Here is a 144,179-nt window from a genome sequence, read left to right on the forward strand (position 1 = left end):
TGCAATGCCAAACATTCACATATATAGCAATGTTTTGATATTGTGATTAATAGTGTCAAAGGTTGCAGGTTCAAAACTTGTTGTTAACTCATCTCATGACCGTTAGCAAGTTACTTTATCTTATCACTTTCAAATATACAACTATCCACTTCTTTAAAAACTAAAGCAAGCAAAAGATTTAGTTTCTACAGTAAGGTACTGATCCCAGAAGCTAAGGACCAATAGCTCCTTTACACCTGCTGAAAGTTCCTGTTTCTCTGTGAGAAAACAGAAACAGTCCTGAAAATAAATATCAGGCAACAAGAAAGTAAAAAAAAGACTCTTAACCCACTAACCATGACAAAACCTGAATGCTAAAAAACTAAATAAATTAACATTTATGAAGGACTTAGAATTGAATTTTACATCAGACTTGTATTAAGATCAGCTCTAAAACACAATAACCGAACTCTTTAAATTATTACATACATATTAATTTCAAAATGACAATGAATACCAAAATGTCCATAATAGATTTTTTATTAGGCTTACTATTATCAGGTAATTGACTAATAAACAAAGAAGGCAAGCAGATCCCCTACCACCCTTTGTACTGAATTTATAATAACCACAAGCAAAAATGATTAATTCATAGTAATGTGAATTCCCGTGGAGAAAAATTCTACTGTATCTAAATTGTAATGTTATTTACTTTGAAGTTACTCACTTATTTAAGTCTGAAGATTTTAGAATTAGGTTGGGCCAGGAAACTGACTGTCAGATATGATTTGCTCTTTTTTGACGTAAGTTTCGCATACATTGCTAGAGCGTGAAGCAATGTCACTCACAAAAATAAAAAAATCAATGCCCAAGCTGCAGCTTACTGAAGAAATATGCCCAAGTCTCATATAGTAGGTTACAGATACAATTCTAATATAACCCATATCCTTTGCAGTGTAACAGATAGTTTGTTTTGGAGGGGACAACCCTCCGAGCATTCGCCTACATCCCATACTGATAAGCATGTTATCTGAACCTGAACTGTGCTGAGCACGAGCGACAACGTAATACACGTTTGTACCCACGGTCCACATCATAGCTTTTACAAGGTACACTACTGCACATTCTCTCTGTTATGAATGCTTTCAAAAACTTACAAAACTGTGTTCTTTGCTCAAAGTATACATCTTACTCTAGCAAGTTTCATATTTGCTACGTGGCTTTCCTCTTCAGCCTTCACCTGCCAAACAACCGGTCAGATCGACAGAAATTCAATGATTTCTGAAAGTAATGATTTGGGAAAGGGGGAATCAAAACTCCTTATTGGTTAACTACCGACCTGAGTTTCAGTCTCAGCGGGCCATTCTGTGTTTATGAGTAAATCATAGAGGATATTCTCCTCTTCAAGTTCTGTACTGTTATTCCCTGCCATTTCTCCAGCACAAGCTATACAAACTAAACTACGGCAAGTAAAAAGGCTCAATTTACTCCTAGAGAACAAAATCCGCAGAGCGTTTGGGAGACCGGGGCGTTGCCATATGACAAATGAATGGAGGACGTGATCAAAGCTGCGGGAGCCTAATACAGTCGGCTCATGAAGACTCATCGTTTATCGTTAGCTCTCACAATGATTGCATTTTACTTACATGTCAAATATCAGCAAGAATTTATCCAAAGCAGTCAAAAAGGAAAATTATATATTATAGCTAGATATACAGGTGTAGATATAGCTATTTACTTTGAAAAGGTCTTAGACAACTTTAGACCCCTTTGTTTTAGAAGTTTATTTTTCAGTCATCTGCGTTAGTGCGTTGGTAAGATCAAATTTAAAATATACAAACGCTGATTGTGTAAAACATGACGTTTTACAAAGTTTTTTAATTTAAAAAACAAAATAATATAATAAGCAACAGACCACTCTTCAGATTAAAATAATAATAATAAATTAAAAAAAAAACTTATACTGTATATATACCACAGCAGGATTAGGCAGGTATGATATTTTAACCTTCATAGCCTCAATTCTTACTGCATGGCAAGAGTAAGTCTAGTTATGAGACACAAAGTAGATGCCCTGATACCCCCCAAGCAGAAATTTCAGAATGGAGTTTCAGGCTCTTCTGAATAAGCACAATAAAATATTATGGATTAGAAAGGTTGTGGTTGGCCATGGAAACTTTACAAGAGATACATCTAATCTGCACTTTTTAACTTGGACTGTGCTTTTATTGCTTTTTAATTAATATTGTTTTTATCAGTATGCTGCCGCTGGTGTATGTGAATTTCCCCTTGGGGATTAATAAAGCATCTATCTATCTATCTATCTATCTATCTATCTATCTATCTATCTATCTATCTATCTATCTAATTTATAGATCACAACTTTAAATGTTGCCATATACTGTAGATGGATATATGGATTCGCATATGTTTTTATTTTTAGACTTGAGATGAACTGGTTCCCAATCCAAGGCTGTGCATCCAATATAGGCTGTTGTTTCTTGTACATCGGAAAGATGTATCAAACAGAGCTGAGTAGCTGGCATGAAATAATATAACAATCTCAATCTTCCATCCATCCATTTTCTAACCCGCTGAATCCAAATACAGGGTCACGGGGGTCTGCTGGAGCCAATCCCAGCCAGCACAGGGCACAAGGCAGGAACCAATCCTGGGCAGGGTGCCAACCCACCGCAGGACACACACAAACACACCCACACACCAAGCACACGATAGGGCCAAGTTAGAATCGCCAATCCACCTAACCTGCATGTCTTTGGAGTGTGGGAGGAAACCGGAGCGCCCGGAGGAAACCCACGCAGACACGGGAGAACATGCAAACTCCACGCAGGGAGGACCCGGGAAACGAACCCGGGTCTCCTAACTGCGAGGCAGCAGCGCTACCACTGCGCCACTGTGCTGCCAATCTCAATCTTGCATAATCCAATTCTGGTTTGCCTTGGCCAGACTCTATACTTGTAGGTACAATGCACTAAACAGAGCTGGGCTGAGAGACAGTCCATTGCAGGGCTCACTCATAACCAGTATGCACCCATAACAAAATGGAGCAAATTTAGAACTCACCATTTAAAGGAAGGGTTCATTCTACTGATCTGTATAAGCAGGTATCCCCTTCATCCACCAACACTTCACATACCACCCTCCTTAGTGATAAATGAAATAGAGCACAGCCCTTAAATGTTCATGTAGAGATCATCTGAAGAAGTGTAAGTTTCTCATTTCTAAGTGAGTTCATACTCATCAATAAGTGACAATTTTCTGAAAGAATTATGTAGAATGAATGGCAGGTGTTACTTTTAAATATGATATAAAGAAAGGTACTGGACTCCTGCAAGCACACTGTAGTACTTTGCAGTTCTCACCAGTGTTGGCCTAATGGATTCTTGGACTTTGTATTGCTCTTTAAGTTAGTTTGCTGTTCACAAAAGACTTGCTGTTACTGCACTAATTGAAATTCATGTGAATGTGGGAGGCTTGCTGCCTTTATACTCTGCCATGCAGCTGGCTATAAAACAGCTCCTTTGAATGATGGGATGCCACGTCCTATGTTGGTGACTCTTCCCAGGGCTGACACATCTTATCAGTGCCATTACAATTTGTTTGATTAAGATGGATTCCATGACCCAACATGTCTAATAATGCATCTAATAGGAAGACAGTGAGGATCTCAGTTTGCCCTTTTACTGGACATTTTAGGAAAATGAGAAACAAACTACACAGGCTTAAATAGTCTGCTGGGAAAAAAATGTTTTCATAGGCTATTTGGTAGAACGAAATGTGCTCTAATATGGACATGAATGATAAAATGACCAAAAGATCATTTCTAGTGATAAATGGAGTAAACAATAGCTGACAGATAATATGATCTTTTCAATTCCATCTTGTTATTATATGCAACACTGGTGTTCAGAATGTGCACCAGGCAATGCCCTTTCATCCGTCATCCAACCCGCTATAGCCGCTGTCACGGGGATGTGCTGGAGCCAATCCCAGCCAACACAGGGCGCAAGGCAGGAAACAAACCCCGGGCAGGGCGCCTGCCCACCGCATACCAGGCAATGTGCAAAATGAAATAAAAATCTTCTTATTTCCTCAGACTAAACCTAGTCATCTGAGCTACAATAATTTATAAATATAGCTCATATCTTAATACTGACAATAATAACATTTAATCCTTTGCGGAGGCAATGGGCTTAACTGAGGAACCAGATATTTAGAAGTAAAGCTCCACTAACTGGACGGTGGAAATTTAGAGTTGCACAAAACGTACGCCAAGTGTTTCCGGTCTGTTAATTGTGCAGGCGGTGCTGAGAAGAACAACTGGGATAGAAATGGCAGCATTTTCTGGTATGGTGGAAACTATTTAACGCATTCTTATATGCAGTTGTTCAAAATTATTTCTATTTATACATATGGAGATTTCAATAAACGGCAGGGTATAGATCGCACAGATATATCTTAAGCATGACTGTGCACATGTCACGGCGCATCATTCACAGACGGTAGATAGATCCTTCAAATGTTTTATTGTTTTGATACCCAACCCCAATTATTTGAAGTTTTGGTTTCCTATTAGAAGAACATACACTACTTTTTTCTGTCAGTGCACAGAGCTGTGCTTAACTGTTTCGTTTTTCTTTGCTCATGGGAAAGTTAATATAGACGATGCTTTTAATAGCTTTCTTAGCGATTAAATGACGTTTGGCGATAGATCCTCTTAAAAGTGTATTTTGGTGTAAGCTTTATGCCCCTTTTTGTTCCTGGGTCTTCCGAGTTGCCTAAGCGAAATCAAGTTGTCATTTTGTCGGGGTCATTTTCTGTTTTGCAAGTACTCCTAGCAGTCTGGATCACCGTGTATTCAGAATGAAACGAAAAAGTGTACGTGGTTTTTAGTTCGCCCATTTACATCCACAAGTCAAATCCAGAGAAACCGAGTGTTATCCTTCATATTCGGTATCGAGCTGATCGAAAATGCATAGAGGGATTATAACTCTGTATTTAAAGACAAACTACTAGGGAAAATGCTTTGGCGATTACAGCCTGCTTCAGAATGTTGTCTTTTATGATTGTTAAACAATTTAACAACATAGCTGCATAAACTACAGTAATGACTTATTTTGTAAACCTACACGGTTTACGGGAGAATCTTTCCTAAAAACAAGCTTTTGAGATTGAGTTTTGCTGGAGAAACATAATAAAAACAAATGGAATGAGCGTTTATTTAATTGTAAATGTGAGTTTCTTTATAACATGTTGCAATCCTTATCTTCAGTTTGATTTGCAACGGTTAAACATACTATATGTAATCAAAAAGAAATCAAGCACATCACTGATCTTTTCTTTTTTAAATGTATACTCAATTTCGATTACCTAATTATATACTGTAAAATATGAATAGTGTTTCCTAGTTATACTTATTTCCTAGTTATGTTGTTATTATTCCTAGTTCATAGTTATGTCTATTTTTAGTTTGCAGCTTCAATAAATCATTATTGTTTTTATTTCCTTTTAGAGTATGTTGTAGTTTTCTTTAATACATTTGAACTTTTTCAGAATCTTCAATTTAGTTATTTGCCTTTTTTTCTCTCTCCCCCCAGAGATGGGTGTAATGCCTGAGATTGCTCAGGCTGTTGAAGAGATGGACTGGCTGTAAGTAACTAATATGTATTTTAATGGTTTTTCATATTGATTTTAGAGAGGTTGTTTCCCCTTTTTTCAACAAAATTTGAGAACTTCATTGCTTTTTGTTGCAAGAACAATCAAAGAATCTGAATGAAGAAGCAAGTGATTTGAGCATTTATAACTTGATTATTGACTCATTAACTTTTACTTTCTTTTTAACATCAACTTTTGCCTAGTGGATTCAAAAATGAGTAAATTGGCAGACAAATGAAGTAACAATCATAGTCTGTTGATCTTTGAATGAATGAGTACTTGGAGGTATGAAGTTGTGGGGGAAACTGTGTAGTTATTGTCATATTATAAAGTAATCACTTTGAAAATTTTGAATTTCAGTCTAACTTTAATTTGAGGTGAACAACAACAACATTTATTTATATAGCACATTTTCATACAAATAATGTAGCTCAAAGTGCTTTACATGATGAAGAAAGAGAAAAAAGACAAAGTAAGAATTAAAATGAGACAACATTAATTAACATAGAATAAGAGTAAGGTCCAATGGTCAGGGAGGACGGAAAAAAAAAAAAAAACTCCAGACGGCTTGAGAAAAAAAATAAAATCTTAAGGTTTCCAGACCATGAGACCGCCCAGCTCCCTCTGGGCATTCTACCTAACATAAGTTAAACAGTCCTTTTTGTATTTAGGGTTCTTATGGAAGGACCTGATGATGATGGTCATGTAGACTTTTGGCTTTTAATCCATCAATGTAGGAACATCATGGTGCTTTAATTAGGTGGTGGTGGCGCAGAATGCCTCCACAGAAAACTGGGAAAGAGACAGAAGAGAGAGTAGAGGTTAGTACAGATTTTAGAGCCACCATGAATAGTTATGATAATTAATTGAAAATACAGAATATCAGGATTAAATTAAAATTAAGTTATGAGAAGGCCATGTTAAAGTAATGTGTTTTCAGCAGTTTTTTTAAAGTCCTCCACTGTATTAGCCTGGCGAATTCCTATTGGTAGGCTATTCCAGATTTTAGGCGCATAACTGCAGAAGGCTGCCTCACCACTTCTTTTAAGTTTAGCTCTCGGAATTCTAAGCAGACACTCATTTGAGGATCTAAGGTTACAATTTGGAATATAAGGTGCCAGACATTCCGATATATAAGATGGAGCGAGATTATTTAAGGCTTTGTAAACCATACGCAGTATTTTAAAGTGAATTCTGAATGACACAGGTAACCAGTGTAGTGACATCAAAACTGGAGAAATGCGCTCGGATTTTCTTTTTCTAGTTCGGATTCTAGCAGCTGCATTCTGCACCTATTGCAAACGATTTATGTCTTTTTGGGGTAGTCCTGAGAGGAGTGCATTACAGTAATCTAGTTGACTGAAAACAAAAGCATGAACTAATTTCTCAGCATCTTTCAATGATATAAGAGGTCTAACTTTTGCTATGTTTCTTAAGTGAAAAAATGCTGTCCTAGTGATCTGATTAATATGCGATTTAAAATTCAGGTTACAGTTAACGGTTACCCCTAAATTCTTTACCTCCGTCTTGACTTCTAATCCTAATGCATCAAGTTTATTTCTAACTAGCAAAATACCCGCGCTTCGCAGCAGAGAAGGAGTGTGTTAAAAAAGTTATGAAAAAGAAAAGGAAACATTTTAAAAATAACGTAACATGATTGTCAATGTAATTGTTTTGTGACTGTTATGAGTGTTGCTGTCATCAAGGATTTGATTATCATTATTTCTTTTAATCAGGTTCGTATTTGGAGGATGTGTTGCGTTCAAGTTATATGCCGTGTTTGTCAGCCGTTGTAAAGATGACAGGTTTCATTCATCAGTGTTTACTACCCAAATCGGTACTCCATGAATCTAAGATGTTTAACAGGCATTCCCGGTATTAAGTTGTGGATTTGCCTGCGAATATTTAGCGGCAGCATTTCTATGAACTTAATTTAAACTTAAGCTTTACACCTTGCTTTCCTATTGATATGTCTGCAAAGGCTTGTTCAGATTCAGAGGGTTGTTCCTTTCTTACTGCATCAATAAACTGCTCGTCTTCCTCTTTATCTGAGACATCACACACTGCATGCACAGGTTTACCTTTCCTAGTCCTTCCAAATTTAGCGAAGTGGTTCAATTTACCACATTTTTTACGCTGTCTTCCTTTAGCTGGACATTGACTTTTTCCACTGTGTGCTTTGTTTCCGCAGTACCTGCACTTATGAATATGCTTGTATGCGTCACACGTTTCATATTCTTTTGCTGCCTTCTCAATTGTGTAATGCGTTTTTTGTTCAGCGCTCTTTGGAGGTCTTGCTTTTGTGTGCGAACTGCGTTCACAGTCAGTTCACGTGAGCCGCTCGGAGTACATGCATTGAAGGTTCTCAGCTGTGGTTGTGCTATCTCGTGCAATCTTGCGATGTCCACGGCTTTATTTAATGTTAGCTCAGACCCAGCACTTAAAAATTTCTCTCGCACTTTCACTGAGTTTGTGCCAAACACTATTCTACCCCTGACCCTCTCATCTTCGTTTGCATAAGCACAGTTCTTCACCATCAATTTTAACTCCGTTATGAAGTGATCAAAAGTCTCGTTTATACCCTGCTTCTTCTCATTAAACTTGTATCTCGCGAATATCTTGTGCGATCTTACGATGTCCACTGCTTAAAAGTTTCACTCGCACTTTTGCTGAGTTTGTGCCAAACACTATTTTATCTATACTATATACTATATACTATTCTGTAGAGGCAGCGTGTCTATGAACTTAATTTAAACTTAAGCTTTACACCTTGCTTTGTTTCCGCAGTAGCTGCACTTATGAATATGCTTGTATGCGTCACTCGCTTCATATTCTTTTGCTGCCTTCTCAATTGTGTAATGCTGACGGACGGCATATGGGCAGGCACTCAATTACGTGGGAGGCATGATGGTGAGGGACGCAACTCTGCCTTGCACGGCAACCGAGCTGCAAGCTATGGCCATATATATGTATGTAAGTAGGTTCCAGTTATGACCGTTATGCGTAGAATTTTGAAATGAAACCTGCCTAACTTTTGTAAGTAAGCTGTAAGGAATGAGCCTGCCAAATTTCAGCCTTCTACCTACATGGGAAGTTGGAGAATTAGTGATGAGTCTGTCAGTCAGTGAGGGCTTTGCCTTTTATTAGTATAGATAACCTCATTATAACCATTATTGCCTATCACTAAAATTTCTGTTTTCTCTTCATTTAGCTTGATAAAATTACTATTTATCCATTTAGAAACACAAGTAAGACATAGTGTTAGTGAAACAACAGAGTCGGGGTCATCAGGGGCTATTGGTAAATACAGCTGCGTGTCATCAGCATAGCTATGGTAGCTCACGTTATGCCCCGGGATAATCTGACCTAACGGAAGCATCTAGATCGAAAAGAGCAGCGGACCCAGGATAGAGCCTTGTGGAACACCATATAGAATATCATGTGTCTTTGAGTTGTAATTACCACAACTAACAAAGAATTTTCTATCTGCCAGGTAGGATTCAGACCAATTTAAGACACTACCAGAGAGGCCCACCCATTGACTAATGCGATTTCTAAGAATGTTGTGATCAATGGTGTCAAATGCGGAACTCAGATCTAAGAGGATGACAACTTGATAAATAGCCTCTGTCTGCATTTACCAGCAAGTCATTTACTACTTTGAGTGCAGTTTCTGTACTGTGATTTGTTCTAAAACCCGACTGAAACTTATCAAGAATAGCATGTTTATTGAGGTGGTCATTTAGCTGCATAATGACCGTTCTCTAGAATGTTACTTAAGAAAAGCAGGTTAGAAACGGGTCTAAAATTTCCAAAAGCAGAGGGGTCAAGATGATTCTTCTTGAGTAGGGGTTTAACTACAGCAGTTTTAAGACAGTCTGGGAAGACCCCCGTATCTAATGACGAGTTTACTATGTCAAGAATGCTATCAATTAGGACGCCCGATACTTCTTTGAAAAAACTTGGAGGGTCTCAGTTGAGAAATTATTCTATGTAAATCAGGTAAATCTATCCTGGTGAAAGATTTTAATTTGTTTATACTGGAGTACTGGGGCTTAGGAGGATCCGCAGTGTTTGGGAGATATACTATATTATTTCTAATATCATTTATTTTTTGATTGAAAAATCCAGTGAAACCTGTGAGGCTATTGCTGTAAATATTTTGGAGGCATTCCTTTGCGTTACCTGGGTTGAGCAGACGGTCAATCGTAGAGAATAAGATTCTGGGATTACTAGCATTGTTATTTGTAATCTTGGAGAAATAGCAGTGCCTCTCAAGATGGACTGTGCTATTGTATTCTGTTATTTTAACTTTCAATATCTCATAGTGGATAGTTAATTTAGTTTTCCTTCATTTACGCTCAGCTCTACGGCATGTTCTCTTTAAATCAGACACTCTTTCGGTCTTCCATGGTATAACAATGCTAAAAGATTTTTTTAACTGTCTTTTCAGATGCAACTATGTCAACAGTAGCTCTCACCTTAGTATTACATTTTTCCACCTTAATATTTACTATTTACATTATCCTCACTATTGTAGTTAGCACTATAAATGAACTAATTGCTTAGATTGTTTGTAAGTTTTAAAGCTGCTGATGAATCAAAGAAGCGGTTTTTAACAATATGCTTCTCATGAATGTTTTCTATCAATATTTCTATATTAAATAGTAAAAGAAAATGGTTTTATAGACCAATATCAATGATCTGCTTTACATCAACTTTTAGTCCTTTGGTAGTTACTAAGTCTAATGTATGACCTGCTTTATGTGTAGGCTGATTAATGAGCTGTCTCAAGTCAAAAAGAGTCCAGGAGGTTCATGAATTCTTTTACTTTTGGGTCACACTGATTATCGATATGAAAGTTAAAGTCGCGGACTATAAGGAGTGTGTCATAGTTCGTAATTATAATTAACACATTTAGTATGAGAATTCCTCAAAGAAAGACACATTAAATTTTGGAGGTCTATACATGGATAATACTCGAAAGTGAGAATCGCTATAAATAACAACGGCAAGATACTCAAAGGACTTGAATTTATCAAAACTGACATCTTTACACTTTAACCGGCTTGAGTAAATGTTTGCTTAACCGCCACCCTTCTTTCCCTGGTGATCCACCGAGTAAAACTATAATTCGGAGGTGCAGATTCGATTAAAACAGATGCGTCATCAGAGCTAAGCCATGTTTCACTTAGTGCGATAAAATCAATTTTTCTATCACTAATAAGGTCGTTGATAAAAAAAAATCTTGTTGGTTAATGCTCTAACATTTAATAGTGCCATGTTTAATGTTTCGGAGGAGCAGAGCTGAATTCTATGTGCGTTATGGATATTTGAAATAGAAACAGTTATTTTTATTAGCGCCACTCTGTGTGTTTTTTTATTTAATCTATAATCTGTTTTTATAGATTTAATTCATTGTTCATCTAAAGGTGTAATTGTAATTAAATTTTTAGTGTTTATGCCGTACTGCCTAGATTTTTTACGTGCATTGAGATTAGTTATTAGAGTAATAATGTAGTGCAGTTTTGCGGAAGACTTTGTTAAAGAATTGTCATGTCCTAGTAAAGCATTAAGGAAGGGGTTAAGAGTAGAAATAGACAGTCAACAGAGACGAATTACCTTAGCGATGTTTTCGGAGAGGACCCGGGCGCCGAATCTATTTGGATGCAGACCATCCCGCTTGAAGAAACGTGGCCTCTCCCAGAAGATTTCCCAGTTGTCAATGAACGCGATGTTTTGATTCTCGCAGAAGCCTTTCAGCCAGTTGTTTAATGCCAGCAGACGACTGTAGTATTCGTTTGATCTTCTAACGAGAGGCATTGGACCCAAGATGAAGATCCTTGCCGACGGGGTCCTCTCCTTCATGTCTTTGATTAGTGCTGCGAAGTCAGCTTTGAGAATCTCTGACTGTCTGTGCCTCACTTCGTGAACACTGTATATGTAAGGCTAAACTTACTATAGGAGTAACATCAATATTTAATACTTTTTTCCAGCATTTACATAGGAGATGTCATCTGGTTGTATTTGTCATATTTCTTTTATAGCATTCACCATGGTAAAAGAAGAGCACTGTACACAGAGAGCATAAAATAATGATTACATTACATAATGCACATCACATAGAAAAATGTTAGTTTAATCCAAATGTAGAGAACTTGAACAAACATTAAAAATAATCACTTTCTGGAGTCTCTGCACAATATTTTTAATGTCTTGTTTTATAAACTCAGTTTGGGTAAGCAATATATATATTTTTTTCCTTTTAAGCCTCCCAACAGACATTCAAGCAGAGTCAATACCATTAATTCTTGGAGGAGGTGATGTACTTATGGTGAGTGAAATCAATTCTTCTAATTTCAAAATCTGTGAAAATATTACATACAAAATTTACAATATGTTATTTTTTTCAGGCTGCCGAGACTGGGAGCGGAAAAACTGGTGTAAGTTAATTTTCTTTATTATTTTTGTTTAAATATACAGAGTAGCACTATACGTTGTTAAAGTTTTAAATTTATTTTGACACATTTGTTTTGGTAATCCACAGCCATATAAATATTAGATTTACGTTTAAAAAGAATTTTAAAAGAGATTTGTTATGAATGGGCCAAGACATTTTTTTTATAGTATTTGTAACTGATAAAGGTTAAATATTTTCCTGCTTACATTTTACAGTTACATGTGTGTTTTAATTTTAATGTTTTTGTATGTATAACAGTACAATTAATTTTTTTACATTTAAAATACAGTTTTAGTAAATCAATTTAGGGAAATGCTCAGTGGAAATCTTACACTATTTTCCTGTGGTTATATCTGTTATATTTGAAAAATATGTTTAAAATAACTGATTGATTATGAAGATAAAATGACTGTGTAAAACTGAAATATAGTATACATTTCTGGTCTCTTTCTCTCTCTCTAACATTCTCTGCTCCTGACACGCACTTTGAAGAGGAAGATATGTTTGCATTCTTTTAATTGTGAGACGGAACTGTCATCTCGGTCTTGTCATGGAGCACAGTTTAAACATTTGACTAAAGGGTGTTATTTCATGTCTAGAGGACTCAAATAATGTTAGAAAATGTATTTAGAAGGTCATAAACAGGTTTTCTATGCTCTAACTGCGAAAATATTCAATTTATAAATAAAGAATCCTACTTCGCGGAAATTCATTTATCGCGGCAGAGTCTGGAACGGATTAACCGCGATAAACGAGGGTTGACTGTATGTATCTATCTATCTATCTATATAAAATTCTTTTTGCGTTTGAAACGGAAATTACGTATGACCACAGAACATATTATAATACAGGAACTAATCACTTCGTTTGTGGACGCCATTATTATATCATCTTTATGAATTGTTATTTGTGTGAGAGTTACTTTACTGATATTGAAAAGAAGTAAACACAAACACGCCGATCTATCCCATAGAAGTGCACTCCGCGTTGCCCTCTCCCAGCCCTCCTCTCTGGACTGAGCCGTCGGGCTCCAGGCACGTTCTGACAGAGAAGTTTTATTTATTCGTCCACGTGACTTATCGCGGAAACTGCCACATTATAACTTTTTTTTAAATTGGCAGTACTTCATAATAGAAGAGATGAGGAAAACAGCTTTGTGTCTTTCTACTTTTTAACTGTGCCGAGCTGTAAACAATGTGAAGACAACACCGCCTTCAGCGGCAAGGGGTCGTGAGAACAAAGTGGACGCTCAGAGGCGCGGAATGTCGGGCTGCTCTGCCGGGTCGAGAGCTTCGCAGTTTCAGGCAACGTCCTCTCTTCTCGCACTGTTTGTGACACTTCAAGTGCCCCGTTGGCTCCTGGGAGAGTGGAAATCATTGTGAATGAGTGTGATCGGCATCATCGGAGCAAAATTCTCTTTGTAAATTGCGTTTACTGTCCGTTAAGGTGAGTCTCTAAAACCCTGCAACATTCAAGGTTGCTTTTGTGATGAATTCTATTAAGAAGATGGAGGGTTTACATCTAAGAAGATCTCTTCATGTTAAGTTTTGGACTTGGGAATTGTTTGGACCTTCTGCCCGTTAAGCACGGAAGGGCAGCGTCCACATTTCTCAGAATAATTTTTCTCTTAAATCACAGGCACATTTTCAGGAAGAAATTTGCAGGATCGCATGGAAAATGTAATTTCTATACCACAGCGGTCGTATAGCACCTTTCACAAGGGATCTGCTACCGAGAGATGATCCAAATACATTTAAGCTACTGTTAGTGCTACTCATCTGTTGTGTTATAGCGCCTTTAAAATGTTTTTTACCCGAAAACACTCCAGTACTGCTCAATGTATCTTTACTTCTTACATGTTAATGTTTTACTGTTTAATAATTTATATACATTTTATTTTTTCCCTTGCACTCAGTGAGCGAAGCCATTGGGTAATCAGCTAGTATATATAACTGATTTAATTGGCGCAATTTACTGAACTTTTATTACAATAAGGACACCTAGCAAGAATGAAGCTGGTTGTGTTAACTGTAAGAAGTGACATTCTAGTAGTCCGCATAGTGCAGAGGAGAGACGCTACAATCTATATTCCCTCTAACGCACAGCACTTTTGAACTGCCAAGCAGGTGTTCATTGAGGGCAAAGCACTTTGACTGTGTTTCATTTCCTAGCAGAGCCCATTGCTTTACAGGGGACTCCAATCTCCCAAACCCTCTGGTCATTGATCATGTGTCGTTTCTTGAAGTTTGATGCATTTATGGAGGCTACCCCAACCCCTGGATCATCATTCGTATGTCTTAGCTTCACGGGGACATATTTACAAATTGATTGAATTTTCTGAAGGTAAATTGTATAGAAATGTGCGCATGCCAGGTTTCATGTATCTGATTTTTTGAAGTTTGCATTTTCACATATTTTGAAGCTCGAATCCAAGCAAAGTTTTATAAAGGAAACCAGTGAAAATTTCCACATATGATGTCATGTTGGTGCTCAAAAAGATTCCGATTTTTGGAGAATTTTGGAATTTCGTATCAAATCTGCAATTACATTATTACTTTTATTTCTGAATATAGTTCATTGTTTTGTTCTTTAATGAACAAAAATATGATGTCTGTTTATTTGAGGAAGTAAAAAAAAAAAAAAAAGTTCCAGCTTTCAAAGCAGTAATTCCTGACCTGCCTTGCATGTCATACCATGTGTATACTTTTTATCTTGTCAGATGCCATAACAACTTATAACATCTAATTAATCAAATTAATTTGATTTACAGTTTAGATCTTTTGACGCTGGCTTTTTTATTCTTCCAAAACCCCAGTACTCCACTCTTGAGACTTCATTCTACTTTAAAAAAAAAAACTCCAGTTATTGTAAAATATATCAAAACTCTTTTTTTCTTAACTCAAATTGTGTCGTTACTGGTATCTGAGGCATGTAGTGTGTAAGCCTCAGTTTATTTTGTAATCTTTGCTGACCTCTAGAGGATAAAACCAAATAATTCACTTTTTTGTAGATACTTGGAAACAATTTCAGCCTTGTAACCCAGTGGTTCCCAACCTTTTGTTGCCCATGCCCCACCTAGGCCTCTCTAAAATCATGATGTCCCACACTGTAACATATACCTTATTCTTGTTATTAACTATTCAAAAAGTGAACTCTTGCTCACGTGGAGGAAGCCCATAATGTCATTAATTTGGTCTAAACAAGCTTCCAAAGAATATTGAAATAAAAGAGGCAAAGGATATACTTAATATGAAGTAATATGAAAATACAGCAAATACAGTTTTGAAAGCACATAAGTGACATTCATAAATATAAATTAACTTTAATGAAAACTTTTTCTGTAATATTTTTATCATTTTACATTTTTGTATTTTGTGCATAGTCTTTGAAAGTAAAGTTATTGTCAATGAAGGTTAGACTGTAAACAAACCATAAACTGCAAGAATTCCAGTGTTATTCCAGCATTATCTTGTTAGCATTTGTCATAAGAATTACAAAAAATGAAATCCCATCTTGTCATGGGAATATTTGCAGTTCCAGTTGACCAGAAAGTAACAGACCTTTCCATTTGTCTTATTGGTAAAATATTCTCTATATCCTTGTGATGACAGTTCCTCAAGATGGTTCAAGGTAAGTGAATAGGTGCTGAAAGCATTTACAATCAACCACAGTGAATGGTAACATGTCTTGTTCTATCATTGTACATATTCTCTGTGCAATTTTTCTCTTTTTGTAGATGTGCATCTTTTGTATTTCAGCACATAACAACATAGCGTACACCAAACTTTACCACACTTTAGCTTAAAATACTCCCAAACTGAGAGATGATTTTTGTGCCTTATTTTTTGACATAGGTGTCTTTGCTATGTTTGATGTAAAAGAATCAGATGTGGAGCTTAAACTGTTCCATCCTGTGTTTGTTTAAATCAACAACATGTCTCAAAGTAAGCATCAGACGTTGTAATGCAGCAGACAGTTCAGTTTATGTTTTGTTAACCTAACACTACCCCTGACACAAACTTTGGCAGTTGCTGCATTGTGAACAGAGCTTATGGGATAATGTCTCGCCATGGTAAAGCTTCAGTTTCACTATCCATGTTAGACTCTGATGATCAATTCACATGATCACCATCACTCAATTTGAACAATGCTTCAGTTTCAGTTCGTTCCAAAACTATTTTTGCTGCTTTTCATTTCCCCACTCATGAATATTGATGAGTTACCATAAAGTGGCAGAAAGCATAGAAATATTTTATTTTGCGCTGTGATATTATATCGTCCACTAGATGCCATCATAATACTGTCTTTCCAGTTGTTCATGTTCAAAACTTTAAAGCATATCATTACATGTCACCACAAGCATGACTTGGGTTTAACCGTAAATGAATAGAATTACAGGCCAAAATCATGGTCAGGGTTAATGCCAAGGAGGTTAAATATATTGATCCATCATCTGTTAGTTTTTCTACCATTGTTTTAATTTAGCTGGCTACTGTAGCTTTCTTCTATTTGTAAATATCCTGTCAGCTAAATTTACAACACCGTACTTGTGCTTAAAACTGGTATAGTGCAGTATTTATATTTAGTGCATCCACTCTCTTTGTTGTACTGTTCAAATTTTATAGTTGGCGCTGTTTTGTAATCTTGTTAATCTTGATGCACATTGTTTAGCATTGATTGATTGACGTGTTTTTCTCCAGGTACTCCAGTTTTCTTTTCATATCTTAAAAATATGCATGTAAGGTGAATATGTGACTTCAAATTGGCATAGTTGAGGTCTATGCATTAATGTACCCTGTGATGGTTTCCAACCCATCCAACATGTGTACTAGTTAAGAATCAAGTACCCTGTCTCCCGCAGTCCTGAACTTTAAGTGGGCTTGGTTATGGGTGGATGGATGATAGATGTCATTTGCTTTATATTTTGCACTTAATTTGTGAAACCATAATTATAAAGTCATTGTTCAACCCACTATTTCCTAACACCGGGTCACGGGGGGTCTGCTGGAGCCAATCCCAGCCAGCACAAGGCAGGAACAAACCCTGGGCAGGACGGCAGCCCACAGCAGGGCACACACACACCCACACACTAAGCACACACTATGGACAATTTAGGATTGCCAATGTACCTAACCTGCATGTCTTTGGACTATGGGAGGAAAATGGAGCACCTGGAGGAAAACCACGCAGACAAGGGAAGAACATGCAAACTCCACGCAGGGAGGACCCGGGAAGCGATCCCAGGTCTCCTTACTGAGCGGCACCAGCGCTACCACTGTGCCACTATGCCACCCCTAATTAGAAAGTGAAGAAAACATATTATGTAAAGCAAATTGATCATTTCAGTTTTTACTGCTTGTAATCTGGTGATATATTTTTAGTTGCATATTTTCTTTTTAGGCTTTCAGCATTCCTGTTATTCAGATTGTCTATGAAACACTTAAAGATCATCAGGAGGGGAAGAAAGGCAAGGCAACTGTAACAACTGGAGGAGCAGGTAATATAATTTGATTCTGCACTGATATCTATAATTAGCAACCTTTGCATTTTTTCTTCTCTCTTAAACAAAAAGTATTGTGTTTCCCTTGTTATAGGCTTATTGAATTTTTTTTTCTCTCTCTCTATATCTATATCTATATATATATATATATATATATATATATATATATATATATATATATATATATATATATATATATATATATATATATATATATATGGTCATCAGTTGTATATTTCCACTAAATGGCAGTGTTTTTCACATACACTAATCCATTGATTTTTTTTTTTTTGTTGTTTATGTATTTTTGCACCTTTTGACTTTGGAAAGTTGAAAACCAGAAACAATTCTGTTTAGTTATCAACACTTTTGTGATTCTGTGTAACATTTGGCTGTGCTTTGACTTATGTAAGAAGCAACCAGAATATTGAAAACAAATATATACATCCAAGTCTGCTTATTAAGAGTCTTAGTCTAGTGTTTGATGTACAGTATAGATAGTTTTTTAAATATTACAATTCTTAGGTTTAGTGCCATATTTTACTTGTAATATTATGTACACACTTTTTGCAGCACCATTTTTATATTAAATTTGTATAAAAAACAGTTTAAGTAAACAACTATAAGAATTAGTATATCCGATGTGTAAATAATTTATGTGAGAAACAGCACTTATTGACATTAATAGTTATGAGTGTTTTAAATCTATTTTGCCTTTTGTCAGTTTTGACCATTATTTTGCTTCATCCTCAGTATTCAACAAATGGCAGATGAACCCTTATGATAGAGGTTCTGCATTTGGTAAGTTTTCCCTTAAATAATTTTATATTGCTATTGGTATTAATAACTCAAATGATAACTTTTATAAGAAGTATGACTGTTTTTCCACCCAATTCAAATTACATTTTGATTTAACTTGCAAAAAATAGCATATTCACTTTGATTTTTTTGTTCTAAATTCACACAAACTTACACATTCTGTTTAAATTAATGGTTCACTGTTAAAAAACATTTTATGGAAAAATATCAGACAATCTAAGCCTGTTATATGCATTTTTAAAAATGTCTTCATGTTTTTATTTCATACTAGCAAAATACTATCTATATCTAAATCTATCTCTCTCTCTCTCTCTCTCTCTCTCTCTCTATATATATATATATATATATATATATATATATATATATATATATATATATATATATATATATATATATATATGGGGTGCGAGAAGCTGTTGCTGGGGGTGCCAGAATCCATCGAGGAAGAAAAATTAAAAACATTATTTGTACAAAATGTTAATTTATCTATCCATTCCTAAATAATTAAATGGGCAGGCTATTTCGTATCAGTGCAATACGCTGCTTGTTAAAACGGATGACTCCTGCTCTTACGTGCACTTAGTGCTGCGTGGGTATTATGAACTATCGTATCTGTTCAAGTTCTATTTAAATTTTAAATATAAGTAATTTTTATTTAGTCGACAGAAATATGTTTAGTAGGAATGTAAGTTAAATTTAGTCATCATTGCATAAATTTTTCTTCACCATAGAAATTTAAAGACTAAATTCAACTTCCATTCCTACCAAAGATATTTCTGGCGACTAAATAGAACCTACTTATATCCAAATTCGATCTATTGAGCTGTCGCCTGCCTGCCTGAATAAGTCACCCTCTCTTCACTCTTACTTTTTTACCTTTCATTTAATCATGGCTAGTCGCGGAAAAATTATAAAATGGAAGGGGGATTACACTGAGTATGGCTTTACCAAAACAATTATTGATGGCGAATAAAGTATCCATTATTCATAAAGCTTCAATTGGTGATCTGTTTTTCTGCGTTAACCTCATATTTTTCATACTTCTTCTCAAACCAAGGGGGTGGGAGGGTAAAATGAATCGGGAAGCGCTGATCAATGTAATCGGTGTACCAGGAAATCATGCATTGTGTGAAGTTCCCCTTTGCTTGGAATGCAAAATGTGATTAAATGCGTTATTTTTGAACGTGTTATGGAGCACATGCATCGAAGCTTCTCAGCTGTGCTTGTGCTAAGAAAAGGAAACATTTTAAAAATAACGTAACATGATTGTCAATGGAACCTTTTGTAAGTAGTGCCTGGAGGATTCAGAGTGTGGAGAAATTCTAGAGACAGCGTGTGTATTAACTTGTGGATTTTTCTGTGAGTATTTGGTGGCAGCGTCACAAAATTGCTTCCGCAAGACCGCGTTAGGTGCGGAGCTCAGCTCAGAGCGAAATGAGGTGAATGGGAGGGGAGATGATGACGTGACCCCCCCCTTAACTGTCAATCCCCCCACAAACACAGTCTCTCGGAATTTGCATAAGCACAGCCCCTCACCAGCAATTTTAACTTCGTTACAAAGTGAGCAAAACTCTCGTTTATATCCTGCGTCCTCTCATTAAACTTTTATCCTGCATTAGCCGTGGGCATGACAAACGCCTGCGGCAGCCTGTATGAACTTAATTTAATCTTTAGGTTTACACCGTGCTTTGTTTCCGAAGTAGCTGCAGTCATGAATATGGTTGTATGTGTCACTGGCTCGCTTCTTATTGTTTTGATGCCTTCTCAATTGTATAATGCATGTTTTCTTCAGCGCTTTTTGGAGCTCTTCCTTGTTTTCTACGTACTGCGTTGACAGTCAGTTCACGTGATTACGTGGGAGGCGTGATGATGTCACATGAAACTTCGCCCCCATGGCCATCGACCTCAACTCCATTACAGTATATGGAGAAAAATAGCTTCCAGTTATGACCATTAAGCATAGAATTTCGAAATGAAACCAACTTTTGTAAGTAAGCAGTAAGGAATGAGCCTGCCAAATTTCAGCCTTCCACCTACACGGGAAGTTGGAGAATTAGTGATGTGTCAGTGAGTCAGGGCTTTGCCTTTTATTAGTATAGATAGTGGCATATAGTTTTTTATACATATTTCTTTATTTTTCCTTTTGTTATTTTTGTAGCTATTGGAGCAGATGGTCTGTGTTGTCAGAGCAGGGAGGTAAAGGAGTGGCATGGATGCAGATCAACAAAAGGGGTGTCAAAAGGTTGGTGTGGCAACATTGTCTGTAAATTTGTTTCTGTTTTGTAGTAATGTAATATCTATTGAAAATAATAATTCACATGTTGACAGGAAAGTACTACTATGAAGTCTCTTGTCATGATCAAGGATTATGCAGAGTTGGTTGGTCAACTGCGCAAGCTGCTTTAGATTTGGGTAAGTTACAGAACCTTTCTATTGAATGTTTCCTTAATCAAAATTATTATACCCATAGCTGTGGATTCTGAGTTGGAAGCAATTTTTGGGTTACTGAAGTCAGAATTGGTAAAAAGTACAGACTCTGACTAAATGTAAATTGTAATATAATGTGTTAAAATTTCCAGTTTAACATATGTTAATTTCATTAAACTTTTTTCTTCTAGCCTTTTGATAAAAATACAGCCTCTTTTTTTATTTTAAAGTTTTGTCTTATATTTGTTACTTAATCTTTATATCTTCTTTTAATAAATTGATATAAAAAAGCCACAAAAGCATCACTGCAGCCTTTAAACCCAAACATAAAAACAAAGTAGCCTGATGATTCACATTGGCAGTGATGAAATGCCTTGTATTTTGAATGTTATGTGCTTTCAATCAACATAGGAACTAAATCAGTATTTAACAAATAGAGGATTTGGAGTCGAAAGGTGTTGCGTACTGACTCCATAGCCCTGCATATACAGTGGAACCTCGGTTCATGAACGTTTCTGAACACGTATAAATCGGGTTACGACCAAAAAGTTCGCCAAACTTTTGCATCTGTTCACGACCATACAATCGATTGACGAACAAGCAAGTTTCCCTTCCGGTTCATACAAACCGATGATTTCTGCACGTGTTCAGTGTCTCCCTGTGCTGTACATTGTTCTCTGTGCATCACGCAGAGGGACTCTCCCTCAAAACTGTAACCTCCTCTCAACCCAGCTTCCTCCTATGGTATAGCGTGTCCACAGCTCCTGTCAAAAATGCCAGTTTTAATAAATAATCACTGCACTCGCGGCTTAGTGAGGGGGTGTGGTGGTGTGTGGCCGAAGCAGTTCCTGAGGAGTTCGTGATGTGGGTATTTCTCACCTAAGTGCACAGGTGAGAAACGGTCCACATCCATAATTGTTCCCAGGAGCTGCTGGTTGCCATGACAACCATGTCTCTTCGTAAATAGAAGCGAGAGTCGGCTGAAGGGAAGAAAAAGAGAACAGGAAAAAACTGGAGGTTGCCTGCTACATCCTCAGAATCATATAAAATAGTTGAATTCCTTCTTTAAGTAGACCTGTTACAAGTGAGTATCGGGGAGGGGGAAACTGATAATTTAAACATTGTGTTTTTATGCACTTCAATGAAAGTTTTGTGAATGGTTTTAACTATTTATTTGTCATATTTATCACAGAGTTCTGATTTTTTTGTGATGAATGCCTACAATATATCATATTTTTATTTCTTGTTTTGAGTTCCTTGATAAAGTATTATGCAGGATTGCATGCAAGCTGGTATGCAATGGGTCAATCAAACTTTCTTTTATATAGTGTCTTAGATATATAGTGCCATAGATAAAACTCCCTTGAAGGTGCTTTGAAAATCAAACAAGAATATAATAAAAGTTAAAAAATAAAGGTAAAACTAGCAGACAAAATAAAAAGTAATCAAACTTGGAACCGTCTGTGTAAGTAAATAAATCGATTAGACATATGACAGTACAACAGAATTGGATATAAGATTCTAATTATATAACTAGCCATGTGCGCCCAACTACGTTGCGCGTGTTAAAGTTGTCTGTGAAGGGCTCCCTGTTTAAACGCGGCTGCCAGTTGTGAACTGGGCCCTTTGTCGCACAGCATTATGGGAAACAAAATTACAAAAGAAAACCCTTAGATATTGATTCGATAGGAACGGCCTACTCGGAATCGCTGTCCAAATCGTAATTCTGTGTTGGTGTAGGAGCATTTCTGCTTCTGTCCATTCACAGTCCGTCTCGTTTTCACGACGCTGTCATTTCCTCTCACGATCTCTTCTCAACCTTTCTCCAATCTCACAGGTTGCTTTGTGGCAATCCAGAGAGTAAGGCAATATCCACGGAGCAATGGTTATAAAAGGAAGACACATAGATATCCAGGCTCTTTAAAGCATAAATAGGGATCACTTCACTGACATGTGAGTAAGCCACGGTACAATGTGAGACGCGCAGCACTCGCCGGCTACAACGTAACAATAATAATTTCCGGAACGTGCTGTTACATTGTCATTCATTTTACCCACTGTCTTTCTTTCATTCATATGTTATGTAGGCATGTACCTTTTATCTTCGGCAATCTCATTCTCTAACCAGGCCTCAGGAGCTAACCAGCGTAACACTGTCCACCACCTGTTTCGTTATTCCGGCACATTGTTGACATCCGTGAGTAACAACAACATACTAAACTAGAAGGTGGTCTGCGCATGCGTGGAATTCGCGGACAAACAAAGATCAAGATCTAAATGAAGATCTCTTTAGTTAATTTAAAGCACAACAATTTGTTTAGTTTGAATGTCTGTGTTTTGAGGTGTAACTGGAGTACTACAGTCTTCAGTAGTATAAGCCTGGAGGAGATTATTAATGCAATGCCTATGTTTTAGCTGTCTCTGTACTGCCATCTAGTGCTTCTTCTTCTAATTAATTCACAGACAAACAAAGATCAAGATCCAAATGAAGATTATATATAGAGATTTATGTGTTTATAATGTATATATTTATTTGCAAGGTGCTTATTTTGAGGACACAAAATAAATTACTGATTTTTTTTTTTAACTGCAATGCAGATAAAATTAGAACTGGTACAAATTTAACATATTTAAAGTTTGTTGTGGAAGAACTGGAATTGACAGATACGGTGCCTCTGCTAGACAAGAGGGCATTACTGTTGATTTTGATGGTACATATAAATTTATCCATCATACAAATTGTGTAAATTATTTATTTGCAGCATTCATTTTTATTTTCCTAAATAAATGCGTTGAAGAAATTTACATACGCCAGGTTGTATTTTAACCAAATATAAAACTAAGGAGTGCACTACTGTTTAGGGGTATGCTTTTCAAGACATGTTTTTGTACTGAAAAATTATATCTTATTAACAGAAATACTTTTCATAAAGACAATTTCCAAAAAGTCCTAGACTGTAAATTATAAAAGTTAATGTTTAATATTTTGGTGACATCCCAGGTAAGCCAATTTATTAGCCGCAATTTAAAGTTGTTATTGGTTTGTTTGTTAAATAGCTGGAAAAAGTTAATTATTATGAACGATATTAATGTGTAAAATACAGAAAAGAATTTGTACCTTTAGTACAATAACTATCTTTTTTTTTTTTCTTTAGGTACTGATAAGTTTGGATTTGGATTTGGTGGAACTGGAAAGAAATCCCATAATAAACAGTTTGATAGCTATGGGGAGGTAGGTTTTTTTATGAAGATGAATTACCAACTTATCCAATATATTACATGTAAATTATGCAATGGATACATGTTCAAACTTAGGATAGCTCAAACATAATGCTTTAAAAAGCTATTGAATTTGTGCAGGTTCAACAGTGACTTAAGTTTAATATACAACTTTGATATCATTCTTTAATTTGAAGAAGCACAATATAACTGCACTTAGTCTTAGTCTTGGTCCATTGCTAGTCTGCACAACAAGGGGCACATTGAAACAGTGTTAAGCCCAAAATTTGGTCTTAGTATGTATTTATGATACAAACACCAGGTCAACACATGATGATCTTAAGCGTTCATTTCATTAACATAAATGTAGCAATTTCTGAAATACTGAGACACATTATTTAAACCAGCAGAAGGAATAATGCCAACTCCCTAGCATTTGCCTCATAAAATGTATCTTTGTAGGTGCTTCGGCAATTTTCTACTCTTGGCTGCAATGTATGTGTGTAATACAAAGGCATGTATGGCATTTTTGATACTGTGAATGTCAGAGTTACTAAAGTACATGTCAACACTCTCATTAAGGACTTTCTTCTGTCTACCCCAAGTAGACTTGATTTACATATACAGCAAAATAATTCTTTTTAAATCAACACAAAAGGTGTTCAATATATACTGGAAGTTATCTGTCCAATGTACATATACTAGACATTTATACTGTAAATTAACACTATGAAAGAGATCAATGTTGCACACTAATAAAGTATATTGTATTCAACACATTTTATAATGTGGGAATAACAATGTACAAAAACTTTCTAAAACCTAAATTTTTTTCAGCATTTTGGGTTGTTAATGCCTCTCCTGAGAGCACAATTACTTAACCAGCACATCTCTCGGAATACAGTTAAGGGAAGAAGGTACAAACCCCACAAAGGCAAATGGGATTTGAAGCCAGAGCACTGGATTTTTGAACTGGCAGCGCCAACCAACATTAAACTACTTACTGTGACAATAATATTGTTTTAATCTTACTGTTGCATTTTTAAGAGTACAAATAATTTTTCCTAGTAGTCCCATAAACTATCTGTTGAAATCTCATTAAGACAAATTAATGCACTGAAAAAAATGTTATAATTTAGTACTTTTATGTTATTTTTTTAATCTAAAATCACCAAAACAAATAAACAATTTACCAGGTGACTCTTGCATGAGAATTTCTCAGTTTAATTTTAACATACTATAATTAAACAAGACTATAATTATTATTATCATTTAATATATTTAAAATGTTTTAAATTATCTCAGTAGAAGTCAAAGAATTAAACTACTTTCATTACACATTTCATTTTGGCACTTATTTTAAAGTACAGATAGAGTTTCAGTGGTTTTGAAAGTTATGTTTTTAATCATTACTCATTCTGAAACATTTGGATATAATTGTTACGGGTTGAGTGATGGATGGATGGATGGATGTTACAAAAGTAAAAGCCTTTAGTTTTCACATATTTTGACCATAAAATATAGTTGGGTCAGGTTATATTACTTTTTCCTGGGAGTCACAATATTTGTACAGTTTGTTTATTTAATTACATTGTAGTTTTATCTTAAATGCAGCCTTCAGTCTAGCTTGCTTGAAGGTTTGTAGTTAGTATTATAAAAAACAGTAATCAACACCATGTAAAGCCTGAAGATTGTGTGGTACCATTTTATTTGTTCCTTTCAGTAATCCAAGTCAATACATGGACTTGAACATTTTAGTTGTGCAAAATGTTTGCTGATTACTTTAAACATTTTTTTTTACGTACAGGAGTTTACAATGCATGACACTATAGGATGCTTCCTGGATTCGGACAAAGGACATGTCAAATTTTCCAAAAACGGTATTCTTTTCAGTCTTGAAAAAAGAAATGTTTGATATATAAATACATAAAATTGCCTTTTACTAAGAAGCTATAAAAATGGGTCTACTTCATTTGTCTTACTTTTTGCTTTTTTATAAAAGGTTTCCTTTATAAATTTTAGGGAAGGACCTTGGTCTTGCATTTGAGATTCCACAGCACCTTAAGAATCAGGCATTCTTTGCTGCTTGTGTTTTAAAGGTAAATTAAAGAAAGCATTACATTTTTATAATTAAGCTCTTCCAAACTAAATAACTATTTTGTGCAGTGTATAATCACTGTTTTCTTGCTTAAGTAGTATGCTGTTTTGTTTGAAGGTTTATTAAAAAAAAAAAAAAAATTCAAACATTGAAGTGGGTGGCACTGTGGTAACACTGCTGCTCGGCAGCAAGGAGACCAGGGATTGACCCTGGGTGTTCCCTGCTTAGAGCTGGCATGTTCTCCTTGTGTCTGCATGTGTTTCCTCCGGTTGGTTCATTTTTCTCCCAGAGTCCAAAGAAATACAGCTAAGATGAACTGGTGTTGTTAAACTGGCCCTAGTGTGTGGATGTGTGTGCATGTTTCCCTGTTACGGACTGCTTCCCTGTCTAGGTGTTGTTCCTGCCTTGTGCCTGATGATTGCTAGGATAGATGCTAGCTTTCCTGTGACCTTTCCCTGGACAAGTCTGTTAAAAAATGAATGGATGGATGATTGGAATAACCTTGAAAAGACATTTTGAGTCGTTTTTTTCAGTCAAGGGAAGTGGTCTTTCAAACTAGAAAAATAACCTGATAAACATGCTTTGCTTTTCAGAGTTACAGTTTCATAATATTGAGGGGTGTGGATGGTTCACCAATACTAATGCAAATAGAAACCAAATATTGGCCCCATATTATGTGAGCCCTAATTTCTTTATTGTGCTTTATTGAGCTCTTAGTATTGGCTAGTTTTTTTATAGTATTAATTTTAGAAAGTACTGAATCTTTTACTTGATGATTGAGTAGCTGTGTTTTCTTTGTTACGCTTCAGGGACACTTTAGCAGTATAAAATTAAATCATTTTTTTTTCTCCAAGAATTTTTCTAAACAACTGACAGATAAATAACTAGAATTTTTTTTTTTATTGTTGGTCAGTTGAAACAATAGAATGAAATACAATTATTGAATGAGTTTGTTTGTCATCTGCACATGAGCTTTGTGTGATACAGAAAATTGTTTATATTTACTTTAGGCTTTTATTTATTGTTCTTTTTAATAATATACTATTAACATCTTGTTTATCAACTTAAGTTCTTTTTTTCTTTGTATTATGTTTGTATTACTTAGTTATTTCAGGCTCTTAATTTTTCATTGATCTTCTTTTGTAGTGGTGAGATCTTGATTGTGAGCATGACAAATTATCTCTTTAATTGTGTTTGTGTATATTTTGTTTAGCTTTCCTTTTATTGTAGATATGTTTTCTGAATTTTCACAACTCAAATGTTGTTTTTTTCCCTTAATGTAGAATGCAGAGCTGAAGTTTAACTTTGGTGGTGAGGACTTTAAACACCCCCCCAAAGATGGATATGTTGCGCTTGACAAGGCAGCTGATGCTCATGTGGTTAAATCAAAGCAAACTGGTATGTAGTTTACTAGCAGTGAAAAAGGAACTATGTCTTCATTTTAACGTAAAATTTGATTGATTATGTGAATTATGTGAAGACTCTAGTTCCAGGTAACACATTAAGTCTAACATATTATAAAGCACACTTCAGTTTACAAGATCAGTCTGCTAAACTATTACAGACTGCAGTAGGGCTAAATTAAAATCCAAACTTCATTTAACAGAACACACTGAAAAGTGTACTGAAATTAAGGTAGTAACTCTTTTGAACCACACAAATAAACTATAAGAAATTTAGCAGATCAATGCAAGTTTCTGACAATTGTTCAGTCATTGTATATTATGTATAGAAAAGGAAATGTGAAAGAGCAGCAGACTATTAAAACAGAATGTACAATCACTCACCCAATGTTCATTTTTCTAATCCACTTATTCAGAGCAGCTGGAGCCAATCCCAGCAATCATTGTGAGCAAGTCAGAAACAGTACCTGGGCAGGGTGCCAGTCCTTCGAGAGTGAACAAACATATCAGGGACCAATTTAGCAATGCCAATTCACCTAACCATGTTACATGTTGTTTGACTGGGAGAAACCTGGAGCTCCCAGAAGAAATCCAAGTGGACATGCAAACTTCGCAAAGCAAGCACTTGGAGCATGGACCCTAAACTTCTTTTGTGAGGGCTCAGTGCCACCATTTGTAGAATCATTAAAATATACTGTGCATAATTTTGGAAATGTTTTTTTAAAAAGCACACAATGAGTCTACAGCAATATGGTTTTGAATTTCTTGTAGTCTGTGGATATGTTGTGAAGGAAGTATTGTTGAAGAGAAAATTACAGTAATCCAGATATGATAGAGGATTGAAAAGGGTGTTAGTGTGGAGAGTTAATGTTACAATTTGGTGTTGAAACACATATGGTCTTAATGTACTTAATTCATGTAAAGTCTTTTATTATACAGATTACCAGTTTCTCAATTTTTGGCCAAAAAGTCTGCTTTTCTAACCAGGCATGATTTTTTTTTTAGTTTGCCAGAAGAAACCATTAACATTTCTATGTGCCTGTTTATATGCATATATAAATCTGATAATTAGCATTGACTAAAGCACATAGCAAAGCATTCAGTGAGGCATTTATGCATATTTTTCTTTCCAGGGTAGACTAGGCAGGTGAAGTTTTGTGGATGTCTGCCTCTTTCCAATTGTATTTAATCATATTAATTCTCCTGGATAATGTAAGCTGGAGAGAGAATCATCTTTTATGATATTTTCAGACTTCATTGAGCAATTGTCTTTTTGTGTCATAAGACTAATTTGACAGAGTGGCATTTTTTTAAGCTTGGGATTTCTCAACCCCCTCCATTGAATAAAATGTAACCACATTGAAGTGACAGGCAGACCTTCTGATGAAAAAAATGGGCTATCAAGTTTAAAAGCTCACAGAAGGGCTGGCAAAGTCTGTGTTCTAGATGTGGAAAAGAGTAGACATATTTATTATAACGTTGCCTGGTAATATTTTATTGCAGATATAACCAGGATTGTGTTTACAAATACTTAGATAGGCTTGCATATCCTGTGTGTCCCTTCTGCAAAAAATGTGTATCCTGTGGGTTAAATTCAAGAAAATATGATATTTACATATTTTTATATCTATGTGTTAAGATCCTTAAAACTTAAACTTCAAGCTTATATGACTTTAGATTAATTATGCAATTAAGAGGAGAAGTTTAAATATTTTATTTGATAAAATTGCTTGCATTTGTTTTTTCTCACTTCAGGCAGTGCACAAGTATCTCAGGCAAAAAATCTTCCTAATGCCCCCAAGGCACTTATTATTGAGCCATCTAGGGAATTGGCTGAACAAACCTTAAATAATGTCAAGCAGTTCAAGAAATATGTTGATAATCCTAAAATTAGGTGAGTATCCTTTAATCCAGATCATGTTGAAAATGAGTTAAAACTAGAAAGTAATTGAAAAAGTTTATTTTGAATACATACTATAGTTGTGTGTGCAGGGTAGAACAGTGGATTTCTCTGTGTCTCAATAGTAATTGTTCTGAGTCCAGAGCAGGCGTGGTGGGAAAGGTTGTTGACAAATTCTCCCCTCCAGGTGTATTGTTGGTTTTTCTTTGGGTACTTCAGTTACCTCCTTCATTCTAAAGTCATTTTTTAAATAAAATTTTTACTTTAACTACATTGGTATCGGATGTATGAGTGTTGGTGACCAGGGTGACACAATGGTTACTGCTTTCGACTTACAAATCTAACATCTTGGTTTTGAATCCCAAGAAAGTATTGTGTACATTCAGTTTGCACATTCTTCCCATGTCTGAATTGGAATTTCTTTGGATACCGTATGCTTTTCACCGCCAAGTACCAAACATGTACAGGCTACTTTATGTCAGTACTGTAAATTGGGCCAGTGTTAGTAAGAGTGTATGAGTCATTGTGCCCTGCAGTTGTCTGGTTCCTTGTCAAGGGTTATTTGATGCCTTGTGCCCAGTGCTGGCAAGTGAGCTCCATCACCTTGTCACACTGTATTAAGTGGGATTTGAGAATTTTGAGTTCTGAATGAGAGTGTGTATGAATATGTGCATCCTGTGATGAACTTGCTGACAGTGCAGGGTTGGATTCTAGCTTTTACCTTTTGGCCCCAAGATGCACTGGGAACTCTGCAGCTCTTGATATGTTTAAGCAGGTTGATAATGGTGTTCTAGTAGATGGTCCTCACTGTCCCTTTCCTGTGTACATTTTGATCCACTTGTATTGACAGTCTTGCAGTATCATTTAATATAATTTAGCATACAGCTGCTGCTTTGGGGCTATGTCATTGTCACTGCTCCCGAAAAGGCCAGGACATTTTTTGCACAGCCATCCACTGTGTGGTTAAAGTATGAACTGGTGAGACTTCCTTCACGTATCTACATATGCATTTTTCATTCACATTGTGAATATGGAGTAAAGACACATAAGATTTTAACACATGAAGCATGTGAAATGAAAGTTCCTAATCTTATTAGTACTGAAATTAATACCACAGGGCTAAATAACTGTTAAAGAAAATTAAATATATAAAGATTTTTAGAAATTGATACCCAAATATCAGAATCATATAATCAAGCTTTAATTACTATTTTCCCATAATAGGCCTGACATCTATAATTGTGCTGTAAAATATATGAATGTAGGAATATCTCCAGATCCAAACAGATATTGGGCTGAATTTCTTAAAATTGCAATATCAAACATCACTTTTAATGATGTTCATATTTCAAGGGACCTTGCAAAATCTTTGCAGGAGGCATCTGTATTTTTTGCTTTTGTTGAGTACATTTCATTCGGCGTTCTCTTAAGTTGAAAGAGACATGATATATATATATATTGACAAAGAATTTGTATGTCTGCATAAAACTGAATTTCATTATACAATGTCAAATTTAAGTTTATCTAGCAAAATGTATCTGGTTTGTACATTTGTACATATGCTGTCTTTATTTTTTTCTTTCAGCTGTCTTGCTTGGAATTTAGAAATTATTCATTATGTTTAATTCTGTTTTTGTGTTCTTTCAAGGGAGCTTTTGATTATTGGAGGTGTTGCTGCTAAAGAACAGCTTGCAGTTCTTGAAAGTGGGGTAGGTATTCTGTGGAATAAAATTTTTAATTTTAAGTTCTTCACTTTTTGTAAATAACAATTGAATGTTGAACAATAATTACACTGCTAGTCAGAAGTTTTAAAACACACCCATTTTTTTATTTTAATAGAAAGTCCAGTGAATAATGGTACAAAGATAAGCTGTAAACTGCCAGAGGTATGGGGAAAAAAAAATCTTTAGATTGCCCAGAACTGAAAAGTATTATAATTTTCAGAGTTAAACAAAAAGACCACTTTCAGGGAACAAGTAATGGGGTAACAACTTGCAGCTTTTTATGCAAAAATGGAAGTTACTTAGGTGTGAAAGTTAATGCAAACAGTTCCTACAGGTGTCCCAGTTTTTGTTGATCACGTACAACCCCTCTATCTAGATAAAAGCAGTGCTGGAACAAACTTGGTTGCTAGAGTCTCTTAAGCATTATTTGGAAATTATTGCTCTGCAGGAAGAAGTCTATTGCTAGCATAAAGGTAAGAATAAGGCAATTAACAAAGGAAGACAGACAGACCATTATAATCCTTAAAAATATAGATTCCTTTAGGGAAATTGCATAGAAAGCCAAGGTGGCAGTAATTAGTTTCATACACCATCAAAAGGAACTTGGAAACTCTGACAGGAATAGCTCTGGCTGACCCAAAGCCACAGCAGAATCAGCAGACAAGTTTCTGAGAGTCAACAGCTGATCGGTACCTCATAAGACAGTAGCTTCAAGGGCAGCCTAACATTGGCCAAAATAAGCAAGTTTCACTTTCTGTTGTGAAGGGAAGACTTTGAACTGCAGGGTTTAAAAGGTCAAGTGGCAATAAGAAAGCCATTGAATCATACAAACTATTACACTCCAAATTTAGCGTCCTATCAACACATTTTTTTCCACTATTTTGAAATCAGAAACTTACCTAAATGAAATTTGCCCAGTTTTCCTCACTGTCCACCTACTGTATTTCTATTCCAGAAGAAATATTAATCAGTCTTAAAGACTCGGACAGCATTTCTGTAATATATAAAAAAAAAATTCCCTTCCTTTCAAAGATCCCAGAGAACAGTGGGAAAAGGATTTCTTACTCAACATTTCAGAAAAGGAGTTGAAGGCAGCCATGCACAGAATTCACTCTAGCCCCATATACACAAAGCAGCAGGTTATTCAATTTAAAATCTTATATCAATCACCTCTGTCATGCTTAAAATTGTCCAAAATGTCTCCAGGGCAAGATGCAACCTTCACAAATTGCAATCAAGCTCCAGCCTCACTGGGCTACATGTTTTGGGTGTGCACCAAATTAACATCATTCTGGACCAAAATGTTTAAATTCCCATCAGGCAGCCTTGGTGTCACAATCCCTACTAATCCACTAACACAGTGATTCCCCAACCTTTTTGACACCAAGGACAGCTTTACTAGAAGCAAAGTTTTAGGGGTGGGTTCGTAGGGCAAATTTATACACAATTTACATTACATTTCTATTATTATTAAGTTATAATATCGTAATAGAAATTATACAGCTTACCATAATGCAGAATCAGTGGGAGCCCTGAACTTGTTTTCCTGCAACCAGAAGATCCCATCTGGGGATGATGGAAAACAGTGACACACAAAATGTGTTTCCTATGTTCAGTCTACTCCGTAATCTCGTTTTGGTTGCTGTCACTGCAGAAAATGCTGCCTCACAGAGATAGGATGTTGGAAATGGAAGCAGCTTCAATAGTTTCTTTTATGTTAATTTTAATCTCCTCCTGCCTACAAGTTATGCTGACGAGAATTTTTCTCAGTATTTCCTTGCAATAATACACTTTCAGGGTGTGAATGATGCCCAAACCCAATGGCTGAAGCACTGCTGTGCAATTGGGCGGGAGGAATTCAACGCGAACATTATCTGAATGTTGAAGTATGTTGTGGGCAGCACAGTTATCAATCAGAAGCCGAATATATCCTCTTCTTCATATTGTGAGGTTTCTGAACTATTTTGGAATCCCCCCCCACCCAACAGGAACGTCACACTGAAGTGCATCCCGAAGTGCAATTGCAGCATCTGTGTAAGATTGTTTGTCCATTGCCGGGGCAGGGAAACAGCAGGCTCACAGCGTGTTGTTCCGTTGACAGAGGTCCCAAGAGAATTTAAAAACCACACATTTTCTTGAATGAGTGCCGCATTTATAGGAATGTTTCTTGAAGGAGCATCACTGAACCACATAAAAATGGCTTTTTCGCCATCTTCAAATGCAGCAGTTTGCATACGTTTGCAACCCGAGGTTTTTCTTCTTTTTTGCATATAACAAAGACATATGCATTGGATTTGTCGTTCGAACAGATTGCACATCACAAACATTAACACTGTTATTGTTTTTTCGTGTCTGCCATTTCTATAGGAGGGTGACAATGAGTTAAATTCTGATGGATGTTTTTCAAATGTTGACAAGCAATAAGCAAAAGGTATCACTGAAAACCAGCGAAAACAAAAACAGCAAAAAAACAGTACGAAGAAAGAACATTTTTTTTACAATATTTCTGTTTGGGGAATATTGTGCAAAAGTGCACAACTGAGCTGCGACCACAGAACTAACTGCTCTGTGGATGATTCATTCAAGCATTTCTAGGTCACTTTGTTGTAATGAAAGTATCTGCTGCTGAATGTACTTCATAGTAACGAGATTTCTATAGACTCGTTTCATATGGAGAAACTGTCAGAAACATAAAAATACTTTGTTGTAATATTCTCTCACCTCGGTCTCTCTCTCTTCTCTGTGCTGCTGCAAAGCCCCGCCCACTTAGTGTTCTGAATGGTGTCCTCAGTGAAGTGGGCAGCCTTCTGTAATGGGCTATGGACCGGGGGTTGGGGACCCCTGCACTAACACCTGTGTTTGGTGTACTTCCAAATGGGCTTAAAGTGGAGAAGGACAAACCAAAATGATAGCCTTTACTACACCATTGGCACTTATCTTAAAATGTAAAAAAATTATGCTTTAGAATATACCAATTTCTTTTTTTTTTAATTTATACAGTTTAATACCTGAGTGTACTCTGATGTTGAAGTGTGGAAATTGAGTTTTTCAAGTGAGAATATAAACATGATTATAATTATGATGTACAGTAGACCCCCCATAAAGTCTCGGTTCAGGGTTCGAGGACTCAGTCATTCACGGATTTTTCCTTAGAACTGTTAATTGTTAGCGCAAAGTGCAGATATCCTCCACAATTTTTATTTTATGTTTTTTTTCGTGGCAATACTGCGCGTAGAGAGAACAGGACGCAACCGCTGAGGGAAACTCGTTTTTGGATGGTGAAAGTAGCCAATCAGAGAGCGTTATTCATTTATCCTTGCTGCTGATTGATTGCTGCCTGTGACGCGACTCCAGCTGAGTGTCCTCATGTTTTGCATTTTATTATTGTATTCATTTTGTCATTCTTAAACGCACAAGATGTCTCCAAATCGCCCTGGATCTTCTAAGGCTTCTAGCACTGAGCCTAAGCACCAGAAGAAGTTTAAAACACTCCAGGAGAAGGTGGAACTACTGGATTTGCTCCGGGAACTAAAAAGTTATGTTGCAGTAACACGCCACTATGGCATTAATGAAAGCACCACACGCTACATAAAGAAGAACGAAGCGGTGATCTGGAGTACCGTATCTGTAAGTTTCTGTGATAGTGCCAAAAAGGTAACGACCATAAGGAATAAAAATATCATCAGGATAGAATCTGCCTTGGGATTGTGGATCACTGACTGCAGGAAGAAGAAAACGACCCCTTGGAAAGTAACATCATTCCTTGAGAAAGCACAGAAATTGTACCTGCAGTTCGCAACAGGATACAATGTAGCAACTTCCCATCACAGTGTTCATGAATCCTTTAAAGAAAAGCCAGCACAAAACCCCACCAGAAGAAGACCCGTCCAAAAATATGACTAATCCTGAAGCGCCTGAAGAAGAGGCGCCACCCGAGGAGTTTTAAATCCTCTGCATTGTACTGCACAGCTACTTCATCATCATCAATATCATTCATCATTGGGGAATACCAGTACATTTTGCTCTATTTTAATTAAATGAAATTATTATGTATTTAATCAGCTTATAACAAAGAAAATGACAGCCGCATACCAAAGAAAATGCGCTTGCATGAATTATAGTACGTGTAGTGGTAACATTAGTATTTTACATTCTATTACTGCGGGAGACATAGCAGTACAGTACTGTACAGTAGACGGGTTTACCTTTACATTCTGTTTTTAGGTAATGTATTAAGCTGAGTTTGAAACGAAATTAAAGTGCTTTGGGGAAATACTGTATTTAGGGTTTAAACTATAAAAATAGGCATTTAAAAGGCACTTTTTTAACCACATCCAAAAGTCACGGTTTTTCATAATTCACGGGTGCTCTAGAAACGGAATCCCCACAGATTTTGGGGGTGTACTGTATTCAGTTCCACTATTATAATAGTTGTTCAGCTCACTTTATATCTTCTTCAAAAATGCCAGTGTTCAGGTTAAGAGTGATGCAGTAGAAGTATCTGTTGACTAAAATATATAAATATAAAAACAGGCAGATCATTTGTTTCAGAAATTATCTTCGTAATCAATGATTAACTCATTTTTCAATTTTGACCCTTTTTTATATTTTTGATTATATTACCTTTTTCTTTCCATCTGAAATTTACATTGTCACTAACAAATTAGATATTATGTAGATAAAATGCAAAAATACCAAAGTTTTTATATATATATATATATATATATATATATATATATATATATATATATATATATATATATATATAATATCCATCCATCCATTATCCAACCCGCTGTATCCTAACTACAGGGTCATGGGGGTCTGTTGGAGCCAATCCCAGCCAACACAGGGCGCAAGGCAGAAAACAAACGCTGGGCAGGGCGCCAGCCCACCGCAATATAAATATCAATACAATAAAACTGAATAAACTATTGTATTTGCACTATTAACTATGTAATGTTTTTACTTTGCATGTTCATCTTTTTATATGTTAGGTGGATATTGTAGTTGGAACTCCTGGCCGAATTGATGACCTCATATCCACAGGAAAAATAAGTCTTTCTCAAGTTCGGTTCCTGGTACTGGATGAAGCTGTATGTGCTTTTTTTATTCATTTTATTAATATTTTGTTAACCTGGCATTTATATGTTTAGATGTTAAAAAATTTTTAGTTTATTATAGACTGATATAAGGCCACATACCTCCTTGAATCTAAATCTGTGCATGTTTCTTGTTTTAGTGTAATTTTTCTTTCCTTTAAAATTGTCAGACTGTGTTTTTCATATCTTTAAAATGTGGCTTTTTTCTTTTAGGATGGTCTTTTAACAGCAGGATACACAGATTTCATCACACGAGTTCATAACCAAATACCACAAATAACATCTGATGGAAAGAGACTTCAGGTACATAAACAAGTTATGGAGCTGCATTTGGAACAATATATAAATCACTTTCTAATGTTAACCATATATATTATGCTGTTATTTTTTAAGAGGTTAACAGACATCCATTAACTGAATATGCTTGTTTTATTTGGGTCATTGTTTTCTTGAGTACAAGTTACAGTATTTGTACAAAACAGAAAAGATTTTCTTATTGAAATGCCAGAAGTTAATCTTTATATAAAAAATTATTGGGCATCATTATTAATGATGTGATATACAGCTAGTTGTTGATTTACAAAACGGTCGGTTCCGATGGAACAAAGTTGATCTGGACGTAAGACAGGCTGGTACAGTATATATATATATATATATATATATTCAAGCCTGACTGTATGTTTTGCACTCATGCAGTGTGCATGTAACAAATGTATTCTGACCTTTACATCTGTATAACAGTATAATTTTGATTTCCTTATTAATGCCTTTCAACAGGTGATTGTATGTTCTGCAACTCTGCATTCATTTGATGTAAAGAAGCTCTCAGAAAAGATCATGCATTTCCCCACCTGGGTTGATCTGAAAGGAGAAGACTCAGTACCAGAGACCGTTCATCATGTTGTGGTTCCAGTAAATCCTAAAACAGATCGGCTTTGGGAAAGACTGGGAAAGAACCATATTCGGGTATGTGTTTTTTTTATCATCTTTTAAAGCATTTTTCAGTAGTTTTCTCTAAAGTTTAAAGTTCCATGCTCTAGGTTTCTTTACCAGCTTGTCAAACTTAGCATGTTTTTCAGAACTAATGCAGTTTCAAGAAAGTAGGCTGGGTAACTCTAAGTTTTAAATGTATCATTCATGTTTTTGCCTTAATCATCCTTAAAATCTATTTACTGAATAGTTTTGATGAACACCTAACTTGCGTGCAACAAATGCCATTTATAGGCACATCTATACATTCTTGTCTCTTTGTCTTTTTAGACTGATGAAGTTCATGCTAAAGATCACACAAGACCTGGTGCCAATACTCCAGGTATGCACTAATTTGTTTACTTGTTCCTCCTTTTTATCGGTCATGCAGAAATGATACATATATTGCCGTTTAATTCAGATAATAAGATACTGATGTCATTATAAGGCAAGTTTAATTTTATTGGAACTGATGAATTTTTTACTCACTTTAACACATTGACAATTACTGAGGCACACTTAAACATGTAAGACTCTCTCATTGTTTGTATGAATGATCACATAAAAATATAAGAAATAAATCTTACATATTTTTGGTTTGCCACAATATGTTTTTAATAGTTAAGATTATAGTTGTGTTAAGATTAGTTAAAGTCACAGTCTTTAAAAAGTTGTGAAAGAAAATTACATGATACAACTTTTCCAACGATTTTGAGTCATAGGTTTCATTTAAATAATCTTAACAAAGTTGCAGAAAGTGGTTGATGGTTGCAATATGCACCAGTGAACCATCAGCTGAGTAGTGTGATCCCTCGGAGTCTGCCATAGCAGTCTTTGACTTCATACAACTTAATCAAAATGGTTAGATTATAATCATATCAAGTCACTAGTTGTGTGGTGGACTCTTGAGTCTTCAAGAGTTAACAGCTAAAGAATTCTCAGCTGGAGGTACAGAAATAGTTGCAAAAAAGTAGAAAAGCACATGCTTTGGGTCATGTAAACAGATGAGAGGCCTGTTGGACTTTTGAGCCAGCACAACTTTCACTTAGTTCAATAAAAGAAAAAAAGATGGGGCGATATACCAGCTGAACACAACATACCCTGCAGGTACTTGTTCAATCACTAGGCTAACTAGTGAAGTTTATTTGATTGCCTGCCAAAATCAAGAGATCCTGTGATACTTTAGTCCTAAGGAGACTCAAGGCCATGATGAAAAGTCATGGTGGATCAGAGGCAACAAGAGAAAGCAACTGCAATAAGTAAATTTGACATGCTTTCTGATTTGTTTGTTCTATGTGTTTTGCATTTTTGTTATTTCTAAACGGGATATCACTAGAGTGCTAAAAGATCACAATTGGAAGAAAATTCGGGATTGGAGGTTATTTCTTGTATATTTACATTTTGTAAGTTATAGTATAGTCTGTCTGTTTTTCTTGTTTCTTTCATGGTGATGCACTAATGTTCTTCCTATATCCATGTAGATTTTCTTTGGGTTTTCCCATATCTCAAAGATGTGCAGTTTATTCTAGTTAGTGACACTAAATTGTTACATCCTGGGTGCAGGTGATTGTGCTTATAAATATGCCCGATGATGGCTTGATGACCTGTCCATAGTTACCATTGAATTGCTATGACCCTGTAGTGAAAAGTATAAGTTACTGCCTTTTCACTTTTTGTCATCTTTAACCTTTTTTCACCTTCAGAAATGTTTTCCGAAGCTATTAAAATCTTGAAAGGAGAATATACTGTGAGAGCAATTAAAGAACATAAGATGGATCAGGCAATTATCTTCTGTAGAACAAAAATTGATTGTGATAATATGGAGCAGTATTTTATTCAACAAGGAGGAGGTAACTTTTATTTTAAAATGTTTTTGCTTATTAATACAGAATGGTACATTAAATTTATTATAAAGCTAATTTCTGTTTAGTTGTTTGTGATTCTTTTTTGAAAGACAGTTAACAAAAAAACATTTTATTTACTATAGTTCTAATAAAATAATGTGAAATATTTATGCAAAGTTATTTTTAACTTTTTTATAGACTGCTTTCAGAAAAAAAATAATCATAGTCCTCTAATTTGGATTTGCGTTTTAGTATCTAGTTATTTATTATTGACTCCCACAACACTTTGCAGAGATACACAACTCATACAGTGAAAATTACTTGTCCTGCAATTGCAGTGAACATCACGTATCACTCTACCAATAAAAAACAAAATTATATTAAGACTATTAAAAATATTGTGGGATGATGCTACATACAGTATGTTATACAATTTAGTTGAATGTATTAAAGTTATGAGTAACTACAGCTAGCTGCACTTTTCTCTTTTCTATGTCATGACTGTTACCCATATGGGAGCAAATCATGAAGTTGCACAACAAAAGTTGTTGCTGTAATATTCCCGTGAGAAAGCAAAGAATTTTTCTGGGATGATATAGACAACAAATCTTTATACAGGTATATTTTTGCTAAATGGTATCTGAAAGTACATTCCTGTACACACAAAAATGTACTTTTTTAATTTCCTAATCAACCTGGTACGTAACTTTTAATGTCACAACTTTGCTTTCTTATTTTTTCATTTATATTTTTTGTTGTTTAAGGTACTACCAAAACGCTGTAAATCATACTTAATGCATGCATGCCGTGTCATTTGTACTAGTGACTTATGAATCTTTGCTTAATTCATTAATACTGCAAAAAATCTAATTTTTTTTTTTTTTGATATTTAAATTTAACCAGTAGATTGACTAATGCTTGTTTTAATTCGTCTTTGAAGGACCCGATAAAAAAGGGCACCAATTTTCCTGTGTCTGTTTGCATGGAGACAGAAAACCAAATGAAAGAAAATACAATTTGGAACGTTTCAAGGTACCATTTTATTTCTTTCTTGGAGGCATTGTAGTTCAAGATGTCTCTATGATCTTATTATTTTTTAATACAGGAATTTCTTACCTCCAAACTTGTATTTTTTTCTTTCATTTTTTAAGTAACTCAGAAAGTTCTGAAGAGTATGACTTCCCCTTTATTTCAATGTGCACTGTTAGTGTTTGTTTTTTCCATTCTAGGTTAGGGTCTTCAGAATATCTACTTGTGTTCTTTTGTGACATTCTCTGTTTAAAAATGTATTCCTGTAATAAAATGGTTGTGTGCATTGTATTTTTGTTAAGACAAGCACTTTGCATTTTTTTAATTAAAAAAATAAATAAATAAAACCACAACAATTAGTTTGTCAGCTAGTACAGCTTAGTAAAAAGCCATGGAGTATACTAATAATTGTCAAAAAAGGCCAACAGAATACAGGCAGTCCCCGGGCTACTTACGAGATAGGGGACAGTAGGTTTGTACTTAAGTTGAATTTGTATGTAAGTCGAAACAGGTACATTATTTTAATAAATGCTATTGTTGACCGACTGTAACCAAGTGCTCTGCCAATTAATGATGGAGTTCCACCTCTTAATGACCTTTTTATTATTTCTACTTAATTTTCAATGGTGATAGTTTTTCTCTTCTTTACTATATCACCAGCACTTGCATCAGATTTGTGTTTCAGAGACATTCTTGAAGGGTGAAGACAAAAGGTTAAGATGAGCTCTTCTGCACAGCACTGCACACGTTATCACAGCAGGAAGGCACCAGATGTAAACACGTCTGATGTATAGGGTGATCCAGATCTAATCATGCAATTTTAATTACGCTATAACTTATTCAGTTAATCATACGAAAAATCCTGGACCATCGAGAACTGACGACATGAAGAATCATCTTCGCACTGAACTGGAGTCATCCCTGCATAAATCAAAGTCATCCAGACGATCTGGATCTGCATAATTAGATCTGGACCACCCTGTACTGACAAGAGACAACTTCCTGCTATGTGCGTAACAGTACAAGCAGTCTTGCTATTGAGAATGGATGGGGGCAGCGAGGGGCGGTTCATCACCAGCCCACCTCACAGTCACCTCCACTACAGTATGCTGCCTGCAGTGTCCACGGCCCCACTGCCCCCATTCAACACACAGCCATCCGAGTCACACTACAATGCTACCCCCCGCCGCGCCATTCACCCTCAATGGCCTCTGTTCAGCCACAACCAAGTCACCGCTTGCAGCATTACCAGCTGCCCACCGAGAATGAACGAGTAGTCATATGTGGTGGGCAGGCAGTGAAACCGCATACCGCTGGGAGCCGCTACACTGCGTGAGTAGCGAAATTTCCCCCCTCCAGGCTCAATCCAGCCATCGCTTGCAGCGTCCCCAGGTGGAAGATGACAGAGTGGCAGTTACTGAGACGCATGAGTCGCAGCTGCGGCCCCATTCATATGTTTTAGTTCGGATGTCCATAACCTGGGGACTACCTGTAATGGTTTAGTATAGTAGCTGAAACAGAAGGTAAAAAAAAGTTATGTTTAAGCTGTAAAATGTGCTGGCAAGGCTGCATCTGGCACACTACGCCCAAGTTTGATCTCCATTGTTACATGACGGATGTAATAGTGCTGGAGAAAGTCTACAGGAGTTTTTGGAATTAATTATAATACCATCGTACTCAGGAATGATTGCAAGAGCTGAATCTATTAATTCTAATAAATGAAGATTAGGAAGTATAATGGTAGAATGATTAAAATAGAAACTTTTAAATTATGACAAACATAAATAAAGTTGATGCTGTTACTTTCCCTTTAGAGTAGTTGAATGTAGCATGTTTCAACTTAGAATTGAGAAACTATGTATGTTAGATTGGAGTTTATCACATTTTTTTCCTCAACATTTATTTTTCCTTTCTATTCACTGCATCTTATTCAATTTTTATTAGAAACAGGAAGTACGATTTTTGATATGCACTGATGTTGCTGCCAGAGGTATCGATATCCATGGTGTTCCTTATGGTAAGTTAAAATCAATAAAATCAAAAGATTGGTCAAAGGCACTGAATAGTGTCTGAAAATCAAGGTATCTAATGGGTTTAAAAATATGTTACATACAAACAGCAGGGTTTTTCAATTACTGCTGAATTTACAAATTCCAAACTAAATCTAAGAATTCTAAAAAGCTAAGACACGTAAATATATACTAAAACATTCAGATACATTTCAGATTCACAGTGCTAATACCACACAATTGCAAAGAGGTGATATTTAGTTGAAAAAAGAATGCATATTAAGAAACAATTTTATAAACCTTTAAAACAAATGGTTACACTTCCAACACATACATTGTTGTTTACACAGAGAGGATATCCAGTTGGCAAGGTGTTGACAGGGCCAGGAAAAGATTACCATCATGGTGGGACAAGGACAACTTCAGATATACAGGGAGATCATTCAATATCCTTTCTTTCTGCTGAAGGAGGAAAACTTGATTTTAGACATAACGGATCTTACTGTAAATTATTTGTGTTTTTGCCTTTTGCATACCTGTTCTTTTCCAGCATAAAGGCACAATTAAAGTACCAGCCACTTCAGATTGACAGCATCACATCGTCCTCACTGACCCCTAAACACAGAGTAGTGTGCTGAGACCCTTTCTGTACTTCTTGTTCACCACTGACTGCGTTACCAGCTGTTCCAGCTCCATAATGAAATTTGCAGATGACACCATCCTTACAGGCCTGATCACCAGCAATGATGAGACCTCTTATAGAGAAAAGGTGTCATTGCTGATTCAAGGGAACCAGGGCAATAATCTTGCCCTTAATGCCAGCAAAATCAAGGAGCTAGTCATTAACTTCAGAAAGCAAAAGGCAGACCACAATTCAATCTACATTTGAGAGGATGCAGTTGAGAGGAAGAATAGCGTTAAATATCTTGGAGTGACTACTACTGATAAACTGAAGTGAGTAAAACACAATTTGGCTCTTGTCAAAAAGGCTCACCAGCTCCTTTACTATTTCAGAAATCTTAGGACAGCTCTCATTTCTCCATCTGTTCTTACAAACTTCTACTGGTGCACAGTGGAATCTTATCCTCGCTGGATGCATCACATTGTGGTATGATACATGCTCAGCTCAGGATCGCTAGGATTGCAGAGGGTGGTGAATGCAGCACAGAATATTAGTACTGAGCTGCCTTCTGTTCATGACATATGCAGTAGTTGCTGCCTTAGAAAGGAAAACAATATGATTGAAGACCTCAGCCATTCTACGCAAATGCTTTTCTCACTCTACGGTATGGAACTGTTGACAGTCGAACCAGATGATTCAGGGGTAGTTTCTACCCACATATCTTTAATCTTGCTGAACAGTCAGTCATAAGAGCAAATATTGTTGCATAATTGTGTGTGCATGTATGTATATATGCATGTGGGTGGGTATATATATGTACATTGCAGACTTAGTATACTTTATTATTTTTATTGTGTATATGTCAACTGTCTGAGGATATATTGTAAACATAAAAATAAGCTTATTTCGAATTATCTTGTTAATTAACTAGTTTGCTGCAATACAAAATTTATCTCGCACTTCTTTAAAACAAAATGCACTTTATTTTTCTGGAGTATGCATCATTCTACTAGTGTTCTGGTATGTGCTGCATTCATTTGTAGGGGGACACATTTTTGTACTTTATCATTAACACAATCAATCATGCACTGTTCATTTTAAATAAACTAAGTTTATTTTTAATACCTCAGAATTGCTTTTTGAATACTTTAACTTTGCTACTTATTTTTCACTTGTGCAGTAATATGATTGCATATTCACATAAAGAAGACAGAGGCTTAACTTCCTTAGCATTAGACTCGTGCAGTAAAAGTAGTGCTACAAGCGTTAGTCCAGAGTGTCACTCCGGCAACAATACAGATGCATCTCGCATAAGATCCAAGGTTTATTTGAGCTGTAAAAGTGCCAAAAGCGTTAGTTCCGAGCATTACTCGTGCAGCGGTATAGGCATGTCTTGCGTAAGCATCAGCCCTGAGCATTACACGGGCAATGATGTAGATGCGTCTTCCCCTAGCCTCATAATGGCGCCTCATCACCTTCAGGCAGTGAAATTGAAATGGTCAGTGAAACCAAAAGTGATTCTGGGGTTCCTAAAGAGACTCTCATGTCACTCACACATGTGTAGCGTGCTGTTCATAGTATTATTATTATTTGTGTCATTATTATACTTTCTGCACTTCTGACTTTGTTCTTTTAGTGTTTTGCACATGTTATAGTAGAAAGATGAAATTTAATCAAAATGTAGTTTTTCAAGCCAAAAAATGTAATGCTTTTTGCATGTTTTTTTTTTTTTTTGACAAAAAATGTATTGCTAAAGAGATTGTGTATAAAATAATGATATAAAGCTTTTCAAGAATACCTCCTTAACATTATAGATGTACTGTACTAAGACAAAGATAAGTGACAATATAAGTTGTCTAATGCTTAAAATGTAAATGCTATGTATTGGGGGATCAAAAGATGACATGACGCAGCAGTTATGTCTTCTGCCTTGCAGATTCACTATTCAGTATATTCGCACTTTCCTAAACAAGTGATTATCAGGCTAACTGGCAGTTCTAAATGGATCCTGTGGTCGTTCTCATGTGCATGTATGGGCCATTTTTTTAAAGAGCAGTTAGTGATCCCTTTCTGAAACAGCACATTGAACATATTGTTGTCACCTCTGATCCTTAGCAGGTACAATACTTAGGCATTTTAATTTTTATGTAAATGATGTGTTTACTGTATAGTAGTCATCTAGTGATGTTACGGTGTGGGTGATGGGTAAGGTGAGTAATTGCCATTATTACCTGTATTATTGTAATAAATATGGTAATCAATTTGTTTTTTTTTTTCTCCCCTTGGGTAGTTATCAATGTCACCCTTCCAGATGAGAAGCAGAACTATGTACATCGTATTGGAAGAGTAGGCAGAGCTGAAAGGTGAATGTCTTTGAGAAGTAACTGGTTATGTTGTATGGTTTTTTTAAACTTCAATTAAATATTTTCTGCTTTCTTTATTTACTCAACATGTAACGACTTTAGTCTCATTATGTACAGCCAATTTAATGGTAAAGTTTCCATAGTGGTTCTTTGTTGTTAGCATAGAATGTACAGTACAACCTGTGTTGGAACACTTGCAGAATTTTCACATTTTGTTTTTTTTTTTTTTTATGTTTCATTTTGTTGAAATACAAAGTACCATCCAGACCTTGCATAAAATAGACTAAGTCAGCGACTGAAATAGTGAGGGAAACCGGTAAAAATTCCACAATTGCTTTAAAATAGCTACTGATTTCAAGCAATTAAATACAATAAAAATTATTTCCTTAATAATATCAGGAGAACAACATAGTACTTTTCTGAAAAGAAAAAAACAACAAATATCTTCTGGTTTTGTCTTCAGTTTGCTAGGCTTCACTTAAATTAATAAGCAGTAAGAAAGGTTGCTGTAGAGGAGTTTAAAATGAATTTTAGCAAAAATCCACAATGAGTGCTTGCATGCTTCACAAAGTATCCAGACATATGGTACCATTACATTACATTATTTTTGACAGAATTAGTACTAAAGTGCTAAAATGTATTCAGTAAAATGTACCACCACATTAGAAGTCAAAAGTATTGATGTAGGTAGTTTATTTTCTTTATTCAATTTGCATTGTTTTAAAATGGTTTTACATTTTTTTTTCAACCTGTTTAGTATTCAGAGTGTTATAAAATAGTTTAGTTTATTATTTGATTCCTCATAGAAACTAATTTAGATTACCATGTTAATTATAAATACATGCTTCTGCTAGCATTTTTGCATATAAAAATAGATTTATGCTGTAGCTTCTGTGAAGTCTTTGATGACTTGGATACTAAATGGGAACATCAGGTTTGAAGAATAAATAAATCAAAAGTGGAAAGGCTTTTGACTGACCACCCTGTCAGTGGCTGTTTCTGGCCTTGCTTCTTCCTGGTACTACCAGGAGTGGCTGTAATCCCTTCTGACCATAAACTGGAAAAGCACGTTTGAGTGTGTTATGATAACATGATGAATTTTTTAAATGTGTTATTTTGGCAAACTTTATTCCTCTTTGATGTTTCAGAAAGAGAATATATACTGTGTTGAAGTGTTCAGGCTAAATCTGAAAAACAAAGAGTTGGGCAAATTTTATAATAAGTTTTTATTGTTCATGCATGTAATCTAAATGAAAGCTAACATATCAAGTAATGTATTACTTTATGGTATAATGTAAGTTCAGAACTTCAGAATTGTGTATAAACAAATATATATTTGTCCATAGGATGGGCCTTGCAATTTCCTTAGTCGCATCTGAAAAGGAAAAGGTATGCCTTTTTATTTATTTTTATATCTCACTTTCTTAGAGTATATATGTGAAATCTACATCAGGCTTAGTTAAATAAAATGAAAGATCTGGGGCTTCAATTATAACACGATTGTATGAAAACTTTTGATCTTAAATTACATGGGTTTAATCTTTTTAAAAAATCTGAGTACAAATGGATTTATAAAACTTGAAGTTGACCTAAAAATGTTTTAAGTACACAAACTGAAAAAGATGCATACAAACTTTTCTTAGTTCACATGCACAGGTAGACTGTAGGTGGGTCATTTTTATTTCCAGATCGGAGCCTTATTCATGACAACAACAGCATTTATTTATATAGCAGATTTTCATACAAATAATGTAGATCAAAGTGCTTTACATGATGAAGAAAGAGAAAAAACAGACAAAATAAGAATTAAAATAAGAGAACACTAATTAACATAGAATAAAAGTAAGGTCCGATGGTCAGGGAGGACAAAAAAAACTCCAGATGGCTGGAGAAAAAATAAAATCTGCAGGGATTCCAGGCCATGAGTCTGCCCAGCCCCCTCTAGGCATTCTACGTAACATAAATTATCACAATCAGTCCTCATGGTATTCAGGGTTCACATGGAAGAACTTGATGATGATGGTCACGTGGACTTCTGGCCTTTAATCCATCAGTGTAGGGACATCACGGTGCTTTGATTAGGAATAAAAGCAACAATAAAAAATAATTCATTAGTTTTAGCTAACATAAAGTCTGAAAATATTTACACCTAAAGAAAAAACAGAACAGGAATGAGTGATAATTATTAATAATCAATATCTTGAGATGGACCAGCAGTAGGACAATGCAGAAAGATTATCAAGAAGAAAGACTGTTTAATTAGTATTAACACTGAGCGATTCTTGGGCTCAGAATTCTATGTTAAGTACAGTTATAGCTTGAGGTAGACCAGCAGTAGAACAATATAGGGTGGTCCAGATCTAATTATGCAATTTTCATTACGCTATAACTTATTAAGTTTATTACAGTGGAACCTCGGGTCACGAACATCTCTGAACACGTACAAATCTGGTTACGACCAAACTGTTCACAACCACACACTCGGGTGACGAACAAGCCAGTTTCCCTTCCGGTTTGTACGTGCCGATGATTTCTGCACGTATTCAGTCTCTCCCTGTGCATTCCCTGTACAGAAAGAGCGAGAGAGAGAGAGAGCGCAAGAAGGCAGTTAAAGAAGGCAGTAAGGCCGAGAAGGCAGTTAAAGAATGCACCGGGCTTGTTTTTAAAGACACTGCTTCGAGCATTGTTTTAATCTCGTATTTAATGAAGACTTTTTTCTATTGGATTTTAACCTCCACTTCCCTTCTCTTTTTATGGGATCATTTATTTATTGAAGGATTCTGAAAGCATTGCACTTTAATTTGGACTTTGTTTTTGATTGTTCTTTTGTTGATTTTAATAAAAGCACTTGGCACTTTTTGCACCCTCCGATTGCTCCATTGTAGTGCCTCACTGTCGTGCTCATCGGTAACGTTGCCGATGGTGATGGGTTTAGGGGCTCCCGGAAGCGAGATGGGAGCATGCAGCGAACACGCATCTTCACAGACTTTACCTCAAAACTGTAATCTCTTCTCCACCCAGTCACTCCTCACTTCCTTCATGCCAGAACTTGACTCATGCAAGGTTAGTTTTCTTGGTTGTTTATGGTTAGTTTTTGTATAAATTACGGATTATTCAAATGTTCATTTTTTTTCCCTGTGCTTAAAACTCATTAAAAAAGTGTTTACAAAGAGCGGTTTGTAAGGCTATAGCGTGAACTCTTGCAATGTTAGTTTTCTCTGTTCAAGGTTTTCAGAGAAAAACGGAGAACAGAAATGAGTGATAATTAATAATAATCAATATCTTGATATGGACCAACAGTAGGACAATGCAGAAAGATTATCAGGAAGAAAGGCTGTTTAATTAGCATTAACATTGAGCGATTCTTGGGCTCAGAATTCTACGTTAAATACAGTTATTTTCGAATCCTGCTCAAGATAATCTGTTTTTGTGAGATTTGGCGTGAAAAAGCAAAATAACTCTTGGGGCAGTATTATGTTGCCATCTTGTGGATGAAACAACATCATACTTTAAAAAAAAAAAAAAAAAATGAAGTTTTTAAAACGTCACTTTCTACCACTTTATGGCAACTCATCAGTATTCATGAGTGGGGTTGGAGCCTTAAACAAAAAACCCTGTGGCATTTAAGCAAAAGCTGTAAAGTCAGTTTTAGAAAAAACTGAGAATAAATCATTAGTTGTATCAAGTGATAATGATGAGAATGTTAATTGGTCATCAGACGTTGGCACAGAGAGTAAAACTAATACATATACAACAGAACAGCTATGATATGCCAGGTGAATTCCATTACCTGCAGGTTCACCATGTTGCCAGTAACTTCATGGCAAAAAGTCAAAATGACTGCAGTCATGTAGAAAGACAAGAAAGATGTTAGCCCCCCAAGCACTGTTCACAATGCAGCAACTGTCAGTGTTTGTGTAAGGGGATATGTGGAGCTCACTGAGCCTTATATTGTGGTAGCCCACAATATCGCAAGGTGCACATCAATCATGCATATCAGGCACTGACATTCTTACCTTTCATGTGCAAATAACAGAAAAAATACTATAAGAAAGTGCACAAAGAAGGATGCTTCTACTGTTCCAAGCGCAACATCAAACTGTGCTTTGGTGACTTTCAAAAAATGAAAACATGAAAGATGTGTATCAGTGTAGTAGAAGACACTAGACGTACCTTTCCTACTGTACAGTGGAACCTTGGGTCACTGCCTTAATTCATTCCAAAACCAGATTTGGTCGTGACCCGAAGTAATTTCCCCCATTGGATTTTATGTAAATACAATTAATCCGTTCCGGACCGTACAAACTGTATGTGAATATATTTTTTTTAAAGATTTTTAAGCACAAAAATAATTAATTATACCATAGAATGCACAGTGTAATAGTAAACTAAATGTAAAAACATTGAACAACACTGAGAAAATGTTGAACAGAGAACATTGCAAGAGTTCACACTACAGCCTTACGAACCGCACACTGTAAACACTTTTTTTTTTTAATGAATTTTAAGCACAGGGAAAAATATGAACATTTGAAAAATCCTTAGTTTATACAAAAACTAACCATAAACAACCAAGAACACTAACCTTGCATGAGTCGAGTTCTGGCATGAAGGAAGTGAGTAGGAAACTGGGTGAAAAAGAGATTACAGTTTTGAGGTAAAGTCCCTCTGTGCAGTGCATGTTTCACCGAGAATAATGACTGTACAGGGAGAGACTGAACACATGCGTAAATCACTGGTGCGTACAAACTGGAAGAGAAACGAAATAGAGCACAAAGAGTTCACAGCGAATGCACAGGGAGAGACTGAACACGTGCGGAAATCATCGGCACGTACGAACCAGAAGGGAAACTGGCTTGTTCGTCACCTGAGTGCGTGGTCGTGAACAGATGCAAAAGTTTGCCGAACTTTTTGGTCGTAACCTGATTTGTACGTGTTCAGAGACGTTCGTAACCTGAGGTTCCACTGTATTTATGTTGACATTTTAGCATTTACACGTTTCTGCTACACATAACAGCATTTTTTTAATTTGGAAAAAAATGTAATGTTTTATTTTTGTAGGGGTAAACAATGCAAAGAAGGTTACTTTAATTTACAGAGAACCATACACAATACTAAAATGTGTTGCAATGGTTTTGCTATGGACTGTACTCAGTGTTTGTGTTTAATTATTTCAAATATTTCATTAAAAGGTGACATTGCATATCAGAATACATTTTCAAAGTTCTTTTTTTTTTTAAAAAAGAGTTTTTTGCTTAGGAGCTATCTTTATGGACATCTTGCAGGAGCTGTGTTTCTCCCTTGAGAGCTCTGCTACACACCATAACATTATTCTTGTGGAGTTGCAAGTTCTTGCTGTTTCAGGGTTTCTTATGACAGGGATGTTTCATAGAGAACTTGGCAACAGGTTGGGAGAATCTCAGGATACTCTTATTTGAAGTTTGCCTGCTTTCCAGAGTTTGGCCATCTGCCTTATTAATTGCCATTGTCACAGTATGCCAAGTAATATATTTTGATTTTTACAAATGGGAAGAATTTAGGAAAGTGTCTTAATCTGTAGGGATGTTTAATAAATTGAGCATTCAGGCTTATGATTATTCCGTATGTCTTTATAATTGATTTCCCTACACTAGAATTATACCATACTAGTGCAGTGTATATTATTGTGAATTCTTTTACTTTTAGGTAAACTAATACAGTGGTATTGCACTGAAAATGATCATATTTTGTTTAGGTATGGTACCATGTATGTCCAAATCGAGGAAGAGGGTGTTACAACACTAGACTGAAGGACGAAGGAGGGTGTACCATATGGTACAATGAAAATCAGGTAAAAATAATAACAAACTAAAAGGTATGCAGTTTGCTGCGTATTTGTTTTAAGTTGCATTTTAAGATTTGTTTGTGTTTATATTTTAGCTGTTAGCTGAAATCGAAGATCATTTAAATTGCACTGTTTCTCAAGTTGAAACTGATATAAAGGTGCCTTTGGATGAATTTGATGGAAAAGTGACATATGGCCAGAGGAGGGCAACTGGAGGTTTGTTTGGTTTGTTGTTCTTCAGACATTTATAAGATCATTGAAAGCCCCCTCACAAAGTGAATTGTACAAGTGTTTTGTTTTTTTCTTCCCAGAATTCCAAAAGTCAGAATTACCAAAAATTTTAGGATTATAAGATTTTAGCTTTTATTGATTGAGTTCTCCAACAAAATATATTTAAAATGGTGAATTATGTTTTTCTTTAGGTCACAGTGTGTAAAGTGCAGTATATATTTTTACTTTGTAGCTTAAAGATTTAGATGTTTTTTAAATTCTACATTTCTTTTTTGCTCTGAAATTCACAGAAGCTTAATACAAGAAGGCTATTTACTTCTGTCAGCCACAAGATGGCACAGGATGTCCACAGTATTTGTGTTCCAGTTATCCTGTGTAGAGGGCTGTTTGTGTGTTTAGAAATGAATGTCAGCTTGACTGCTTTGTACAAAAAAATTAGTTATATTTTAGTCCAAGGACTACATTCCTTGTCAAATCAAAGTAAACTGGATAAATATTTTGACATGATTAGTTATAGTAATAAGTGTTTGATCTCCAAAGATCATGCAAGACAATTTCTCCTTGGGGATTAATAAAGTGCACCAAATACCAAAAACAGAATACTTTAACAATATAAACTTTAAAAAATTTGGGATTGTAGAGTAAATTAGATTTCTGTTTGACTTAACCTGCTAATTTTGGTGTGTGGGAGGAAAACCTGTCTAGGAAAAATTCCATTATGAATTGGAAAGAGCTTGCACAGACAGTGATCTGGAGGAAAACAAAGATGTGGATCTGTGAGACAGCAGTGTTATCCAATGTAATACAATGCTGCTCTGTTACAATATATCAGGGAGCTAATAAGTGAGTATATTTGAAATAAATTGGTAATATGTTTCTCCAGCAACGAAAAGTTTTAAAGGTTTTGTGACAAATACTTAGTTCTTGCTGCATTCACTGAGATCAGTTTAGTGTTGTTTTGAATAAATTTGGTGCTATATTTTTAAATTTGTATTTGCCTCTGTGTACAGTTTATAGGATATAAAACCAAGCATACGTTCATCCACTGTTTTTTTTTTTTTCCATTTACCCACTTGTAAACAGATGAACACGAGTGCTGCTCTATACTAGAGAATCATTTAAGGAGACCAAGAGACCTCTATTGTGTCTCCTGAAAAAGTTGTAGTTAATAAATAGATTCTTCTATTGAAAGGAGCTTGCAGCTAATAATAGTAATATCTAGTTAACAGTAGATGTGAAACCTCTATATGTATAACAAGAAAATGTACTTTGTTAATATAATAGAAGAGCTTATCCTAATTTGACCCAAAAAATGTAAAAATGAAGTCAGTGCCTGCTTGATGTTTGCATTCATGAAAAATTGATTTCTTAAAGACTTTATCTGCAAGGGAGATCAGCTAAACCAGCACCTCGAAATCAGGATTGCTTTATTTCAAGAAGGATGTAGGAGCCTGTTTTAATGAACTAGGGAGTTCTTCTAGATAATTTTTGAGGTATCTTGTGCTTTTAAACAGTCAAAGAGAGAGAAGAGGAAAAGATAACATACAAAAGAGGAAGATTGCAATGTAAGATGTAATTGGATGTTACATTTTTCAGAAAATTCGGTATCATACCAATTTTTTAGACGTATAGACACGCAGGCTATCAGTAATAGTCTTGTATACCAACCTAACTTTTAGGTACAAAGGTAGGAGACCCCTCCACACTGAAACTTATGAATAAGCTCCTAGCCACTGCTGGTTTAGACACAGTTGTCTGTCTCTGGGATAGAACAATTCACACAGTATGCCAGTTTAATTCCACAGATTTTGAAGTACTAAGTAAAATGTTTAAGGGGAGAACTAGATAATATTGAAGGGAACAGAAAGTTTACACCAGTGGGTCTTAAGCAAAGTCTTGGGTGCACCCAATGGCTTTAGGGTTTCTGTTCTGGCCAGTATATGCTTTTAGAGTCCTGCCTTAATTAAGCAAGCTGTTATTTAATAGCTTTGCTAAATTTGTATTGATGTTCAAAGTATTTTTCTATATTATATGAGGGTAATTTTTTATTTATTCATTTTTTTCAGTCTTAGTATTTAATATCTTCACCATCACCATAATGATTGTTCTGTTGGCTTTTCCAGGCAACCTGTTTTTTTTAAGCCATTATTTACTAATGAGAACCCTAGTGAATATGATATTGAAGTGTAGCATTCAGTTTTATTGATCCCCTTGTCCACTCTGCTTCTCATTAATAGGATATACTATAGTTAAGGGAGCAAACTTAGCAGAAATGATAAAATTATAAATGCAAATCTCACACTAGTGTGCATTTCATAATGTATAACAAGAGAAGAAAATAACCTGCTAATTAAACAATATAATAAATCAGAGGTAAAATTAAGTATTGATTGTGGATCTGTTTGAAACAAAAATCTGCAGTAGTCCTCCAGGGCTGAATTTGAGAATTACTGGTTTTGGTAGATTGAGAAGCCCTTTGGAGTAGACGGGACCTGTGCTGCCAAGTTAGCATTTGAAACTAGAAGGTGCAACTGTTTAAGCTAAGTAATTGAGGCGGAGAGAGCTTAGGACATATTTTTAACAGTTCATATAAGGTTTAAGATATTAATTCATATTTATAAAACAGACAGAAACTACCTGAAAGATTCATAGGATTTGTTGATTGGCACCACATGTGTACAAATTTATCATGTACAGTGTGGGACCTCAGAAGAAGAAAGGGTATTGGGGAGACTTCAACATAAAAAAAGCTCAAATCAAATATACAAATTTTGATAATTTAAATTTTTATTAACTCAGAATCCAAAATGATTAACTCAGTAGCAATATATACTACAGTGTAAAACAGTTAAAAAAAAAAAAAAAAACTATTCTCTAAGTGGAAGATCCAGAACCATACCCAATGTTTTAATGATAATGATGTCAGGGTGTCTGTTACAAATGTTTAGTTTGTGAACAGACATGATCTGAGGAGGGGTACCTAATTTGAATGTCATTGATTTGTTTGGATATTTCTTGTTCTCAGCACCTTCAATACTACAGTATACACTTGTAATGTTTTCCATACTGTTATACTTAATTTTATTTTCTTGTTTTGACGTACAAACTTGCTAAAATTGCTTCAGTGTAAACTACTGTGTTTGACTTGGTCATTGGTGCTACAGTGGCTTCCATTGATGTCTTTAATATGTTCCTGATGTGATCAGTGCAGTAATATTGAGAGTTGCCCAAATACTATAAGAAACACATTTGGGTCTTTTTATTATGGTTTCATAAAGTTATAAAAAAAAAATCTGGATTTCTTTCTTAAAAGTTTTGTTTCAAATAAATTCTTAATTTTTTTTTCTCTGCAGGTGGGCTCTACAAAGGGCACGTGGATGTTTTGGCGCCTACAGTGCAGGAACTAGCTGCCCTTGAGAAAGAGGCGCAGACATCCTTTTTGCATCTTGGCTACCTGCCCAACCAACTGTTCAGAACATTCTAAATGAATTGAAGCCAGACACTGAACTACAAACTAAAGTATAGCTTGAGTAATCCCTCAATTTAAACTTGGCAAAATAAAAAGTAAACTTTGTGTTTAATAATTTGTCATTTAAAATACATTTCTTTTGATGTTCACAGTTATTGGTACTAACTGTGAACTGTCACTAAAAGTGAAATTGTGTAGTTGAATAAAAAGGGGCTCAAACATAAGTGTCTTGTGGTTCATTAGTTAATTGACTTATTTAGGCCTTACAGTAAGCTAGGTGAACCTAATACTGGTTTAGAATAAATATGGTGACCCTTCTAAGTTTTCAGGATATTGTGTGTGCTTCCTATATATAGTCTTGTGTCCCTCTAAGCAGTGGACTGAACACTTGAAAATAATGATTATAGACTTGGCAGAGGAGGAGAAGGAAATGCTGTTGGAAATTCCACTGTCAGAAACTTGCATAATAAAAGGAAGTTTTGGGGAAACTGTTGAAATTAAGGCAAGATCTGGAAGAACAAGAAAAATATACAATTAAACTGTTAAAGAATGAAAGCAGTCCATCCATCCATCCATTTTCCAACCCGCTGAATCCGAACACAGGGTCACGGGGGTCTGCTGGAGCCAATCCCAGCCAACACAGGGCACAAGGCAGGAACCAATCCCGGGCAGGGTGCCAGCCCACCGCAGGACACACACAAACACACCCACACACCAAGCACACACTAAGGCCAATTTAGAATCGTCAGTCCACCTAACTTGCATGTCTTTGGACTGTGGGAGGAAACTGGAGTCAACATCATTATTTGCTTACACAGAGTGATCCTAACAAACGTATCTAATATGACCTCATCATAAAAGTCACACTAAAATATGCAAAATAATACTTAAGTAAGCCTCAACTGTTTGAAAAAAAATGTATGGAATGATGCAACAAAAATGGCATTTTGATGAACTGAAAAAGATACTCTTAGAGAAAAAAGGTAATGCATTTAAAGAAAAGACCGGCTTGCCAGCCATTTAAAATGAGCGTAAACCTGTTCTCATTGGAGCTGTGTGGCAGCCAGTAACCCAAAGAACATTGTGTGGTTTGAGGAGAGAATAGATTCAACCCAAAATCAACAAATGCATAGTAGTAAATTCCAAAAGTCATTGATAAAACCAAGAACATGTAAATATTTCATCAAGAAATCAGTGTAGCACATAAGTCCAAATCGGTCATGATCACTTGCAGGAACAAACAAGGTTTTTTGGAGATCTTAATATATGCAATGTATGGATGAAATTATAAGAGTGTTTTTGAGCTTGAAAAGTTCTCAAATGATTGAGAAAATATCTTAAAACAAGAATATAAACGCTACAAGAAACATTTGGAATTATTGCAGTCTGCCACAGAAAGAACTACTGAAATCCTAACTAACTTGAAATCCTATTCAAGTAGTAGGTGTTAGTTGTGTTTGCTTTGTGTTTGAGATTATTATTCTGAAAGATTAAGATTTAAAAAAAATTTCATTTTCCTGAAGGTACAGTATGATGAATCAAACTTTAGCATTCCATCAGTTTTGACAAGATCCCCAACACCTCCATCCATGACAATCCACCACTGCACTTCATACTAGTAGGCAGACAGGCATCAAGGTACACTTTGACAACTGTTCTTCTGACATACTGTCTGCTCTGTGAACCACAAATATCACCTTTGGGCACTTTGATTCATAAGAATTTCTATAATTTGCTGTGATGGTTTGTTACTTTGTGTAATGCACTCTCTTCAGTTTATGCATTTGCAAGACCAGAGAATGTTCAGATGGATGTGTGGAGTTACAAAAAAGGACAGAATAAGAAATGAGACAATCAGAGATGCAACAAAAGTATGAGATAGATATAACTACTTGGTACATTTTTATATATATATATATCTTTAACTAAAACTAAGCAAACTAAGTTTGCTAAAATATATATATATATATATATTTTAGCAAACTTAGTTTTTTAATTTCTATATTGTTCCCAAATCACAGAACTTGAGATGTAATAGTTCACTTTAGCCCAGGAGTTCAATTAAAAACAAAAGATGGTTGGAACAAAAATTTGCAGCCACAGTGGGTCCCCAGGACTGAGTTTGGGAAGCACTGCTCTAGTGCCTCCAGGAGTGGTTTGGAAAAAAAACTGTGTTGCTCTTGCCATCTCACAAGGTACCAGTAAGGTTTTGGAAAACAGAAGAAAATCTTTGTTTTATTTTATGCAACTTTAGTGTAATTATCTACTATCTAACTATCTATCTATCTATCTATATATATATATATATATATATATATATAAATATATATAAATCTTAAGCCTAAAAGTGCAATGGTGACATTTTTATGTCACATTTCTTGTCACACTTTTGAAATCAGGCTTATTTTAAAACCTACATATATATCTTTGTTATCATTCTTTTCAGAATTTATCGAACTTTAATGTGATGTTAGATTTTCCGATTCTTGTTCCATTTTTAAATTATAAACTAAAAAATATCAAAAACTCATGTCCCACAAGATGGGACTTTGTGCCAAAAGATTTAACTACGCCTGGGGCCGTAAATAAAAGACAAAGAGTAGGACAGCTGCTGTACGGGCTTTTAAATGTTCGAAGCGCCACATGATATGAATGTCATGGATCATGGCAGCAGCAGCAGTGAGCCAGCAGCTAATCAAACAAAGAGCAGGTAAAAAAAAAAAAACTGGATTTGTTTCCCATTGTATCACAGTTTAAGAGGGGGTGTCAGAGGAGCGACAGCATCTACCTTGGGGTGGGTTCAGCCCCCCTCTTCACAACACGAGCGGCAGAGACGCAAAGTGGCTGGCGAGCGAAGTGAGCTGGGGGGTACCCCCTAGTTCTATATAACGATTTCACAAGCAAACAAACTCTTACTGTCTTGATAAGAGATATTGAGAATAATTTTCTTGGGTAACCCAGGTCTTTTCCTTAGTTCTTTACACACACACACAAACATTTAAACATTTGTCTCTATATTTGTTTAATGCTATTATAATTTTATTCATCCATGAATGTGATTCCCTCATTATAGGCTCACAAGAGCCAGAAGACTGTCCTGGCAACAGTGGATATAAAGAAGAAACTCCTGTGCAACAGGTCACCAGTCCTGGCTGAATTCACAATTAATCATTCAAACAAGGCTCATTCTCATACTTCATCTTGAGAAAACTGCAGTTCTTGCAAATAGAATGCAAAGTCTTTTATTATTGTACAGCTACTTCACATTTGGGAATCTGTGTTTTGAGTTTATTTTCTCAGAAGTGGTCAGTAACAGAATAAATTGAAATTATACTAAATGATTTGTTTCCAGTAGTGTACCATGGAGATGAAAGGGACTGCACTCAGGCACAAGCGGAGGGTTTGTGTGTGGTTGTAACTTGACGCAGGAATGCTGACAATGCACAGTGCACCCTATTATATACATTATACACTCCAACAGTGCAGGAATCCAAATACAGTTACAATTTTTTTACAGTCACTTTGAAACCATCAAGTTCTTATTGATTCCATTTTCCAAATTAGGAGATGATATCAGGCAGAATCCAGTAATAATTTTAGAAGGTTAGGCCAGGTCAGCTTTATTTATTATTTATTTTTCACCCATTCAGTGTTGTAATTTGCAGGAATGTTTTAGTTTTGTATATCTTTCGTGCTTTCCTACATTTCCATTCCAGAGATGCACATTATCTTGTACTTCTTACATATTTGGATGGTTAACCTAAAGTGCTAAACTAAATAAATGTACTAATTGAGCTAAAGATTTAATATTCTTATACATTAGTGTTTTATATGCATTTCTTCTTCATTCTTTCTATTTATTATTACATTTATTTACTACTTTTTCAAAGACTGTATATTTTGGGTTTATGCCATTTGTTTCATATTTGAATCTCATTATATTTATGTATGTGGTACACTATATTTAGTGATATTAAATTTCAATTGCTGTGAATGGAGCCATGAGAAAATGTAGTCCAGATTTTTCTACACAAAAGCAGCATTATCTGAGTCCACTTTTTTCTCTTTATCATAGTCCAAGCAATTCACCATATTCAATGAATTCAGGACGAATTCAGACCCCTTTACTTTCTGCACATTTTATTGTCTTGTAGATTTAATTTTGTAAAGGACAACCTTACCATTTTTGCCCATCAATCTACACTCAATAACCCATAATGCCCGAGTGAAAACATGTTTTCAGAAAGGTTTGCAAATTTATTAAAAATCAAAACCTGAAATCTCACAATTGTCTAAGTATTCAGACCCTTTGCTGTGGAATCCCAAATTGTGGCCAGGTACAGCCTGTTTGCTTTAACCCTTTCGGCCGTTATATCCTATTACTAGTACATATATTTGCAGCCGTTTTTGTAAAGCAAAAGCAGCTGTTGGAACCGGGTGTGCTACTTTTAGCACAGACTGGAGAGACTGGCACACAGTCCGTGAAACACGGAAGTAAAACAAGTAGTGCTGAAGTATTTGGCAGTTATTGTATGATAATGGTGATCATTTTTTGTTTTTTCACTTGTGAGCTTCCTAGACACCCCAAAGGTAGAATATCTCACAATATTCTTTTTCTCATAAAACAAAAAATCCTGGGCTGAAAGGGTTAATTATCCTTGAAATGTGACTAGAACTTGATTGGAGTCCATCTGTGGCACACTGAATCGATTGGACAATGCTTAGAAAGGCACACACTTTTGTATATAAGGCCTTCACAATTTACAATATATGCCAGGGCAAAAAAACAATCCTTGAAAACCAAGGAACTCTCTAAGCACCTCTGTGATAAATCTGTGGTGAGATATGGATTAGAGCAAGCCATTTCTATAGCTTTGAGTGTTCCCAGGAGTTCAGTGGGCCTCAATGACCGTGAAATGGAAGAAGCTTAGAACCATCAGGGCCCTTCCTAGAGTTGACTATCCGGCCTAACTGCGCAACCCGGGTTAGAAGGGCCTTGATCAGGGAGGTGTTCAAGAACTCAATGGTCACACTGAAAGAGCAGTTGGTTCTTTACCTGCGAGTATGGTATGGTATGGCATGGTATAGTATGGTATGCAGTAGGGAAGGCAAAATAAATACATAAAGATATAAATAGTGCTATCAGTTATCACATTTTGAATGCATAATTTTACATTCAAAATTTGTGTTCAAATGCTAGTGCTATTATGTTGTATTGATTACTAATAACTCCAGGTCAGGTTTGGGGAGCATGCACTGGTAGATCGCATTGCTGCACCCACCACACAATGAAACAGCTCAGGATCCTCGTTGATAACCCCGCAGGCAGACATGCGGTCTGGTCCCACCCTCCAGAAATGATCCTCCCTCTGTCACAGCCAGGTGTTATGTGGGCATCCCCTTGGCCTGGTCCAGCCACTCGGGTCCTCAACAATGAGGATTCTGTTAAGTTGGCTGTAGGGCACAGTGGTTTTCACCGATGCATCTATATTTGGGCCTTGGGTTTGACTTTCATTTTGGCAGTAATCTGTGTGGAGTTTTCACATTCTCCACTGCACGTTTTTACTCCTTTTACTCCAATAATATGAGTGTTACGGTGTAGGTATGTGTCTTAGTGTGCCCAGAAATGAACTGGAGTCCTACCAAGGTTTGATCCTTAATAATAATAATACATTTTATTTATATAATGCCTTTCCCATGATCCTTATGTTGTGTCTTATGTTCTGGCCTCTCTGAACTGGACCAAATAGGGTTAATGATGGATATAAGAATGGAGTAATATGGAGCACCACAAATATCTCTGTCATCTAATGCAGAATGTTTGTAATTACTGTATGTCAAAGCAAAAAGCCCAAAGTCAAACATTTACATTTCTATGCATTTGCATGTTTTCTGTCTGAAACTACTGTTGATGTATAAAACTGAAAAGTAATACAGGTTCAGGCATGTTCATAAAATATTGTTCAGATTACATTACAAACCAAAATATTATATTCAACAGACTCTTCCCCTCAATTAGATTAAGTTCAGATAAATTTTGGCTGATCTAAATCAAATTTTAAACATTTTTAAATAAGGTAGAGTGTGGTTCAGTTAGAAGTGCTCTGTGAATGGCAAACAAAAAGAGCTCAGTTTCTTTTGCTTTCATGTAACATGAGAACTTAGTCCACTCAAAAGTTACTCTTTATACTGGCCTGTATTTCTGTGAATTGAATTCCTGCTTTTACATTACTGTTTTCAAAAAGAAAGTTGCATGTTAACAGGTATATAAATCAATACTTAAAAATATGCTTAAGGCATTTACTCTCATCACAACTGTTGTCATTCTCACGTTCAAAAAAACAAATCAGTAATTTCATGTTAAGCTGTCTATCCATCCACCTCCTGAATTATCTTGGCTGTTATAGGATTATGGGCAGTCAGAGCATATCCTGGAAGCATTGTCCACATCATATGCATTAACCCAGGATAGGTAAGACAATTCATCTGAGGGCAAGCATACACACACATCAGCTCATTTGTTTCAGCCAGTTAATGGAATCGTCCACCCAAAAATTATATTTTTTCTATGTTACTTACCCATGTGGTTTGTAGTGATGCCTGAGAAAAAAATGTGAATCTCATGTTTTCATGCAAAATGGAGGTAAGAACGGATTCTATAGTAGATAATGCTAGACGACAGTAAATGATGTCAAAAAGTCTATAACAAATCTGACGTTACTCATGTTGCATAATCCATGTATTAAATAGTCCAGTTGTATGCTCTCAATAGGAAAACACATTATTTTTATAATAAAACCAGAAAAAACTCTCATAAACAAAAATAACACGTGCCAAGATGTGCCCGAGCATTTGAACTGAAGATCCACCTCCCTGTCTCATTCATTGGTCAGGAGTCCAGTCCAATAACAACTTATTCATTGACTAATATTGTGCTTCACAACAACAAGCATGCACTGAGACAAATGTAAAACCAAAGACTGAAAGTTAAAGAAAATTGAGAGAAAACATTATCAAGAAGGGAATATGCCTCATATCAGATACTTCAGCAAGCAGAAGGTCAGTTCACCCATGCAGTTTCACAAACTGCTGCTAAATAACTCCAGTTATGGTTCACTGCCATTAATATAAATGTAAGAACAGGTGGCAGATCTACAATTTAAATACTCATTGGCATCTGACTGTGCTATGTTTTCATTCATGGGGTGGGGTTTCTTGCACCAGTTTCTCAGACACATTGAATATTGTTGCAGCAGCAGCGCAGTTACCAATTTCTTTTTCCACTTCAACAACTTTTAATATAGAAATCAGCTTCATATTTTCTTCTGAACGAACGCTCCATCGTAGATAAGGGACGCTCTTACGATAACAGGTGTATGAGGGTGTGAGATACAAAAAAACACAAATCAGTGCAAACGTTGCTTTGGAATAGTTTTGGTATTACCGTGTGGTCACGTAGGCACAATACATAGGAAAAAAAAGGGAATGTGCTCTGTGGTTACATTCTCAGGTGGGCGTCTTGGGTCAATAGCGTGAGTTTTCCGCATTCGACTTATACAACCGACATTATAAAATACCAGAAATTATATGGTAAAATCAAGCCCGACTTATACACGGGAGAACTTAAACACGAGTATATACAGTAATTACAATTACAGTATAAAGGACTGAAAGTTCTATCCATGTAGACAGTTAGTGTATTTTGTAGATTTACTTATTCATTCGCATTCCAAATGTTCTTATTCCAGTACAACAGAGACTATCCTGGAAGCATTCGACACAAAGCATTAAGCTGCCGCTTTTAAAGTGCCAAACCACAGCAATGCACAGTCTCACACACGCTGGTCTAGAGACATCAGCCAGCCTATTGTGCCCATCTTTAAGATGTCCATATTCACATGAGACAAACATGTGTCTGGGATTTGAACCCAAAACACTTGAGCTGTGTGTTGCCATGCAGGCCACTGTGTCACCTCATCTGTGATTTAATCTGATTGATTTATTTTCTGTTTTAACGATGTCAAGCCAACTTTGTCAGCCTCTGCTGTTTGTTTATATTTCAGATTATCATTGCTTATCATTAGAGGTAATATTAAAAATTACACTTGTATAATAAATCCATCACTAAACAGCTAACAAGAGAAACAAATTATCCATAATCTGACAAGCCTGTGTTAATTGTCTTGGATCGGGGAACGGTGTCATCTGTGTTTTACTTAAGCTCAGTATGATTAAAGCTGGATACAACCACAGCATGTCACTTTTGTAAGACGGCTGCTTTTTTTTTCACTGCGGCTGGCAGTCCTGTTCAGATTCGTTTGAGGAAGATGATGATGTTAATGCTGATCATTATGTAGGGATATTTTTTGTCTGTCTTAAAAATGAAGAAGTATTACTGCAATTTGGAAAAAAAAAGTCAAACTTGGATTAAAATGCAAATGTTGAATAATATTTCCATGTGATCGACTTTTAAAATGAATGTTATGCACAACAGGGTACTGTGACGGATGTCATGTCAAAGGTTTGAAAAAAATAAATGAAATGAAGGCTGCAGACATGAAGAGTCCTCATTGTTTGCCTTTAATTATTAATTAAATACAAATTACCAAACTCAGTAGCACTGTGACACAGTGATTTAAAGTGACGATTTTTACTTACATATTGTGATTATAGAAAAGATGTGCTTAGTAAGAATAAATTGAACTGAACTGAACTGAGTACTGCTGCTGATGCAAAGCTCCATGAGACTAGACTCAAATCTTGTCACACTCTGTGGAGTTTGCTCATTCTCCTGTGTCTGTGTTGCTTTTCCTCCCATTTCTCAAAGACATGCAGGTCAGGTTGATTTCTGAGACTAAACTGGCTCTTTTTTAATGGATGTGGGTGTGTAGGTGAGTGTCCTCTGTGATGGACTGGCACACCATCCAGATTTGCCTTGGGTTTCCACAATAAGCTCTGGGATGAAGAATTCAGTTTTAGTGAGTTCAGGGAACGAGTTGATGGAGCACTGTTGGCATGCTATCTCATAGTACCTGACAGCAATGTGACTTGGAAAAATGTGGTCCTGGGAAGGCTAGATGATGCACATGTTCATTATGAGTTCAATTCTCATCCAAAAAGAACTTCTATAAAATACAATACAATACAATACAATTTATTTTTGTATAGCCCAAAATCACACAAAAAGTGCCTCAATGGGCTTTAACAGGCCCTGCCTCTTAGCCCCCCAGCCTTGACTCTCTAAGAAGACAAGGAAAAACTCTCCAAAAAAAACCCTAGTAGGGGAAAAAAAGGAAGAAACCTTAGGAAAGGCAGTTCAAAGAGAGACCCCTTTCCAGGTAGGTTGGGTGTGTAGTGGGTGTCAAAAAAGGGGGGTCAATACAAAACAACACACAAAGCAAAACACAAGTAATCCTCAATACAATATAATAGTGCAATAGAAATATTACAAGTACAGGGCAGAATTTAACAGCTTCTATACATTGAGCAGAATTGAGGAGAAGTAATCTGAATGAATCCTGGTCAAGAACTAAACAGATGTCTCTGCAGAAAATAGTTCTGGGCAAAAGGTGATGAACTTCTTGGTGCTAGATAACTGTGACATGCTACATGTTGATTGAACTCGTAAGTAGGGATTTCATTGTTCTCTGTACTACTACTACTATTACTATAACCCATGCATTTATTTGATCACCCTCCTTTTTCCATAAGATGATCTTCTACAGTATGAGTCTATTCCCAACAGCTTCTAAAAATTTCAGAAACCAATGCTGACAATACACGAGTGCATCACAGAACTCACTCTGACACTCACTCATGCTGGGCCAGATCAGAGATGATGATTAATGGGATGCAGAAGGAAATATGAGTACCCAAAGAAAAAATACATTGACACTTTAAACACTGACACAATGCAAGTTACATTCAGGTTCTTACCACAGCTCCATTCTGCATGTCTTCATACTACAGCCTTTAATGATATTTTATTTTTAATCAATACTTTTTTGTTTTTTCATTCAACAAGGAAGGTAATTCTATGTGGATTATTTCCAAACTCAACAAGTTACACCAGGGCTCTGCAATGGCATGTCGTGGCGGGCCCTTGTGATTGCAGGTCTTTGCTCCAACTCTAAGTTTCTTAATGAGAAGTAATTTATTGCTGTTTGAGCAACATTTTTAATTTAAAATTAACACTAACATGCAAATAACAAATGTACCACCAGTTTATAAGCATCTAACTTGTTTCCATTTCCACCTGTGTATATTCATCATGAAATTTCTGGTTTAATTAAACATTTGGAACTAGATGTGCTACCCATCTAAGACAAGCTGAAATCTAAGTAATAAATATTGACCTCAGTGTTAACCTTTGCAGTGCACCATCTATTGGAATGTATTTTATAATGCTTGCAGTAATAAAATGCATTGGATTTGTCAATTCAACAGATGGTGCACCGCAAATATTTGTAGTAATGAAATGCATCTGTTTCTGTTACAAGCCATTTGGTATGGGATTCATAAAAGCAGTTCTCACACACTTGCACGTGGGAGGCATTCAATGGGTTTAACTATGTGTAAAATGCCAGGTCAGGGTAGATGAAGTGTACTAATGTCTTTTCTCCATCTTCTGCAGATCACCAGAAGGAAACACTACCTAAACCCTAACCAGGTTGCACTTCCTTCTCTGGACCACACCCTCATATTGACCTCACTTCTGTCTGCTTCCCATTGGACCCCCCTCTTCCTTCCCACCGCCTATAAAGCCAGCCAATTACCTTTCCCCAGTCAGTCCAGTCCTGGACTCAGTCATTTGAGACTCTTCTTTATTCCTCTCATTTTTTGAGACATTGTTAATAATATACAGGATGAAACTCCAAACCTTTCCCTTGACTGTTGTGTTCTTTTACACAGTATTAATGTTTGCGATGCACCATCCTTTGAAATCACATATGCCGGGGTGTCCATCTTCAGTTCTGGAGGGCCGCAGTGGCTGCAAGTTTTCATTCTAACCATCTTCTTAATTAATGGCCACTTTCTACTGCCAATTAACTACTTTTGCGTTAATTTGAATTGACTTGACTCAGACCCCTGAATTGTTTATTTTTTCCTTAATTAGCAGCCAAACAATAATGAGACCTAAAACAAGCCAAATCATGACACTAAACTGTGTCCATCACTGTGACCTGACATTTGCGCGATAGACATATGCGTGCCGACAAAAAAGCGCAGATTAAAACGCGCAGTCAAAATCCCGCCGACAAAATCGCCCCAACAAAATCGCGAAAGTTTCATTAAATATGAATTACTCATTGAAAGCATATATAATAATGTTTATTTTAGAAGTCAATATTATGAGACGCGGCATGCCATCAGCACGGCACGTAGATAGTCCTTAAGATCACGCCCTGCATATGTAGGAAGAATTGCAGCAAGGGCGTCCCACTCTCTTGGCCTCTCTCGCAATTTTGTTGTGGCGATTTTGTCGGCGCGCATTTGTCGAAAACCAGTTAGCGGATTTGTCGGCGCTTATTTGTCCATCGCGGTTTTGTCGGGGCGCATATGTCTATCACGCTTTTGTCGGTGAACCGTCCATCACGTACTATCTGTAAATAAAGAAAGGTGAGGGTCTCAGTAAGGTTTACTTGCTTAGGTCATGAAAACATTTTGATGATGTTCTTAGAAAAAAACAAAAGGGAGTACCTGCTGTGGCAGACTAAGAGTCTCAACACCAACAACCTGATCTTAAATACCAAAAAAACCAAAGAAGTTATTCTGGACTTTAGGACCACTAAAAAGACCAATCACAGTCCGATAACAATCAATGCAGATGCTGTGGAGAGAGTTTCCAGCTTTAAGTTTCTAGGAGTCACCATCTCAGAGGACCCGTCCGGGGCTGACAACAACTTGGCTATAATAGGCAAAGCATAACAACGCCTCTGTTTTCTCAGGAAGCTAAGGAGAGCTGACCTCCCTCAGAAGCTGCTGGTTAATTTCTATAGATGCACTACAGAGAGCATCTTAACTAACTGGATGATGTCCTGGTACAACAGCTGCACCAAGGCTTTTAAAGAAGCCCTGCAGCGGGTCATAAAACAGCAGAGGCCATTATTGGGACTGAACTGCCATCACTTGAACTCTCGTATAAGACTCGCTGTGTGAGAAGGGCCAAAAACATTCTCAAGGACAAAACTCATCCTGAAAATTCTTTGTTTGAGCTCCTCCCGTCAGGAAGACGCTTTAGGTCAATCTGTGTATGCTCAAACAGACTAAAAAATAGCTTTTACGCATCTGTCATAAACTTTCTGAACTCTTAATCTCCTCAGTCTGAGATCATTTTTAATTGAACATGTGCAATAAACTGTATTGGTAATGTGCAATATACTAATGTAATGCAATATATAATATGTAATGTACTATTCATTAACAGGTGGAATAACAATTTATGCTGCTGTACTTTGAGCAATAATAATTTGCTCTGGTTACTTAATCACTTAACACTGTATACAACATATTTGGAATTATTTGACTTCTCTTTAAATGCACCTTGGTGCTTTCACAAAGAGTAATTTTGTTGTGTTACACAATGACAATAAAGTGCTTGAACCTGAAATTGAACTTGAAGTAATTGTTTGGAGTGTGAAGCCCCAATTTAGCTGGTCATCTAATGGCTCGCTTCACATCTCATTTCTGTTTTGCTGCCATTTAACGAGGAAAAGAATCAATTCAGAGGACTGAATCCTTAAAATTAGGGCTATTTAAAAGAAGGGAGAATAAGTCAGTTAGCAATGAAAACTGGTCACTGATTAGGGAAAGGGTTAGAATGAAAATCTGCAGTGACTGTGGCCCTCCAGGCCTGTAGTTGGACATCCCTGACATATGCAATGCATTTTATTGTTACAAATGTTTGTGATGTGCCCTCTGCTGAAATTACATGGCAGCTGGATGGATAAACAAACATTTATCTTTTTAATTAAGGTGGATGAAACTGGAGAGAAAAAAAGAGAAATAATTGCTCATCTGAATCAGGCTACAAATCATTTGCACAATACAAAAAAAAACTACGATATAAGAATGGCCATAAAATGCTGTATAATAAAATCTGTTATTGGCAAGGACTGTTAAGCAATTGGAATAAAAACCTGCAGCCAATATGGGCCTCTAGGTCTGATATTTCAGACACCCAAGTTAAACAAATCAATCCTTCGTCCACCTTTAAACTTTCACCTGTCTTCAAGATTTATCAGTATTCCCAAGTAGTTGGACAACAGTTACTGCTGCTGCCTCAAGGATCCAGGTTTTAACGCCAGTGCTGGTGATGCTCAGTATGGCATATGAGTGTGTTTTTTTTTTTTTTGCAGATCCTGCAGATTTCCTCCTTCATTTCAGAGTGTATGCTGGGATAATTGCTGATTCACAATTAACCCCATGTGTGACTGCCCTCTGGTGGACTGGACCCTGTTCATGTTTTGTTCCTGCCCTTTCCTCAGTTCTGCTGGAATGGGCTTTGGTCTCAGTAACCCTAAACTGGATTAACCAGGTCTGAAAATGATATTTTATTGGATGTTAATTCTCGTGGCAGTCAACTCTTGTATTCACATTCCACTAGGTGTCACTTTTACCCTTCAAATCTGCAATTCTTTTTTTTTTTCCTTTTTACATTTTTACCTTTTGCTTTTACTGATTGCTGAACCACATTTTATTTGAAGTGAATTTTGCTCATTTCTGCTATAGATAGCATGTTATTATTATAACTCTGCATATATACAAAGAAAAAGAGAACACTTGATCTCTTGCAGTGATTGTCAGTTCTCAAATGCCAATACCGTTTATTAATGCGACTGTAAATTTTCTTTTTAAAAGCCAGGTAGTGACATTTAATTCTGATGAATGAAATTTCCTTTTACGTGTGTGCACTGGGCTGCTTTTTCCTGACTCATTAGTCAACCTTTAAAACATATGTGCCTAATGGTTTTATTAATGAATGTTTCAAGCATGAGTCAATGGGATTATCCAATAAACTCTAATGATTTATTTATATTTTTAATACAATACACAAGGAGACTACAGTAACTCCACAATGTCAGGGGACTGAAGCTTGAATAGTAAAACAGCAATTATGTATGACTAGCGAAACGTCTCTGAGGCATGTAGGCTGTACTGTTGCATTATTAAAGGGGGTTTGTATTAGGGCAGAAACACTGGTCTGGGAAAAGAAAATGCTGTTTTTTGCTTTTAAAGGAAAACACCACACAAAAAATCCATTTTTATATGTTACTTACTCCATGAGATTTATAGCGATGGCCAAAAATATTTAATGGCATGTCTTCATGCAGAATGGAGAAAACAAAGTTTGTGTTATAACAGGGGTCCATGGTGACTAACACCAGACAACAGTAAACTTGATGAAAAAGTTAATGAAAAACTCAGGTTACTTACGTCACACATATTCCACATGTCAAGTTGCCCTGTTGTATGCTCACAACATCCCGAACACATATTTTACTGAAATATAATTTAATAAATCATTCATGAATCATTAAATATGCCCAGAAATGAATGAGCATTTGAATCATAGACTCATTTCTTATTGTTATATTTAAATTCACCTTGGGATTATTTAGCATCAGTATGTAAAACTGCACAAATCAAATGGCCTTCTGGTTGTTGAAACATGTCATATATGCAAAGAACAAAGCATATTCGCTTCCTAATAATGTTTGTTCTCTTTTTATTTTAACTACTAATCATCAGTTTTACCACCTATGACCTATACCTGTGATTTAATGTTGCATTTCCAGATTATGCAAAGTGCATAGAACATAAGACATTTGACAAACGAGAGGAGACTATTCAGTCCATCAAGCCCATCTGTCTCAACACCTCATCCAGATTCTTCTTACAGGTTGTCAATGTTTTGCTTCAATTACATGCAGTTAGTTACTGAATCTCACAACTCTTTTGTGTAAAGAAGAGCCTCCTGGCTTCAGTCTTAAATGTACTTCCCATATATGTCCACTGATGTCCTTGAAAATGCATTGCTCCTGGCCACTGGTTGTCATAAGAATATCTGTATGCATAGGCACCTTCTTTGGTGGGGAGTGGCAACCCTCCACCCCGTCCCCCTAATGCCTGTGCAATGCAAGAACAAAAAAGTCTATCTTTAATCCACGAAATTGATCAAAATTAATTTATCAGACAGAAGCAACCTAATAGACAACTAACAGTACCAGCTACATGCTGACTATTGACATGCTGTCTTCAAATCATTTACAGTGCCAGATGTCTCTGATTTTGTAAGCGCGCAAGAGCTAAAAGATACTTTGAGTGGAATCATCATTGCCAGAGCATACATGTAAACCCGAGTACATGAGAAAGGAGCCAGAACTGGTGGAAAAAAGATGTGGAGCGGTTTAATTCAAAATAATGGTTTAAGATAAGATAAGATAAGAACTTTATTCATCCCGAGGGAAATTCTTATTTCATTGGCATGTTCAGTGCAACAAGAGAAATAAAGATAGTACAATAAAGATTTAAAAAGAGAAAAATAGTAATTGTACAAATAACAGTGTGCAAATGTACAAAATACGACAGCATATAACAAGAATATGACAATTAAAAGTGACAGTGCTTGTGCCTCAGTAAAATGAGCTAGCCGCTTGTGATGACATAACGGGACTAACATACCGCCACAAAGGCTGAAAAGATCATCTACAGAATGAAGAGGAGTTATAAAGCCTTATTGCCACAGGTAGAAAAGATCTCCTGTGGCGTTCAGTTCTGCATTTGGGGGCAATGAGTCTTTTGCTGTGTGTGCTCTGATGGTTCCTCAAGGAGGCATGCATGGGGTGAGAGGGGTTGTCCATGATACTGAGGAGCTTTATCAGCATTTTCCTCTCGGACACCTCTGACAGATCCTCTAGTTTGACGCCTAGGACAGAACCAGCCTTTTTAATCAGCTTGTTCAACCTGTTGTGATCAGCTGTCTTCACTGCACTGCCCCAGCTCACAGCTGCAAAAAACACCACACTCTCCATCACAGAGTGATAAAACATTATCAGCATTTTCCTGCATACATTAAACAACTTAAGTCTCCTCATTAGGTAGAGCCGGCTATTCCCTTTCTTGATCACAGTGTCTGTGTTCTTGGACCAGTCAAGTTTACTGTCAATGTGTACTCCAAGCTACCTATAGTCCTCAACTACTTCAACTTCCGTTTCCTCTGATAGTGATAGGGGTGGGAGGAGGAGCCCGCTTCCTAAAATCCACCACCAGTTCCTTTGTCTTTGTGATGTTTTAACTGTAAATGATTCTTCTCACACCACCCAACAAAGCTTTCCACCACACCCCTATATTCCTCCTCCTGACCATCCCTGATACAGACCACAATGGCAGAGTCATCAGAAAATTTCTGCAATCAATCAATCAATCAATCAATCAACATTTATTTATTTATTCATACAAAAAAATGTAGCTCAAAGTGCTTTACAAAATGAATAGAAAAATAGAAGACACAATAAAAAATAAACATAAGTCAACATTAATTAACATAGAATAAGAGTAAGGTCCGATGGCCAGGGTGGACAGAAAAAACAAAAAAAAACTACAGACGGCTGGAGAAAAAAATAAAATCTGTAGGGTTCCAGACCAAGAGACCGCCCAGTCCCCTCTGGGCAATCTACCTAACATAAATCAAACAGTCCTCTTTGTATTTAGGGTTTTCATGGAAGGACCTGATGATGAAGGTCACGTAGACTTCTGGCTTTCAGTCCATCAATGTTGGTGCATCATGATGTTTTGAGTAAGTGGTGGTGGCGCAGGCTGCCACCACAAAGAAACCGGAAAAAGAAACAGAAGAGAGAGTTGGGGTCAGTACGGATTGTAGAGCCACTATGAATAGTTATTGTGATGAATTGAACATACAGAGTATCAGTATTAAGTTAAAGTGAAGTTATGAGAAGGCCATGTTAAAGTAATGTGTTTTCAGCAGTGTTTTAAAGTGCTCTACTGTATTTGCCTGGCGAATTCCTATTGGCAGGCTATTCCAGATTTTAGGTGCATAACAGCAGAAGGCCGCCTCACCACTTCTTTTAAGTTTAGCTTTTGGAATTATAAGGAGGCACTCATTTGAAGATCTAAGGTTACGATTTGGAATATAAGTTGTCAGACAATCTGATATATAAGATGGAGCGCGATTATTTAAGGCTTTATAAACCATAAGCAGTATTTTAAAGTCAATCCTGAATGACACAGGCAACCAGTGTAGTGACATCAAAACTGGAGAAATGTGTTCGGATTTTCTTTTCCCAGTTAGGATTCTAGCAGCTGCATTCTGCACTTGTTGCAAACGATTTATGTCTTTTTTGGGTAGTCCTGAGAGGAGTGCGTTACAGTAATCTAGTCTACTGAAAACAAAAGCAGGTGACACGACTGAAGTCAGACATGTAGACGGTGAAGAGGAAAGGTGATAGGACAGTTCCCTGCAGTGCCCCCGTGTTGCTCTTGATGCTTTCAGAGAGGCAGCTCTTCAGTTGGACATGCTGTGGTCGATTGTTTAGATAGTCCGTAATCCAGGCTACAAGTTGGGCATCTACCTGCATTCTGGCATTTTGGAAAACCTACAACAATCTGGCTTTCTTTTTTGGCATTTTCACATTTCATGTTTACCTAATAAGATCAAATCTGCATCATGTGAATTAAAACATAATTTGTCTTTTAAAAGCCATAGTCTTTAAATTGGACAGATTTCTATTTAAGCCACCATCCTAAAATGCAGTGTATAATGATGTGGACAGTAAAATCATAATCTTATTAAAGCAAACCCATAAATCATAAAGATATAAATTAGATTAAGGTCTTTTTAATAAAGTGACAGTACTAATATAATGTCAAAATTCAATTACAAATTTAAGTATAAAGATCATCTTTAAACGTTTATCCATGAATCATATTTCCTGACCCTCGCTGACGTATGCAGATTACAAATTCTTGCCATCCAATCAGTGCACAATGTCACAGAGGATTTTTCTATTGAGAGAAAATGGAGAACTTTAACGTGTTAGGAGTGAAGGGTGTAATCAGTTGAGTTATAGATGGTGATGAGGATAGTATTTTGTGGAGTTGTAACAAAAGTTTTACTGTAATCTCATTTAAGCGAATTGCAGTCCTGTTGCCGCATTGGCTGTTTAACTTTATTTTACCACGTCTGTGTTTCATATGCTATGCCAGTTTGATAATTACTGTACTGCTGTCATTGTTACTGTTGGATCATTGTCTATGTTGTAGCCTATAATATTTTGCACCCCAATATATTTCTGATTAGTTGGTGTTTTAGAATATGCATGCAAAATGGGGGCCCACATACAAATCATTTATAGTCCCACAAATGAACAAGTTGCCCCTGGGTGAGCTTACTTCTGTAAATTTTTGGAAAGGTTAATCTGAGAGAGTCCATGATTCTGTTTGAGAAAGCGGCTCAGAAAAGAAGTCTGAGGTATGTTCTTGGTCCTTGCAGTGTTGAATAGTTCTATAAAATCATGAATTAGTTGGGCATATAATGTAATACAATTATCAGCTAAGTAGTGATAATAAAGAGAAACTGACTGACAAAAAGCAAACATGCAATTATGCTTTTCCATGTCTTCATTGAAATCCTCAATTCAATATTTACTGTGCCTATTGAAAAACAATACAGATAATCTGCTTAATTCTTTATGAAATAATATAACACTAATTTTTATGTCACTGTCAGTGCCAACACTTGACAACGCACATTTTTGAAAGGGAATCATGTTTGAATCATAGGATATATTTGTCCTAGTTGAAAAAAGTTAGAAGGGCTACAAAGCCAAAGCCAGGATGCAATACTAATGTGGGAAGAGTGTGCAGAATTATCTCCAAGAAAAAAGGAGTTCAGTGCTCCAGGACGTTAATAGCTAAACAACTGTAGTACTCTCTGACTGTTCCTAATTCCAGTTTTCTGGAGCCCACCATGAGGAAGCTACTGCATAAGTGGGATATGCAAGAGAGAACACCAAGGAAGGAAAGAACAATTTCTCCATCTCGACTTTCAGCAGACAACGTAGAGGACCTCGCATCAACAGGAAGAACATTATTAGGGTAGTCTAAGTAAGTGGATTTTTTTTGTTATAAATGTGAAAAGATTTTTTGATGACAACAAAAACAAGGTGAAAATAACTCCAGCAATGAAGATTAGTGATTGGAGTGTAATAAGAGAAACCTTGAGCTGAAGATGAATACTTGGTGGATAAGACAAAAAATATTCTTCAAGTAATTCTAACACAGAAACATGGAAGGTACAATAGCTGGCCAAATGCACAGTGAATGACTGAGTTCAAACTCTTTATAAAGATAAATGGGTTACAAAACCTCCAGAATGATGTGTACAATTGATCAAAAGAAACGAGAAGTTGTCACAGCTAAGGCTACTTACTACTGTAAATCTAATGTTATAACCTGAAACAATGACTGGCTGTTATAATGTATATACTGTATATAAATATATATATTTTAATGAAATAACAATTGCAAGTCTGCGCAGATTGTTACATAATCTAGTCTTGAAGAATTGAAGAATTGTAACTTAAATGACAAGGGACTGGAAAGTGAAGAGTTTGTGTATACTTCATACAACAGTAAAATATAGTCTAGAAACAGTTGGTATAGCACTAAAAGTACCAAAAAAGTACAGATATGGTGCCTATAAAAACATTTCACCCTGCTTGGAAGGTTTCACATTTTTTGTTACACAACATTGAATCATTGTGCACTAATTTGGGGTTTTTAAAACTGATCAATAGAAAAAGACTTTAATATCAAAGTGAAAACAGATAACAACAACAACATTTATTTATATAGCACATTTTCATACAAACAGTAGCTCAAAGTGCTTTACATAATAAAGAATAGAAAAATAAAAGACACAATAAGAAAACAAAATAAATCAACATTAATTAACATTGAATAAAAGTAAGGTTCAATGGCCAGGGGGGACAGATCTCTGCAAAGTGGTCGAAATTAATTAAAAATATGAAACACAAAAGAAACGACTGTGTAAGTGTTCATTCCTTCAAGTCAGTATTTAGTAGATGCACCTTTGCCATCCATGACAGCCTTAAGTCTGTGTGGACAGGTACGTCTATCTATGAGCTTTGCACATCTGGACGCTACCATTTTTCTTGTTAGTAAAACTGTTGACTCTGTCAGGCTGAATGGGGATCATGATTGAACAGCCCTTCTCAAGTCCGGTCAGAAATTAGCAAATGGATTGAGATCTGGGCTCAGACTCAGAAATTTTTAAACCATCCCTGCCTATCTTTGGCTTTACGCTATGTGTTGTAGTCTTACTGAAAATCAAATATTCCCTCAAGGCACAGGTTTCTTGCATCTACATCACGTTTTCCTCCAGGATTTCCATGTACTGAACTGCATTAATTTTACCATGAACCCTCACAAGCCTTCCAGGGTGGGCCTGCTGCACAGAAGCATCCTCACAGACTGATGGTTCCAACATCATCCCTCATGGGGTATTGTTGTGTTTACGATAATGTGCAGTTATTTGGCTTATTAAACAGTTGATATAAAATTAAAAGATTTTTAGTAGGGCAGGAGGGAACCACATGCATTTAAATAAATAAACTAATAAATAGGTTAAATTGAAGGTTAAAAATACAGGATCTGTCCTTTAAAATCCCTCCTGAGCCTTCATGCTTCCTTCAAAAATCTCCCCTGCTCACCTATTACAGTCTCCAAAACAAGGAGAGATGTCCTCCGCCAGTGTCGTCTCCCAATGTACCTGCCACCATCCCTCAGTGTCTGTAAGGAACCAGTGAGCCCTGTTCTGCAGCAGCATGCACCCACAGAGTTTGAGACTCCGTTTTTTTTCTTTTAAAATCTCCCAACGCCACAGCACACCAATGCACTGTGCCACAATACAGTGAAAAGCTTCACCAGGACACAGCAATGATTTAGTGTAAAAGCAAGATCAGGACAAGTGGAATCCATCAAAGCGGGCTAACTATTGCTCAAATACTAAATCAACAGTAGAACATTTTTAGCTCAATTGAACTAATGCAAGATGTCTGCATCATTAAGTGATTAAACACACTACACTTCATAAAATTAATTAATTAATTAAGTGATTGATTAATTCATTTCATGTTTTTCTCTTTTTTCATGATACAGTCTAATATTTATTATTATAATTATTATACTTTGTTATAATATATTTAAGTTCAGCTTGAAGCTGTCCATCAGAATCACCAAAATTTTTTCAGGAACCAAAACTTTTGAAATTATGTATTGTCCAGTGAAATGAACACTGTAATAATATTATTGGTCAAGATATTGTTGTGTAGTAAATCAGTCATCGAAATTTTCATTTTCTGAGCTTGCTTTTTTTTTTTTTAATTCAAGGTAGTGCAGGAGCGAATTCTAGGAGAAACATCAATCAGTCGCCCAGATTCAGTCAACCAGCCAGCCAGAGTTGGAGGCTCCCTGTAAAAGGACCGGGGCAAGAATACCAGTTTATTGCAATGCCTGTATTAATCAATTGACTTTTGTTTTAAATAGTCCCTTTTATAAAGGACAGAAGACTGCAAATGTAATTGTGAGATAATCTAATAACCTTTATTTACAGTATTCTGTGAGCCCAGTGATTAAAGTGGATCTGTATTCACTATAGCACACAGTACCGGTACCTCTTCCAATTTCAATATATCTGTAGAGTACTGGCACCTTTTTTTAGCGTACCGGTGAGTACTGGCAACACTATGCTTTCAGTGCTCAAAGCTTAATGATGGACCTTCCTAGAGTATCAGCATCCTTTCTTAAAATACCAGTAAGTACTGATAAGCTACACCTGTAGTGCCACCATTCTTGGATTGAATGTATTTGTTTAATGGCACTCAAAGAGTACCAACACCTTTTCTTGACATACCAGTGTATTGCAGTGCTTAAGGAGGACCCAGCTATTTGATCGATTGTTATTGTATTGCAGCACTCGAGGGGGACTTGGCTCTTCGATAACATGTTATTGTATTGCGGTGCTCAAGAGGGACCCAGCTGTTTGATGAAATGTTATTGTATCATGGCACTCGAGGGAGACAAAACTTCTTCCCCACCCCAACGCTTTGATCAAATACTAATGTATAGCCATGGACACAGAACCGCCAGTAATTAGGTTCCACTTCAGTCACTGTTTGATCCCATTTACTTCATTACAGGCTCACAGACAACCAGAACTTATCCTGGCTGCAACTAATCCTTTCATTCATTTTTGAGTCCATTTATTTCAATGTAAGGTTTCTGGAGAGCAGTAGTTTATCCATCCATCCATTATCCAACCCGTTATATCTGCTGGAGCCAATCCCAGCCAACACAGGGTGCAAGGCAGGAAACAAACCAGCCCACCGCAGGGCGCACACACATCAGGAAAATTTTAGAATCACCAAATCTGCATGTCTTTGGACTGCAGAAGGAAACCAGAACACCCAGAGGAAACCCACACAGGCACAAGGACAACATGCAAACTCTATGCAGGGTGGACCCGGGAAGTGAACCCAGGTCTCCTTACTGTGAGGCAGAAGAGGTACCACCACGGCACCGTGTCGCCCGGTGTTTATCTTAGCTACAATTAATTTCTACATTAATCGAGAAATAAATTAATTCACTGTTATGGGGAGCCAGGGATTAAACACTCTGTATCTTACTTTTTATTTGATTGATTTGTTTGTTTTTCTTGCCTGCATATTCCAATACATCAACTTGGGAGCCTGTCCTTATAGTGATGCGATAAGGCAGACCCTTTAGTCCATACTCCATTTGTCCACTAACCTGTGTTTCTTTTTTTTTTTTTGTTTGTTTTTTTATCCACTTAATCCAAGTTTGGGGTCATAGGGAACAGAGGCCTATCCCAGCAACACAGGATTCAAGACTGAAACTAACTGTAGACAGTAGGGTGCCAGTGGTGTAAGAGTAGAAATATACTGTACTGTAACTGAATAAATTCATCTGCATGACTTTAAGCATTAATAGCAATGATCCAGTAGTTTGTAAAATAATACTGCTTACAGCAGGAAATGATCCTTCACTTTATTGGCACCTTAATGTATTGAAGTCTCATTGCTGAATCAGCATGTGCTGCCAGATTATTTTTCAAATGTCATCTCTTCAGATAAGTGCAATATAAGAAGGTTAGGTACAGTATCTTCTTCTATTTTTTCTCTTTTTCTGTGCACTTTTCCCTCAGGACTTAATTGCTTATACTCGTTTGACATTGAAAGAAGAAGCCTGAGCCTGTTTTCATCTCTAGAACACTCCGGTTATAGAATTTACTCACAGTTTTTTTTTTGTTGCAACATAGTAATTTCCTTTTTCCTGTCTGTCCGTCATCAATCACTGCCTAATCATACAGAGGTCTTGCCTTATCTCTCATGAGTTGCATGTTGGTCAGACATGCAAGTAAGAATTTCACTGTCCAATACTATTACTACTACATGAGAGTGGATGATATTTTATTTACCACAGTAAAAAAAAGTTTTCTACTACTGGATTTAATCTGGTCATCTAGCACTGGTCAATGTGTGAGAACTGTTTTAGTATCCCATCTGATTACCCAGACCACCTCAAATGGCTATACTCAACCTAAAGGAGCAGTTTATTTACTTAGAGGCCTCCTCAGATTGCCTACAGCCATCTACAAACACATAATGCCTGAGCTTGAAATCTCAAACCCATTACTCATTCCGCTTCTTCTGTCATGTTATTGGCCATTACAAAGCTTACTAAACTACCAGGCTGTGCAACAATCTACTTAAGTTAGACAAGGTGGCCAAGCGCGGTCTCAGGTACCACACATCATCATGTGATGCAAACAGCTTTTAATTTGTGGCTGAAAAATACCTGAAGATTAATTTACACTAACAGCTCATTTTTTACTTTGTAAAATCTAAACTGACAATATGATTCATCAAGCAGAATTTAATTTTCAGGCTGACTGGTTCTATGATCATGTGGAGAAAACAGGGCAATGAAGCAAGTGGAATAAACCAGATTTTTGAGGCTCCTAACCAGTCTCTACCTGACTCCACTGTGCCAAGACATATGGCAGGATGATTTACCTTTTCAGCCATTTTAATGCCATGTCACCTTATTTGACTTTTCAAGAGACTTTTCACTTGAAGACTTCATTTATATAATCTTAGCGAGATGGGAGTGCTATGGTCAAGGCAAGCTTAAAGTGTTTCATTTTGTCTTCTTTGTGTTCTTTTCATTATTGTACATTGTTTATTTCAAAGACCTCCTTACATGGAGGGAAGTTGAGACCACATTAAGATGTTCAAGATCAGCATCATCCCCTGGGCCCAACGGTATTCCGTATAGGCTCTACAAGAACACCCTAGGCGTCTCAAAGTACCTCTTGAAGCTGATGAAAGTGGAATGGGAAAAAGGAATCATACCTAACGCTTGGCGAAGGGCAGGCGGGATCCTGATTCCTAAAGAAAAGAACTCCTTAACCATCTATCAGTTCCGCTACATCAGCTTACTAAATGTGGAAGGAATGATTTTCTTCAGTGTTGTGGCCCAAAGACTATGAGCGTTCCTGCTGAAGAACAACTACGTTGACACCTCTGTGCAGAAGGCAGGGATAAGAGGATTCTCAGGATGTCTGGAGCACGCAAGTATGATTTGGAACCAAGTAGAAATGGCCAAGAAGGGAAAGAAAAATCTGCATGTGGTCTTCTTAGACCTGGCCAATGCCTTCGGGTCAGTGTCTCATGAATTACTGTGGACAGCCTTCAACTTTTTCCATGTCCCAGAGACCATCACAAGGCTGGTAAAAGCCTATTTCCAGGACCTCCTGTTCTGCATTACATTCCAAGATAAAACAACTGCTTGGCAGTCCCTGCGGATTGGCATAATGGTGGGTTGTACCATCTCCCCACTGGCCTTCACCATGGCAATGGAGATAATTATTCGAGCTTCACGGTTTGTGGTTGGAGGGGAACGTCTGAAGAGTGGGCTGCATCTTCCTCCAATCAGGGCGTTTATGGATGACATGACAACTATAATATCAACTAAAGCATGCTCCAGACGCCTGCTGGACAAACTCCAGGATAACATCAAATGGGCACGAATGGAGATTAAACCAGAAAAATCCCACAGCATCTCCATCGTTATGGGCCAGCTTGTCAATGAGAGGTTCCATGTTAATGATGTGCCGATACCAACAATCCTGGAAAAGCCCATCAAAAGCCTTGGATGTTGGTACAATGGAGAGCTAAAAGACTCCGAACAGGTGGAACAACTCAGGCAGGACACTATCAGTGGCCTAAAGCAAATTAACCATACTGCTCTCCCAGGGAAGCTGAAGCTCTGGTGCTTTCAGTTTGGATTGTTGCCCCGAGGTCACCCTATCCCATGACAAGCGGCTGGAGAGGCTGGTGAATGTGCAGGTGTGGAGGTGGCTTGGATTACCCAGATGCCTCAGTAGCATAGGCCTATATGGCAACGGAGCGCTCTCTCTTCCAATATCAAGCCTGGTAGAAGAGCACTAATGCTACAAAGCAAGGCTTAAAATGACCCTCACGGAATCTAGGGATCCCTTGGTCAGAGGCACTGCTCCAACCTTGGTAACAGGGAGGAGGTGGAGGCCAGGAGCAGCAGTGGCACAGGAAAAGGCTGCCCTGAGACATCAGGACATAGTGGGACAAGTCCAAACCAGCAGAGCGGGCCTAGGCCTGCATACAACACCCACATGGCAGAAGGCTAACCCGTTAGAACGACAATGCCTGGTGATAGAGGAGGTGTGCCACCAGGAGGAATCAGGCAGATGTGCTAGGGCTGTGAAAGATCACTTGGAGATCACTTGGAGCGAGATGTGGAACATGGAGTGCAATATGCTGAGCTTTACCATCAGAGCCACATATGATGTCCTGCCCTCTCCAACAAACTTGCATTTTTGGTTTGTAGAGGATCCGGCCTTCCTCCAGTGTGCTGCCCCAGCAACTCTTAAACACATCCTGGTGGGTTGCAAGACAAGCCTTACCCAAGGCAGATACACCTGGCACCACAACCAAGTGTTGAGGAGTTTGGCAGCTGCACTGGAGAGCAAGAGGGTAACTACCAACGCCATACCCTTTGAAACTGAGACTGCCTCTTGGCAACGAACATCTTTTTTCCGTTAGGGGGAGAAGCAGCCGGCCAAAAGAGTGTCTCCAGTCTCATGTCCACTGAATGCAGCCCGAGACTGGGAAATGCAAGTGGATTTAAATCAAAGACTAACTTTCTCACCTGAAATCGCAATAACAAACCTGTGGCCAGACCTGGTCCTTTGGTCTAAATCCTGTCGACGTGTGTTCATTGTGGAGCTGACAGACCCATGGGAGGAAGCCATTGATGAGGCATTCGAAAGGAAAAAGCTACGATATACAAACTTGGCAGATGAGGCAGAAGACCAGGGCTGGAAAGTGTCTGTGCATCCAGTGGAGGTGGGCTGCAGGGATTTCATAGCTAGTTTCACCACGAGACTGCTTAAGGAGGTAGGAGTCAGTGGGCAGGCTCAGTGGAAAACCATCAAGGAGCTGGCAGATACCGCCATAAGAAGCAGCCATTGGTTGTAGCTGAAGCGGAATGAGACAGAATGGGCTGCTCATGGAGCCTCCAGCACGGCACACACTCAGGTCTGATCAGTCTGTGGTGGGCCATCCTCAGGCGAGGGTGTATTGTGATAAAGGCCAAAATACCCAATGACCCCGGGGTACACAACAGATGATGTGTCGTACTGGAGGCAGTAACTCTGCCAGATAAAAACCCATGAAGACACCTCCAGTCCTACCTAAGAAATCAATGCTGTCCTGATTACAAAGGGTTTAAAACATCTAGTCCTAGTAGACATACTTGTCTAATTATGTAATATCTATTACTTATAATGTTATTATGTAGTATCTATGTGTGCTTTGCAGTCCTCTGATTTCTCTTATAGTTTATGGATGGATCCCCAAGAGGCAGGACTTGCCATTATCACTGTTAATATAAGCTGGGCAGTTCATTTTGAATGCATACTCCTGGATTTTGCTGGTTCTTGTAAGTATCATTTTCTCTTTGTATTTTGCTGTAGTTCTCAACTTTTTGCTACTCTTTTAGTTCATTCTTGTGGATTTCAAATTGGAACAATTGCCTTTTAGGCAAGTCATTTTATGATTATTTTTTTGCTGTTTTGAACCTTTGCTGTATTTTTCCTTTTCATTCAATAAATCATCCTTAATAAAGATTACTTATGACCTTGTCTTCTCCCCAGCCAGAGTTTTCATGGTTCTCCCTCTGGAGAAATACTTCAAGGTTTTTTTTAAGACTCTTTTGTTATTCTTTTGAATAGTCAGGCCTGAAGCCTCCAGTTTTTTTGGGGTCTCGCTTGCTTCAGGGGTGAGATTTGTTTTGCGGCCTATTTTGCAAGCATCACACCTTTGTTACATTAAGGTTCCAAACCAATCATAATAGGGGGCAGTTGTGCAGTGGGACGTATTCTGCAAATCAGTCCAACTAGTCAGTGACTCACCCTGACAAAATTAAAGAGGTTTGATTTTTTCTTAATTCCTAGGGCCGGACTCCATGCATGAGAGCTGACAACTAATCAGTGTTCACCATGAAGTATAATGCACACAATGCAGCATGGGTGTTTTAAACCTTGCGAAGAGGAGAGAGGCTTGTCTGTCTGATGTCTTGTGCTTTGCCTAACATTATGGAATGGAAAAAGGAAAAAAAAAGCATGAAGATTACAGATGAGCTCGCTGTACCTGTAAACCCATCAAACAGGAACTGACACTGTCCAGCAGCAACTGTTTAAAAAAAGGACAAGCTCATGATATTTAAGAAATGTAAATCTCTGAGGAAAAGTTGTTATGCAGTTGCTTAACTTGCAGTTTCTACTTGTGTAAATTGAAATGTTCTGATAATGAGATCAACAATGCAATCATCCAATTTGACAAACCCTACGACTGGAAGTTTTATAATGAGAAATTAGCTTAAGATCATACAAGTAATCTTATTAGTTGTAATTCTTATTTTAATTGACTACCAAAGGAGATTAAAAAAACAAAAACAGTCATCCATCTGTATAAGGCCTCTAATAACTCAGCTTTCACATATTTGTGGGAGGAAACCAAAGGACATCTGAAAAACACAAAACCAGACAGAAAGTGATGTGGCAGAGATTTAAACCCAGGCCTCCGGAGTTGTGGCTGTAGTGCGAACCACTATGGCAGGGGTGGCAAACTCCAGGCCTCGAGTGCCGGAGTGGCTACAGATTTTCATTCTTACCATCTTCTTAATTAGTGACCAGTTTTTGCTGCTGATTACTTCTTTTAGTTAACTTGACTCAGGCCCCTTAGTTGTTTCTTTATCTTTAATTAGCAGCCAAACAATAATGAGACACAAAACAAGACACCACATGACCAGCTCCCCTGTGCCCATTACACAATATCTGAAATTAAAGAGATGTGATGGTCTTGGTAAGGTTGATCTCACAGGTCACCAAAACATATTGATGGTGCTCTTAGAAAGAACAGAGAAACAACAGTTTTCAAAATGTGTGCTGTGGCAGAAAGAGAGCAGCAACAAGCCATGGAATTAAATAATGGGTTTAATTAACAGCAAGAATTGGCTTCTCATTAAAAAATTGATTGGAGTGAAACTGGTTGGAGTTTGAAGCCCCACTTTAGCTGGTCATCTGTTGGCTTGTTTCACATCTCATTTCTGCTTGGCTGTCATTTAATGAAAAAAGTAATCAATTCAGAGGGCTGAACTCTTCTAACAGGGCTATTCAAGTGATGGGGAAAAAGTTAATTAGCAGTGAAAACTGGTCACTGATTAGGAAAAGGGTTAGAATGAAAACTTGTAGCCACTGCGACACTCCAGGTCTGGAGTTCACCACCCCTACACTATGGCATCGTCCCTTCAAGCCCACATTGGCTTACTATGTAAATGATTCATTAATGCAGATATGTTTTTGTGGTCTTCAAAGTAGTAAGTTAAAGCATAAGTACAGAAATTAATGTTATTGTTCATGTATAGGAATAATTGAGTTTATTTTTCAGACAAACTTTACTGCTGGGCTTCTCTTGCAACTGGCACCATTGTGCATCCCTTGACAGGTCGCTGCAAAAAAGATGTCCTTGTCAATATGCCAAGCTGATAGATTTTAAAATGCTGCTAGAAGACAAGCTGAGTAGAAGGCAGATGCCAAAACAGTGCTAATAGCCATGATTCTTTTCTGAATAATGAAGAACTTATTATTCATAGCCTTCAGAATTTATTATTCATTATTCACACATCGCTAGTCCCGAGGCAACATGAGTGATCAGATCCTTACACTGCACAGTTTATGTTTACAAGAAGAGTGTATCAACAATTTGTTGAGAGCAGTTAGTGATTTTTTTTTTTTTATTATCTCTTTGTATTTTTCATTTCTCTTGGTTAGACATTCATCCATACACTGCTGTGAAGTTTCAGGCCTAAATAAAAAAAAATCATATAATGAAAAGCAATTGCCTGTCATAAACCCACAAACAGTATTCAGGATGTGAATGCATCTATTTTTTAATTTTATATATCTATTATTTCTGTTATATATTCTCATACAACCTCAGGGGACCTGACAGCAAAGTATGTGTTAAATGTCATTTCCGCGAAATCCTCACCCTCTGATTCCAGCAAGGGGCCGCTTCCCACAACTGTGAATTGGGGTTTTAAATGGAGCACTCTCCTTATAATTTGCCTTGAAACTAATTGAAGGCTTTTCATTTTAGTATTTTTCTCTTCTGGCTGGATCTCACTGGGTTATTTATTTGAGAACAGTCAGAGAGGTTATAGGCCTGGTGCACTTCCAACCTCACAAAAGTGCTACAGAAATCACAATGTTACATACCTCTGAGCCCTTCATTACAGGAAATGTCTTTCTTACTCCATAAATTACTTTTATACAGCAGACCTGTTTCTTGTCCCTCTTGATCCTTCAGCCATTTACCCAACATTAATGGGATCAAACAAAACCACCTGCTTACTGTTTAATGATGTACTTATACCAAAGAAAGTAACGTCACTTTATTGATCAGAATAACTGGGGGATTTTGCAGGTAAATAGTAAGGGGGCTTTCTTTTAACAATGTCAAGTTACTTTACAGAGCTGAAGAAAGATTCAGATACAGAAACATATTTAATTACTATTTTTCAGAGCTGATCATTTTATAAGAAATGAATTGCTCTTTCATCTAAATACAGAAAAAAAAAATAAAACTTGAAACTTAGACTCAAGAACAGGAGATTTGCATTGCAGTCCTTTGAGTTTTTTTTTACTTAAAAATAGCTACATGTTTAATATGACCATTGCTATGTGGGTGTCTGCATGAATATGAGTTACAATGGTCTGGTCCAGGGCTGTTTCCTCTGACACTCTGTGTTTGCAGTAGCCCATGGCAGAGAATCTGACTTACCAGGGTATTCGTCTTTGCATATTTATTTAGTATGCCATACCAGGCCTACATTCCCCAATATACCAGGTGACAGCAGAGAAGGAGTGGTGGAACCTCTAGGTCCTTGATATTTATTGGCAATAGAAGCAGTGATATTTTCATAATGAAAACGAGAACTAAAAATATTTTTTTTGTTTTACAAGAATGAGAACTGAAATTAAAGCAAACAAAGAAACTAAAACTAAACAAAAATAAAAATTAGTGATATATGAATGAATAAAACGAGAACAAAAATTGAGCAAAACAAAAAAATAGCAATAGCATTTTCATTCAATCCGTTTCAGTCGTGCAGAGGGGTTGTTTGTAAGTCGCCCTGAGCATTCAGTTACGTTTCGCTGTTTATATGCGGTGATCTTGTACCTTAGGCTTTTTTATTGTCACATGATGCAACTTCCGTAAAAGGCCGTTGTTTGTCTGTTGCTCACATTTGGTTCATAGGCTTGAAGCATTACGCACGTGTGGCTGAGTTTTTAAAAAGTGTTTGTGGGTAGAAAGCGAAAAAGTAACGCGTGTAAATACTTTAATTACAGCGCAGATGATAATAAATGCAAATGTAGCGTGAGAGAAGAAGAAAAGAGACTCGGAGTTTCAGTGCAGGGCCAGCTGATTCAGTGCTTAGTGGGAGTCTGGCACTTCTCTGGTACCAGGACTGCACTTCATACAGGGGACGTGCGGTCACACTTGTCATCATGAAAAGTAAAAAAAAAACTAATAATGATAACATAAAATAAATTTGTCCACTTGGCTGTATGATTCGAATAATTATAATCATTTTTATAGTCAAAATCTCTGAATTTGCGCATTTCCTGATCAATGCAGAGGAGAAAAGCAAGGTATGGCAGTGACGAGACAAGCCAAGCCTCATCTCGGACAGCACTATCCTCGAACGCTGGGTTGATAAATGCAATTGGCACATGGCTGTTGCTGTCTATCTGTATGTTGGTAATATAATGTTTGCATGTACATTTATTATACATTTGATTTTCCACAGTCTGGCTAATATATTTAATGAATGTGTGTGACATATTTAGTCTTGCTGATAGGACATAAAACCGCAGTGAAAAGGCACAAGGTGAGGCAGGTAATACTGTGCCACACTGAAGCCCAACAGGTGCTTGTTGCTACTGTTCTACACAGAGACTCTTGGCACCAATAAGTTAGCGAAATCAGAACGTCAAGTGCACTGCATGTGGTCCATTTATTTCTTATTTCGTTTGACTGCCAAAATGGAAGATTAAGACTTTTAAAACTAAAGGAAAATAAGGAGGATTGTTACAAAAAAGTGACGGAGATTTTCCAGGAGAAGAAATAGGTGCATGGACTTCATTTACAAATAAAGGTACAACGAAAAATGATTTTCAATTTTATAGAAAATGGGATCAGACTAAGAAAAAAACAATCCAATATTTAAAAGCTAAATTTTGACCTTAAATAAAATATTCTTTTTTTGGCTGCTCTCGGGTCCTAATCTGGATCCTGAGCTGGTTTGTTGTGTGGTGCGTGTGGCAATGCGCTGTATCAGTGCGTGCTCCTAACCTCCTCTTCCTCCATTGGTTGAACAGTCTGTATTAAAATTGATTAAAGCATCAGAATTAAAAGCTTTTAAAAATAACTAAATATTTCAATTAAGATCAAAATTGAAATCCATTTTTTTGTACTACTATACTTTCACTTTTAGCGAATGAGTTTAAATTGTGAAATTGCAACAACAAATTTAGAACATATGGAGAGTGCCGAGCAAATGCGCTCTCTCCGCTCTCTCATGCCGCTATAAATGTAACGTTCTTTCTTAGCCAAATATGTACCTTACCTATGTGTGTGTAAAGAATGCTGATAAGATATGAAACTTAACCAGTAGTCAATGTGCATGCTGCCAATTGAATAGTGAATAAGCTACTCTTTTGGGTTCATATATTTGTAAAACTGACTCTGAAGGAGTCCGTGCCTCACGAGCCGTGAATGTCACCGCACATCAGTGCTTCAGTACTGGTGGCAGAAATCGTCAACATACAGTCTGCTGGCGCCAGTGGATAGGACCTTGTCTGAGCACCTGCCTTACAGACACTCGTCAAGCGAATATTTTCACTGTGTTGCTATCTGCGCAATGGACGTCGTTGCAACATGAACAAATCTCTCGAAATGCGTGCTTGTTTAAAGCTTAACAGCAATGTGCTTGCACAGACTGGTTTCTTGGATTGAAACATTTCATCTTGCTGACTGTACTCATTAGGCCACCTCATCTGTTTAATCTTTGATAGTCAAGTTGTGTTTAACGGCATTATGAACTGTGAGTGTATTTGTTGACTGAAACATAACTGGCATTGAATTATGTGTAAGCCGGCATTTGTGGTCTTGCAACAGAGAAAAAAACTAGAATTGTACTAATATTAGGTAAAAAAGCCAGAACTAAATAAAGTAAAAACTAAAATTTTAAACACAGAACTAAATAAAAATAGAAATTGTTGACTCCACTGAAAACTAGAATGAAATAAAAAGAAAAAATTATTTTTATAAAATAAAATAAAAACTAAAACTACAGTTAATATTAGAACTGAAATATCATTGAATAGAAGACAACCCAGAAATGGTCTTGATTCTTTGACAACTGTCAGGACGTCTACAGCCACCAAAGGGTTCTGTGATGTGATAGTGCTTTATGAAGTCATTGCTGGCTCTAGGGAACTCCTGAAAATTCACTCCAAATGAGTTAAGTTGACACCATTTGGCATTTCTAATCGATTCTAGAGTTGGTAAGATATCTGGAGGAAAACGTTCAACTGGTAGTACAAGGAGTACAGCATAATTTGCAGGTGCTCCCAAAAATAGGTCCTTAATATTAAAATATTAGTGCAAAACACACATATACACTTTAAAGCAAAACATTAGAATATCAGAGAAAAGACAGGCACAGCAGGCCTACAGAACAAGAGTCTCTGGTACAACAGGATCTCAGGGTTAAGAACTGGCAAATCTTTGTCTTCTCTTAGGTTATTTTTTTCTCTTTGAGGGACTTTAATTTTTTTAAAGGACAAATTTACAAAATGTATTCTTTATTGTGACAAGTCATGATTTAGAATTTCTGTAATGACTTAATTGGTCTCTAGGAAGCATTGCATGGTTCTCTGGGATTTGGGCAGCAATTAACAATTGTTCTGATAATCGATTAATCTAGTGATTATTTTGTCGATTAACTGATTAGTTGGACTGTACAAAAATTTTTTCATTTGCAGTTAAACAAATGAAGTACATTAAATGGAACCTTTGACAAAATGAAAAGATCTGTGTAAAATTTTTAGGAACTTATTTTTTTAAAATAAACTACTTATAGTTATTTTAAGCAAAATATAGGTATTCATACAACATTTATATAATACTACATCGAAAATAAATAGTGATAGATAGAAATAAAGCACTTAGTACCACTTACAGCTCTCGTTGTGCAATGAGTACAAACATACAAAATGTCCTTAAAAACACAACATCCATCCATCCATTCTCCAACCCGCTATATCCTAACTACAGGGTCACGGGGGTCTGCTGGAGCCAATCTCAGCCAACACAGGGCATAAGGCAGCAACAAACCCCAAGCAGGGCGCCAGCCCACCACAGAGCGCACACACACACACACACACACACACCAAACACACACTAAGGACAATTTAGGATAGCCAATGCACCTAACCGGCATGTCTTTGGACTGTGGGAGGAAACCGGAACACCTGGAGGCAACCCACGCAGACACGGGGAGAACATGGAAACTCCACACAGGGAGGACCAGGGAAGCAAACCCAGGTCTCCTAACTATGAGGAAGCAGCGCTACCCACTGCACCACCCTAAAAACACAAGAGTTTTCAATAAATTAAATAAACTCACAATTTGGCTTATATATTCAGAATCACATTAAACCAACACTTCAAAATAAAACACGTAATTTACGTTATATATTTTTTTCTGTTTCTGTGAAAGAGACAGTTTACTGGCAAAGCATCATGAAAATATCTGACCACCACAACGTTCCACCACAGAAGAATCTGTTGCACAATCTATGACTTATTATTTTCTTTTTATTTTTTATTTTTTGTAAGTCTGCAGTAATGTTTGAAATTAGTTGTCATATATTGGGGAAATGTCCAGACTATTTTTCTTTTGTATCAAAGCAAGGTTCATTTGTGTGAAACTCAGTTCTTTCTTTGCTAAGTAATTTGCTGAGTTTATTTTAACTGAAAGTTCATATCTTTTTGCATCACCGTTCCATTCTTTGTCACTTTTGCGTGCAGCCAACACATTGTCACAGCCTGCTGCACATCATTTGCTGTCGGGTGTGTTGCTGTTAGATTTTCACTTTTGAAACTGTGTGATTCTGCCACAAAATGTGTTTTACTGGCTACACTAGGCTTGCTGCAGCAGCACTTTCACATTATCGCGCCTTCCACCTGCTAAGCCAGCTGAAGTCCAATAGCCATCTCATCTGGAACTTTAGCTTTTCCACCTTGCTCCTATCTTTTGACTCGGAATAAGCGATACGCTTTTGAGTCGCGGTTCATATGCTGTGAGATTCACCGCCACAGTTTTCTGCTTGAACAGAGACTTATGTTTCTGGTAACCATTTTTTGTAAACACATACACATTAATGTTAAACGTGTTTGCAAATATGCAATGCAGCACCATAATTTAGCACAGTGACCACATCAAAATAATAATAAAAAAAAACCAAATATGGCAATGAAAATCTGAATGTTTGCCCATTTGCTTGAATCAGTTGGCCCATTCTCCTCTGACCTCTAGCATCAACAAGGCATTTTTGGCCGCAGGACTGCCGCATACTGAATGTTTTTCCCTTTTCACACCATTCTTTGTAAACCCTAGAAATGGTTGTGCATGAAAATCCCAGTAACTGAGCAGATTGTGAAATACTCAGACCGGCCCGTCTGGCACCAACAACCATGCCACGCTCAAAATTGCTTAAATCACCTTTCTTTCCCATTCTGACATTCAGTTTGGAGTTCAGGAGATTGTCTTGACCAGGACCACACCCCTAAATGCATTGAAGCAACTGCCATGTGATTGGTTGATTAGATAATTGCATTAATGAGAAATTGAACTGGTGTTCCTAATAATCCTTTAGGTGAGTGTATATGGCAGTCAGCATGGAAATTGTGCATGTGAATGAGCTTCTTCTTCTACCAACCAGTTAGCTCCTATAAAGTTCAAACTGAATAACAAATTAACAGCAACATCCTCCTTCTTTCACAGTGTGAAATAAGGACCTTTACACAAAACAAAGGTTTGGGGCAGCCACCTGTGTACTTGACCTTGGCTGCAAAATAAGCAAAATATTCAGCACAATAATGTACAGAACGGAGTCCAAAACAGAACCGATCAACAGAGGAAGGGAGTGGGGTTTTATAGGGAGGCTTGCAGAAGTGATGTCGTCCTTGGGCTGGGACAGGAAGTAATGTCGTCCTTGGGCCCGGGACAGGAAATGATGTCATCCTCAGAGCCAAGGCGGAAGTTACATCTTCGTATTCAGCTGGAATTTCCTGTGTCTGGTCTGCAGGGACAAAATAAGAGGGTTGAATGCACCCCACCACCCCCTGGCTGGGCATGGAATTCCCTTCATTTGGTCCCAGTGGCTGGCTCCATTGCGCACGTGTGTGACAACAGATTGTGGCAAATTCTGCTGGTGGATAGTCTTGAACGCACAGACTCGGATTTGGACAAAGTGGCTGCTGATAATAGAGGGTAATTGGATGGGCTTCTAATTACAAACAGAGCTGGCATCAAAGTTTTCAGGGGAGAGGATGGTGTTTTGTAAACTGTTTTGGCTTTGGGTGATCTTTGGCACCCAGGTATAGCTCATGGTGACTTCAATCTGACATCCAGCCATGACTCTTATGGATTTCCATATCCGTATGATATGGGGAGCCCCCCAGCTGTTCAATTGGACAGTCACGGACAACTCATGTGAAAAAAATCTCCTGTCTCACATTTGTGTGCAAGTTGTGTAAAACCCTAAAGGGGACATACTATCGCCCCCAACCCCATTCCCTCGATCTGCAATAATATGTATAGCAGTTGCCTTCAAGACTCTGTGTTTGGGTGTGACATTTTTATTTTTGCCTACTGCTGTCTCTGAAGAAGTAGTAAAGTAAGGATGAACCCTCTGTGGCCCACCAGAAGTGAGATTGAGAGTTTCTGCTTTAAAAGGTGCCAATTGAAGAAGGCATACATGAAGGGCTGCCATATATTGAAATATTGCTTATTCATTCTAGGAAACATTAATTTTTCTTTAATTTTAAGTAATACTAACTGAAATACCCAGCGTTGTCTGGGAGGAAAATAAAGTGTTTTTTTTTAATTGTTTGAGAAAAATATAATTAAAAAAACCCCACAACTTTAAAAATAAAAATAAATTAACAAACAATGAAGACTCACGGTCTTGTATGTATGTTATCATCCAGTTGGCGCTCGTAACCAGCCAACTCAATTTAATTTCAGAAGCAACAGGGGTGCGGTGCTGCTTAAACATAAAGAATGCTGGCAGTCACCTCCAGTTCGCCCTCTGGTGGTCATTCCGAGTGTCAACTGGATGATAACATGCACATAAGACCACAAGATTACCACCCACCCTATCCAGAAGGGAGTGGGTTAGGGTTGATTTCACCCTATGTTATTTTTAGTCAACCAATGAGAAACATGTGTGCCAAGTTTCATGAAAATCACTCCAACCATTCAAAAATGATGCTGGAACATACATACATACACACATTGACTTTTATATATACTGTATAGATAACACTTTTCATGTGTTGGACACCTTATTTGCCATTTTAATTTCTAGATTGAACCTTAATTGCCTAAAGTAATTTAAAGCAGATTTTTTAATCCTAAGAAAAAAAAATAGAAAACAAACAAAAAGAAAAAGAAAACCCTAAAATAGAATATAATGGACAGTTTATCCAAACCAAAAAAAAAATGATGGAATGAAACTTCCAGGATTGGTACGTATACCAGACAGATATTTGCATAAGGTAAGTACTTTTATTTTATGTAAAGAAACTGTTAAACTGAGGGAGGGGAACAAATTGAATTGAAAAGAACTGAAAAGGAAGAGGTTAATATTTAAATGGAAATATTGCTTGCTTACAACCCACAACATACAGTACACTTTGATATTCGTTCATAGAGTTCCTAGATTTTCCAGTGTTTTTTGTACCTTATACTGTATCATATACAGTATTTTGATGGGATGCACATGCTGTTTCTCAATATTTTATCTCTAATTCCATTAGACTGTGTTCCACTCCCTCATGATTTGACTAGAAGAGCACTTCAAGTCATTAGGGTGTCTTATCTTTCAGATAAGTGTTTGGGCAGCTGCAGAGCAGATAATAGAGATAAAGGAACACACAGTGAGTAGGCTGTGCTAAAATGGAAAGATGTAGTTATGGAGAAAGAAAAAGTCCCAATCTGATAGACGGAGATCTAAACTACCTGCTAGTGATGAGGTGGCACATACAGTGCATTTAGAAAGTACTCAGATCCCTTCACTTTCTGAACACTTTATTGTATTTTAGAAATTCATTTTAAATGGATACATTTGCCATTTTTGACAAGCAATTTACACTTAATAAATCTCAATGACAAAGTGAAAACATGTTTTTAAAATGGTTTATAAATTCATTAAACAACAAAAAATGAAATCCCTCATATGAGTATATAATTCAGTATTTTCTAAAAGCCCTTTTTGCAGCATTTACAGCTTTGAGACTTCTTTAGAAGATCTCTTCAAGCTTTGCACCCATGGACTTGGGCAGTTTATCCCATCCTTTCTCTCAAGGTGTGTTAGATTGGATGGGAAGCATCTATAAACTGCCATGTCCAGGTCACTCCACAGATATTCTATGGCGTTAAAGTCTGTGCTTTGGCTGGGCCACTCAAGGCCGGTCTAGCGTTGTCTTGGCTTTGTCGCACAGAAATGTAAACTTTTGCCCCAGTCACATGCACTCTGGGGCACGTTTCATCAAGGACTTCTCTTTATTTGGCTGCAATTATCCTTCCCTCAATTCTGACCAGTCTCCCTGTCCCTGCAGTTCAGAAGCACCCAAATAGCATGACGCTGCCACCACCATGCTTACCCATAGTAATAGTACTAGGCAGGAGGTGAACAGTGACTGGTCTTCAGCAGACATAGTGCTTGGAGGTCTGTCCTATGAGATCAGGTCTTTTCTCATTAGACCAGGAAAGCTTTTTCCTCTGAGTCCTTTAAACTGTCATATGCATTTTTCTCAACAGTGGCTTCCATCTTGTTACTCTATTATAAATTCCTGACTGATAGAGAGCTGCTGAGACGATCCTTCTTCTGACAGTTTCTCAAGTCTTAGTGGAGGAGTTCTGGAGCTCTGTTAGAGTGGTCACTGGGTTTCTTGGTCACCTCCTGACCAAGAGCCTTCTTTCCCAGTTACTCAAATCTAGAAGGAGTATTCATGGTTCCAGATCTTATCCATTTCATACTTATTGAGGCCACTGTGTTCCTGAGGACACTCAAAACTTTTTAAATGGTTTTATACTCTTTCCCCAGTGGCGTAGCTTGAAGTGGGTGGCCCCCTCCCCGGGTGGCACTTTTTTGGGGGTGGCATTATTGGCCAAAAAGCTCAGTACAATTTGTGTGTAAGCAGCAGGGTTCGAAAAAATATCAGTCATGAATGAAAAAAGTAAAATTCTCTGATTTTTATCTACAAATGCTTCAAAAATAATTTTCAGACTCTCCTTTTCTGACGGCATCAGACACAGCAGTTGAAATTTATGAGACAATAACAAAAATAAACATAAACATTACACTGATAATGTTTCTAGAAAGGTAAAGAACTAATTTACAATTTATAATTTCATTTCGTTATCAATCTGAATGCGTTCTCGCTCTGCGCAGAAAACATCCCCACCTATCACTGGTACACTACACTGGATCTGGTTTCGAAGCATAATTATATTAAACTAATAATTAGAACACAGCTTATCAGTGCGTCTATACTATATTCTTATCTAGTTGATGCTTACTGTATAAATAATTATATGTGAAAAATTATTACTGTTTCTCTATATATGAATAAATCTATGCAAAATTTATCATAATTTTTCTTTATACATCATTTAAATTTTCTATTTAAATAGGTTATCATATTCAGAAATTGAAGCACCATCCCACCCTGAGCGGCATGAACACTAGCTACGCCACTGCCTTTCCCTGATCTCTATGTCACACCACAATTTTATCATGGAGACTACACAGAGTTTCTTGGGCTTCAGGACTTGGGATTTTGATGTGACTGGAAGTGTGAAGCGAGGGATCTCATATACACGGGTGTGTGCCTTTCTAAACTGTGTCCAGTCAATTCTGCTTGCCACAGGATGCATCTTAAGGATAATTACATCAAAAAGGATGCACCGTTTGGGGTGCCACAGCAAGAGGTCTTATATATATATATTTTTTTTTTCTTAAATTTGCAAACCTTTCAGATGGTCTCTGATGCCTTCCCTTTATCATTATGGGTTATTGAGTATAAATTGAGGGTCAAAAATAAAAAGATAAATTATACAAGACAAAATGTGCAGCAAGTGAAGGCATCTGAATACTTTCAACGCATTGTACAGTATAGCTCACAACACCGTATTCCCCGACCACATTATGTCGATTTTCCACACATATAATACAGTTTTGCTTGGCTCTGACAGAGATCTGTGAGAGAGATCCTGTCCTCATTGCAGTGCTCAGCTCCACTGTGATGACTTCACTATTACAGAAGATTAAAATGAGTAACAAGCAATAAAAACACAAATTCCTTAGAGTTTAAAGGGTAGCTGAAACAGGTACGCTGTGCTTATTAAAAAAAGCATAAAAACGTAAAAGGGGAAATAGTGGATGCAGAAAAAGAGTGTGGAATACAGTCTAAAAGGCTAACATTCTCCTGCTTTGAATGGAGTTTACTGTTGAATTGATGAAGGGTGGAATCCATCACCAAATAATCAATTATTATTATAGTCATGATGATGAGAGATTCGATGTATAGTATATGGAATCACTGCATTAAGTGCAAGTAACCCACTGCCCCCTTATCTTCCAGCAGGTGATAATTTTCAAAAATTAAATAAGTAGTAAACTTGCCTCAATAATTTAATGTATTGTTACTCTAGACATCAATTTCTAAATTTTCCATGATATGCTCAATGGAATTTTTTATCTACAAACACACTAATCACACGCATGCGCATAGGGGACAGCTTAAGGGCTCTCGTGATGGGACTACCCTGCCACTCCAGGGGTTGGCGCCATGTAATAATGTCTCTTCCCTTCCTTCTTTGGCAGAGTGGAAGAATTACTACCACCAACGTCACTTGTGGTGTCTTTCCACTTGGACCGTGTATCCAGCAGGGAATGAGTTCTTTTTTAATTGTGCCGTGTTACATAACCTGAAACTACATAGATACAATATCAAAAGGCCATACCCCTCCCTTAGGGATATGGCGGTAAGAAATCACATAGGAGAAATGACTTAGCTTTCTTTAATGACGGTTTACACTGCATAACAGACGAAGGAAGCCATGACTGGAACCCAGTTCGGGAGTGGGGGCCTAATGTATAGAGTTTGCCATTTTTGTCGCTGCATTGGAAGGATTTTCTTTTTGCCGTCGGCTTCAAAGGTGTGCCGGGCAATGTTCCTAGGCTTTATACTCTTTCTTCATGTGCAGACCCCCAATTAGGTGAATCATGCCATTCCAAACAAGGCAAAGAGGATACAGTTTCATGCAGACTTTGACACACAAAAACAGTATACAATGCAAATTTTGCAGTTGTCCCTGTCTTGTCTTCTAATGCTTGCCTAGCAGTTCTAAATGATGAGCCCCTGTACTAAATCTGGCTTTGGTGAGTAGAAAGAAAAGTAGATTTATAAAATATTTGTACAGAGCACAGTGACATATTAAACATATACACATTACTACAGACCAACCTATTCCTTCCAAAGCTGGAATATCCGCCATCTTAGAGCGGTCACAACTGGACTTGAGTCTGCAAAGACATTAACACTTGTTAAATGTGTTTTTTTATTTGTTTCTTTTGCCAACATTTATATAGGGTTTGCCACTTGGTGCCCCAAACCTTTATGCTGTTTAGTCTATTTCCTTACATACTGTAAGAGCGAAAATGCAAATTATGCCTCCGTGACCCTGTGTTCGGATTCAGTGGGTTGGAAAATGGATGGATGGATGGAAAATGGATGGATGGATAGTTGTTGCATTTTTATCATTTATGTATTCTCCGTTCAGTTACAAGTTGTATAATCTATTGTGTTTTTAGTTGTAAAGGATGGCTCTGTTCTGATCCCTGTTCAACTGTTTATTGGCTTTTAATTTTAATAAATTGATTGGTGAGAAACAGAAAAGCAGAGAGGGAGAGATAAAAATAAGAGGGGAGGGAGAGGAACGGTTGGCATGAAAATAAAAGGTTATAAGAAAGAACTCATGTTTTGAACTTGAAGTTTTATTATCCTACACCACACTATTCAATAATAATACTGTATAAAGAATTATAATGTTTCTTTGGGGGGCATGTGAAATTTTCTTTGTGACTGGTGTCTCTAGTCTGATTGTGGGATCATGGGTAGGTCTTGGAATCCCTTTCTTTCCTTAACTGTACACATTTGCAGCCTGACCTTTTAAGTGACACGTTGATTTTTTTTGTGACCAAGTTTAAGAAATATCAAACCCTAAATGTCGGTAACTTGAGAAGGCACTTGGTATTTATTCACGGTCTATCACAAAGGAAGGTCTGCGATGCTGAACCTTTATACTGTGAGGTTAGTGATGTCACAGGTGATGACCTCTGAGACCACACCCTTTAGCAACTGGGTACCGTTTCATGGCAATGAATCCACAAAATGGCAGCACCTGTGATAAGTAAAATGCTGAACAATAAAAATAAAAATATGACTTTACAAAATGTCAGCACTTTCAAAATGAAACTGAAAGTAAAAAAGAAACAGCATATTTAGATTCAGCATGTTTCTAAACCCCCTGAAATTTTGTAAAACACCAGAAAAAAACATAATTGTTCAAAAATAAAATACAAACCAGACAAAATCATCACTATTTTGGAGAAGCCATCATCATTACTATTTTCATCAAAATGGAAAATTAAAGAATAGTCATTTTTGCGTCTGCTTTCAGTGGAATCTCATTGTTCATGTGGCTTTGCCAGCCTCTTTGCTTGTCTGAAAATATTGGCATTAAGCTTACGAGTTAATTGTTAATATTGGCCAGTCAGAGAAGTCAGGTCAGTCTTTGATTTGAAGAAGAAACAATCATTTTGGCACCAGAAAAACAAACTATGCAGACAGGCCCATCACTTTGGACTTCAATCAGTGTATATTTGGCTTAGCTTAAGGAAGATGGCCATTGAGTTATTAAATACAATCATGTGCATAAAAAAATTTGCATTTTATAGAGCCAAAACCACACTTCTACATATTGTATTTAAATCATAAATTGTGGTATAAAGATGCACTATAAACTAATTCACACATACAGTAACATGTTTCAAACTTTGGAATTATAAAAAAATATATAAGTACTATTAACAATATTTAAATGACAGAAAATGTATTTTTTTAAGTTTTTCATTTATTTATAATTCTCAGAAAATAAGTATAGCACTTTCTTATATTTGAAATAAATTACAAAATGTACGTATGGCATAACATTTGGGTAGATTTGTGATTGAATTACCGTATATATTCGCAGATAAGTTCTCCCGAGGATAAGTCGAGTATTTTATAATGTTGGTTGTGTAAGTTGAATGCGGAAAACTCACGCTATTGGTCCAAGAGATTATGATATGCTAATGCCAACCTGAGAGAGTAACTACGGAGCACATTGCCTTTTTTTTCTATGTGGGTGTTGCAATGTGCTGTAGCAGTGCGTGCTCCTAGCCTCTCTCTCTCTGTTGTGCCTACGTGACCACACGTTAATATCTGAACTATTCCAAAGCAACATTTGCACTGATTTGTGTTTTTTGTATCTCACACCCTCATACACGTTTATCATTATCTATGATGAAGCATTCGATCAGAAGAAAATATGAAGCTGGTTTTAAATTAAACGTTGATGAAGTAGCGAAAGAAATTGGTAACTGCGCTGCTGCAACAAAATTCGATGCGTCTGAGAAACTGATGCGAGATTGGAGGAAGCAAGGAGATTTAATTGTCACATTTTTGAACAGGCATATAAGTCGGGGCCTGAGTTTATGATCAATTTTTTGGGTTTCAAAACCCAACTTATAGGTGAGTATATACAGTAACTGTTTTTAATTTTTTGATTTACTTCAATGAAGACACATTTTTTTTTGTTAAACAGTTTGTTGTTTTGAAGGATGTAATGTGAGACAGATGTTTGCTCAGACAGTTCTTTGTATAGGCAGCCCACTCGGGTGTATAATGTGGACGCAACTCTGAAGTCATTTCAATAGCTCATATTGACTAGTGAGGATCTCTTTGCTGTCAGCAGCGACTATCTGACGTATAACAGAGAAAATTACTGTACACAGAATATAAGTTAACCAGTAACGGCGTACTGCATGATAACGTGCAGTGAATACACTTGACGTTTCGGACTTTTTCTCTTTCTCTGGTTAGCATTCGTTTGCTCAAAAGTTGATGTGCTTACTCTTTCTTGAGCAGCTCTTCTTTTCTCCACCCTAGAGGCCCGCTGCTTCTCTTCTTTCGTCTGCATCTTTTCGCGTTAAAACTGATTAAGTTTTTGTGTTGCAATTTATTAAGTTCGTTTTCTTTAATTTTTCACTTAAGCTGGCACTTAAGTCTTCAATCTGCCTAAAGAATGATTAAAGATATGAAGAGGGTAGGGGAAGTGACCACGAAGGTGGTAGGGAATGAGAATGGCACCCATATGCATGTACTGCCCTGTTGCGCGCTGCCGAGAGTTGATTCTACAATAAAATAAAAATTAAAAGAGTAATAAAATGATCACCCCGTAAGCGGATAGTAGACGTCACGTAGTATATGTGTACCATATTTCAAGCCAATAGGTGATTTAAAATCCTGGACAGACAAACGAACAGCCAAGGTAGCGTATTATATAAGAAGATATATGAAGCAATATATGAAACAGTAAACTAATCCATAACTAAATTTGATCAGACTGTTTCACTACTGGTTTTCAGGATAGAGAGTTGCTTAGGTTAGGATGGATTTAATTATCGTATTCACTGATTAATGACATATTTACATTACTGTGGCTATGGTCTTAAAAAAAGCTTTTGAAGAAAGAGGATGCTTTATTGGAGATTTATTTTAGTAACATGATGCATCCATTGCAGATGCCACCCCTTAAACTTGATTTCTAAAGGATATCTCAAGACAATGACACTATATACTAGATGGCTGTGAGAGAATGAAGTGTTACTACAAAGCAGATGCCTGATGATTAACCTGGAGAGAGTGAGGACAGCAAAGTAATATTGGAGGTGACTGCCAGGGGACATGTAGATGCAAATGGGGACATCTTGTGGCCATGTTACACAGCTAAGAGAGTGCTGGAGGACGTGGGAACTTTTCAACACACAGAGAGTCAATTGTGAAGTGTGAACTGGAGGGAGCTTTCTTCTGGTTTGATAAATGGAGCCAACTCTGTACCTGAGAGCAATACTAGGGCTGGGCCAGAAATAATCCTGGAAAAGGTGTAAAGATATCTTACAGCCAGAAGCTTTTGAAAGTGAAATTAGGATGTAAGGCAAGATGAGCACTTGAGCAGGAGGAGGAAGATTGTTATCTGGCCTAAGAGGATCTGAAAGACAGATATGGAGGTGAGAAGCTGGGGGATTTGAAACAATACTATGGCACTGGGTAATAAACACACAGAGGTGGGTTTTTGTAGGGCTGTAAAGCTTCTTTATTATGCATTTATGTACTTTATTATGCACTTGTATTTGTTTTTATGTAGCCTTCCAATTTTTTTTGTTACCTTGACCATTATCATTATGTTGGCTTTGTGGCACTACAATAAAGCCTCCCTAGAGTCCGTGATACTTACTAATGTTTTGCACAAAATACTCATTTACAGTAAATATGGAGACCACAGACACACACACACACAGTGCCATCAGAAGAAGTTCAGCATCAGGCTGCTTTTTGTGCTTTATCAATTCAGAATGGATGAAGTTAGACTTAAGAAATATACCATGTGCATTAAAGAAACTTGGACCTAGTAGGAAAGGACAGGCATCTGTCAGCAATTTGATTCATCTGGAGACGGCCAGAATTGCACATTTCATTATTTTGTCTATGTGAGGCAAGAGATACCAACCCTGAATCCCCCCACTCAAATCATCTTGCCTGGGATGAATCAAAGTAATTTGTGGCTCATTTGTTATAAAACTGGGATACATTAGTCATAGATCTTTTCAAAGTTCTCTTTTTTTGGGTAAAAATATTTTAAAAGCAAAAGGTCATTTGCGCTGTTTAGGTTTTATTATTTGAGGGAAGCACTGGCCACCTCTTTTGTGTTACGTTATAGCTGGAGGTTTATTCCCAGGCTTATGTTAATTTTTCATTCTATGGCTATTCATGCATTACTATTTTTAATTTTTTGTTATCATATAAATCTTGTTAATATTGTTATTTTTATTTATTATTCAGTATTCATGTATTGTATGTTTTCTTATACCCTTTGCCTTTTGCGAGTGGTGCCCAGACGTCACTGCAGAGGGACCTCAGCCTATATATTTCAGGCTCTAGAGTAGGTTCCTCAGAGTTTTATTGAATATTGGAGTGTTAGCATCATCTTGTATAGGTGTTATTTGGATTTTCTCATTTTCATTCTTTTTGGCTTGTGTTTGTATTCTGATTTTTGTTTACTGTATGTAGTGGACTGGTTAGCTTATGGCTGTCTTTTTATGCAAATCCTTTTTTCCTTCATTGTTTCCTTTTGTTTGCTTTTTGTGTATTTAAAGACAGTTTTTTGGTCCTTCAAGGTCATTTTTGTGTACTTGGGATGCAAATATATATATGCAGTTAGTACGTTGTAAATTTTAAAAATAAAGATAACCTTCTATAAAAATAAACATAACCTGATGCAAGGGAAAAACATTCTGTAGCATTAGATTATACATTTGACAGCATCAATAGACAAATGGTAAATGTGAACGATGCGTTATCACTGTTGTTGCATGTGCTCTCTGCTGTTATGCATTATGACATCAGTAAAGGAGTTGATGTAAGCTTGAAAGAATTGGCAGGTATATTTTGAAACTATGAACTGCAACATACGCATTTGAAGTAAACTGTGTGCCACACTCCATTAAAAGGACTGCCATTAAGAGTGATGATAATGAATAGCCACTGCAGATTTCAATACTCAAAACACCCGTATCAATAAATTTGCCGAGCAACACCAGTAGATGCATAAATGAGGCTGCACAACATTAACCTGACTGCACGTCTAAACAAATAAATACATTCAACATTACTCACTAATTGGAAATACAAATATGCTATGACAAAACAGCCGCAGCATTTTAAAACGTTGTATATCCATAGACCACAATGCTTATTTAAACTCAGTTTGCTGTTGTTATATCATATAGTGATGCATTAGTTAATTTGGCAAAAAGATATCATAGCAGACTGAGGTATTTCTCAGATGTATGGAGCCAGTAGATGTGATGGTCTATGTGTGTGTGTGTGTGTGTCTGTCTGTCTGTCTATCTCAGATGTCACTGCATTCATTACAACATGGAAATTAATGCTTCAATTAATTAATTAAAGCTTCAATTACCTTGTGCTACCTAGCTCCTGAATTGTTAACAGTAATTTTAGCTTTTTGTTCAGTATCGTTGCTCTCTTCCTGAAACCCCGGCAGTGGTTTAAAACACACAGACTGGAGAAACTGTGTGTTTTTAGGAAGAAGCCCTGTGGGTGTAGCCTTTGGAATGCAGGATTTCACCACTATTTGCAACAAATTTTTTAACAAGTTGTTTCCAGATGTGTATTCTCGTTTGGGAATCACATTGGCCCTACGAGACTACCTCTACACAGTTGTTTATTTCTGGAGTATACAGCAGTTAGCACAGACAATGAAGCCTACACTCCTTAAAAAAATGATATCCCAAAATAAAAAAACATAACTCAAAATATTCCAATTTAATGTTGTTAAACAATGCGCCATAGCTTATAGGTTAGCATTATTTATTTAAAATAGTTTTAGTTATTAGTTTTCAGTTACTTTCCCAAAATGCTCTCAGCATCATGTTATGAAATAGATCAGGATACAAGAGTATTCATTTGTGTAGTCCAGCATGGAAGGGAAAGAGAGAAATTAGAGGTGATCAGAAACTGCTCATTCTGTTTAGTCAGCACCGCCAACCCATCCAAAGTCAGTAACTAGAATGGCCCTACAAGAGTAGATGGACCTCCATCACACCAGGTCAGCTTACATATCAATAAGTTGACAAATGCAAGGCCCCACCAGCATGGTACAGGACAGTTAAACCCTATAGTAGATCTTCGAGGCAAATAGACAATTGCACGGGTAGCAGGGGAGGTCCAGAACATGCCAATGTGAAAAACAGGGGTCACAATGAATTGTGTGCCAGGTACTTTGGAAGTTCAATGGTTAGAGGCACCTGGGGGATATGTAGCATGTTTCCCCCAGACACTAGCAGGCAAGTGACCAAGCAGGTGATTTGGGATGCCTTTTCTTTTAAGAAAAGAAGGCCAATAAGGGTAAGCATGAGGGCACAGCTGGCATCACATGGCACCTAAGGTGATAGGAAGAAGAGTGATTTCGAGAAATAATGGTTAAGAGGAAGGAAAAGGAAGGGAAGGAACTGTGTCTCTTCAAATACTGAATGGGCAGAGAAGTTGCCTTGGAGGCCCACCCTTTATAAGGACAATAGAAAGATCAGGGTGTACTGGACACCAGTGGATATGGAAAGGGTCAGTGTCTGGAAACAGAAACAAAAACTGGTGTCATCCTTGACCTGAGAAGTGATGGACTTAATGCTGTCTCACATTGTTAGAGCAAAGGCTTTAGTGCCATGACTAAGGGATGCCATAAAAGAGAGATAGTTGAGGAAAAAAAATCTTCAGTGTGCTTCAGAGGTGAACAAATGTGATCAGTACCCAGCCAGCTGATAGTGTTCTAGACCTAAGTTGTCTGGCCAAGAGAAGTCTTTGTTTTTTTTTTTCTTTTTTCATTTTGAAAATTTCTCCCTTGGGTTTATTTTCAAAAATGCACTATTTTTGTATTTGTTTGGCCTCCTTAGATTTATTCTGGGTTTGTGTTGCTGATACAAGGCTTCCCATTATGAAAAAAGCAGTTATTTAAATGAAGAATTAGTTATTGTAAAAAATAGAAAAGCCAGTAAAATTTATGCAGAAAAATATTGTATTGCTAGTGTGAGGCAGAAGATGTCTGAGCGCGTATCCTAGAAGACGTCATCTGCATGACCCTGTTTAAATTGGCACTGCTCCAGGATGCCTGGTCCAAAATAATGAACAGTTTCTACAAGACATATGCATTTGTGTTTATCAACATCTGAAGATGTTTTATTTGACTTTGATTTTTGTACAGTGTTTTGGTTTTGGTGATTGTTTGGTAGTCTTCGTGTTTTTCTAGAAAACATTCATCTTCTGATCTTCTTTCTCCAACACAGGATTATGGAGTTTCCCTCTGATTGCTTCCGGAGGGTAAGACTAGACCTCCTCAGCCCTTAACTTCAGCCTCCTTCTCTTAACCTTCTACACCCACAAATGCACCCTCACACACTCCAGCAAGAGCATCATAAAATTTGAGGATGACACCACCATGATGGGGCTCATCTCTGGGGGAAATGACAAAGTGGAATGGTTGTCTGGGTGGTGGTTCTCAACACCACCAAAACCAAGGAGCTGATCATCGAAAAACAAATATTCAGCTCCTTTTAATTGGCGGGGATTGTGTGGAGAGGGTCTTGAATATCTGGTTCCTGAGTGTGCACACAGAGGAGGACCTGAAATGGAGTGCTAACACCACAGAGCTAGTAAAGAATGCATAGCAGAGACGTTAGTTCCTAAGGATCCTCGGGAACAACAACATTTATTTATAAAGCACATTTCCATACAAATATTCTAGCTCAAAGTGCTTTACAAGATGAGAAAAAGAAAAGTTTATATGCAATAAAAATAAGATTTGGCAAAACTAAATAACAAAGAATAAAGTGAGGACAGGTGGCCAGGATGACAGAAAAAACAAAAAAAAATTCCAGATGGGCTGAAGAAAAAACAAAAAACAAAATCTGCAGGGGTTCCAAGGCCAAGAGACCACACAGCCCCCACTGGGCATTCTACTTAAAAATTATCTAAATCGGTCCTCATGGTTTTCAGGCTTCACGTTAAATTATTGAAGAAATAAAAGAAGAAGAACCATTTCACCCAAAAACTGCTCATGTCCTTCTACAGTTGATCCATAGAGAACATAGGGACTTATTGGATCTGTGTGTGGTTTGCCAGCTTCAAAGCATCAGAGAAGGAAGTGCTGCAGAGGGTCGTCACCACTGCCCAGAAGATCATCAGATGCCCTCTCCCTTTCTTGGAAGATCTTTACAGTTCCCGTTGCCTGAAAAAGGCCTGGAGCATATTTAAAGATTCATCACACCCCGGTCACTCTCTGTTTGAACTGCTGCCCTTAGGCAGAAGCTTCAAGACAATAAAAACACAGAAAAATAGGTTTTACCCAAAGGCCATGACTGCACTAAATGACGCTTATACTGTGAAACTTTAAAGGGAACAATTAGGCAAAGAATACCAACAAAATGTGAAAAGTGTCTCATTGTGTAGTATGATGTTTGTTTTGCTTTTCCACGAATCACAATTATAAATCTTCATATTTATATGTTTTTTGTAGTTTTATAATTTCATGGTGTTTTGCACTGATAGGATGGCATCCAATTTTGTTGTGCTTGTGCAATGACAATAAAGATATTCATTCATTCTTGACTTTCATTGCATTACAGTTCTTCAAATTCAGGAATGATCCAAAAGTAAAACATTTTTGTCAAACAGTATAAAAATAAATGTGTTTAATTTAACCTGTGCAGTAGTTCACACATTATTGTATAAGGTGAAAATGATTTACACTCACTGATTGCGCATTCTTCATAATCCTACAATTACCTGTCTTGTTGTATGGAAAAGATGTAGGGTGGGCTGCAAGTTTGCCAGTTTATCAAAAAAAAAATTTCATCATAAATCAGTTTCTACAGTCATACAGAATCCACAGCATTCAATAAAGCAGTGGTTCCTTGACTTTTGCATGCCCCACACCCCCAGAAAATGTTTGATTTACGCTCACACTCCCTACCAAAGTAATATTACATTTGAAGCTGAAGAAGTCAAATTTCTAATTTTGTAACCACAAACTGAACCACATGCTGTACTGCAGGTATACAAATTGAACAAGCTTTTAAATCAGTGCATTAAATGTAAACATAAATGAAGTAATTTAGCTTTATGAAACTCAAAAATCTTGTAAATGTGTCCCCCTTGATGCTTAGACACTCGATTGACGATCTGTGGGTTGGGATATCCCTTGAAGCACCAAAACAAATTTGCCAAGCTTTGTCCCCCAATAACACCTGCACTGCAGTTCAAAAACAGTTTTGTTGCACGGTTAAAATTGTTTTGCTGCTGCCAGGACCACCAGTAGGAGAGATGACCTGAGTGTAAGCAACAGGCATTGCATCCAGTTCAGCCTTCCCTGTCCCCAACCGCCCCCGTCCATGAAAAATGTTAATCAAACATTGAAATCAGTGACATTTCACGATCAGGCCTTGCACAGAAATCAATACTAGACCTTGTCCTTCTCTACGAGTCATTGTAAGCTCCAAATTCCATTCTCCTATAAAAAGAGTTACAGTAATCCCTCCTCGATCGCGGGGGTTGCGTTCCACACCCCCCCGCGATCGGTGAAAATCCGCGAAGTAGAAACCATATGTTTGTATGGTTATTTTTATATATTTTAAGCCCTTATAAACTCTCCCACACTGTTAACATTATTAGAGCCCTCTAGACATGAAATAACACCCTTTAGTCAAACGTTTAAACTGTGCTTCATTACAAGACAGAGATGGCAGTTCTTTCTCACAATTAAAAGAAAGCAAATATATCTTATCTTTAAAGGAGCGCCGTCAGGAGCAGAAAATGTCAGAGAGAGCGCTCGCAAAGAAAAGCAAACAATCAAAAAATCAATACATGCTTTTAAGTATACAGAAGCACCGCGATAAAGCGGCATTTTGTAGAAGAGCGTCCGTGTCCTCTGTGCAAACAGCCCCTCTGCTCACACCCTCTCCGTCAGGCAGAGAGAGTGAGAAAAATAGAGAGAAGCAAACAAGCGCCACGCGGGAAGCATATCTTATAGCATTGAGGAGTTTTAGTTAATATGTAATACATGCTCTGATTGGGTAGCTTTAAAGCAAACCGCCAATAGCATCCCTTGTATGAAATCAACTGGGCAATCAAACTGAGAAAGCATGTAACCTAAATTAAAAGACCCATTGTCCGCAGAAAGCGGCGAACCAGCGAAAAATCCATGATATATATTTGGATATGTTTACATTTAAAATCCGCGATAGAGTGAAACTGCGAAAGTCAAAGCGCGATATAGCGAGGGATTACTGTATTCGGCTTTACAAATGCTTCGCCTACAACAAGGAACCAATGAGAATGCACATCTGTGGCTTATTAACAGCTGATAGTGCTGGATTCTTTTCATGTCACAGAGCAGGATCACTAACTAATAAATAACCTACAAATGATGGCACACTGCAAGACAGAGACTGCACCATGATAAAGTCAGATAACGCACCTCACTCAACTTTGGTGAATTATAACGCAGCCTTCTTTGTTGCACCCCCTGTAATGCCATCTTGCAGTTTGGGAACGTCTGAAGTAAAATATCAGTTTACTAAAAGTCTAATTCTCTTTAAAATTGTACAAAGGTGCGAGGATCGCTTGGACTACAAGGCAACAAACAGGGTGAATTTTTACACAGGATATCATACTGTTATAGCAATATAGGAGAGTCATTTGCATAAAATGTATTTATTTTAGGTTAATCAACTTAATGCAACTGTGCATAGTGAAAATGGGTGTACCATGTTTTGAATATAAAAAGTGTTAATTTCGAGTAAGATTAACATAAAATAAGTAAGTAAGGATAACAGTTCCTGAGACGGATTATGCCTCTGTTTACAAGAAAATAATCGGATGGCTTTATTTCAATGTCAATTAATTGTTTTAATGGGACACACTAATACTAGCAAATAATATCATTTAAAGTTAAAGTAACATAAATTAAAAATATTAAGAAAACATCTCCTTTAGTTTGCTTTTTCCTGGGACCTTTTGCATTCTCTCTATCGTTCTCTCAACAGTATCCTGAGCTTTTGGCAGTAGCAGTTCATCACCATATACAGAAGAAGGACATGTGGTAATCTTTGTTCCTGGAGGTTCAAACAAAAGTGCTGTTTATTATTATACGCTTGAAGACAGATGAACGTCCATCAGTCCATCCATAAGTTCAACCATCTCTTGAACTCCCTGGTTGCAGAAACTGTAAACCGTCCAAGCACAACTGGTTGCAAGAGAGGAAACAACCTTGACTTATATGCGAGTCCACTGCACAGCCAATGCCCGCGAGTGGCACTCCCTCATACCAGGGAAAATTTTGAGTGAACCTTTTGAGTGTGGGAGAAAAGCAGCATGCCCGGGGACAAACACGTGCAAACACAGCCAGAAAGGCACCACTAACCACTGAGGCAGCAAGCCATAATGCGACACAATCTGCATACAGAGATGGTGAAAAATTGTTTGCCTGAGACTTCTTAACACATAAAAAGCTGTGGAACAGCTGGCATCCTCTGAAGCCTGCGTGCTGCACTCCAGGTGGATCGGAGTTCAGTTTTATGACACTCACTTTATGAATCTCTCTCTGCTTATGACTGTGAAGCTGCAGCATCCTTGACATTTAAACATAAACTGAAGACCCACATATTCTCTGATGGAGCTCCTATACTTATTTGGTGAAACGCTTTCTTGATTTATACTCGTACAATCGTTGCCAATCGCTGATTTTTTTTTCTGTGGTTTTTCAGCTTTTATTTTGATACATATCAATACATTTTGATTTATGTGTTTGCTCTTTGCAGTGTTCGCTTTTAAAATGATTTATTATCTTCAGCTTTTCCTTAATAGCTCTACCGAATTAGAGGCAGGTTTTCAGTAGTTTAATACAAACTGCTTAACACAACACAGTGGGCAGTTAACTCCACATTAAAAAAAAAAAAACCCAAACCACTTGATGACAACAGATATTTAAGAGCATTTAGCTGTCAGGGGTGCAGCACGTCTCAAATAATATGCCTGCTGTGACTGTAAATGACTGTCTAACGTCCTCAATTAATTCTTTGTTCTCATCGCTCTAATTACACATAATCAGGGAAGTGAAAAGGAAGAGCAATAAAAATAATAGATTTTTTTTCAGATTTCAGCATTAGTTTTAAATAAAGGACAATTCCTAACACATGCAGCTGTCTGCTTTGCCGCGAGAGTGATTTGTACCCAATGCTAAATTAAAATGTGCTTTCTTCTCCGAGTCTTTATAAATGATACCTTACTAGAATTATGAAAATCTTTTAAGTATTTCAAATAGAGATTCTTAGGTATTAGACATTTCCAGGAAAAGCATAAACCTTATGTCATGTGTAAAAAATTTTGAATGAATTAATACAAATCCCTTTTCCACCCACATACTGTGATAGATGGGGTGGAAACTGCTAACATTTTCAGATAGGGTGTTACTGGTGTGGCCTGATATTCATTTCCATGATGTCTGCACATTCTCTCTGTTCTGAATATCTGCCCAGAAGCCGACAGTAGATGTACGACCAGGAAGGTGCAGAGTAAGGGAGCAGACAAGCTCGTAATCAGGGACAGGCAATGGGTCAACATATCAAAAGAAAGAGGAGAAAATAACAAACAACAAGGGTTGTATACCAAGAGATCACAAGCAAAGCAACCAAAACAAAAACATGAGACAAGAATCACAGTCAAAAGGTTCAAAAGCAAAGAGAGAATCAGGAAAACAAAAAACGGTTTACAAGATAAAGGTTTTAAGAATCCTTGAACTCGGATGGGGAAGTGAGCAAAACACAATAGACTCTAGATGCGGACCTCCAGAGCACCACTCCTCTGAGGAGGTTGCCACTTTATATTATACATCAGCGATAACACCCGACTACACTATGGTTAAGATCAGGACTTGGGCAGAATTATCCGATTCTAGTCATGTAAACCAAGTGACAAAAAACTGCAGTCCAATTGGCTGTCCAGCAAAGCTCCAGAATTGCAAAGCTGGGGAGGTCTGCAGCTAGACCCATCTCGAGCAAAAGGGAAAATGCATTGCATCCTAAGCTTTGTGCCACAGCCTCCAAGGATTCACTGCTTACAATGTGAGAGTTGGGCCAGTGATGGAAATACAGAATGGCACCCCCGGTAAATAAGGTAATAAACAAACATGGTGGTGAAAATGGTCCAAATTTATAATGAAATCAAAAAGTATAAACATAATGAAAAAACAGATATCTAAAATGAAGAAATCACCACAAATGAATGTATTTATGGGAAGATACAAACAAATATAAAAAAAATCAAAATTCCCACAATACAGCGATAGCCCCGACACTTGGAAACTCCTTTTAGCTCTCTCTAAAATTATATGAGAACAAAGAAGAGAATGAAAGGGATCCAATAAACAGAAGTCAAAAGCTGAGAAGCACCACCTTACATAGGCAAGATGTAATGAGACTATACATTACATGACTGACAACAAGCATAGCAGCTCTAAATAATATGGCCATGACCATATAGTCACATACTTGGGGTCACTATCCAAAAAACAGAATAAAAAGGTATCACCAGAGTCAGAATAAAATATTTTATTTAGCCCAAAAATTAATAAAATACAAAAAGACTAAACTATAACTTAGTTTACAACACTCTGGATGGCTGATTTCAAGCATTTGGGCTTACCCATGGAGAATAACTTTATCTATTCATCTCTTTTCTGACTCAGTTTAATTCAAAATTGTATTTTCAAACTGCTCCCCGACAAAATACATGATGACACTCATGCCACTACACTGCTCTATCACCTTCATAAGTGAGCAGGCAGAAAAGGAAATGTGGAAAGTGGAAAGAAAAACACCATAGAATGAAACAGTGGAAAATAATTCATTGGTTGAAAAGAAAATAAACAACCTTTCCTCAAAAAAGGTAACCAAAAATCAAAGTCAAGAAACAGAATGTAAATTCAAAGATAGGAAAACTCAGAAGTATATTGGCAAAGGTCAGCTACAATATCCACAAGCTTAGATAGAGGAGGTGTTTAGGAGCGGCTTATATACCATCATACTGATGACATCACTTGGCATGACTTCCTGGGATACACCACAAGTAACCTACACTTGTATTGCAGCAACAACACCACTCAATAGTGATGTCCATGTAAGCAAAACGGTGCTGTGGGTAAACTATCAACAAGATGGTAGAAAAAATTATACACAAACAAAATGAAAGATAACATCAAGTTAATGAAACAAAATGATCACAGCACTGTTGTGGGTAAAGATTTGACATTTTGTACTGGAACAATTTGCCAAATTTCCATAATTTCAAGTTGCATATAATCCCACTTTTGACACTGTAGTTAAACTTTTTCAGTGGTTGTATTCTGCCATGGTTTGTAACAAATCATGCTCTGCACAAAATTATGCTGAATGTCTGGTATAGTGTCAGAGCTGTCAGTATTCCCTGAAATCGTCTGGGGCCTCATGTATAAATGGTGTGCACGCACATAAATGTTGCATACTCTCGTTTCCACGCTCACATCGCGATGAATAAAAAATAAACTTGCCATAAAGCCACTCACATTTTCACGCTAGCTCAATCCCTTGTGTACGCAAGTTCTCCGCTCAGTTTTTCAAACTGGTGGCACCCAGCGTCAAAGCAGCGCTACTGTTCCTGTGTAGTTTCCCTTTAGGTTTTAGATTCATATCCCTGATGTAGCTTTATCAAATACACTGAAATTAACTGCATATCGTTATTAGTTTAAAGCATCTCATTGTAATCAACCTGTAACCATATAATGGTGCACCGAATGACCAAACTATTCTAAATACCATCACTGCCTTAGTGTTGTTATTCCAAGTGCACCACTGAGTATTTAACCCACTGTATCTGAGTGTGGAATCACAGCTGTACAACAGCTGATTGGATTATCGGTATACAGCTTCTTGCACATGCTGTCTCAGCCATGCACGCAATCTATTTGAACTGTTCCCATACGTCAAATGCTTCAGAGCCTTTCCTGTAAGGACCTCGCGGTTCAGAAACAATTTCATCCCAAATGCTCCAAATGCACTCAATCAGTCCATCAATTGCTCCTGATAGAACTGTTTGTACTTATAAGTACAATCACCTCACTGTAAACTTGCACTACAGTTATAATATTGCATAACCTGAGTCACTTTATAAAGCGTGTATTTACATATGATGACTGAGTTCTTAGTCGATTTATATTTCCAAGCACATCTTCCTGGAGGTCTTGATATCATTTTTAAGATGAAATACAGTAAAGAATGTTTATTACATTATACAGATAAATTTTAAACTTCATTAAAATAATGTATATTGTTAAAACATGTGAGGATATGGTGGCGCAACGCTAGCAATGAGCTGCTGCCCCGTTCAGGGATTGTTCCTGCCTCACGCTGTATTCTTGCTGGGGCTGGCGCGACACTGGATGGATAGATGGATGGGAATAATTAACCATTTACTATGAAGATATTTCAATATTTCATAAAAGTTTTGAAGAATCAGCATTCCAAGCTTACAGATGGCTTGGCATCTATTACAGACCTGATCGTGTGGCGATTGGTAACTTGGAGAATGAAAAGGAAGGACGAGAATTGGAGGTTAATATGTTTGAGAGAGACAGTACTTTTGCAGTAAATTAATTCATCGAAGGTCACGCACGGTGTAGCCAGCATCTTGTGGGAGGCAGGAACAATTTCTAGACAGGGCGCCAGCTCATCGCTAATACTGCGCCACCGTGTTCCCATGTTTAATACATGCTTTCATTCCTATCATCATGAAAATATCAAGTATATATCTTAATATTTAAATTGTTCAGAGAGCTGTAATATCATGAATGTAATGTATTCTGTGTCCTGTTGGCGGAAGAGAATGCCCTTTTATGAAGCAGGTAGTGATTCACACACATACAGCACATAAAAGAACACATAGAAAGAAGCATTTAACGTGCTACTTTAGTTACGATGGGATCTAAGAAACTAGTAAATTAAACAATTTTAAGATGAACTTTATGATGTTCTACTTTGATGACAAAATAAAGCACATGATTAAAGGGGAAATTTTGAGATTAAAGTTGACATTTTTACATTGTTTTCAATTGTGTCCCTATTTTGTTTTTCTTTTCTCTGTACCCTAATACGCTTCCATATGACACTCAGACAGTGGGCTACAACTCACCTTTTCACAGCGACTTTGATATCTGACCACTTCTTATTTATTTCGGACACTTTGTGACTTTTGAGTTTCTCTGCCACTCTGTCACTCGATCAACTTCCTTTTGTTGATTATATCATTGCTTAAACAACAAATAATACTTTTTCCCTTGCCTCTACCTGGTATTCACTGAAGTTCTGCTTTTTCCCCCCATGCTTTTGTCATTGCCTTTTCACAGAACGCTGAGCTTAAGAGCTATTTATATTGATTAGCATATTCAATGGGGCATAATTCTGGAAGGAATTTGGGGAGTGGCAGCAGGCACGTGCGTTACTTTTCATGTTGACCAGGATTTATGGAGCGGAAGAACGTGGAAGTTGGTGTTTGCACAGATTTATGCATCTGGATTTTTTTGTGCATACTCACATTTCCACTTTTGTCCATACGCCATGTTTTAGTGTGAAATCTATGCGCGGCATTACGCATGAGGCCACTGATCTGGGTACATATCTGCTGTGGTTCACATTTGTGCACCAGTATTGGCAGCACATGCATATTCTTTATTTTCTTTCGCCATATGTACTCAAATCATATCTTTTCATAGGCAAGGTTTGGCACATATACCATTCACCTCCATTTTAAAACACCAGAACAGGCTAGGAATTTTTTTAAGTAATAAAAAAATGCTTTCACTTTAGAACACAGTTTAATTTGACACATGAATATATTCCATGATAGTGAAGAAATAATATGGACTTGAAAAATACCAAACCTGTTTAATGTTCTCCTATAAGGTAGTGTACAATCTGATATGATCATTGCCAAATACTCAACACCTACTGGTAATATCTCAAAGAAAGGAAACAGGATGATTCCGGAACAGGACGTATTGTTGTATTCAGACATCATTAAGAAGGTTAACAGAATGTCAAGTTATACAAAACAATGTGCAGAGTACAAATCCTGGGGGTTACACTCAAGCTTTATAATGCTCTGGTGAGGCTAAATCTGAAGTATTATATGCAGTTTTGGTCTCCAGGATACAAAAAGGACATAGCAGCACTAGAAAAGGTCCAGAGAAGAGTGACTAGGCTGATTCCAGGGCTACAGGGGATGAAATATGAAGAAAGATTAAAAAAGCTGAGCCTTTTTAGTTTAAGCAAAAGAAGTTTAAGAGGTGACATGATTTGTTTAAAATTATGAATGGAATTAGTACAGTGCATTAATATGGAAGTTTGTGCGAGGTGCCAGGTAGCTCTGTATACAATTCCACTGGATCATTTACATATTATTTTAATGAGAATTTCTTTTACCAAACTTTGGATTTGTAAAAAGTACATATTATTACAAAATATGGTCCTATACTTCTTCTAGAAAGTTTCTTAATGCTGTCTAATAAAAATATTTCCTTTTCATTGCATCTGGTCACAATAAAAGCAGGTAGGCACAAATAAATGAATTAGGTGCAATCATCATTTAACAATAGAACCAGAGATGAACAATGCATATCTCATGTTTAAGAGCTATAGTACTGTATGACCACAGATGAAAAGACACTTTTCCAATATGTTGTCATAAATGTCACAGTAAGAAAATATAGGCTGAGAATTAGATCTGAACTAACGTACACAGAGGAATGGATTATTTAAGAAATAATTAGTCTCACTGTGATAAAACGACAGGATAGACCAAAATATAATGCAGAACTCTAGGTGTCAGGGAATTAGAATAGGCTTAATACTGCACAAATGTAGGGGGTCGCAGTTATATTATCATCACAGCAATCTTGCAAACTGATAATTTCCTCCTGGTCCTCATGAAAGGTTCCTGTACACCATACCACCTTACTTCTGATGGGATTTAGAGATGTATGAGTACCTTAATATTCACCCTGCTGAATAGGTTATTATCTGAGTCCAAAACTATTGGTTATCTAGACTAATGTGTGTAGTTTTGAAAATTCACACTAAATCCCCACCAGTACTTTAAACTGAGACAGTTCAAAAGATCCCTGCCAGCATGGAGGACAAAATGAGCTGCAGAGTATTCATGTTTCAGGGAAAAAAGCGAAATTCATTTCAACACCAAGAAAAGAAAATATGTTAAAAAATATCATTCTAGGAGGTGACATGTAAATACTGCAAATATAGCTGAACAGTGTATTGTATTTTAGATATACACTGCATTGGTTAAGCATTTACTTTAACATAAAAATGTTACACTTACACTTATTAATAACATTAAGAAACCCCTTTGATTGTCTCGGTTCTTCCACTGGACCTCAGCATTTGCCAGAAGGTTGGTGAGCCACTTGCTAGAAAGTACCAAATTTAGTAAATAACTGCCAAAAAGGCAACTGTGTTAGCACCTCCATTAAGAAACTGCACTATTGGGGTTTTGAGAACCATCAACTCATTAAAGAAAACAATCTAATGATATATAAAGCTGGTTGTATCAACGTGTCCTGTTCAGTTCCAAAATCTGGTTTCATTTACAGAATATAATTGATTGTTTGATTGGTGGCTTGATACAATTATTCAGAGGAGTTCTACTGGACAGGCTCCTACTCTCAGACTGGACAGGTCTTCCACTTCAAAAATAGCTTAGGTCAAAGAACTTGGGGTGGCCCAAAGAAATGAGTTGAAGACACCCTGTGTAAATTATTTGAAAAAGGCCAGCTCAAGAAAGTGGGTGACGTTAGCAATGGAAGGTGCTCTATGGTGCCAAATTCTCAATCAGGAAGAACTTCAATTGGACTCTAACTGTTTGTCTGATGAAGCAGGCAAAGGATCTCAGCAAAGAAGAAATGAAATCTGTGCAAACTGCTGCCTGGTGGGACATTGTTCCAAAGCCTGTGGTTTTATGATTTACCTTCTATTTCTTCGAATGATGTGCATATAACCTTGACAAGCATCCATTTTGTTTCAAATGACCATTGGGGTGAGTTATTAGTATATTTTCACATTGTATGTTTCATTTGTTCTAGGTTTACATGCATCTTAGTCACATTCTGAGAGCTACAGTCAGAGGGGATAGCTGGTCGTTTTCTTCTTCTCTCTTCTTAAACCATTAAATTATGTTGGCCTCAAAAACACAAGTAAAGCACAGTTACATTTTTATATTTCCTAATAAATTCAGTAGTAAAAGATATTCTTAAAATGTAATAATATAGATAATACAGAATTAGACTGGGAGGTCCTTCAGATTAGCTGTGTTAAAGACAAGTCTAGTCCACTTTACTTAAAGAGCACATTTTAAACAACAGAAGTCAACCAAATCTTCTATAAATACACCAAAACATACATATATAAAAAGCTCAAGGAAAAAGATAGGCTTTCTGGTGGGATTTAAAAGTGACCAAATTGGTTCTGACCTAATATAAAATTGTAGATTATTGAAAAGCTTAGGGGCAGCTACTGCAAATGTAATAATTAATATGGATAATACAGAACTAGACTGGGACGTCCTACAGATTAGCTGCTCACACAATAAAAAATCATCTGAACTCTGACACTTGTGTAGTGCGTACAACATTCATCAGCCATCAGAGGACTGTCTTATGCCCCAGATACAATAACTTATAAAAAAACAGTGACTTTATTACTTTTTTAAATTATTTTTGTATTATCTTCATTCACTAATACAGTCACAACAGAGGATGCAAAGGAAGTTCTTTTCTTTTTTGAATTGCCTGCAAAGAGCAGACTACTTATATTATACAGAGGATGATATCAAAAGATATAAAAACCAATCAAAACTGCATGAGATAAAAACAAAAATATATAACATAAAAAATATAAACTACACAGCAATGAAAGTCATAGCATAAGATAAGCGCAAAATTGAGCTTACAATATTCCAAAACCTTAAACAATCCAGAAAAATAAATGCAAAATTGAACAGGAAATCATAACAAAAAATCATGAGTGTGCTCCCTTCAACTTTCTCGTATACTGAGATAGTGGAAAACGTTATCAGAACAATTTGCAGTTGCGCAATATTTCTCAAACATCATATGTCATATCCTATTGATAATACTAATAAACAATCATTTATCTCTATTTATAATCAAACTTTACATTAAAATTATATTTTCACACTTAGGGAGGTCGAAAATAGTGGTGGAATTTTTTCGTGAATACATATGCATTACTTAGATTATGTGCTAAGTAAAAAGAATTACAGTTACCTAAAAACAGAAAAAGTATTAGTATTATATAATATTTTTTGCAATAAATTGCTATAGGTAAAACTGCATTTAGCTACAATTATGATAATGATGGCGGAAATAAACAAAATATAAAATTAAATGTATTACCAGGAACTCGCCCCCCAATCTGTCTTGTACTACACCTACAGGAAACGTCCAAACTAAATCTTCTTCTGCTTTTATAATCAGGATACCTTGATTTCCTTGAACACAAATTTTGCCATCTTTTCCTTCAAGCCTGAAAATGTCTCAGTGTACTAAGCCTGCCAAAAATGTAGCCCCATACTATTGTCCAGATCAGTGTTTCTCAACCTTTTTTTCCTTTAGTAGCACACATTTTGTAACCAAAATCATTCCAAGGCAGCACCATTATCTTACTAACTACAAACATATAAACATACAGTGTATCTCATACACGTGCTCAACTGCTCGAAGGGTTAGGACATTGGAGAAGCCAGTAAATAAAATCGGACGTACGCTTCCCTCGACTTTCTCGTATATTGACATGTAGGAAAAAGAAATCAGAACCACTTTAAGTTGTGCAATATTTCTCAAATATCATATGTCTTTGTTTCTCATCACCACTGACAGACTGAGGAGATCGTTCCTCCCCCACACTATGCGACTCTTCAATTCCACCTGGGGGGGTAAACGTCAACACTATACAAAGTTATTGTCTGTTTTACCTGCATTTTTATCACTCTTTAATTTAATATTGTTTATTTTTATCAGTATGCTGGAGTATGTGAATTTCCCTCATGGGATTAATAAAGTATCTATCTATCAATCTATATCGCTACACAATCATTTATCTCTATTTGTAATCAAACATTATATTAAAATGATATTTTCACACTTAGGGAGGTCAAAAACGGCAGTGAAATATTTTCATGATTCCATATGCATTACTTAGATTGCGTACAAAGTAAAAAGAGTTATAGTCACCTAAAAATATAGAAAAAGTGTTAGTATTATATAATATTTGTTGCAATAAATTGCTATAGGTAAAACTGCATTTTGCTACATTTAATTATGATAATGAGGTGGAAATAAAAAACAAAATCATAAAATTAAATGTATTACCGGAAACACGACGGGGACGTAGCAGCTTATTGTTCCCATTACATCTTTATATTTACATGGCATGTTCAATGTTTACATGTTATTGTTAACCTGATGATGTATAAATTAAAATAAAATTAATAATAGTTATTGAAATAACATGCGTTATATTGAATACAGTTTTAATATTGTGTACACATTTATATTTCCATTTGTGGTCTATGGCCGGCTTATCATCACGGCCAATACCCCCAGGCCGCAAGATGGAGCTCTCCCTGCAGCATGGAGGTGCCCCGGATACCAGCAGGGAATCATGGACTTTGAAGTTTTCCCCTACAAACCTTCTGGATACCCCAGGGGGCAACAGAGGACGCTGCAGGGAGGCATAGAGAGTAATATGTGCCCTATAACCCAGAAGTGCATCATAGGCAGAGCGACAGCAGAAGTGACGTACTTCGGGGGTGAAGAAAAGAACTTGTACCTGACCCGGAAGTGATAAAGAATCACATGGACTGGGGATTGGGAACACTTCCGGGTCAGGAAGTATAAAAGGACTGTGGGAGCTCCCAGACGGCGAGCTGAGCTGGGGGGTAGGAGGGCATCTGGGAGTGGTGGAGAGTTTATTGTTATTGTATTGGTTTATTATATGAGTATTGTGGAGGAGAGGGTGCTTTGTGCACTGTTATTAACAATAAAGTCAACTTATTGGACTTTTACTTGGTGTCTGACGAGTGATCTGAGGGTTCAAGGGGTCAAGAGAGACCCAATCTGTCACAGTTAGCGTAGCTGGCAGGATTCTCTGGCTGTCAGTTTGGCAGAAGACCTGGAAAAAAATTTATTGTGGACAGAACCCTAAGATGACAACGTCAGGTTACACAACAACATCGCCAGAACCCATGTTTGCCAAGTCCGTTATGGGAAAGAAGAAGCTGAAGCCAGGTAGCAGAACCAGCGGAGGAGATCGTCTCACCATGGCCGACACCTGGGGGGGAGTACAGAGCGGCTGCACAGCATAGGAGAAGCCTCCGGAAGGAAGAGAAAAACACCGAGGTATGTGCTGGCGTATTTAACAAACATATTTTTAAAACATCTCATTTAGTGCCGTGCACATACCTCGGAGAACGTCATCCGGAGGCTCTGCGTGAGGCAGGCAACTCTTTCGAAGCTGGTGATAAGCGCTCAGTCGAGCTGGGGGGAAATACAAAAGATTTCCGCATGCCGGGTGCCGGCGAGGGACACGTGACCCAACCCGGTGCATTGTGGGAAGGAGAAAGCCTGCGTCCCGTTTTCTTGTGGGAATTGGGGAGATGAATTCCTGTTGCAGTTGTCAATCATCCACATTATCAGAACTTTATTTTAATTATAAAGATATTTTCAGCAAGGAAAATTCTTTACAGCTTCTAGCTCATCTACTTGGGCACCCATTTCTTAGGTGCAGTTTATATTTATGTTCTAAACCGAAAGCAAATGACAAATCTAGTCCATTTTACTTAAACTTGGCACAGCCAAAACCTTCTGGTGAGAGGACCTCAGTGATCATAAAGGAGAGTAAGGGTATCAGAGGTCAGTAAGATAAAAGGGGGACTAAACCATTCAGAGAATTAAAAACAAACAGTATAATGAGCTGCAATAGTCAAGCTGAGAAGAGACAAACACATTAATTAGTATTTCAAGAAAAGGCTTTACCTTAGCTAATACCCTGAGCTGATAGAAACATATTTTTACTATGGAGTTAAATATGTTTATCAAATTTGAGAGCATTATTAAAAATCAGACCAAGATTTTTTGCAAATGATTTACAGAAAGTTGTCAAAGGGCCAAGATTAATTGCAGAAGCACAATTAAGATCAGAAGGTCCAAAACAAACAATCTCTGTTTTTTGTCATTTAAAGTAAGAAAATTTAGTGACGTCTATATTTTAATGTCTTCCAGACACTCCAAAACAGGTTTAAGAGAATTTGTATTGTCCTGTTTCAAGAGTGTATCATCTGCATAGCAATGGAAAGAAATACTGTGTTTAAAAATGGATCCTAAGGGCAACATGTACAGTGAGAAAAGAAAGTCTCAGAACAGATCCTTGAGGGACCCCACAGATGAGAGGGGTCTAGAATGATTGAAAAGCTTCTGCCTGTGAGGTGTGAACTGAACCAATCCAAAGCAGTTCTTTGTACAGTGAGTACTTACTATATTGTGACTTTCGGGGCTTCACTCCATCGCGGATTTTATATGTAACCATGTCTAAATATATATCACGGATTTTTCGCTGGTTCGCGGATTTCTGAGGACAATGGGTCTTTTAATTTATGGTACATGCCCAGTTGATTTCATACAAGGGATGCTATTGGCGGATGACTGAGAAGCTACCCAATCAGAGCACGTATTATGCATTAAATAAAACTCCTCAATGATATACGATATGGGGGCAGCGCGGTGGCGCAGTGGTAGCGCTGCTGCCTCGCAGTTAGGAGACCCGGGTTCGCTTCCTGGGTCCTCCCTGCGTGGAGTTTGCATGTTCTCCCTGTGTTCGAATTCAGCGGGTTAGAAAATGGATGGATGGATGGATATACGATATGCTTCCTGCGGGTGCTTTGCATACTTACGCTCTAACAACACCTACTGATTTTTGATTGTTTGCTTTTCTCTCTCTCTCTCTGACATTCTCTGCTCCTGATGTGCACTCCTTTGAAGAGGAAGATATGTTTGCATTCTTTTAATTGTGAGACAGAACTGTCATCTCTGTCTTGTCATGGAGCACAGTTTAAACTTTTGAAAAAGAAACAAATGTTTGTTTGCAGTGTTTTAAAATCCCTGTCTCTACAACCTCCTGTGCTTCTGTGCAAATCTGTGACCCAAGCGTGACAATATAAAAGTAACAATATAAACGCATGGCTTTTACTTCGCGGATTTTCACCTTTTGCCGGGGGTTCTGGAACGGAACCCCCATCAAGGGGTGTTCACTGTATACCCAGATACTGGTCAAGATGGGCGATAAGGATGTCAACTGTATCAAATGCTGTAGTTAGATCTAAAAGCAACAGGACAGCCATCTACCCAGGGTCACTTATTAACAAGAGATTGTTTAGGACCCTTAAAAGTGCAGACTAGGTGTTGTGGTGTGTCTTAAAACCAGACTGAAATGTAATTTTCATTTTAAAAAGTTTGCAACTGTAGATAACCTTTTCCAGAATTTTAGAAAGAAAAGGCAACTTGGATATGGGTCTGAAGTTCGAAAAGTCTATAAAATCCAGGTTTGTTTTTTTATTAAAGGCTGCACCCCAGCATGCTTAAAAAGGCTGCGACTAAACCATACTTATAATGTCCAAAATAATAAATTATATACAGTGCCTTGAAAAAGTATGTATGTAGCATGGAAGTATGGAAGTTTTCACATTTTATTGTATTTTTCACAGGTGGAAAGTGCTAGTGCCACATGTTCCTCATGGGCAAGTATCCTCCATTAACCCTAACCTACCCCTAACCCTAACCCAACCAAAAAAAAAACCTCTTGTAAGAAATAAAGACAAGGCAATATAATAAAGAGTTGGGTCACCTTGGTTTGAACCCATATGTTTGATTAAAATTAAAAAAATGAGTTTAAAGTATCATTGATATATCATTCAAGACATGAGTCCCATTGTGGACTTTTGCAAGATGGTGGTGGAACTCCTTAACAGGAAGCCAAGGCAGAATCAATCGGAAGTGACATCAGTTGTCAACCCATTGCTGGTCGTCAGATCTGCTGAAGAGAAGCAAGGAGAACCATTAGATAACAGCACCAACCTTCGATTCTGAGTGGTATTACCATGAAGTTGACTCCCAAGTGCAATTTGTTGAATCGTTAAATTGTTGCTTATGAGATTAGAAGATCTAAAGTAATGACTTAGAATGTAGGAGGACAAGTGCTGCAAAATATAGGAAAGAACAAGATTATTTAAAATTGTATATACCATTAGTAGTACTTTAAAGTCAATTCTAAATGTTATTTCATCCCACTGTATGCTGCATTAATAAAACCACTTGACTTGACTGATTTTGGCTTGTACTTGTGTAAAGAATTTATGGCATATCACATTTTTTAAAAACAAACTCCACTTTTCCTTTGTGATGCAAATGAGGTTCATAAATAAAATTGATTTGACACTGTTGTCAATAAAATGTGAAAAAGCAATAGAGGGAGTAGAAAATTTTAAAAGAAATACCCAAGACAATGTTTTCACTGAGTGCTGCATTTCACAATTGCAAAGTTGCATGTAAAATTAATTTTAGCATCAGTTTAAAAAAAAGTGTCTACAAAATGAAACCTGGCTGTTTCACTCATCACTGCTTACCACAGATGTGGATATAAGTAAGGGAAGAAGTTGACTGATGCAAGAATTTTAATTCATGATTTGATATATTTCCTATTGTTAACAAAAAGAGCTTTGAGGAGCCTATAATTTGGTGAAGCATTTATACCCTGCCTGTAAAATGATACAAATAAGAAATAAAGACCTGGGGTACCACCTTGGTAACCCTGTAGAATTTGTAGAAATAAACAGTTGCAATGATGTCTTTAAAGATACGAGTCCCAAACAGAATTGGAGTAGATAGCTAGTTTTCTGGGTTATGAAGAAAGCCGGTAGGGTGGGGTTGGTAAAGGTGGACAGACACAGGAGATGATGTCAGTGATGGAAGGGCCATCAATCACTGTCTGCAGAGGGAGAAAGAAAGGATCAGAAAATGGTGCCAACCCCTGGCATGGCAGATAATTACATTCACTAGAGCCTTTAAGCTGCCTCCCATGAGCACACACGTGACATTCCATTAGATAAAATAAAAACCTTTTGTCTCGATTCATTTATTTTTGTGGAGATGTGTTCTTCTTCCGAATAAATATATGCTGACATTGACTGCACCTGAGAACTGTTAAATTCCTTTACCCTCACATTGTTCTTTCAGGCACGTTTGGAGCTTAAACAATTCACTTAATTGGGGCTAATTGTTGCATATCAATAAAATTACAGTAGGCTTATGCCTTAGGAGGATGAAGTGGATGAACACAGTCACTCTGGTCCACACGCATGGTAACTCTCACCTAGCTCATGATGTCATTTGTCAACAAGGCGCCATAACTGCAAAGTGTCACACAAAAGAAATAGGAGTGTCTTGACGTTACAAATACACTGTCAGATCCCAATTTTTCACCATAACTATTAGAAAAAAGCAAATGCTGAATGCTTTTCTCTCCTCCAAACACACTGTATCTTATGCTCTCTTGTTAGGGACTGTTTTTATGATACACAGTCATGTAACACAAAGCTTTTGTTAAGTGGTCTTACACAGCAGTATTTGATGTTCTGTAGGCACCACTTACCCTAAAGTGTTAACAGTGGTGATTTTCTAGTGTCCAAACAAGTCCAAACAACACTTTTGCTTTAAGGCTTTTGTTACATAGTACTAACTAACTATTGGAGGGGCTCAGGTAGGCCATTGCAAAGTATTACAATTGAGAATTCATGTCTGGTCAATTCATTCTCAAGTTTGCAAGTGGCGCTCCACAGCGTCTGTTTCCCAATGTTGAGCTCTGAAACTTGAGCGGCCCACTTCATGGTCACAGTGGTGTTATCACTGATGGTAAACCTATCCTAATCCTTTCGTTCTAAGCAGCTCACACTGGTGGTCTCTGAGAAGCTTCCAGACAGCAGGGAATGAGGAATTTGAAGGTTTCCTTTTTATTTTAACTCTCCTTGGACATTGGAGAAGAAAGCGATTTGGAGGTCAGGCGTAAGCTAGACCGAATGATAGCCTTTTCTCAGGCCAAATTAAAGCACTGGCGGCCCTGACACATACTGCATGTTGCCTCTTTGTTTTTCTAACTGTTCACCGCTAAATCCTAATAGGCTCATATACAAGGAACAGCCTTCTTCATTGCCCCTGACAGCCTGAAGTAAATTACACGCTTGACTGCAACCATATGTTCAAAAAGAAATACACTCAGCAACCGTAGGTTAGTTTTTATTGAAAGAGGCCTAGAGATCCAGTCACTTACACTCTTCGTATCTGATACAGGTATTTAAACAATACATTCAGGATTACAAAGTTACTAAACACTTGAGTGTGTGATCTTCCTCTTCAGGCGTATCTCTTATTTCTGCCCCTATGGTTTATTAATAAATCTTATAACTCCACTACACTCATTCCTGTAACAAAATGTATAAGCCTGGGATGTCTATAAAGTGCTGCACATCCATCTGAATTTCTTGCACTTTAGATCTCTTACATGAGAATAAAAGAAGCTGTGAGAATGAAATGGCTAAAAGAAGATGTGATGCAGTCTGCCAACACTATCCACTAAATCTGGATATTAAATCATTTTTAGTCATTTTGAAAAGTGGTCTCATATCTGAAGGTCAGAACAGATTTATTCTCCATGGTCTGTTACTGCAGGAAAAAAAATAGATGAAGTAAATTAAGAAAAGTATCATTATATTTGCTTAAAAGAAAAAGTCCCGCAGCATCATTCTGACTGTGTACTGCAAGGTCATATGTATATAATTATTTATCGTGCAAGAAGGAAATAAAACAGCTGTCTACAGGTTTTGTGGTAGACTAAGCATTTTTGACTTTTCAATGTATATTTTGTATACGTTTTATAAAATATGTTTCATTCCTCTTCAAAGATTTTGCCAGCTCATTAAAACAAGATTGTATCAACAGTAATGCTTACCATCCATCCATTTTTGCAATCCCGTCTTTTCTGCTTAAAGGATCTCTGCAAGTCAGAGCTTTCCCGGTAGTATTAAGTGTACGGGAGGAAGCAAACAGTTATTAGTTTGATTTTTTTTTACGTATGCAGGGTATTTCTGTTTCTATTTTTTATTTGTAACATCTTTACAAATTCCACCATTTCCTACATTGTCATCTCATGTGCTTCATTTATTCCACTGTTGTTCTCTTACTTATGAACACTTCAGCCTTTAAATGTAACATGTAATGGAAAGGTATTGACTATTTATTTATAAATGTACTTAAATATTCTTGCTTACCATTACAAACACCTTGTGATGATCATTGGTACAAAATAATTTTGTCAGATGGTTAAAAGAACCAAGATGGTTTTGTTAGAAAGTTAAAAGATGCGTGTGGCTGTGCTTCTTCAGTGCAGGACGACTGCAAATTTGTCAATTTGGGATGGCAAGGAAGAGAAACAGGAAATGAATGATCACTGCTGGCGTTCTGTATAGAGAAACAAGTGGCACAAAAGGACTGGTGAGTGTGCAATAGGCGGGGTTTATATGCAAAACAGTCGTTATAAGAGTAGTTTAAATCATTTCTGAAAGGTTTTGATTTCATATCGTTTTCTGCTAATCACACTTCTCTGAAAACACCAGTGCCCATATTTATCAAGCATCATAGAGTGGGAAAAATGTCCTATCTGACTCAAAAATCTCAGAGTAATGCACATTTGGTTGCTTCTTGTAATAGCATTTTATCAATTTTCCTTATTTAGGAAACTACTCCTGACCTCCTGTCCTAATTTCTAGTAGCTGCCAGAAGATTATTTCATTATTTCTATCTGAGTCTGGGAATTATCGGTTTGCTCAGCACATCTTTATTAATGGTCATCTGCAGTGAGAAGAGGTGGGCAGGGAGAACAAGAAGAAGAAGGCTTTTCTGTCACATTCGCCATGACTGTTGATTCGACCGATACATGGTAATCTGCTCTGTTGATGACACTGGTAACAATTCCCTCTTCTGCTGATGATTTACAGTAAACACAGATGTTAACTTTGGTACTGTATGCCAATGGCTTGTAGACCCAATTGCTTGCTTTGAGCAGCACGTAGATACTTTCTTTTTTATCATCATGTAACTCTTCATTGTCTACTAGCTACTTTATGCAGATTTCAAGTACTACTACAACCACAAGTCTGTAATGCCACACAGTGTAACACACCATTTTCTCACTGTTCTATTTAGCTTAAAATGTTGTGAATATTATTTATATTTTTAGAGATATTAAATATATATTAGCTTTGTGGAGGTCTGATGTGGGGGCTGTTTGGGTCTGGAGGTCCCTGACACCTCTCCAGTCCTATGGGGTCATCTGCTATACCAGTGGTGGTGATGATGTATAATGATGATGCATTAAGTAAACCTTGATTGACTGATGACGAGTCAACTCTTTTTCTCTTACACTTAAAAAATGACCTTGCATGATATGCAGGTAAAACTGACTAATTATAAAAGGACACACATAAATCAGGTATTAAAATGAGGGACTTAACTCATACAGATCACTAAGATCCCACACTGTCAAATAATAGTGGTGATGCAATCTCTCCCACTACTATTGTTTGCCTTTTTACCTAAAGTGTCCATTACCATTTGGTGGAAAAGTCCAAGATAACTGGTGGCCTTTGACGTTTTAAGGGAGTGCCTTTTTTATACTAAACACCTCAACATGTTTTCAGAAACATGAGGAATGTCAAAATCATTATTTTGGGGTTATACTGATGTAAAATTTAGCTCTGCAGACACACAACTCCAGAAGCTAAAGGGTTCTAAGTTCAAATCTGTAGTTAGCTGGTTTTCTGTGTGTGTATATCGACTGGGCTGTCTCAAGAGGCGATCAAGGCCCAGGGTGGGACTGATGTCATAGAGTCTGCGGGATTAGAGTTATGAGTAGAGGGGGTTATAATAGAATGAATGCATTGAAGGGATAAAATAGCTATAGTACTTAACTTGCTTGTGCAGTTGTTGCAAATGCTATCGGTACCTTCAAGTGTCTCACTAGCATACATTTTATTGATCACCTTTTTCTTCATCGATCATGTTTTTTTGTTGATCACCTTCTACTTCTTTTTTACTCCTGGTTTTTACAACAAACCCTTCCAAAGATCCTTGAAGTGCCGCACTTACATCCTTCCTGTTTTGCTTCCTTTTCCTTTTCTCACAGCCATTGTAGCATTTTGTCCCTGTCTCTACATGTGCTCACCATTTTTCCATTGGCTAACTTTTTTATCTTAAGCTAATTTAGTTATATTGCATTCTTCAATAACTTTTAGCTTGTAACTAAGGATGCAGTTGGAGTGGGATCGATTCGAATATACATCTCCTCTCCTACTAGTTTTAAATTTAATCTTGGTTAAAAAATAACACTTTATTGTATGTACAGTGGTACCTTGGTATACGTCTGCTTTGGAATAAGTCCAACTTGGTATACTTCCTGTTTGGACATGAAAAATTTTGCTTGGTATTACGACCTTTGTTTGGAATACGACTCGCGTGCTAACCTTGTTTATCTCTCTCGAGACAAAGCCATGACTGCCCACAAGCGTTAGTGCGCCAGTTGCTAGCATTCAGTGAACAACCCTTGCTATAACTCTCTGTGAACTTTCATGTGTGTGATATAGTGGGTCCACAGCTCCTGTCAAAGTCCAGCTTTAAAATAAATAATCACCGCGCTCGCAGCTTGGTGAGGGGGCGTGGTGGTTATGTGGCTGAAGGTTGTCAGGGCGATTAGCGATGTGGGCGTTTCTTACCAAAGTGCACTTGTGAGGGACCGTCCGCATTCATGATTGTTCCTGGGGCTGCTTATCTTGATAAACAGAAGCGTGAGTCAGCTAGAAGGGGAGAAAAAAGAAAGAACGGACGAGAGGTTGAGTGAGCGAGTGAGTGAGAGAGAGAGAGAGAGAGGGCTGCTCATCTTGATAAACAGAAGCGCGAGTTGGCTTGAAGGGGAGTAAAAAGAAAGGAAGCGGGGGGCCGCCAGGTAAAAAGGCACCGGGCTTCTTCTTGTTTTTTTTATTTTTAAAGAATGCTTCCTGCTCTATTTAAACTTCATTGTTTTTAAGAAGATTTTTTTCTATTGTTTTTAACCTCCACATTTCACTTCTGATTTTATGGATTATTTATTGAAACTTTGGAGACTGCACTTTAATTTGAACACCTTGTTTTGTTAATTGTTTTAATAAAAGCACTTTGCACTTTTTCACCATCCCCTTGCTTTACCGATGAGATTAGCAGTGAGGCACATTACCGACGGTGTAGGGTTCAAGGGCAGATGGGAGCATACAGCAAACCTGCATCGTCACAACGTGATTTTGTGTTTTTTTCATGTAAATTTGAATTGATTGTTGAAAAGTATGAAGGTGGCATGCGTATCCAGGACTTGGCTGTTGCATACCGTTTGCCGAGAACGACGGTATCTACGATTGTGAAAAACAAAGATGTTATTAAAAAGTAAAGTGAGGTAAAATTTTCATTTATTTCATCTAATTGCTTTTGTATTTATGTATTTTAGTATTAAGTAGTGTTTAAATTATTTTATACAACCCCATCAATGTATAATATGCCAATAGCAATAGGATTTGTTTTTTCATGGGAACGGATTAATCATTTTCACATTATTTCTTATGGGAAAAATTTGTTTGTTATATGTCCTGTTTGGCATAAGTCAAAGGGTCTGGAACGGATTAAGGACGTATACCGAGGTTCCATTGTATTTATATTTTTATGTGTGTCAGGAGTACTTGTAAATTAGAGAGTATAGGAGGGAGCAGAGGAACTGGCTAACGTGAGGCCCCCCAAAGTACAGGGTCTTGGATGGTCTCCCTCTTCACTCCTTTGCTCTTGAGATGACCTGAAACCGAGCAGAAATGGTGACTCTAATTGGTGAAGAGTGAAAGAATGAGATGACTCTCTGATCTTTCATTCTCTCCAGGACAGATTCTGTCCTTGTTTCCAGAGCAGTCTATACATTAGATGGGAGGATCGCTTATTTCATTTGAGTATCCCATTGAGAGAACTTCCATCCATCCATTTCTTTTTTGCGTATTTCTAATTCAGTATTGTAAGGCAGGAACTTGTCCAGTTAATCTCTGACAAACACACTTGTTCATATCATGTAAGATTTACTTACTACCACATGGCATATTTAGTGAAGGCCATCAGCACTTTTCACTGTTTAGTTAAAGGAATGGGATCACTAAACTGTTTATAGGGGCAAATCTCCAAGGGAATGACAGACTGCCAATTTGTGTTTTCATTTGAGCCTCTCACATTGCTGTTGGCGTTCATGTCACAAAATGAAAAAAGGAATTTTCAGCAGCCACCTCACATCGATTAAAAAATATACTGTGTTACCATGTTTATTTTACCAAAATACTCAAATCAACCATCTTTGGGGGTTTACATGGCTAACATACAAAGGCTGTGCAAGAACAATTGAAATCTTGTAAGCTTCAGTGGGAAATGAAACAGCAAAGTTAAAGGAAAGAAAGATTAAAGAAGTAAATTCTGGTCTATTCCAATTGAGTTATCAGGTTTATATTTTTGATTGTTTCCCAAGATTCTCAACATTTTGTTGAGACTTTGGCCAAATAAGACAACCCTCAAGGTGTTTTGCCAACTTCTTGTCTCGTCTTTGCTTCGATAGCCTTCATGGTTCGTTGTGCTGACTGCTCCTGTTGTGTGCTAAGAAGTGCCTCTTGGGGTCTTTTCTACCCACGGCTATTAGGCAATTCAATGCTTCTACCCAATGTACTTGTTAAATTTACATCTATTTATTTATTTATTGAATGAATTATCTGTCCTGTGAGTCCATATTTTGTATGCATTTGAATTTTCCTGTGGGATTAACAAAGTTTATCTAATCTTATGTATTATAATCTAACCAGTAACTGCACAGAATACACTTAACTTGGGCATTCATAGTTTTCCTCCTCTTTCTCTGTACATTTAGCATTCGTTTGCTCAGAGGTTGATGCGTTTGATGCTTTCTGAGCATCTCTTCTTTTCTCCACCCTAGCGGCCCGCTTCTTCTCTTCTTTCGTTGGCATCTTTTCGCATTAAAACTGATTAAGCCATTGTTTGTGTTGCAATTATTTAGTACGTTTTCCTTAATTTTGCACTTAAGCTGCCAATTAAGTCTTCAATCTGCCTCAACAATGATTTAAGATATGAAGAGGTAGGAGAAATGACGGCGAAGGTGGTAGGGATGAGAACGGCGCCCGTACACATGTGCTGCACGGCTGCCCTGCTCTCCGCTGCAGAGAGTTCATTCTATGATAAAATTAATAAAAAATAAAAAGAGGAATAACCTTGGAGGTCAATTATCACCCTGAAAATGGATAGAAGACGTCATATAGTATACGTGTACCAAATTTCAGGTCAACAGTTTTCAAGCTAAATGTGATTTAAAAACCTGGACAGACAAACGAACTGCCACGGTAGTGTATTATATATAAAGATATAAAATGTAATGAACTAAAGTAGCCATTTGGTTATGAGTTTTTGTGGATATATTTATGAAATCACCACTTTGGGGTGTTGCTCCTCCATTGTATTGAAACTTTTTCTTCCACTGTTTAGGTTTGTGTGTCCTTCTTGTATGCAGTTACCTAAGTTGTTTCATTGATTCGCTGTAACCATTGCTTGACTAATTGAAACTCAATCTAATAACTGATGAATGAATTCTGTATTAATAGAGTAGGCAGTGTTGATGGAGGAGTTATTGTAAAGAATCTAGTGTGTTCATTATCCCATTTATTGTGAAATCAAGGATTATCTTTTTTCCTTTGCAACTACCCACAATTGTAATCAAACAGTTTGCTTACATACAGTACATACTTCTGGACAAATGCACTGTTTGCATTTAAAACGGTGAAAGTTCTCATTGACAAAACAGACTCAATGAAGATTATAAACTAGTCACTTGATTAATTTTGGGTTTTGCAGTTGGATTTGACTTGCTTACTATGTGCTCACTCTCCAGAGGGATGAATGCTGTCTTGGAGGAAATGATGACATGAATTAGAAAAAGCAAATTCAATTTATGCAAACATATGTATGCAGAAAGGATCCTGAATGGTCATTTGCTCCATGTGGCTTTCATTTGTCCTTCGGGGCCTCAGTTATGTACCATCTGCTGCAGAGGTCATTGATGTAATATGCAGACAATGGTCCCAATTTATCAGAAACTACATGCAACAATATAGAAGTCTATAAAAAACAAATTTGCCATTTTATTCTGGGCCTTTGTCCAGCTGTAAGATGAATGCCCTCCTTAGTTGTAGTCTACTACAAACTACAATGGGTTCTTCTCTTGGAACTGACACCCTTCTTGATTCTTTTTACCTTCCAACTTCAGTAGTCTTCAGGCTTTGATGTAGGGAAGTGGTCCCAGAATATGATCTGTGATGCCATCACCAGCATGGTTCATGGTAGTGGGTGATGTGGTGTTATCACGTGTGGCATTAGCCTAAGGCTTGGTGTTGGGGGCAAAAAGGTCAATCTGATCTGTCTGGTCAGAGCCTCACATATCTTGTTGTAAACTTTGGTTGAGAAGTAGTTCAAGTTTTTTCAACAATCACTCTACAGTGAAGCATTTGCTGTCATGCTCAAAGTTTCTTCCCAATTTAGAATGTCTATAGTTTATTTACAGCTTCTATACACTTCTTGGTGTACAACAATTACACTTTCTTCTACATTGATTCATAGTTGTGCCATTACTTATTCAGACCATTGGGAATTTTTAATGCCTTTGAAATTTACTTTCCCCTAGTTGGGCTTTTCAATAACCTGACATTAGGTTTACTTTGATGGTTCCTTTATATTCTTATTTTGTTAAAGAGTGTAGTAACCATCTGTGGGCATGTGAGCTTGGCGAGTCTCTTACAGGCTCTGATTTTGTGTGTGCCCAGGGGAAGAGAAGTCAACTTCTTTTCAGAGAAACCCCAGGAAGATGACTGCTGATGTTACATCTGTCCTACCCCTAACTCCTGTCGTTGTGATACCATCCAAACCAGAAGTCATCGTTAGTTAGAAGAATTAAACACTGGAAGATACAGGTGGCATCATCCAAGTGTTTTACTTTTCTTTTGTTTAATTTGTCCAGCCTCCTTTCTCAAATCTGGGACCCCAACCTTTTCCCTGACTACTCGTTTTGCATTCTTTTAGAATATATTTAACCTGAATTTGCATGAAATACGTGATTATTTACACACCTAAAAACTCCATTTATAACTTCAAAATTAGCTGGCTGCCATAGAGCCCATTTAGATATGACCTAGCATTTCCTGATTTATTTTTCAATTGTACTTAATTTGGAAGACTCTTTAGAATTTTCTTCATCATAGAGAGGAAAAAATGTGTGTTAGGTTATCTGGCCACACTAAAATGGATGTTGTGCATGAGTATGTGGTACCAGTTGTATCCACGCCTTGTTAATGCCTTATGGACAAGGCTGCTAGGAAATTCTCCTACCCTTTCAATCAAAATGGTGTGATAGATTAAACAATAAAACATTTCCAATGAAATATATCAAGACTACGACTAAAAATAAAATAATAAAAATAATGGTGATTCACTTGAAATTAAAATTCTAGCAAAATTTCCCTTAATAAAAAAATTCCCAAACTAAATGGTATTTTGCAACCAGTGACATTTACGCCACTGACACTTGAAGAAGGGTGTTTTGTTCTGGTCTAGAAGCATTTTTCTGCACTAACATCAAATGCTTTGTTCTGTCATTTAGTGCTTAAATGTAATTCTTTATTGAAAAACAAATCATCAGGATAATTTTCTGTCACATATAGACAATTTTTGGTGCATTGAGATGTGTGTTGTGATTGTTCTAGTAGTACGATGCCCACTTGGCTAGCTATGATCACAGTTTTAGCAATCTTAATCTTAATCTTATATTCCTCTACAATACCTGAAACATGCGTATCCTCCTCAGCCTTATCTGTACTGTTTACACTGGTGTGCTGCCGATTACCAATGTCATACATCTGAAAAAAAGCAGGGAAATGTAGAACAAGGCTTTAGAATTGTGGCGGATTTAAGATTTTCGGATACATGAAGCCAACCAGGGTGGCATCTTGCTGGGGGTGACATGGGTCGCCAGCACCAAAAAATCTGGAATGGTGATTACAGTTTCAACTGGTCAATCCACAAGGGGCGGCATTTATGAAAGTTAAACGGCTCGTATTCTAGACACCAAGTGGTGTGCTCTGCAGAAATTCTGTGTTATGTACGAAGAGGGGAGGAAACTATGTAACTGAAGAGGTGCGCACTCCAGACACAGAGAGAGACACTTCCCGGGTCATTGAAGTCTAGTAATAGTGTTTGCATGCCGTTAATGGAAGGTACGGTATGTATTATATGTACACATAGGGAAGCCATTTATGTAACTGAAGGAATAACTGTAACGAATAATCTTTGTTTTATACCCCTAATCCTTTATTTTTAGTGAGTTTTGTTTTTTTTTTTGTTATTACAAAAACACATTCAAAATGATTTCTAGCATCATCGTCACAAAATCGTGTGCACAATTTGGTTGTTTCACTCATCACTAATTACGAGCAGAGGTTTATTACTGAAACAAATAACACCAATGATAAAACTGTGTGAATAGCGTATATTTATTAAAATACCTATTTTTCCTAGACTTTGACAGCACAGATCATGTTTGTTGATTTGTGTAACAAACTGCTAGGTATTTACTAGAAATCGATCCTCTATGGAATTATAAATCTGTCACCAAATGTGTCTTTTGAGGCAGCAATAAACCACTGTACCCTGACGACACATTTACAAAAAGTATTATTTTGCAATATTCTTCCTTAATATGCTAAATAACGGACAAAAGAATATGGTTTTTGTTGAAATAAAAATTATACTTTCATTTTTTTCTTACCACATTTTTTTTCTCTTCACTTTGATAGCTATGAACAAATCAGAATCTGTAACATGAGTCACCAGACTATTTATGGTGAGATCTGAGTAACATTGAGTCAAGTATTACACTTCAAAATGCTCAGAAACACATAAATTAAATGAACCATTTAAAAAAACCTCTTGAATTAAATGAATATAACAGTAATATTGCATAGTATATGGCATCTTGGTTGTCCAGACGCGTTTAGCCATGCTCTCAGTACATCCACACTAATTGATAAATAATGATTATTACTGCAGATTCCTATGAAGGATTTCCTGCTATGCCCATTTATATCTTTTTATTTCAGTTTGGGTTGCCCAAATGGTAGTATAATGTACAAAATGTATGAATTTCTATTCATATTAGTTCAGTATTTTAATCTGTATTATTCTGTAGTGGACTCATTTCAGATGTAATAATTCTGAAAGCTACTGGTTCTAGAGGATGTGCTGTACTGAGGGTAAAAACAGGAATAAACTAGGATAAGGAAATATAAAATGGAAGGCAATAGTGTCAAAGGGGAAAAAAGTTAAACTGAAATGTGAATGTGTTTGCATTATATATTAAAAAGAGTTCACATGACCTTCCACGTGTGCATTAATATCTAATCCCCAGTAAGACTTTGCTTGTGCCCCATCAAGGGTGTTCTTGTCATATCGCTTATTGACCAGGCAGCTATGAGTGTTTTGTTAGCTGCACATCCAGAATCTCAGAAATGGACCTGAAAATGACAGGACCGAGAATGTGAGCAGTAGATCTGGTGATTCTCTACTGTACACTTAACTCAAAAGGGTAGGTCAGCTGTAAATGAATATTGCAAAATGTTTAAAATGAGCCTGACCATTATGGCTTCCTTCCTGAAACAGTCAAGTCATATTTCTGTTTCTCTGCATATGGCTGGACAGCTTCTTCAGGAATTGCAATAAATAAGATGATTAAATAATCAGGATGGCTACTGGGTGATCCTGATTTGGCCAGAGGGACCATGGATATACATGTGCTAAGCACATCAGGACTATCAGCTGGAGAGAAACAAAACAAAAAAAAAAAAAACAGAGCTGTGTTACATTTACACTGAAATTAAGGTACTTTTCAACTTTCAGATTAACACTATTTCATAGAAAAGCTTCATCATTAAAATCTTTAACCTACAGGAAAGAAAAATGATCATATGCCAGTAGAGAGCTTGCCTTGCTTCCTCTTAAAGCATTTTACTTTGCACAATTTGCAATCATGCTTGATCAAATTTATAGTTCAGATGATCCTTTGCAACAAACCGGATAAGAGAATGCTGCTTTCCTAGAAGCCGGTTATGGTCACGCCAGTGACATGTTGACCACAGAAGCCTACTGCCACTAGGGGAGTTTGCCGAAGGGCAAGCACTAAACTACCGTGACTGGGATATCATGAAATAAATCTTCTAAAGATTATTTAAAAGACTCACTGCGGGCTCTTTATTTTACAAGAAAGCAATTTTTTTTTCAATCACTGGCACTGTCTAAAAGAGAACAATCAAACAAACCAAAGCAATCTTGAAAGCATTTAGTCTGTTGCTGGGGGCCAAGTGTGCTTCTGATTACACTGCTGACCTTAGCCCTGAAATCCCTTTGTAGAAAGCTTTTCTTATAGGCATCCTACTGACTGGCACATGGTCCGACAGATTTCACAGTACATGAGTTTGGCCCCTGTGAATTAACCTAATTGGTTAGCATAGCAACAGATTCTCTTAAATATTTAAATACTGATAAACATAAAAGAGCTTGGAAATAAAATTAGATAGATAGATGTTTAATATATTACACATACTGTATATCACACTTGAATGGCCAACAGCCTGAATGTCTTGTGTCTAATTTTTTTTTTAATTCATTTGTTGAATCACTGTTGTCCACTACATGGTTATGGACAGCTGGAACCTGTCTCTTTTTTGGAATGAAACAAAATTTCTTTTATCAATTTATTAAAACAGATTTCTGGCTAGCAAGATGTTGACTTCCCCTTTGGTCTCAAAGGAATTGTCCTGCAAGAATCCTCAACAGGAGACAGAGAAGCTGTACTGCTTGCGCAAGGTGACAGCAGTTGTGAGAGAAAACAGAATCATGAGATGGCACGGAGAAGTTAGAATTCATGCAGGAATAGTAACATGTGAAGATAATAATTAAACAACAAAGGATGTGTAGCCACTATCTTGGTCAGGGAAGTTCAGAAAGACTATAATGTAAGCAGAGCTAAGAAACACACGTCATAAATCATAATCAGATGGCAGAAAAAAATAAAAATTGAAAAACTAACATAATGAAAATCGGAATTAGTGGATAGTGGGAACCATCCTAATTCAGGGTGTTCATAAGAAATGTAATGACTTCGTTCAAGAGGTAGAACAGTATTTCTTGAACTTTTTTTCACCACCATTAGTCATCCTGGGAGGGGTGGTCTCTCTTATAGAGTCACCGCCACAGGACAGAGCAGTGCAACATCATTTGCTTAAACTGCCTGCAGCAACCCATTGTGAGACACTTTGCAAAGCATACGTGACCCTTTCCCATTAAATATAATGCTGAGTCACAAGTCTGGGTGACCTAAAAGCAGGCAACCAATGACCTATAGTTTAAGAAATTATGAAGTAGAAATACATAATAAACAATAATAGTTGTGTAAAATATTTGAAATGTTAAAATGTGTGTTTCAATCTAAATGTTTAAAGTAAAAATATTCTTGATTGTAATACAAATGTGTCTTTTTTTATCCTCTGGTAGAGGTCCAGAGAGGGCTCTAATCCCATTAACACTAGAATTACCAAAACCTACGAAAAAACTCCTGCCCGCTCCGTCAGCGTCTTTTGTCTTGTAAATGTGTACATAAGCAAAAGCAGCAAGCAGCCTGCTCTACCATTCCACAAACCGCTTAAGAAAAAGTCCTCCCAGCTCAAGGCTTGATTATCTGGGAGTGAGGTAACTAAAGTTGTATAGGGTAAATAATATATCATTATTTGGAACTCATGCATTTCATGTGTGTTCCATGTCTACAACAATCAATGTAAACACATTGTTAAAACAGAAACATTTTTCATGTTTTAGTAATAAATGACAAAATGTAGACATTAACTGTATAATGTGTGAAAGCTAAAGTCTAAATAAACATTTTCACAAAAGGCACAAGGATAAGGCATAACTTGAAAGTTGTTAATAAGACAACTTGAAATCCTTGAAGTCCTTCTGGTCATTTTTGATCATAAAGAATGCCATTTCCTGCACAACATACTGTATAATCCAAAAATGGCCTAAAAATAAGGGATTTTCAGATCTAGGTGGGCAACCCCAAAAAGCTTAACATCTTGCATAACTTAACATCAAGACATTGTATGTGGGAGTTTTCTCATACCAGTGAGCCATGAGGTACCAGACAAAAAGAAGATGCGATTTCAAAGCAATATTAAGTAATTCTAAGTAACACTAAATTAGGCAAGGTTAATGTTTTGCAAATATGAATCTTGGATGATTAGGTATATGTGGTGCAAACATTTCAAATTGTCACACATTCTAGAATCCATTCCCCAAAATGGCAGCGTGAGAATGGGAATCGTTTGTTAACAATGATAAAAACACAACCGTAATATGATTATTTTTACAGTTAGTGTAGGACTTTTTCCATTTGAGAACTTTTTTTGGAATTTTGTTTCCATTTGGAACTTATCTGATTGTATTTTAAAATGTATTTTTTATTTGTTCATTTTCTTGTTTATGCAATACAAAGATGTATCATGTGACTGCATCAGTGATATCAGCGGCTTATCCTTCATTCATTTGCGCTAGTAAGCATTGTAATTGAGGTAGGCCAAGTGCCAGGTTTGGCTCAGGTTTTTGAAATCTTTTTTGCTGTAGACTTTGATTTGGGGTTTCACCTGTCCTTAGTTTATGCATGTAATTTTTGATTTTCAGCTCTGACTTTGCCTGGTACTGGTCTCGCTTCACCTTATTATCTGCTGGTTTTTTCTTTTCACTCATAACAATCCCTGGAGACTCAGTCTCTTAACAACAAGGAAGCAAAAGCTTAATATAACATTCAGATTCGATGGCCTCAGAAACCAAAAAACTCATACTCAGATAATGTTTAGAGGCCAAGGAAACAGTGGGAAAAACATTAAACTAATAAGCATGACATAGGCTCATGCTGACAGCAAGAGAAATATTTCTGTATACTTGTTTGGGATAATGAGAGGCATCAGACCCTGTTATTCATGGTGTCACATAAATGTAAGAATGAGAGGATGACCTTTAAACAAATCCCTTAGAGAACTAGAGGGCGGATAACAAAGGAAGGTCTAGGTCAGGGGACACCAACTCTGGTCCTGGAGGACCCCGATGGCTGCAGGTTTTCATTCTAACCCTTTTCTTAATTAGTGACCTGTTTTTGCTGCTAATTAACTTAATTTTAACTAATTTTATTTGACTTGCTCTTGAAGACTCAGGCCCCTTAATTGTTTCTTGTTCCTTAAGTAGCAGCCAAACAATAATGAGATACAAAATGAGCCAAAACAACTGGTGATCATCATACAATATCTGAAAATAAAGAACGATGAAGGTCTCAGGAATCTGATCTGCTCAGGTCTAGAAGCAATTTAACAGAGCTGCTCTTAGAAAAGAGAAAATCATCAGTTTCAGAAATGCCTGCTGTGGCACAATGAGAGCAGCAACAAGCCATGGAATTAAAGAACAAGTTTAATTAACCACAAGACTAATTAAGCAGCTGGTTGGAGTGAATTTGGTTGGAGTTTGAGGCCCTCACTTAGTTGGTCTTCTGTTGGCTCCCTCACTTCACATTTCATTTCTGTTTGGGTGCCATTTAAGGAAAGAAAAGAAGAAATTCAGGGAAACAAATCTTAAAAAGACAAGTCAATTAAAATGAATTCAAAAGAAGTTAATTAGCAGCACAAACAGGTCACTTATTAAGAAAAGGGTGAGAATGAAAACCTACAGCCACTGGGGCCCTCCAGGACTGGAGTTGGGGACCCATGGTCTAGGTGTTCCATCCAAGTCCTATACTTGGAGAAAGGCACAATGAGGCAGCAACTGCTTGTCCAAGAAGTGGCTTTGCAACTGTGGAATCTGTGAATAAGGGCAAGATTAATAGTCTCTCACTTAGCCACTAAGCGGTAACATCTTCTCTAACCCCACCAGTAACTTTCAGACTTATCTTATAAGTGAGTGGAAGATGGTGATTAAAGCTGCTTAACACCAGGGGCCTCATGCATAACACTTTGTGTAGAATTCACATTAAAACATGGACTACTGGCAAATCGGAAATGTGCATACGCTCAAAAAAATCCAGATGCATAAATCTGTGCGTTTGCCAACTTCCACATTCTTCCTCTACATAAATCCTGGTCAAAAGTAACACACGTGCACGCGCCTGCCGCCACTCCCAAACTCCTCCCAGAATTATGCCTAATTGAATATGCAAATCAATATAAATAGCCCTTAAGCTCAGCATTCTGTGAAAAGGCAATGGCAAAAGCACGGGGGAAATAGAAGAATTTCAGCAAATACCAAGTGGAGGCAAGGAAAAACGTACTATTTGTTGGTTTAAGCAGTGGTATTAACAACAAAAGGAAGTTGATCGAGTGACATAGGGTGTCAGAGAAACTCAAAAGCTCAAGTTCATAAAGTCGCACTGTGCCCGAAATAAAAAAGAAATTGTCAGATATCAAAGTTGTCGTGAAAAGGCGAGTCGTAGCCCAATGTCTGAGTGTCATATGAAAGCTTATTAAAGTACAGAGAAAAGAAATAAAAATAGGGACAGAGTGGGGAAAAAAGCTCGAAATGTCAACTTTAATCTCGAAATTTCCACTTTAATCACATAGTTTATTTTGTCATTAAAGTAGCACATCATAAACTTCATCTTTAAATCATTTAATTTACAGTTTCTCAAATCCCATTGTAACTAAAGTAGCATGTTAAATTCTTTGTTTTGTATATGTTCTTCTATGTGTGTAAATCACTTCGTGCTTCTTAAACGGGCTTTCTCTTCCTCCAACAGGACAGAGAATCCATTACATTCGTGATATTAGAACTCTCTGAATAATTTAAATACTGTGATGTATACTTGATATAAATTTTATGATGACAGGAATAAAGCATGTTATTAAACATTGGAATACGGTGGTGCAGTGATAGTGACAAGCTGGCACTGTGTCCAAAGATTGTTTCTGCCTCCTGCAAGATGCTTGCTGCACCATGCGCGACCTTCGATGAAATAATTTATTGCAGCAGTACTGTCTCTTTCTAAAATTCTAAATTCCTGTCCTTCCTTTTCTTTCTCCAAGTAACCAATCATCACACGATCAGCTCTGTAATAGATGTTAAGCCATCTGTAAGCTGAGAACAGCGCTTCTTCAAAACTTTTAAGGAACATTGAAATATCTTGGTAGTACATGTTTAATTATTCTATCCATCTATCCATCCAGTGTCGCGCCAGCCCCAGCAAGCGTACACTGCGAGGCAGGAACAATCTCTGAACAGGGCACCAGATCGTCGCTAGCACTGCGCCACCGTGTCCTCACATGTTTAATTATTAACAATATACAGATGGATTATTTAAATGATGTTAACATTTTATCTGTATAATGTAATAAACATATTTTGCTGCATTTCATCTTAAAAATGATATTGTCATCATATGTAAATACGCACTTTATAAAATGGCTCAGGTTGTGAAATTTGATAATAATATCACAAGTTTACAGTCAGATGATTGTACTAATAAGTACAAACAGTTCTACAAGGAACACTTGATGGACTGATTGAGTGTGTTTATAATTCTTGGGATGAAACTGTTTCTGAACAGGAAAGGCTCTGAAGCGTTTGCCATTTGACTGTGCACATGGCTGAGGCAGTGTGTGCTTGATGCTGTATACTGATTATTCTCTTTCCAATCAGCTGATGCTGAGCTGTGATTCCACACTCAGATACAGTGATATAAATACTCCGAATGGTGCATTGAGAGAAACTGCTAAAGCAGCTATGGTATTTGGAATAGTTTGGCCATCCATCCATCAATCCATCTTCTTCCGCTTATCTGAGGTCGGGTCGCGGGGGCAGCAGCTTGAGCAGAGATGCCCAGACTTCCCACTCCCTGGCCACTTCTTCTAGCTCTTCCGGGGGAATCCCGAGGCGTTCCCAGGCCAGCCGGGAGACATAGTCCCTGTCCTGAGTCTTCCCCGGGGCCTCCTCCCGGTTGGACATGCCCGGAACAACTCACCAGGGAGGCGTTCAGAAGGCATCCTGATCAGATGCCCGAGTCACCTCATCTGACTTCTCTCGATGCGGAGGAGCAGCGGCTCTACTCTGAGCCCCTCCCAGATGACTGAGCTTCTCACCCTATCTTTAAGGGAAAGCCCAGACACCCTGCGGAGAAAACTCATTTCAGCCGTTTGTATTCGCGATCTCGTTCTTTCAGTCACTACCCATAGCTCATGACCATAGGTGAGGGTAGGAACGTAGATCGACTGGTAAATTGAGAGTTCAACATCATCTGCAAAAAGAAGTGACCCAATCCTGAGTCCACCAAACCGACCCCCTCAACACCCTGGCTGCGCCTAGAAATTCTGTCCATAAAAGTTATGATCAGAATCGGTGACAAAGGGAAACCCTGGCGGAGTCCAACTCTCACTGGAAATGGGTTCGACTTACTGCCGGCAATGCGGACCAACTCTGACACTGGTTGTACAGGGACCGAACCCAGGACCTTGTTCGCCAAATATTTTCCTGAAAATTCTATGTGCAGCCAACTTAGACAATTTTTTTTCCCAGCGCCCCATAATACTTTGTGAGGCCAGTGTGACATCACAGATCTGTAGCAGCCAGGGTTGGATGGGCCATTGCTCCCAAAGTATATTATTGCACTGTTCTTAGTAAAGGGCTATTAATTAGCAGAAAACTTGCAAATAAATTTATTTTCAAAATATGCACGTGGAAGGAAACTGGAAATGTGTCAGTGTATTCATGTCTTAAAGGTAAGGTCTTTTTGATTTTGATTTTGTATGTTTCCAAAATATAATATATGAGCTTTTTGCTTGAATAGTATTAACCCAGAGTAGTGTGCGGCTGCTGCAAACAGGAAGGAGTGAAGAATCTATGAGTTTTAGTGTTCTGTGTATTTGATAGCAGCGGCAGTGAACAAGCACCTTTTAACTAGAGAGAAGTGAGTACCTGTTATCGAGTCTGTAGCGGGCAAACACTGAATTCATGCTTTCTGTCTGCTACCATCTGCAAAAAAAACTACTGTTCTGATATTTCCTTCTATTCATCTGAGTGAGGCATGGTGTGGCACAGTGGTTATCACTCCTCCGTCACAGCTCAGGTTGCATTTTTGGCCATGATAATCAGGCAGAATAGTTGGCTGACGTTTCCTTAGCCATCAGGGACACTTAAGTGACCATTGCGTCATTGTGATCTACTCCAAACTAATTCAGTTTCTCTATTGCCTTTGACTACAATGCATTTTGCTGAGTTCAACAAAGTTCCCATATATTTCTGTGATTTCATCAAACTCAAGTCAGAGCAAATTCGACAGGGTTCACTCATCACTAATCTGCAGTTGTTACTAACCTCTTCTAGTTTTCTGTTTTCTCTTGTGGTTTTCTGTGGTGGTGTCTTTGCCCCGCTGCCATCTGATCAAAGCACCCTGCAGCTGCCTGGGCTGTCAAAAGGAATGTTGACACTCCAACTTGTGGAGAGACCCACTGCGTCTAATCTTCTAAGATGGTGCATCAAAACAATACTGAACTACATTTGCATAGTAATGTTTGGTAGAATGAGGCATGGGTGGTCTACTGGCTTTGGAACCCGTGCAGGTTTATTTTATCCAGCATCTCACAAGTTGGAATTTTTATTTTTCTCTCCTCCCTGGCCATGTGACTATAACATAAGTCTTATCGTTATAACCACTAGAGTTTTAAAAAAATAGTTTAAGGTGCTGTCTGTCTGCCTACTTAAGTGAAAGGAGCCCTCAGAAAACAAACAAGTATATGACAGCTTGTGTTGGCCCAATAGCCATTCTCTGTCTTCATCTTCCTTTCTCAACAGGCTTTTCAGTATGTCATGTTTTCTTAAAAAGGTTTACAGAAGGGGACTGTGTTTCCTCCAAAACAAGCACTTCATCTTTCTAACTTTACCTTTTTATTTCTTATAAAATGGTCAGTGTTGTAAAGCAAGCACAGCTGAATTTTTCCTACCCCTGTCATATTAATCATGTCTCTGCCTGACTCTTTTGCCTCGCTGACCTTGGAGCTTAAATGTTTTTTCACTGTCTCTGGAAATATTTTGTATTTTCACATGAACTCACAAATGGTCCTACTGTTTCATTTGTTACTTTAAAGTTTTAGATTCTGTGTAGTTACTGGCAGGAGACTGAAGTTGCCTTGTCAAATGGAATAATGTGATCCCAAAAACTCAAGTGTTTCATTTTTCTTCTCAAAAGGCACATATTCATATTTCCATTCATGTGACTGTGCTGCTTAGCAGTCAAGGTTCTGCACAATTTTCTGTACCTTCAGGCTTACTATAATAAAAGAGAAGGCTATTTGATTTTTATTCTTTTATTTGAGACCTTCTGACTATTGGTCACTGAGGCCAGTCACGGCAGTGGTATCATATGTAAAGGAGCATAATGGAGTAAAAAAGCCTAATGCAACAAAGTGAGCAACTGTTACTTGTAAGGAGCTAAAGACTGAGGAAGGCAAATATATTAATGTCTAATAATGAAAACTGTTCATAAACTTAGCGTTCAAAAATATATACTTTATATTTTGCTGTGGAAATGACTCAGTGAAAACAAAAAAAGGAAACACCAGGAAGCTAACCATGTTTTCTTGCTCAAAGTACAAAACCTATTTTGGTAAGAATGTCAGAAATTGGGGAAACGAGAGAAAACCATTCACTCCATCAAGCTCATGGGATCAACCAATAGCTAAGCTCCCTCAAATATCTCGTCCAGATACTTTGTAACATTGTACCAGGAGCCAACTAGTAGTTAACCTTTTCAGGTTTTCATAAATTGATTTCATTCTCTTTCTCTGTAGATCCCCTTCCTAGAGTTTTCTCTCTCTGTCTCTGCCAGTTTCCTTTATATTCTGTAGCATTTTGTCCATTCCTTTTCCCATTTTATTGGCCTCCTCATCCAGGCAATGCAGTGTCTCAGTGGCTGATTTTAGGCAGAATCTTTCCTATTCTCTTAAATGAATGCCCCATGCCACTCCTTCAATTGCCTTCAAATCCTTCACCTTTGGCATACTATGGCACCCCTTTAGTGGGAATGTGGACAGCAAATTACACACTTGACATCTTTGTAGTACCAAACAGG

At 37.2% G+C, this 144,179-nt stretch overlaps 2 protein-coding genes across 2 annotated transcripts in view; one reads left to right on the forward strand and one right to left on the reverse strand.

Annotated features, from left to right (window-relative positions):
- nbas (NBAS subunit of NRZ tethering complex) overlaps positions 1–1,434 on the reverse strand; it is a 418,366-nt gene extending 416,932 nt beyond the window's left edge. The window contains exon 1 of the mRNA XM_039748931.1: positions 1,319–1,434. Coding sequence (XP_039604865.1) covers positions 1,319–1,411 — 93 coding nt within the window. The 5' untranslated portion in view covers positions 1,412–1,434. The remainder of the gene's footprint in view (positions 1–1,318) is intronic.
- Positions 1,435–4,245: 2,811 nt separating this feature from the next.
- On the forward strand, positions 4,246–54,891 carry ddx1 (DEAD (Asp-Glu-Ala-Asp) box helicase 1). The gene is made up of 26 exons (XM_039748932.1): positions 4,246–4,347; positions 5,598–5,649; positions 11,926–11,989; positions 12,069–12,098; positions 17,516–17,612; positions 18,369–18,416; positions 20,593–20,676; positions 20,763–20,846; positions 24,017–24,093; positions 25,888–25,960; positions 26,103–26,179; positions 27,462–27,576; positions 29,337–29,475; positions 31,130–31,190; positions 36,203–36,301; positions 36,521–36,610; positions 37,085–37,273; positions 37,568–37,619; positions 38,980–39,126; positions 40,061–40,152; positions 42,094–42,166; positions 45,071–45,143; positions 46,490–46,532; positions 50,878–50,973; positions 51,063–51,183; positions 54,552–54,891. Exons 1-26 carry the CDS (start codon positions 4,332–4,334, stop codon positions 54,680–54,682), a joined length of 2,223 nt encoding a protein of 740 aa, XP_039604866.1. The 5' UTR covers positions 4,246–4,331; the 3' UTR covers positions 54,683–54,891.
- Positions 54,892–144,179: the final 89,288 nt, after the last annotated feature.

Source organism: Polypterus senegalus, chromosome 3 (genome assembly GCF_016835505.1).
Source record: "Polypterus senegalus isolate Bchr_013 chromosome 3, ASM1683550v1, whole genome shotgun sequence".
In the NCBI taxonomy this organism is placed as follows: domain Eukaryota; kingdom Metazoa; phylum Chordata; class Cladistia; order Polypteriformes; family Polypteridae; genus Polypterus; species Polypterus senegalus.

Bases quoted from the DNA above. Each gene is read 5' to 3' on its own strand.
- ddx1 (XM_039748932.1), top strand. The intron at 18,417-20,592 runs GTAAGTTTTCCC...TTATTTTTGTAG, and splicing joins TGATAGAGGTTCTGCATTTG to CTATTGGAGCAGATGGTCTG. The intron at 24,094-25,887 runs GTAGGTTTTTTT...TTTTACGTACAG, and splicing joins AGTTTGATAGCTATGGGGAG to GAGTTTACAATGCATGACAC.